This window comes from Atractosteus spatula, chromosome 14 (genome assembly GCF_055471065.1).
Source record: "Atractosteus spatula isolate fAtrSpa1 chromosome 14, fAtrSpa1.hap1, whole genome shotgun sequence".
Classification (NCBI taxonomy): Eukaryota; Metazoa; Chordata; class Actinopteri; order Semionotiformes; family Lepisosteidae; genus Atractosteus; species Atractosteus spatula.
Genome location: NC_142719.1, coordinates 14,716,823 through 14,860,420, shown reverse-complemented (window position 1 = coordinate 14,860,420; position 143,598 = coordinate 14,716,823). Strand labels below are relative to the sequence as shown.

The 143,598-nt window shown below is 51.5% G+C and overlaps 2 protein-coding genes across 2 annotated transcripts in view; both read left to right on the top strand.

The window, feature by feature from the left end:
* LOC148820748 (retinol dehydrogenase 8-like) overlaps positions 1-8,679 on the top strand; it is a 13,526-nt gene extending 4,847 nt beyond the window's left edge. The window contains exons 2-6 of the mRNA XM_088933271.1: positions 2,484-2,645; positions 4,860-5,039; positions 5,552-5,645; positions 6,585-6,768; positions 7,302-8,679. Coding sequence (XP_088789397.1) covers positions 2,484-2,645; positions 4,860-5,039; positions 5,552-5,645; positions 6,585-6,768; positions 7,302-7,529 — 848 coding nt within the window. The 3' untranslated portion in view covers positions 7,530-8,679. The remainder of the gene's footprint in view (positions 1-2,483; positions 2,646-4,859; positions 5,040-5,551; positions 5,646-6,584; positions 6,769-7,301) is intronic.
* A 75,163-nt stretch (positions 8,680-83,842) lies between these two features.
* On the top strand, positions 83,843-139,441 carry notch3 (notch receptor 3). The gene is made up of 33 exons (XM_088932256.1): positions 83,843-84,142; positions 87,168-87,234; positions 112,914-113,056; positions 113,629-113,964; positions 114,843-114,965; positions 115,473-115,706; positions 116,560-116,715; positions 117,233-117,418; positions 119,099-119,212; positions 120,663-120,776; positions 122,612-122,845; positions 123,234-123,344; positions 123,452-123,644; positions 124,589-124,734; positions 124,872-124,985; positions 125,409-125,528; positions 126,381-126,533; positions 126,625-126,853; positions 127,721-127,922; positions 128,311-128,464; positions 129,087-129,271; positions 129,753-129,885; positions 129,970-130,221; positions 130,814-131,378; positions 131,473-131,802; positions 132,535-132,683; positions 132,935-133,163; positions 133,533-133,623; positions 133,899-134,067; positions 134,175-134,479; positions 134,689-134,836; positions 135,163-135,260; positions 135,640-139,441. Exons 1-33 carry the CDS (start codon positions 84,082-84,084, stop codon positions 137,272-137,274), a joined length of 7,479 nt encoding a protein of 2,492 aa, XP_088788382.1. The 5' UTR covers positions 83,843-84,081; the 3' UTR covers positions 137,275-139,441.
* Positions 139,442-143,598: the final 4,157 nt, after the last annotated feature.

The following is a 143,598-nucleotide window of genomic DNA, read 5'->3' as shown; positions in this document are numbered from 1 at the left end:
TGGTTAAAAATATTAAAAAATTGGGCAGAGCACTCTCCTATACAAATACAGTGATAATTTGTGCAAAGCTTTCATAAAGAAAGTGGACTTTTCCCATGTTAAGGGAAGATGGGTTAGACAGACTGAAGATCCCCACAGTGGCAGGGACTGGTATAGTCTTTCAAGCATTTCAGTTGTACTTCTGAGTCACATTTGAAAACACTAAGTGTTTACAAGTTTTACCTATCAACAGGCTCATTTGCAGAAGCTTGCTATAAGATTTGAGGCCAGTGCGCACCCCCCATGTGCTTCAGGAGGATGACCGTTACAGGGAAGGAGGTTCAATGCCTGCAGCACTACAGCAGCTCATCAAATGGGTTTGCAGGAACCGCTGAAAAGTTCAAGCATGTAACAGTGTAAACATGTTATAGTGACAGAAGCTACTCATTTGCAAGCCGCTCAAGTCATGCCCACAGTTCCCTAAATGAGCAAAGTGAAATACACAATGGTCAAAAGTGCAGCAATGTCGATTTTTTTTTTTACTTAATTCAATTCTGTAATCACTTGCAAACTCCAAAACCTCTTTCTGCGGTAGAGTTTCACTCAGCCCTAACTCCCTGGCTCCAGATTCAGCCGGGAGCTTGGCATCCCTGCAGATGCCAGCTCTGCCCGAACAAAATCTTTAGGGGGAAGTTGCTGTTCCAAGATTTGGGCTTTCAAAAGGTCTCTGAAAGGTCAGACGAGGCTTAAAGAGTAACCTCTCAGGCCAGGAACAAGCTGGAGGCATGCGAGGAGAAACCACTACACTCCAACAGCATTCAGGCTCTGCTGGCCTGAGCTCTGCAAGGTTCAGGACCAGCACAGCATGAGCCCTGCAGCCAGGACCAGCACAAATTAACAAAACATCAAACCGAGAGAAAGCCACTGTCACACCCGTAAAACAAAGACGCCTGTTCCTAAATGATTCCGAGCTTTATGTATGGAAACGCAATTAGCAGTTTTGTTTTTCTTTAAAATGAGAAACCTCAGAGGAACTCACTTGTGCTAGTGCATGTCAACAGGCAAAGGTTTTAATTTCCAGCTTATATCCGAGAAAATAAACAATGGCTTCACAAAATGAGGGGGGAAATAAGGTTAAAGACAGTAGTCATCTTCATCAGTTGTTAACGTTTCTCACACCTTAGCAGAGAACTGGTTCGGTAAATTCATTATGCAATAATTTTTTTTTTTTTTAATGTGTCAAATCTTTTAAATGGCTATTTTAGGACCTGGATCAAACCCCTAACAAAAACACTGCAGCCTTAAGGAATCCAATGCCAGAGCTTGCCGGGTGAATATATAAGTATCCCGTTGACGTAGGAGCATTTTTCCGAGACAAAGGCATTTCCAGACCATGCGGAGCACCAGCCTTTTGCATTTCAACAGTCCTTGACACCATTAAACTCCGCTCGTCTCTGGTCCCATACCAAAAGAGAAAGACAGGCCACAACATTCTGGCTCATATTGGCATAACAAGCAATTAAGAAGCTCGTCATTATGCGACTGACAAGCGTCTGAGCTGCCCCTTTGGCTGCAGTTGTCACTTCAGATTTTACTGCTGTGCTTAAAACGCAGTTGGAGAAAAAGACAAAAGGTCTTTACATAAAAAAACGCTGAATAAACAAAGCAGTGGAAAAAAATAGCCAAAGAAAATCCAAGACATTTTCAAAAACTAACCCCCCCCCCCCAAAAAAAAACCTGAAGGACATACAAAATTAGACCATAAGAGCAGAAAACAAGGGGAGAAGACTCTGTGCATCTAACTGGGACAGAGGGGACTGGCTGATTGATTCGAAGGGCCTCCTCTCAGATGTTTCCCTGAAATACTCAAACAGCATGGCTGAGCAGCTTGTTCCACACAGTGACGCTGTAACCCTATAACGGGGGGGGGGGGGGGTGGCGGTCTTAGTGGGCATCTTGTTCCAGTCAGCCTTGATCTGCCCACTGTTCAAGACCCCTGCAGCACCTCGGGGAACATGTGACCCAGCCTTCCTGGTGAAGCTCAGGATGATCAGTAGCCACAAACCACAGGCACACACAGTGCGGCACAGACACAGTCTTCCGCAGCGCTTTAAATTTTCCCGGATGACAGAACAGCGGGTTTTATTCAGACCTTTTCCAACAACAACAACTTCATCACACACAGCAGTTCGAAATTACATCAAATAAACTGACTGGTTGCTGACTGGCCTTCCTCGTTGTTGTAATCCTTTTAGGAAGTAATGGCATTGCTAAATATATAATCAACGCTTCTAGTACACTGCCCAGTGGCTCATAATTTGTCTGCTGTGCTGAGTTTGCCCTTCCAGTTGCGTTGCGTTGCGTTTTCGAGAAAGGAAAAAAGAAACCCCTCACGTTAAACATCCCAAGAAAAGAACTCCGTCCTGCTGTTACTTTCCTGCCGAGACATGAGAGTGTGACCTGTGGGGGGTTGTCCCTTGTTCCCCTGTTCCCCTGTGTGGCAGTGGTCGCTACCATGCGGGACCTGCGGAAGAAGGGGAGGCTGGAGGAGGAGGCGGGGGACACTCTGAACAAGACCCTGACCATCCAGGCGCTGGACGTGTGCAGCGACGAGTCCGTCACGCAGTGTCTCGACGGCATCCGGGACCGCAGGGTGGACGTGCTGAGTAAGAGGAGACCCTCGCTTGCTGCCTGCTTGCCTGCTTATGTCTGCCCACCTGTCAGCCTGCCTCGTTCTGGGTTTCCCCTACAGTACCAGACATGAGTACTGGCACACACCGTCCATAGTTGAATAAATGTTTTTTTTTATATTTTAAAAATTAGCTGGGATTTCTTTTCAAGGCTTACTGAGCACTGATTCCTGAAGTGAACACCTGGGACGGAGGACACTTATACTCCTGTCTGCCTCTTCCTGTCCTTCTATCAGTGATCTTTCATCCAGTGCGCACCTCTCTCTCTCTCCCTCTCTCTCTTTCTGTCTTTGGTCATGAAAGACAAGTGTCTGTCATTAAACCTAGCGCTCAAAAAAAGTTTACTGTGGTACGACATGACAAAAGAGCAGCCGAAGTCAAGTGTGTTGGAGCACCCGCGAAATTGTAACATCATAAACCTGACAAGGCCCTTTAGTAGCTTAGCGAACCGAGAATCTCATGAAAGGATTCTTCAAGGATCCCACAGAGCCAGCTGCAAGCACGTGGCCAGGGAGCTGATTCCAGACTCCCACAGCTGTTGATGTAAAGAAGTGCCTTTCTTTTCTTTTTTCTGTCCCAAGAAATCAGAAGCATTGATGCGGATCCTAAAAAAAGCCCTCAGAGCTGTTTTTCAGCTGTCTTTGGGGACTTTGGGCAGGACCCTGTCCTGAAAGGGACTTGTCTGCAAGTCTCTGTGTAATCTGTGCTGCAGAAAACACTTACTGCTCTCTAATCACAGTCATGCATAGAGGTGTGGAAAAGCCCTCAGAGCTGCCTTTTAGCACAATGCAGACTGTGGGAATCTACTTCCCTCCAAATTACACATGAAAGAAGCATGTTATCTCTCCATGGAAAGAACACAGCACAAGCACAGTCAGATAGGTCTGTGATCATACAGTAGACTTGTCATTTCAGTACAGAGGGTGTCACTGATGTAATGGTCCAAACTGATTTGAAGCCACAGTCTATTTTTCCAATAATCTTCTGTATGTTTCATTGATAACATTCAAACATATTTTGTAATAGTTTTATCTATAAAACAATTTACCATTTTACAAATTTTATCTTTAACATCTCAAACCACATAATGTATAAAACAGATCTCCTCTCCTGAAACAGCATTATGAGTTTTTTTTTTGTAAGAGTCAAAAGAACTCATTAATGGCACCTCTATGAAGCTCACAACATCAACAGTGACACCTTGTGGTTAAATCTCAAAAGGCTCTAGTCACAGGCGGTCTCGAGCAGCTCTTCTCTTGATCCTGCTAGTTGTAATCAGCAGCTCTGGCCATGCTGTACTTAGAATACAAAAAAACAAAGCAGGAGAAAAGCTCTGCCCTGTTGTTGAGCAATGTGTACAAAATGAAGCAATAACCTGACACTCTTGAAGTGGAAATAAAAAGCAAATCAATGCCTCTTATGGTTCACTGAAGCCATTGTGAAGATTTCCTTGAATGAACTTGTGCTGGGCTTTCTGAAAACATTCTGCTATTCCAACACTGAGAGAAAAAGTCTCCATTTGTTACCACTTAATTTTAATCACTTTAAACTGGAATGCTTATTTCATCGCATTTTCATATTGTATATTTACAGGACACTGCCAATAACAACACCACCTCCCCTGAACACCAAAGAGCTGTCTGGCTTCCCAGCAATACTTTCACAGTCCTGTGCCATACAAGGCCAAGTTAAACCAGACAGCGGCGTGTTTCAGTCTGCTCCCCTTTGTGCCAAGTGTTGTGTCATACTAGCACAATCTGTCTCCTGGGATTCTCAACTCTGGCCCCCAGGGGGCCAGAACCCAGCAAGCTGTCTTTATTTGCTTAAATTATAAACAGATATACACTTTGTAGAAAGGTTAAATGATTCAAATAAGGTCTAACTCGTACCACATTTTCCAGAGCCTGCCGATGCTGGCGATAGAGGAATAGAAAACAGGACCAGATTGTGGTCAGGAAGTCAGGAATCCCAGCTATACAGTACCTCAAAGCTGTTCATTTAAAAACAACAGATCTGGACGTTAGCCATCTTTAACCTGACCTTCTGAAGTTCTTTCTTAATGGGCTGCTCACCAGGAGAAACTACTCTGTGAAATCACACTATCCTGATGGACTAAGCTGAAATTGCCGGTTGCACTGCGTTACATTCTTCTGTCCACCGTTCCCCCACCCCCACCTCTGTGCTTCGCAGTCAACAACGCTGGAATAGGGCAGATCGGTCCCATCGAGAGCCTGGGCATGCCGGAGATGCAGAAGGTGTTCGAGACCAACTTCTTCGGCGCCGTGCGCGTGATCAAGGCTGTGCTGCCGGACATGAAGAGGCGGAAGAGTGGCCACATCGTGGTGATGAGCAGCGTGATGGGGCTGCAAGGTATCGACACACCGAGTCCCCCCGAAAAAAAACAGATCACTAAAAATCATCTCATCACTAAAAGCTCCAGGTCTTCCCAAGACGCTAAAAACCCAGATTTAATGTCATTTGTTCCATTACCCTTCTGTAGCTATTAAACTGTGAATGGCTGCCTTCAGGGGAACAGAAAAGACCTGGGGCATCAAGTCAGCTTGCCCTGACTCTTTAAATTGCACTTGTGCACTATGACATATACGGTACAATCGGATGCACAAAACGCACAACGTCTCCCGGCACAGAAGTTGTTGGCAAAAATACCTATCCAGGTGTGACAGGACCCCTTGTTAACAAGAGGGCAGAACTGCACATACGTATAAGCTCCAAAGCCATCTGTGCCGGACTGGAAGGAGGTGACATTACACCAGTGAGCCTCTCTCTAACAGGGCTTCTACCAAAATGAGTACTCCTGTCTCTGCCTGCTGTCCTTGCCATGCACATGCTGTGACGAACTCTCTCCTGTCTGCCTGGTGCAGGTATTGTTTTCAATGACGTTTACTCCGCCTCCAAGTTCGCAATGGAGGGATTCTGTGAAAGCCTGGCAGTCCAGCTGCTGAAATTCAACATCAAGTAAGTGAATGCGAATGGAGAGTGCACACACACAAGTCTGCAATTCTATCATTTCTAATTTAAGCAAAGCTTATAAGGCTGGGCTACGATGTACTCTAAATCAAAGCCCAGTTCTTTTGGTTTATAAATGTCACTTTAATTGTGTTTCTCACATCGTGGCTCTCGGCTATGAGCCCCGGGACTGCGCACAGGGGAGGATGAGTAAGTTGAGACTCCTCTGACCTGCTGACGTTCAGGCCACTCGTCCTTTAGCATGTCACAGGCAACACTGTCCCGTACCGGAGCTTCAGAGCTAACTGGAGGACAGCAAGAGCCCTGGAGGCTGCTGAGCTCACTGTCTCTCCGACGTCACCCAGGGCTCTGTCGGCTTAATCCCACCCTGTTCCCTGAGGCACGCAGCCAGTTACGTACTGCATCTCGGGAAATCCCAGTCACAGTTGGCTAGTAACACAAACCAGACTCGAACCCGCGATCACGGAGCTCCACCTGTGCTCAGGTGAAGGCCTTTATAAGGTGAGTCACAGGGGAGGCAAAGACACTCACATGTCATAGGCTGAATGAACTGGACAACTGGACAAGTGAACTAAAGGGACTGTTCTGTCAGCTTCTGAACAGGCTGCTGTCTTAGCCATGCTTTTTCCCCATTAGGGTGTCCTTGGTTTAGCAATAACCAGTAAGAGGAGTGCGGCCTGGCAGGCAGAAGATACTGCTGTGCTCTCCAGTGTCCATCGGAACCGTCGGCAGCTCCTCTCGTTTCCCCTTTCTTCCGTCAGCACGAGCCAGGCCCAGTCAGACCTGCTGTCTCGCCATCCGCTCGGTTTGGTCTTTTCTGCTCTTACTCCTTTCACCTTCTCCCTCCCTCTTCCCCTCCCTCACGTCTCGGAACAACCCAGGCCCCGTGAACCTGGGAGTGTGAGATGAGTCTCTCTCTCTCCACAGTGTGTCTCTGATCGAGCCAGGCCCCGTCAACACGGAGTTTGAGATGAAGCTAATGGAAGAAGTGGGGAAGTCCGAGTTCCCAGGAGCAGATGCTGACACTGTACACTATTTCAAAAACGTCTACTTGCCGGCCTCTCACGAGATCTTTGTCACCCTGGGGCAAAGCCCTGACACCGTGGCTAAGGTCAGCACGTCAGTGACACAAGCTACACCCTTGTGAAACTCTCTCCCGTCATCTCACATCTCAGCCACTAGGGGGAGGTGCTGACACACAGAAGATGAACACAACTATGATCTAGTCATCAAAACCCCTGCCAAGTCATGCAATTACTCCAGCCCCCATTCTTTAGAAATCTAACCTTTAGCCCAAGGGCTGGGCAACTTCGGTCCTTGGGTTTTCAGATACACCTTTCAATAACCAAAACGAGAGGAAAAAATGGATAATCTGACCTCCTGCCCCCGTAATTTCAGTCAAGTCAGAGAGCTGATGAAATGAAGGGTACGAACAATTTTTGCCTCACACCCTGGAGGTGCCAACGGGAAAATCTTTTACAAAATACACCTCTGCAGCTCACATTCTCCCAATGAGCACATGAGAGAGAAAAACAAAAAACAAGCCGCAAATCCCAATCCCGTCTTCCACAGAGACGCACGCGTACGGATTCGCGAATCCCGGTTCGTAACTGTTCGCCGTTTGTGTTTCTGCTGGCTCCCCAGGCCACGGTGAAGGTGATCGAGATGAGCCGCCCGGTGTTCCGCTGCCAGACCAACGCGCTGTACACGCCGCTGGTGGCCATGAAGTACGCGGACGAGTCGGGCAACCTGTCCGTCCGCACCTTCTACAACCTGCTCTTCAACTACGGCACGCTCTTCCACCTCAGCATGAGCGCGCTCAGGTGCCTGACCTGCAGCTGCTTCCGACGCAGGTCCATCTCCCCCAGCTGAGGAGAAGACGCCCCAAAAACGATTTCGCACCCCCTCGTTTTATCACTGTAGCGCACTACAGATTGTTTTGTTTTTTACTTCTGTCATTTTGCCTAGCACCTTAAGTGGTGGACAAGATAGCAACCTTTATTTTATGAAGCTCCTTCCATAGGTGATAGGCTATTGCAATGAAGGGATTCCTGGCGAGGCAGTAGCTCCTTCCACATAAGGCATCACAAAACCGATCAGAGAATCTCCCCCCCCATCTTAAAAATCTTCTTCAGACACAAGGACGCCGTATGTGAAACAAGAGATGACTGCCCTTGCAGAAACATCTGTTACAAGGCTTGGATGCTTTTTTATACAAACTACACTTAAAGTAATTTAAATACGAGCCGACAGGAGCTTTGTACACCAGGCTGAGATGGAAGGAAACTCTGCTGCAGCATATTCCGAGCATCACAGAAGACTGAAGTTGCAACCTTTTTCTTGCCAGACTGATTGTCAGGGTTTCTCGTCTTTTAGCTAGAAGTCGGGGCCCACAAGGTAATACTATGCACAAGAACAAGGCAAGTGATTCACAATATAGGGCCCCTTGCTTACCATACCTTCCCAAACACTTCCCGACAACACCGTGAGCAAGAACACCGGCCATCCATGTGGCTGTTCCAGGAAATACCCCTGACTGGTGTGAAACCCGAGTTTCTGTGGAAGCATTATAACCATTATTTGCCAGGCTCTGACTGGGATGATCTGAGTGGCAGTACACGTCCTGCTGGGCCCTGCAGGGTAGGGTCCAGTTGGATTGAAGTTGGACTGGGCCTACTCATCTTCTGGTGACAGCAGCCTCTCTGTTGCCTGCTAGCTTGCTGAATGCCTGCACAGCAGCACACCTACAGCAAGCACGGTCAGCCACAACCTACAGTCTCTCTGAGGTCCTAGACCCCCCTATGCTGGACCAGGGCTCACAGAGCTGAATGGATGGGATGACCTGACAGGAGAGGGTGAAGCGTTTGTCTCCTGCGAGACTCAGTGCTGCAGCCAAGGTGATCAAGTACTTATTATTCCAAAATGGATGTCAAGAGGCAAGCAAAAAGAAACACAACTAAGCATATGACGATGCCGCAGGGTCAATCTTAGTCAAACATTTATTCAGAAAGGAACAGCAAAAGAATCAACATTCATGTAATGAACAACTACAAGACTAACACCAGCCAGTCATCAACACCCCACAGGAAAACAGGAGAGGCATGCAGATCAGGGGGTTGAAACGAAACTCTGATCCTTTAATTGGCCTGAGAAAAAAACCTCAATTGTACTTGAACAAAAAAAAATCCATGGATGACAAAATCTACTTGTCCAGCTACCTGGAGTTCCACAGACGCAGCTCGGATTAGGGCTTGCATCAGCACATTTCCTCCCTGACGACTGCAGAATGTGACATTAGAACAGTTTCTTTCCTGCAAAGTTCAGTGGAATATCTGCTATTGCAGCTGTTGGTAACTCTTCTTTACCCAGCCTATGAACAGGAGCCTCACGCTCCAACACATTAGTCCATGGATATGAAATTTCAGAAAACCCTGAGTGCTGTTTTTTTTCCTCTGTAGCATTTTTAAAGCTTTCTTCAGATCTTTATCAGGCATTGTTTGAAGGGACTGTACGGATGAGTAGAGCACAACAATTCGAGATCGGAACAGAGATAAAAGCAAAAAATATATACTTCTCGCTGCCATTGTACTCAGTGTAAAGACAGAGATAATTATCAAAATACTGGTTTCCAACCAAATCTTTGGTCCCTGGCCTTAACTTAAGTCTTGAAACTGAAGACAAACGCTGCACTCTGAATAACTTTATTATGGATTAAGAACATGTTCAGGATTCGGATCAGCAGAGATGCAACCAATCAGCAGGCCCGTCCAGAGTGCAGATTGAGCATTTAAGTCCAAGGCTCTGGACCAGTAATCCCAAAAGAAGCCCCCAGCGCTTTGGGGCTGCTGCTGGGCTGAGGACTGGGCTGGGTGTAACCCTGCCACCCCTGGCAAGAGTTGCCTGAAACTGTAATGATTCTCCGCTCAATGGCCACAGCCCTCGCAGTCCAATGGGCAATCACCTATCGAGGAACAGGGGGAATACATGACCATTCCAACTTTACTAAAAGGAAAAGGTGGACCGGATGGTGGTGCGCTTTCCTGGGGCCCAGAATGTCCAAACTAATCCTGCTGGTGGAGTTGTTCTTCAGTCAGGGTCTTGACTACATGACCCTTCAAGATCCCCAGGCACTGCTTGTAAGTTCAGTTGCGTTTGTCATATGTACAAGTGTAGGTGTAAGCGCAATGAAATGTTCATATGGTTAAGAGCAGGGGTGTTAACCTGGGAGGCCTGGCTAGAACTCCTCTCATGGCTGCACCATCTGGCCTCTCTAGAATTGCTCCTCGGTTCTACTGGTGCAGCAGTTTGGCACTCCTGCCCCTGATCTGCCTTGCAGTGGGACTGCTGGTGCACAACGGCTGCTGTTTGCCACCAAAGGGCTTTAGGATCCTGTGGCGTGAAGAGCGCTTCGTAAAGAAACACAAGGAAATCGTTAATCACGAAGTCATTAGAGTAAAACGAGTGGTTAAGGTGCACAGTCCCTATAGATGCCAATGGCATGAGGTAGACCGTCTCCTCTGTTACGAGGAGAACGAACAAGACCAAGGGCAGATGAAGACAAAGGTGTGCTGTTCTGGTGCGTCTTCCCTGACTGCGTTACCGGGACCCTCTGTTGGAATGAGACCTCTTATCTCAGGAGGTGAAAAGGGTGCCGTTTGATCACCGAGAAGTTGCCAATCCAGTCAGTCAAAGACGTCAGAAACACGGCTTACCCCCACCCCCCACCAGCACCCCCAGGCGCTGTTCCGAGGGGGGGGTGGGGGGGGGCAGCATTCCTGTCAGACAAGCGCGGGAATCGTAGCGCCAAGCCAGCCTGCGCCCGGGCCGCGTGCGCCGCTCACAGTCAGCAGGACCTGCCCCTCCTCTCCAGGCTGCCAGCTGCTGCATTTTTAAAGAAACCGCTTCTGCTGAAACTGGAGGAATTTATATATTTTTTTTAATATTTTCACTCGCTTTTCCTTCTTCCTTTTTGTAACCTTTTTTGATCTGCAAATCATATCATTAAGCGGAAATCACGCTGGGAAAAAAAAACTAGTCTGTTTGAACTACTGCTGGTCTGGGTGCAAAGCTTTTCTGATGCAGCTTGTTTCCGCTTTGGTTTTTTACAAGAGCAACGTGGTAGGAGTTTGGATTAATAACTTATTTTTATAAAATGTTAATTATTAAAATAAGTAATATATTAAAAACAATGTATGGCTTCTACTGCAAAAAAATAAAAGGAATTCTTGACTTTATCTTGTTAAAGCTGTAGTCTCTCAGTCTTCAAGGAAAGTACAAGTTAAATTCTCCTCAACTGACAAACACCTGCTGCATTGTCTGTTTTAGGCTCAGGTCTGAAATATTTTTACACATTGAAGACTTCAATCCTGTGACCCCTAAGGCATTATTCACTCATTATGTGAGAGGATAAAATTCTCGAGATCTAAAAAATGAGTTTTTAACAATGGCTTTACGGTTACAATTCTTAAAACCTGCTGTACTGGTGCTGCAGAGTTATTAACCCCACAGGCCTTTAATCCTGTTTGGAATTCCAGGACGTGAGTCCCAAAGCAAGCGCTCACTTCCTCCTGCTCCAGCAGAGTCAGCCACTGACTCGAGAGTCATAACACCGCTTAAATAAACACGTGTCACTGATTTCCCTTCTATAATTTATTAATTGCTGTGCTTGTTACTCTAAATACATCTACCTAAATTATAGTGATAATGGGAATAGCTCATTTTGAAAGAGTACATCTGTTATTCAGTTCCTTTGTCTTTAGTAGGACACTCCAGTGAGGGACAGATAAGATTTTTTGGAGTATTAACTAAGAAAGGATCATGCTGGCTCTACTTGGTGAATTATGTTAATAATAACACTTGTGCACTTTAAATGACAGTGATAGTGAAACTTGAGATAAAAAAATTGTGGAATTGTCCTATGTGAGACCAGCTTACGAAGTTACCACCAACACATCAGTGCAAAACACCGTGAAAATGGTAATAAGGCATGTTAAAGTTGCGTCCCCAAAGACCTATAAAGGTCACATGCAAACACGTAAATCATCAGAGGCCAAAGATCACAGCAACTAAACACTACAATGTTATGGGATAACTCAAGACAAGCCCGAATTTTGCACGACATTAAAGCAGCACCATAAACTTGGGCTGATTTCAATACGTCACCTCATTTATCACTTTTTAATCACTCATTTATCACTTTGTCATTCAGGGAAAAGAAGATGTTTCTAGGAAAATAAGTCATACATGCTAGAAGATACCAGGTTCGCATGTTACGCATGTAATCCAAGCCATTCCTGGAGGTGAAGTGCGATGATTTAGGTCAATGGATGCTCCACAGCAGGTTAAACAATTCCTAGACAGTGTTACCCAGCAATGAAATATTAACTATTGCTGTTTGCAACAAAATAGAAGCCGTGTCAAGATGAAAGTTTCTTTACATAAAAAACGGGGAATTTTCATCAATATCAAATACATTTCTCGGCTGCGCTTCTTAGTCCTTTAATTGAAAAGATAATGAACTGCGAAAAGTCTGATAAACCTCTTCTATAAGTGATTACTTCATTACGAAAGTCACATTACTGTGGAATTCAGCTGTAATACTTCAGTTCACCAGCAGAGGGAGGTGCAAACCTCTTCTAAAACGAACAAGGGCAGAGGAGCTACACTAGTGCTGAAATCCCAGCAGGAACACTTCTGGATTCTACACAGCTGTTATCACAGCATTGTTTTTGCATTAATAATGAGAACAATGAACTCTCATTCTGCAATGACCAATATGGAAATTTTGGTCTTGCCCTCCAAAAATTCATAAATTTCCCTAATTTTCCTGGACTCTTTGCTAGTAGTCAGTATTGAAAATCGGCTGGTCTGACTATTTGATGGAAATACAAAATATTCAACTTTTTTTCTCACATAATATATTTTGTCTAAATTATCACTTGGTACGATCTTCCATTTTGCAAACAATTATTGGTCTATTTGTGTCCGTCTTCAGAGGAAGGGTGTAAAGCCCAACCTGACTGAACGTGTGGACTAAAGGTGTGGTGACTGGAAACGTCACCATCAACCGCTCTCAATGCTGGGGACAGTCCTGGCTTTCCATTCCATTCCAACTCCCTGCTCCAACAGGAATGTCTGCGACAAAGAAGACCACATTCGGCCCATCTAGCCAAATCCAGAGACTGGCCCATCCTGGGAGCTGAGCCCCAGCCACCTGGCCTGCTGGATGGGGAACTGGAACTGAGAATCCGAATGGGAAGAGCAGGATGGACGCTAACCTATAAAAAGTGATCATTTTCTTAACCAGAGGGTTTCTCCTTTAGTGGGCCTTTAGTTCTGAGGACTGTGCACATGAAACAAAGGACAGCATAAAACATTTTAGAAAGTGTTTTTTAAACGTGTATTGGCATTAATACAGAACGACGGCCACACAACAAATGGAAAAGATGTTGTTATAAATATAGCCCGAGATCCAGACGCTGATATGGGAAAAATGCACAAATTCCAACTGGAGTCACTTACTGCCTGCCAGTACTCTGCAATCCCTCACTGCTCAACTGGCAGGAAATGAGTCACACTTGAATGCTGTCATGTAATTTTGTGTTATTAATCAAAAGCTTAAAGCAGAACATGATGTTTTCCCCTTGTGCTTGGAAGCGGCATTATATTTGAACCGTTGTGAAATCAGTGAAAATACAGCTTCACAGCCCCCGCCGATCGCCAAGCACGGCTGGGACCGCCGACTGCCCATCTCGGAGGATCAACAGAGCCCTCGTCGCGCTTCCTCTGCTCAGCCCCAAGTACGTCTGGAGATCTTCCCACTTGGCTTTGAGCGATTCGGCCGAGACCAGAGAGCACAGAACTTCACAGCGTGTCTTTCTGCCCAGTGAACTTCAGCGGCCGCGGCGCCGTCCCCATCGCGCCCCGTCCGACAGCCGTGGCTACCGGGGAGGTTTCACGGGCAACTTGTAACGAGTGACCCGACGACTTGATTGATTCGTTTTGCTCCTGCTGCACTTCCCTGCGCTCTTACAACACCGTGTGCAGAGGCCCCCTCTGCTGTCAGCACCTTGTCAGGCCATGGTCCCTGTGTGACCCCAGACTGGGGGGGGTTGGGTGTCAAGGGACCCACCTGCTGTGTCAATCAATGACCCCCCTGGGGCAGATCAAAAACATCAGCACGCCCCGCCCCCTTCCGCACCAGCAACACGATAGCCTTCGCGAGCACAGCTTCACCTGTGCAGCTTCGATAAGTATTTAGCAATAAGCAGCATGCTAGGACAAAATAATACTTTGTCTGGCTTTTCAGAAATTTATTTTGCATTCAAGCAGCTCTGTTACACTCACACACACACACACACACACACACACACACACAGAGAGAGACTTACAAAAAAGGTATCAACAGTACAAATTCACATTACAAACTATAACCTTACAAAAAAAGGCCATATATAGACATTTTTACACAGTAAAAGTAGTAAGCTATAAAGCTTACTCCTATCACAATCACCTTAAGTCTCTGTAATCCCATATAACTGCAATGCTCAGGGCTTATAACATACTCTGCACATGGCAATATCAATTATTCCCTCCTCTGTCTTGAGTATAGGAAGGACCAGTTTGCTTCTTCATGTTTCTCCAAATGAAATTCAATCTCCTGAACATGCTGAGAAGCATCCTTAAAAACACTGGGCCCTCTACTGAAGGTATGCCACCTTTTATTTTTATTACCATCCACAAGGGCAGGAGTGCTGACGAGTGCTTAGGGCACTGGGTTCCTGCTGTACTCCTGAGATGGGTACTGCACCCAGAGTGTTGCAGCAAATGCAGCTGTATGAGTCAATACCAAAGGTTTTCATGCAGGCAAACGAAACTGTAACTTTCTTTTAATTAGATGCATTACTTTCACCTTAAATGCATAAGAAATAACGACGTATAACACGACAATGAAAATACTATTTGAAAAAGACAACCTCTATAGTTCTTTATATTGCATAAGGTACATTATTTAACCAGGTGTTTTTTTAATTCAGATTTAAGGGGTGCATATCGAGGCCGATATATTATTCTGCGATAAATAGGAAGATTTAATTATCGTTCCGATATTGGAATTAAAGCCGATAATTACAACCGATAACGCGGCGCCGTATTTTTGTTTGCGCAACTAGTTTTTTTTATGTGCACGCACTGATGCACTAGCCTGGGTACAGTACAGTTGCTGCAGAGTGAAAATGTCGGCAGTGTGGAACTTCTTCACCATTTCACCAGAGGACAACAGAATTGCAATTTGCTAAAAAATGTTCTGCCGAAGTACAGCGAGGAGGAAACAAAGAACTTGGTTTTAAAATGCAAAAAAGTAAATTTATCGTTTATCGGTCTCTGTATCAGCCACAACAAGCTGTTAATTACCGGATATCGTTATCAGCCCAGAAATTCCATATTGGTGCATCCCTAGTATTTTTAATAAAAATTGAATTTGCTGAGGCATAAAATAATCTATTCTCCAAACCAGTCCAAAGGGACAGCAAGAAGAGGTCTCAGACTTACTGCCCCAGTGGGCCTCACACCTTTAACAACTGCAGAGCACGTTACAGTATATGGGCTGTGAGGAGGAAGCACTGTAAACATTCCCTGGATACCTGATCTCTTCTGCGTGTCTGAGAGCCTAACAGCTGAAGGTAACCGCAGGTTCTAAAGAAAGAGTGGTGGAGTGGACCAGGAAATTGTCATTTCAGGATGTTCACAGGAACGGCTGGTCTGTTTTTTTTTAAATAAAGTGTCTGTAAGCTCGGGGAGTTAAGCAAGGCAATAGAAAATGCAGCCTTTTTGTTCTTCAGAACAAGAGAATGAATCTTGCCAGAATGACACTCCAGTTTAAGAAACGTCAAGCGGTTAAATAAAAAGCACCTTAGGTCACAAACCCTGTGGAACCCCAAGCGAAATCTCAGCATAATCTACAGTCAACACCTTCCTGCAGATCCGCACCCCTGTGTCAAACCTAGTCCTTCCACTGCCTGCCCAGCCAACCAGTCTGACCTGATGACCATCTGATGATCTGAGTGCACTAACAACTGACCTGACCCATCACTGGTTATCTGAGTGCATGATTATACAAATGACTGATAACTGGTTATCTGAGTGCACTAAACAATTAACTGATCCCTAATTATCTGAGTGCATCATTACTCAATTGACTAATAACTGGTTATCTGAATGCCCTAAACAATTGATTGATCACTGATTATCTGAGTGCCATTATTATAAATATTTACATTTACAATTAAATTCATAACATTTATAAATCCGCAATTTCCAGTCACATTTTCTCAACTCCTCTTTTGCTTTTTCATTTTCCTTGTGATCCAGAGCCTTACATCCGCCTGGTGTAGAAGCATGCTATATCACAGTGCAGAGGTAGTTGAGAGACGCTGGATGACAACCTCTTGCTTGCCAACAGAAAGAGTACTGGGCAATCCTGGGTGCAGAACTCCTACTGCCAGCTCCCCAGCTGCAACATTCCTAATGCTCAACCGGTATTATCCTCCCTCTGGAGGCACCGATATCACAAGGAAACTCCGTTCACTTGCAGTGACACCACCTTTTTCACCTTATGGTGCAACTCTGAGCTCTGCAAAATCGAACAGTATAATGTCACACGTTCCCTTATCTGTGACCCACAGCGTGTAGCGCTAGATGGACGCATCTGAATGAAACCTCACTGCCCCTGAACTAACCAGCATACGTAACACAATTAGAGGAGCAGAACGAACACAGCCAAGCGTTGTAATTCCATTACCCCAGCGAGGGCCTAGGCTACAGACAAGAAGAAGTCATGAAAGTCCGGCTGGAGGACCAGTGTTTTTAGTCCGGCATGGTGGAGAACAGAAATGTGCTGGAATATGAGCACAAATACAAAGCACAGAATTAAAACACAGAATCACAGAAGTCAAATTCCAAACTCTTCACGATCCTTCCATTGAATTACATACCATATTTACCCGATTCTGTACAATCTTACCATACTGTGCAGTAGTTTGGATATTTTAGCTTTTCAAAATGAAGGTTCATTAAAACAGTAATTTGTCCTCACAAAGCCAGTTCCTCAGGAGGTACGAGTGTTGTGAAGACATTTGATCAACTTTACAAATGTAACAGGCTGCCGACACACAGGCATCAACACAAAAACTGGATTGTACTGAATATTCAGAATCCAGAAACTCTACCTACAGCAACACCTGTATACTCCCAGCCACCCTGCACCTCCTGATGAACGAGCATTTAAAAGTCCCTTCTTTAGAGAAGCTAACGCCCTCTCTTTCAGTTCACTTTTGTAAGAGAAACTCCTCCACACTTGTACCGATCCCAAGGTCTGAAAAATGAATCCACCCCACACAGAAGCGTCCGAGGCGCATGTAGGCAAGATAAAAGAGCCTGTCCTCGAGTTCTGAGTGTCCGCAGCGATAACGAACCGCGAAACCACCTCATCTCCTTCTGGCTTAATCTTCTCCCTTTCTGGAATTCTTCATACCGGACAGCTTTCCTAAACACAAAGGTCACAGTCCTTCTCTGCAAACATAGCTCAATAAACCATACTGTTGTCAGAGCTGCCTTTCTATTTTATTGACTCATTTGATTTGCTAGACTTTGGCATTTTTGCTGCAGTGCAAAGTCCATTTGAGACCTATATACACTGTGTACATTCATACGGGGCAAAGAGACAGAAATTCCTTATCACTGTGAGCCTTTTCAGGAATTAACCAGCTCCGAGGCTCTTGCACATCAGATAGCATCAAGGTGCTGTTACCTTATTGTGAGCACTTGTAGGTTTCCCTGCTTTATCCGTGCAACGTGTCTAGCAGCCCTCAGCTTGTAACACCCACAATGGATCAAGAAGTCCTACAATAGGAGCCTTATTTTTACAGGCACTAGTACACGCACAGTCTGCAAACTGGACTAATAACATTATCTTTGGCTAACAGACACATTCCACTCACAGGCAGCCAAAAGTTCCTAATGAGTCTACTGGTTCGGCTAGCAACAATTACTCTTCTAAAACAAAATTAAAAATCAGAAAAAATGCTTCTTGACTGGTAATTTCCTTTCAGTAAGGAGAGATTTTTTGTATGCATTTATTTTTGGACTCTGCTTAAGACTAACATTATCTAAGCGTCACAACAAACTGCTACAGTACTTGATTAGTACACAAACATACTGAGGGACTGGATCTCATCAAGGGAGAAGAAGAATGCAGATGAACAAAAGGAATCCAATCCATCAAGATTTTTTTCCCCTTAATTAAACCCTGACAAGCACAGTATGTATACTGCTCACAAAGCGTGTGTAAATCGAAGCTTGATAAAGCCATAGCAATGTTGTACTGTTTGATGACCTGCAGACAAGCTGCATGCCATTCAGCCTGTAGGGTCCTGCAGACAAACTAGCAGTTTCTGATCCAACCACACCTGAGCCTCCGTCTCAAGAACTTCAGGGCACAATCCTGCAAGTTAAACATGTTCCAAGACCTAGGAAAAATATTCATAGCTGTGAATCCATCTCCAAAAACAATTATTGAGAATCTGGAGAAAGAATAACTGGATTGCTAGTGGCTCCCCAGATCTGAAACTGGGAAATGGTGAATTGGGACAAATTAAAGAAACACTCCACAATGGCTTCAGTCGAGTAACTCTGCTCTTCGATTTTCTTCAAGTTTCCCACTGCACAGCACAGGATTTCACTACAGTCCAGGTTATCACAACAGTTACAACATCAGATGAGCAAAACAGATGTGCAAAAGAAAACTGAATAAACAAGGCTGCTTTTTTTATTCTTAATGATTTTCAGATTTTAGGAGCAAGGGAACAATGTTATTGTTGGAGTCCTTGTGCTATCATATTGAGGCCCCATCACAGACAAGCACTACAGACTAGTGGCTCTGGATTGTGCAGAAAGCTGGGTAATTTGTACACTGCGTCAAACCCTGACCACTTGCCTCATTTCTCAGAACATCACCATGTTTCACAGAGGAGGAGCATGCTAGCAGCACTAACGAAAATGTCTACAAAGCATTTAGTCTCGATGAGAAAAATGCTCTATCTGCAAAGTGTCCAATCAGAAGTCCAGTCCGCACGGCTAATATTCTGCAGCACCTCTTGGTCTTGACACATCTTATCACTGTCGGCCTCCAAGCTCCTGAGAGGACTCAGACAGGATTACACACTGGAGTCTGTGGCAGGCCAGCCCAAGCCCTGCAGACAGTCCGATCCAAGGTTATAGGACTACTGAGGCAGGCACAGGCATGCTGGTAGCACACCTGAGACTGGGTGCACTATATCACCCAACACAGAACAGTTACAGGCTGTTTCACCTAAACCCCTCACCAAGCTGGGTGGCTTAATGCCTTTTCCGGCATACTGTATTTACCACTGAGCCTCAGATAACAGCTCCCAGTATTCCAGTATTTCATGACCATTCATTCACATTCTAAACCGCTTTATACCACTACAGGGTCATGGGGAGTATTTAACATTTTTATATGAATTTCAAAGCAGAAATAAAACGTTTCAGGACAACTGTGGTCTGAATGTCAGAAACAACGCAACAGTTGCTTCTACTAGTTGTTTTTTGGTACCTAACCGAGTGGCCTCAGCAATGCAAGGCTGAGTGGAAACAAGATGCATACCTTCAGACTGCCCAGTTTTACAGAAGCTTTCAAACTCAGACGGGACCTAACTCATCATTGGAAACAGAAGATGGGGAGGAGGGGGGGGATTATTTATTCTTTTAGAAGCCCTGTTTTGTTTGCAGTATCTCTAAAGTTCATGCCTACCAGAAGCACGGCACATCTTCTGAAAAGAACAGCACACAACTGACTTGAGCTGAAACCTGTGCCCCTTCCACCCAAATTAAAGTACAGTACATCTGACTGGCTTGGTGGCTTGAGCCTGGGACATAGTGTAGGCAGCCTGGTCTCCAGTCTGAAGGGCCTGTATGAGAACAGTCTCTTTCCCCTCACTGTCTCTTCTTCTCAGCCCAAAGCTATTTTATTCTATTTAGTACACTCATGCTCATTTTGTGCTCCGTAGGCTGCCTCCAGTGACCGAATAGCCTCTCAGATGAGGTGGCTATTGCAGTGCGGACAATGCTGTGAAGCATTTACAAAAAGAAAAATAGTTTTGTCATGTAATATTTGCAAAGGCTGGGCCTTAAACCATAAACTATGCTTCAGTAACATGGATGGTTTGAGATTTATCATAAATCTGTGCAGTCATGATGCAGGGCTTGCATTACTTCATAGGAACAGATTAATATTACACCTGGAAAGTCAAAGTGCTTCATGTACATTGTTACGACCCCAAGTGTCTAGGGGTAAAGGGGTGTAACATTTAGGATAATTCTTTTGTAAGCAGGGGGGTTTTGGTGAGGGACTAGGAAGCGTGATAACAAGGGTAAGGAACTAGAGTGGTGCCAAAGGAAAGAAAACAACAAACAAAATGGAGCTGGCTAGGACAGTGAGGGAAAGCTAATCTGACTACAAAAGAAAACCCGAAACACACGGTCTTCGGCGTCTTCAACACCCTAGCTAACCTGCACTGACTACCCAGAACCATACAAGACAAACGGCACTCACCCGTACTAAACTAGTGTACTAATACAAAATCAACAAAGTGTGTAAGTGTACCCAACAACCTAAACTAACCTTATACACAAAAGTTCACAAAAACACAAGTGAACCAGGAATACAAATAAGGGAAAACAAGAGTAATCAACAGGGGCAGGATACAAAAGAACATAAAAGTTGAACATGTAACACTGGGACAAGGTAATGGCAAAACAAGGATGAACACACAAACAAACTAACGTACAAAGCAACTAACAAAAAAACCAACAAAACAACAAAGCCAAAGCTATACGAAAATACACACACACAAAGCAAAACAAACCGACAAACGAAGCCGAAGCAATAACCAGAAGCGAAGCGAAGCGATAACCAAAACGAAACGGGACCGAAGTCAAACGAAAGGCCTTTTCTTCCTGAAAGCCTCCATGTTATATAGTGAATAAAATGAGTTCTGATTGGCTGAGGGCTGACTGATGATGACATCATATTGAAAAAGTGGTGTGATGGTTGGCCAATGGGGAAGGGAGAACAATCAAGGGTCAACAGTATGGACATAACAGAAAAAACACACACAGAACACACACTGGGACGTAACAACATTTTGTTGTAACGTATAGTCTAAGACTGTGTGTACACACCTACATTTGTGAAATCTAATTCTCCGAGTTCTTAAACTACTAGAACTATCTACACATGCTGGTTTGGGAAGAGGCCTTTTTCTAAATAAAGTAATACAGTGAAAACAGTAGCAGGAATAACAGCAAAACAAGTACTACCAGTCATAGGGATGGCAATAGCACTGGGAGGTTACAGTCATAGTGCCAATAAGAACACAAATAATGATGGGGATGAGGTGGCGTATAAAGGATAGTTTATAAAAAGAACAGTGCTGGGGCAGCGACTTTGTCCACAGTATCACATGGATTTTTCCTTCACGTCTCTTCAAGGCTGAGGAGATAAGCCATTCGGAAACCAAGCGCATCCCACACACGGAGGGCTTGCATCCGTTCTGTTTGTTTTGAAAGGCAGTGGGAAGCACAGCCTTGCATCGCCCTGTGTAAGAGGAGAATCTGGTCTTCCAAGCAGAATACCATCAGATGGCAAGACGGGGGTGGACAGACCAAGCAACCCTCACTCCACACACCCTGGGCAATACAGATCTCTGTGAAAGTGTTTCATCAATTGCAGCGTCTCCTTTACCTGAACATTTTTTCCTCACTTTGTCTTCTTGCCTGCCGCTCCTAAAAGTAGTTCAGTTTTGAAAGCCAGTTTCTTCTTGCAGTTCTAATTCAATTTCCAAGTCAACAGGGCTTGCACTGTAAAAAGGAACCGCAGCTGCAATGGATTCTAAAGGAAATGCGAAATGGAATGGGAATGTAGGAATTTAGGAGGACCGGGACAATGAACTGGTATTCAGAAACAGGGTTCGATCGCCTGGAATGATTTGTAAAGTTTGATCAAAAGCAAACGGAGATTTCATTGTCCCCACGGCGACCCCAACCAGTCCAGCACACACACTCCTCCTGATTGAGGAACGATTTTGTAACCCCGTTTTGTCAAACCCCCGAGCGCCGTGCCTACGGGTGCCCAGTCAGCCAGGTAACCTGAGCTCCAGGTAGGGCCTTGCTGCAGTGTGTCAGCTGCATCTCAGCCATGGCAGGTGATTAAAGACTAATCCAGGTACTTTCTTGGCAGCCACTTCTCTCCCACGGCTCTGGGAACCCACCCACTTTGGACAAAAGCCTTACAAACCTGCCTCGCTACGGCTCTGCCTCTCTGCCTCCCTCCCCCCTCCTTCTCCCTATCCCTGTATTTCTCCCACTCCCTATTTCTCTCACTGCTTCTTCAGCTATTGTAAGATTCTGTCATTTTCAGTATCTGGGAAGCCACCGATCCTGGCGTCCTGATGACGTTTTAATTCTTTCTCTCTATGCTAGCTGGTTTCCGTGACAGGGTTACGGCTGGTTTTAACTTTTCTGATGATTGCCGCTTTTTTATTCATTTTCCCAGGGTTTCTTATTTTTCCGATGGGCTGCATGTAATTTATGGAAAACTGTTTGCCGGCCAGCCTGCCTCTAGTTATGCCCTGGTAACCTGCATCTCAGCCCTGTTTCCTCAGGGAGCCCAATTCCCCCCCTCCATCACCCCCATCTCCCAAAAGCACATTTATTCTTCTCCATTTCGACAAAGATTCCCATAAATCCAAAGACCGATTTTTCTTTTAAGACCCAGAGATGTTCCCATTGGCTAACAGGATTTTTAACTTTGTTTTATAGCCCACAGATCAGATCATCCCAAGATACATTGGCAGTGTGCAGAAAGCTCCTTTCCAGCATGCGGGCGTAGTAAAGTCCATTTTGAAATAAACAAGTTTTATTACCATTTTATTCTGGCCAGTTGTTGCAGAAGGCAATCAAGATGTTACCCCCTCCTTCTTCTTTTAGACTGTTTTAGGAACAAATGGCTTCTAATCAAATCAACTGTGATTTTTAGTATGAATATCGTGCCCACAGTGGAGGGAACAGTCCACAGGCTGTTCCCGAATTCGGCCGCACTTTCGGCCCGACTGTCGCTTTCTTTGGCTTTTGCAGCTACAGTCAAACATTAGGGAAGACAGCGAGTGGAGAGCAGGTGCAGAGGAGAGAAAAGGTGCGTCGCTCCAAGGAGCTGAAAGGACGGACTAGCGGGACGCTCCTCAAGTGCGCATGAGGCACTCTGCCAAGCAATCGGCACAACCTGGGGTAAACGTGCTCAGTTCATTCGCCGATTACTGGCAGCAAGCAGTCAGGAAAGGGAAGGAGAGTCCCATTATATGGCCCTTGGGTTCCAGTTACCCAGTGGCCCAGATGGGGAGCAAGAAGGTACAGGTATGGAAGGAAAAAAAAAAAGGTTTTGGAAATTCAAATTCATGAGAAAGAAAAAATAAATGGCATACAAAAAATCTGCGCACCCGCAGGTCAATGAAGTCATGATCTAAAACATTGGCAATTAAACAGACTCCAGTTTTCTTGGGCAGACGCCCAAGTTCTCCCTGGTTCTCTCCCACTCACCCTCACACACAGAGTCACAGGGTTTATCGCTCCATCGTTTACACAGCCCCCACTCCACCTTTACGAGAACACAAAGGTTTTGTTATTTTCCACGCGAGGAGCTCAGGCTGGCTCGGCTATCTCTCTTTCCGAGCGCCAGAGATGACGCCGAGCCACCCACCGCCGGCGGAAGGGCGCGGGGCTCTGTGCGCAGCTCTCGAGATGGGACAGATCCCGCTCGAGCGGCTAGAACAAGCCCCCCACCCCCATCTCCCTCGTGCCCCCGTGTCGAGTCAAAGCCATCTGCTGTCAGCCTGCACTGCTGGGTGCAGTACAGTACTGCTCTGCATGGTGTCTCACTGTACAGTTTAGTGATCAAAGCCAGCTTTAGAGCCAACGTACTCGACACACGTCACTGTGCTCTGAACAGGACCTCTATCCTCTGCAAATAAAGAGGAACAGTCCACTGCCTGCTCACCACGACCTGGAATTCCAGCTCGCCCTGTATGAGGTTGGCTTTTCCAACTGGGTTTTGCGGCGACAGTCAAACACCGGGGAAAAAGGCGGGATAAGGCAAGCCGGAGTCAGCTCTGTCTGGAGAGCGGAGAAGCCCTGTTAGAAGGTTCTGTTGATGCAGTAAGCCTTGTGAAATGGATCTAACGTTGACCACAGCTGTTTTTTTTTGCCACCGATAAGTCACACTTGTATCTTGGGATAAGAGCAAACATGCTTGCAAAAAATAGCAGCGTTCATTGAACAAAACATCCGCAGTCAAAAACAAGGTTTTTAGCAGGGGGCGCAGATGCATCAGCAAAAGGGGATTCTAGTTAAACTAAATGGGCATCAGGTTTTTATGGAAAGAGAGATCTCATTGTTAATTATTTCCAAATGAAAGCAAGCTCAGTTTAGCTGATTTCAATCAAAAGCAAACACTCCTCTCTCCCCTGGCTCGAGTTCCTTTCTCCATTCTTCTCTCAAGCGCTGCCTCCTCTTTGTTCGGCCTTGGCCACATGCAGTGGAAAAGGAAAAAATTAGTCACCCTTATTTTTATTTCAAACGCTCAGTTTTTTCAAGGAGGAGATGGTTTTTGATGTCGCTGCTAAGAAAAGCAACGTGTCCTCCTGTCCCGAGAAGGACGCGCCACTGTGGCCTAGCTGCAGAGGAGGTGCATTCTGTGGCCACAGGGAGAAGTTCGCATCTGGGTTAAAGGAAAAACACCAAGCACAATACAGACCAGACACAAACACTGCGGCATCTAGGGAGACTGACTCAACCTCTCACGTAAGCCCATGAGTTCATGACAAATGCAGAAATCAGGATTGCCACAGTTTTTTTCTACACAAGCATGAGGTTAACTGGACTTACAAACTGCAGCCAACGGCACAGGGCAGCACAACTCATTACGGCGTGCTGACAGGAATAAAACCCCACTAAAGAAAAATTCAGGAGCTATCCATCAGAGGCAAACACATCACTCAGTTGGAAAATAAGTACTTGAAGATACCAGTTCGCAAGATTCATTTCTCACTTGGGTCTTTTTCAGGAATTCAGGTAATGCAGCTGGACCCCAGATCTGCACCGTGCTCGGCCAGTTGTGCGATAATGCTTCGGGAATGCTGGCCTGGACAGCAGAACATGCGGACATCATTCTAACAAGTCTGCATATAGATCGACAATCAGCACACCACTCCACCAAATATACCTGGCTCCCAACATAGTTGAGATGCACGCAGCCTGTGCAACAAATGCAGGCCTTACATCGGTGACCCCTCTGACCATTCATAACCAATTCCTCTGTCATGACATGAGAGGGGCGCCATTAGGTCCACATACGTGTAGCTTGCCTTACTTTTAAGTAGCTAGCAGATCCAAGGATGTTTCTTGAAGGAAACGGGGTTCAGCTTCGACAACATGCCTGGGTACATTAATACAGACTCCCGTAGAATTCAGCTCTTATCATCTGAGTAGCCTGGGGGGGTCCTGTTTTTTTTTTTTTAAAAAAAACAGACAGATTTGCAGAAATGCAGTACTTCTACACAGATGTAAAGACTTTTTCCATGATCGCACCCCCAGCAGTGAAGAGCGAATCTGTGGGGACCCAACCTTTCAGCTCTGGAGAGAAGACTCACGCCTTAGTGGCTGGATTTCGGGATGCGGCGTCACGACACTGGTCTCCGGTCTGAAGGGCCTGTATGAGAACGATCAGACGTTTCCCTCAGTGTCTCTTGCTCTCAGACCAAAGATCCTTCATTCTGGTTTATTACATTAACACTCCTTTTGTGCTCCGTGGGCTGCCTCCCGTGACTGAACAGCCTCCCAGATGAGGTGGCTTTTACAGTGAGGACAATGCTGTGCCCAGGCTGGGACTGACCGGGGCTGGAGAGGTTAGGAGTCTGAAAAGCAGGAGCTGTTGCAGAACTCAACATGTGACGGATTCTTCTCTGGGGGAGAACAATGAAACTTGTGCATTTTTGAGGAAAAAATCCTGGGATTTTGTTTTGCAGGAAGGAGGGGGGGGGAAAGGTTGGATAATAAGAGCACTGTGAGGGGTCAGTGGTACAGAAGCTGTTTCTTCGCAGGAATGCTGGACGTTTTTGCTTCAAGGCATGGGTCATAATAAACTATTCTACCAAGAGACAAAATAGGTTACATGTTCTGCCCACGTTGTTACTCTCTCACGGACCCTTGGCTCATTATTGAAACGGGCAGCTTATGAGAAAGTCAGAGAGTAGCAATGACGAAAATCAGCACTTTGCAGACTGAAGGGGGAAGGCCAGGCTGACATTGACATTACTGACTTCTTTACATACTGCAGAGATCTTTAGGTCCAGAGCTCTGAACTCGTATGTAACCTTCACAGATAAAGGGTTTGCCTGAGCCCAGATCTCGCCAGGCTATGGTCTTTCTTTCTCCCCGCAGTGTGAAGTGCCCTGAGAGAACAGGACTTGAAGGGAACACATGGGTGTGTAGAGCTACGCTCAGCAGTGATGAGGCTCTTTTACGGGACAGAGTCGGGAGGACTAAAACACTCATTGTAAGTCACCTTTGCCCTTTGTAAGAGTACAACAACAGCATCACCTGCAGAGGCTCTGACTCATTACTTTCTAGCTGGGTGACCCGAGTCCGAAAGACTACTGTATACTTCCATCCATCCATTTTCTTCCTGCTTTTTCCAATTCAGGGACGCAGGAAAGCCGGAGCCTATCCCGGCAAGCAACGTAAAGAACATACAGACTCCACACAGATAGCAACCCACCCAGGAACTGAACCCAGGGCCCAAGAAATGCCAGCCACTGCACCACTGTGCCGCCCTACTCTGTAGTTACCCCATGTAATCCTTCCAGTAGCCAGTGAAGTTTTACAAAAACATTATATTGACCAATTAACCAAAACTGTCAAAAAGAACCTCGTAAGGACTCCCCGTGTTCCTCTCTCACACAACCATTTATTAAACAGCACAAACCTTGGGGGTGGGGGGGAGGGTGTTTTAAAAAAATGAGGGGGCTTAAGCAGTCTTGAGCCTTACAATAGGTCGGTCCTGGACGAGAACAAAGCGAGAGAGCACTACGCTTTAGCAAATCCATCTGAAAAAAAAATCTAATCCCGGCACACCTCAGAAACTGGTGTGTTGGGAGAGGGAGAGCAGGCGTGTCTGCCCAGCTCTGCCCTGGATGACACATCCCCCTGCCAGTCCCCCGCCGACTCCTGCACCTTTCAGAGAGGGCCCCGACGAGAATGAACATGGCCTCACGTTCGACAGAAAAACCTCCCCAGGCAAAGCAGACCAGCTATTATTCATTTAGACGGCTGACACTTTCAACCAAAGCATCAATAACCTCTTTATTTAGTGCATACAAATCTCGGAAGCAATTTGGGCAGCTGGATTTGCTGGAGCAATCTAGAAGCGCCAGCACAGCAGCACAGTGTGCATCAGTGTGCATGTGGGTATCTGAACCCACAACCCAGATCACTGCGCCCCCTGGTCAGGAGTCCAGAACCCCGAACCCTACTGTCAAAACCCACTGTCACAGGGCACGGGCTGCAGTTTGTGTTTGTAAGATGAGCCCACGCACCGCGCAAGACAGCTGAGAGGACCCGGGAAACAGAGAGCAGCTTGCAGACCTGAGAGACTGCACGCACACTGGGAGACGAGCCTCAGGCTGGAGAAATAGGGAAAAAGGTCTATGGTGTAGACAAACAGTCCAACAGTCCAAATCCCAGTTCAGAAGTGAGCGTGGTTCAAAGCCGGAGAAGAGAGTATAAGGCACCAAGGGCAATGCAAGAGACAAAGCACAGGATGGAAAAACTAGTCTTGAGTTCTCTTGTTCCCTATGCAGAGCTTGGCCCAGCGAATTCCTTAAATATTCCGCACTTCCTGCAATGGGCATGGATGGAACTTGCTTGCAGGTGATGCAGATATCCTGTCGGAATGCATTTTCACAGTAACCGGCACTGCAAGACAGGTGGGAAGCTGGCTACCATAGCAAACACAAGCTCGCTCCTCAGCTGTGTGGTGGGAGAGCTTGACACAGCCTACTTTTGCTGTTCATCACCAGGAAGTGTCTCATGTACAGGTGGTCCCTGTTATAAATTGCACCGCTATACATCATGACTTTCTGGTCCCTAGCCCTGATGTATACCAGGGACCGTCTATGTACCCATCTCACGTTCCACTGGAAAAGCGCTTTGAGAAGGTGAATCATGAAAGGCGCTATAAAAGACAATCATTAACAAGAAGCAGAAGTGGTGCACCAAACAGGGATGCCGTCCAGGAGAAAGACAGCCACTGCTCGCCTATCGGTTTGGCATTTAATTGACTGAGCAATCACTGCTTGTCTCGACAGAGAAAGGGCCCACGGTAACTGCACCTCTCATGAAAGCACTTGTCTGCTCAGAAAGACTTGCCTCCTTCCAGAGGAGGACTGTGGGCTGAACTCCTGGGTGGGGCACCGCTGTTGCACCTCTGAGCAAGGTACTCCTCTCCAGATTGGACTGGCTCACGGCCCTGCTGTATAACTGCGTGCTCTCCGGTTCTTCACTGTGGACGAGAACCTCTTCTCAAATCGGCTTGTCTGCTTAATAAAGAATTAAAATTAAAAAAGCCTTGTGGCATTTCCTATGAAGTAGAGATGAACGGTGGAAGTTCATTAGGATTGATCCACACATTTCAAAACCACCAGTACCCCCACCCTCCTGCCCCTCGTTCCACAGGCTGCTTTCTGGATTAAAGGATGTTATGAAAGAAAAGTTGACAAATCACATCAATCTGCCCAAGGAAGCCTTCAGCAACCCCCCACACACCCCCTTCCTCTGCTCCTTTTCAGCGTTGCAAGTCCTTGCAAGCAAATAATAAACAGATGACTTCTATGGGAACCACTTCCAAGTGTCAGCAATAAAAATCGGTTCCCATGCTTTGGGAAAAGCCTGGAGAGCAAGCCTTGGCCTGAAAGGCAAGCCCACGGAGCAGGAAAAACGAGAAAGGTGGTACCAGTATCTCTCGGTCGCTCCCCCAGCACGTCAAGATGATAATACCCCTCTGAACATGAGTGCGTCAGCTGTCTCCTGGCACGGATCACGGGCTGTGCTGTCTTATCCCATCCACGACTGTCAGTCACGCCTCGCAAAAAACAAAGATCACCTGTAGATACATCTGTAAAACGCAGATCTGTTTTCTCGTCTTCCCCTCATGCAGCGGCAGAGGCAATGCTTCACAGCAACACACCGGGCCAAGCCTCTTCCAAAGGGATTTTTTTTTGCTTTCTGTGTTTTTGTTTTGCGTTTTGATTTGACGCTTCGCGTATCTTTGCAGAGGCACAGAAACGGAATTCTCCCAGGGTTCTACAGTGCATCCGCCAGGAAAAGCCGCGGGAGTCTGTTCCCACAGGAAAAAGGGGAAAGGTTTTTTTTTTCTTGTGCTGCTCTCTAATCACATCTAAAAAAAATGAGACACGGGTCTTCAGAATGATTGACAGCTGTTGTTATAAAATCCATTTTCAATTGTCTCACTCGTGGAAAAAAAATACTGTTTATCTGCAGGAAAAAATGCACGAAAACACAAAGACTCAACAGGATTCCAATTCAAGAGCAATAAAAAGCAGACAAATTAATAACTGCCAGTCATTTCAGATTCTCTGCAAGAACTTATACTTTCTTCGGATGAAACTGAAAGGAATATTGATCCAAATGCATTTCTTAATGGATGAATCAGTCCCTGTTCACCCAACAGGAAATGCATGAACCTCAGACAGGAACTCATATATGAAGACAAGACATTTTTATTTCACCTAATCAAGCGGATAAACAGTCAACATGCTGTATTTGGACAGGCAGGGGTGTGCTGAATCCAGTGCACACAGGAATATGTGGTTGTTAAAAAAGGAGAAAGCAACTCATTTTGCCCACTTGCACCCAGTGTCCAGACCAGTCATGCTACCAGCAAGGCCTTGGCTTTGGAGAGAAGGAGAGAAGAGGAGACACTGATGAGAGATGCCAACTCTGAAGAGAGCAGAGAGGATCAGTTCTAGAAAAGTGCCAGGGTGCCTCCATGCCAAATGGCACAAGACCAGAGTTATGCCACTATCAAAGCCAACGCAGATCCACCATCTGCTCCCACAACTGGTTCAGAACAATAGAATGGCTGCCGATAAAAAAATAATCACTGGCACAGTTCCTTGCACGTTATTTAATTACCATCAACGCATGCCTGCGCTCCCCGCTTGCTCCCTGTCAAATATGACACAGACAGATACTCTGTATAAATCTTATCTTTATTAAAAAAGTACAATGCACACTAGCCCAGCAGTGGCTCAGGACGGGACAGGCACTGAAATAATTTTAAAAACCCAGGGGGCTAAAATGTAAGTACTACTGCAGGCAATGAGACAAAACAGTGTATCTGAGAAAAAAAACAAAACTGTCTCAAATACTAGAGCTAAATCTACTCTTCTCTCCATTGTGTCAGCAGTGAAGGACCACAGCCATACAGAAGGTACAGAGATCAAACCATCTCTCCTGCATGCTATGGCTTCAAAGAGGAGCACACTAGAGGCAATGCAGAGCTGCTTCATCAGAAGCCATTAGGGTGAAAAGCAAAGGACGCAGCTAATTACCGGGCGGTGCAGTGGTTTGCATTGCCGCCTCATGGTGCTGGGGCCCTGTGTGGAGCCTGTATGTTCTCCCCGTGTTCACACGTGTTTCCTCTGGTCACTCCAGTTTCCTCCCACAGTCCAAAGACGTACTAATGGGTTAACTGGCTTCTGAGAACATTGGCCCTGGTGTGAGTGTGTGTCCGTGTTTGTGTCTGTCCCATTACGGACCGGCATCCCATCCAGGGTGTTCCCTGCCTTGCTCCCGCTGCTTGCCAGGATAGGCTCCAGCTCCCCTGCGACCCTGTACTCGATTAGGAAACGGATGGATGGATGGGAAGCTTGTTCTTGAGATCCGAGAACCTATTTTAAGAAAGAACCCCTAATTCTACCACACTCTTTATCTGCCGGTACTTTTATTTTCTGCCCAGAAAGTTACTCATGTATAGAACAGGTAGACTCCCTTACTTGGGTGAGTCAGAGCCACTGGGATCTTACAACACCTAGAGGGTTTTGGCACTGTGATTGAATCACACCGAGCAGGGCCAGCTGGAAAAGCCACGAGGGACTTAAGCAACCCTTTTCATGAATTACCGACCCCAGAAAGACACAAGAGGCACACAATGACATCCCTAGCAGAATGAAGACTGCAGCAGCTACCACAACTAGTCAGAATCCATATTAAGCTTTTGAATTAAAAAAAAGGTTTTGAGAACCGAAGAGTACACCGGGGAATATGAATGTTACCAAACAACAAGCTCACTTAGATCTTGCCTGAAAAAGCACTGTGCCATCGCCAAGACCCACTGCCCTGGCCACCCCGCGCAGGGTGCTGGCCTGCGAAGGAAGATCCCCAAGCAGGGGGAGCTGGAAAAGCCAAGAGAGGCTGAAGCAGCCCCTTTAATCAACTCTAAACCCCAAAAAGACAGAGCAGCACACAGTGACAATCCCTGGCAGCCGCAGCCACGGCCGCCGCACCTGTTCCCAGCCGACAAGTGGCCACAGGTAGGGCCTCTCGGTGAGGCAACCATGTGAGTCACTCTGCACCAGCATTTCAGCACGGCGCTCACGCTGCGGTTCGTGGGAAATGCATGTCGCTGCTTGCACAGCAGAAGCAATTTTACAATGAAATGTACTATCGCAAAGAAACCCCCCCCAAAAAATTAAAATACTCGTCTTTATCATGGGAGAGACCCCGAGGGGAAAGATGAGATACTGTAGCATGTCAGTGAGATCCCATCATTAGGTGGTATTGGTGTCAGGTTTAACCAAGTCTGCTCAATGTTCCTATTAAGCAAATTGCTTTTTTCCCATGCTTTCACACTCTCAAACACGCAATCTGCCATCTCAAATAAAATCTCTGTTTGCACTTAATCTTTGAATGTTAGTGTTCTCCAAAGGTCACCCAAACAGTAAGATCCACTGGTATATTTATCACTCTCTCTACCACTCTCTCAACACACATCAGTTGTACATTTGCATAACAAGGTCAACGTAAACATCTAGGTGACATGCCCAGAGTTAGATATAACTTTTTGTTTTGCTTTTAAAAAACATGCTCCAAGAGAAATGAGGCGTGGAATTACGAAATCCTAATTTACACCCCATTAGTGGCACCGACACCACCGCCCACGAGTGGGGGAAGGACCCCAGAAGGGCAGACGGGTGTCCCTCGATGTGCCTGCCCCGACGGCATCATTCAACGCCCACAGTGAAGCTCAATGCCAGCGGCACGCAGAGCGGCAGCAGGACTCGCATTCGACAAGCCTTTCGCCAGAAACGATATCCCAGAGCTCTTTGCACCAAAATCCTTCCCCTCCCATCCACCACAGACGTGCTCACACAAATTTGGATTTAAAAAAAAGTTGGGCAACAAACATGCTCCTTATGGCTTTCACACCTTTTCAAGCAAAAGCCGCAGAGCACATGAGTTTTAGTTAATAACCAAGTCACGTTTTAAGCAACAACAATTTACAATAAATGTTGGAATCAATTGGGGACCGAGGATCTGGATTTCACACTCCCGGAGAGCTGAAGTGGCACTGGGAGCCCCAGCAGTGATCGTGGGTCTCGGGGAAAGCTATGTCTGCTTCAGCTATGACCCCACTCACCCACCCACCTCGCCAGCTCGATTCCGATCACAGGGTGCCCCTGTGCCACTCCCGGCAGGGCAGAGAAAACAGGTGGGGATCCCATCTCCCTCCCTCCTAGGGACCAGGCAGGTATCAGACCCTGGGAGGGGCAGTGAATTGCTGGGAGACGAGACGAAACCAGAGATCTGGCAAAATAACCTCCCCACACTTCCATGCCTTCCCCACTATGAGGCAGTACGCCAGACCTGGAGAAGGGAGGCAGGATACAATAAAACAGAGAAACTGACTTACTCCTAAAATAGAAAAATCTTTTCCTCCCCATTTGGTAGCAAATCCAACCATTTTGATGAAATCCGTCTAGAGAAGCTGCTTTTCAACAGCGCCCGAGCACGACCTCACAGACATGTGGCAGGACACTCTCTCTGTTGCTTTCCTGCAGTTGTTTACCAAACTCAGCCCACCAGTTTAAGAGATGCACAGCACGCAAACCCTACAAAACAACAATGCAGGGAGCCAGCTATTGGGTACACAACACAAAACAATTTAATAAATCAAGTAAGCAGAGTAACTCTGCCTGAAGCTGGTGAGCAGTTATACCGGCAAGCTCTTTAGTATACTTAAGGAATAAATGAAAACAGATCAGAAAAAAAATTCTATGACAATCTGAACTAACTCCCAGAACTAAGGAACTGTGCTCTGTTCTCCCTCTGAATCCCTGAAGCAGATGAAAAAACACACTGCTTCTTTCTCTACCAAAAGCCCAAAATATTAACTGTGCCAGGGGGAAGACAGAAAAATGCTCTTATGCTCTTACGAAGACCCAACAGGACCTAGTTCAGGCAGGACAGTCATGACAATAGCTGCACCCATTTCCAGCAGGCTGGAAGCCATCGAGGAGCCTTTCAGCAATGCAAGTGTGTCAGTCTGCACTCGGCTGGGGACAAGAATGGGAAAAGGGCAGTCACTGGTCAGGACAAGGGGGCAACAGTTTAGCTTCTTCCTAAATACACCTCAAACATCTCTGCACTTGTTTCCACCCCAGGTAAGCAGCAAGGCAGGAGTAAGCCAGCAACTGATGCAATGCACTACTTACTGCAGGCTAAGCACTTAATGAAACACTGATGCAGGGATTACTCGCGATGTATCAAAAACAAACAAACACATCCGCCAGCACAGTGACATCAGTGCTGCAGATCTGAGAGCCTCAACTGAGCAGTGACGAAGCCTTGTGTTTTTCAGCTAACAAAGCCCAGGGTACCTTCTGCAGTGGAAAGAACCCTTAGTAGGATCAAAGGAGGCCGGTCCATCCGCTCCCTCATGGAAGCTTACCAGGGTAAATGTATCTCGGCAGCTTTGTACTATCACTGTGGTCCTGCCTCATTGTGATGTGGTTTCCAATGTTCTGAGTATGGCCTTTACTGTGCTTTTTTGTGTGTTTCTTTTACAGCGGACTGAGCAAATACTACAACACTTAATGTCTTCCTCTATAAACATGAAAAATGAGTACTCGGACCCAAAGCATCGGCTGTGTTTTTAATGTCTCTGAGAAAAGACTCCTCTACCGCTACCATTAAAGCGAGATTCTCATCTGACCTAATAAACCGTACAGTGTAGAGTCAACAGCTTTGGGGCATCACTCGAAACAGAACCCTCCTTCAGGACGTTTGGGTCTTCCTTCTGGTTAAACATTTTACATAACCAAGAAATGTGTTTAAGTCTCTCTGGCAGTGCCAACATGTTAGTAAGGGGTAACTGTCGCAAAGAAAAGCCCTTCTTGTTAGAAGGGACCTGTACTTGTTCCTTTCCAGCCTGAAAGTTCACGCAGCATCCCAGAACCAGCCGCCGGTATCAGGAACCACCACTTGCATATCAAGAGGGGTCAGGTTTCCGAAAACAAAAAAACAGCCAGATTTCTCTTCTCGGGATCAATGAGACACTCCTAACCTTGCAACCAAGAGAGGCCCTCCACTGTAGGAGGACTCGTCTTTCCCATTTCAATCAGCCAAGCCCACCAACCAACACAAAACAAAAACCTTTAGGACTTCCTTTAGGAGCTAGTAAAAACAACGCATCTTCATGTTTCTCTCTTTTAAAGGAATTTGAGGGAGAAAGCTGCAAACTGCCTAGACTGTATTTAAAACTGGTGGCAAGTGGCTGGGCTCCAGGGATGCAGTGCTTATTCCCAAAGCTCACACGAGCTGTTGACAGGTGCCAGGCCCCAGCAGTATCTCTCTGCACTGCAGGAGGCTGGAGGGGGGGAGGGGCTGAGCTCAGAGACCAGGAGTGCTGCGCTCTGGTTAACTGAACCAGAGGAATGTGCTCGCTGTTACATCACTCAGGCATCAAGAAGAAGCCAGAGCCCAGCAACTCTGGACACTCTCAGGCAGGATGTCATCGAAGAGCGCCCACAGAACCCCTGCTAAAGCTTTGTTGTTTCCGAAACAGAACAAAACGATTTACAACAGTTAACCCTTTAAAGATGATGCAGTCATACTGCTGTAATTGTTTCTGTCCATTGCTTTGGTCCCGTATATTGCATTTGGGAATATATATATATAACACAAGCAAGTATACGAGTCCAAAGATGCACTTGTATAATAAACCCTTGTAGTTCAAGCAGAGAAGATGACAGCACAAGTTCAGGGACATGATTGGAAAGGCACAGAAGGGCACAGTAAACTCTGAAGCAATCCATGGTGCAGGAGCAGTAAAACCAGGGAAAACAGACTCAATACCCAAGGCAAGCACCCACGCTTCAGCGAGCTTTCACAGGGGAACACATTTTTAAATGAAAGAGTTTTAAGAAAAACAAGGACCAGGGATGTGAACATCAGAACAAAAGTGAAGAGAAACGTATTAATTATTGTTCAAAGCAAATCTGTTTATCATGGTTGTCGTCATCACATTTATTCTGTCTGGAAATGCTTACGGTCAGATTTTAAATCACTGCAAATTAAAATCAGCATTCAGAGTTGGAAGCACAGGGCCCCCCATGTCTCTGCCTGTTTAAAACCATTACGACGTGCTTGTGTAAAGAGGAAAGAACGTATGGTTACAATTTAAAGATGCTTATTTTAGCCCCCTGTAAGTGTGGGAAGTTATTAAGCTGTAGGCATTTCGTGGTGGAACGGGGAGGGGGGGGAAGGGGGGACTGTGATAGCATGCTCATGTTTCACCAGTTTCTCCTTCACTCCAAGAGTCCCATATACACACAAGAGACCACAGTTACGCTGAATAGTATGTTTATTTAGATTGGACTTACATGTTTTGTCAGAAAATAAATAAATACCTCCAGGAAGTGAAACACAGAGCTCTTACCACATGCTGCATTTCTGAAATGTGGGAACACCAGCCATGTTATGCCGCATGAACTATAATTACACCCAAATTGCTTGTAGTGGGTCTCATACCAGCTTTCTCTTGAAATGTTTAACAGGAAGAACCAAGTGAGATTTTATACAGTCTGTAACATTCACTAGGCTCAGCCATGCTCACTGAAAGGACAACTGGCAACTCTTCTCCCAGAAAACTGCTTAAAGCTTTGTTCTTGGAGCATCCGAGTTAACTGCAGTTCCTGTCACAAATTAAAAAGTCAACACTACAAAAAGAGGGAATGATCTACTCTTGTTTTATTGAGCTGAAAGTTGTCAGTTCTGTGTAAGCAGATCTAGCAATAAATACATTTCAATTCCACAACAAAACAATAGTAGTTTCTACATTGAGGCATTTTACTCTTTGGCAAAGCCGACCTGAATCCAGACTGCCTTTTCTTCAATCTAGCAGGGTAATAACACAAACTGCACGCGACTCTGCCACAGGCATGCTGGTACCCAGTCCCTGTCCCATCCCCACAGCCCTTCTAACAGGACCAGTGGATCAGCGCTTTGCACATCCCAAACTGGAAAGGTCAAACTGCAATATTTAAACACAGTAGCGGTATCTCCAGAGGCGGAAGTTCCTACACTTGCCTGGATAAAAGCGTGCACAGGAAGGACAGGAGCAGCTCAACACGAGACAGCAGATGCCTGTGCGGCTCTGCAGAAAGACAGGTGCCTGAGCAGGCCATGACCCTGACGAGGGTCAGCGCACCGTGTGGGGCGAGGGGGTGGAAGGAGTCCCAACTCTTCCAGGTGCAGAATGCCAGTGTGTGTGTGCGCGTGGTGGGAATGTTGTTTTCCAGGATCCTGGCAGATCTGGCTCGGCTCCAGATGCGAGCCGACCGCTCCGAGCCCAACCGGAGCAGCGGCGTTCCCACAGCCCAGGCCAGCTGTGGGGCTGGAAGCTTTGGTTCCAGCGCGACCCAGGCTGGTCACAGCTGTTGTGCTGCACTGATCAGATAAACCCCAGGTGCCCGCTGAGGATCGCCCCCCAATCCATCACGAGGGCAGATCATAAGCAGAGCCGGAGCAGAAGAGCATGCAGCGCACTGCGCGGCTCTGCCAGCTGCTGCCGAATGCCCACATCACTCCTTTCCATCCCCATAATTCTTCAGGCAATTTTCTGGATCACCTTAACTCTCTGGGTCAGCCTGCGTGGGAACGAAGGGGAGCGGAAAGCCGACGGGAGTCCGCTAATGCCTGTGCCTCTACGGCAGCAGTTAATTAAGCCTCAATTAAATGCAATCACCGATTACCACCCGTGGAAATTTTAGGCCAGCCCAGGTCCACAGAGTCCAATGAAGTCATTCCTGTAGCTGGTACAAAGATGTCTTTTGTTACTTCGCAGAACATTTACCTCGTGTCATTCAGTCATCTAGGTGAACTGTCCCAGAATTAATGCTTGGTGGGGAAATGCAACAATGCAACAGGTGTCACAATGGGCAACATCAGACACAGGAAGACCAACAGCAATCATGGCCCCCAGTCGGCAAAGAAGTCTGGCGTTTCCACAAGCCGAGTTTGAGGCTCGTGCGAGATCGGTAGGTGAACTTCCGGGCTGGAGCAGCCCGACTCAGAATTCACACACGACACACATAGCTCAACACCTCCAAAATAAAGTGGAATAGCATCGCCTTCACCCGAAAATCAGACTCAAATGAAATAAACGTGGTCTTGCATCCTGCTGCTCCCTTTAATACATTAATGCTTCCTTCACTGCTATTCTGAAGATTCCCGACTCCCCGAAGGGCTCGGGTGCTCAGGGTCTCCGTTTAAAAAGAAAAAAAAGGTTTCAAACCAGAGTGCCAGAATGAAAATTCAGAGCAGCTGCGAGCTAACAAGTATGTTGAAGAGCTCCGACACTGGCGTTTCGATTTCTCTTCAGATCTGAACAGCGTCTCAGAAATCATGCTGTCAGTTTGCTGTTGTGCAGCTGACATCGGTTTAACGCTTTATCCCTCAAGATCCCCTTGAAAACCCTGAGCCCGAGTCCAGCTGCACCTCCCGTGACCGAGCGTGGACAATTCCACTCAGAATGCTGTTGTGCTTCCTTGGCCTTTTCATGTTTCAGCTCAAAACAGTGCAATTCATCACGCATCTCCCCCCGCGCTGTTCCCTGAAGTTCCTGCCAGCGCAGAAGGAGAACGCCTTGCTTCAGTTAGCTCATGAGGTACTGGGGTGAATGGGGCAGACCGGCACCAGAGCCACTCCTGACGGGGGAACCTTCCTCATGGGGACGAGGCTTCAGTCCTCGTTGCAGACTTAAAACCGCTTTTCACAAGAGGGGTTAGAGTAGGGAATAAAACAGGAGCATCCATAGAAAACCCCTCACCAAAACATGCAAGTGCCTGAGGGCAGAACCGAACCCATGCCCAACCTGACACCATCTTGCTGCCCACGGGTCAGAACAGCAGAATGTGAAAAATATATATCTGTATACAGTACATGTAATTTACCTGGCTTTGCCCGTGTCCTGGATTGCTTCAAATCCGAGTTTGGAAATTAATGCTAAAAACTTCAAGTTACTCCAGGCCTACACTGGACAGCTGGCAACACTATCAGAGCCCATGTTTGTGTGTGTTCATGTCTCTTCTGGAAAAATGCAGCTCAACGCCTGCTGCCACATGTGGTTTAGCAACACTGTAGTTTAGTAACACCGGACAGCCCTCTCTCACAACTGACCAAATATGTGTGTGAGCGAAATCCAACTTGGAAACACATCTTCGCTATTTAAGGCCCTCATGTCGTTTTCCTGGCACTGCAATCCCATTGTTTCACAGCGGACCAAATAAGCAAAAGTGATGCCAGATTGGCCAGTGTTGCCCTCAGGGCAACACACACTTCTTCCCAATAAAACCGGAGTGCTCTCTGCGGCGTCTGCATGCAAGAGACTTCACACACGCCGGAAATCTGTCTCCGGCCGAGAATGCCAACCTTCACCACGTGCTTTCGTTCCGCAAAGGCAACACTTTCATGATGCCCGATGTTACAGAATGGACAAACATTTAATAATTTCTGCAAGGGCTGCAGACTTTCAACTTCGCAGGACAGCTGCCTCCTGAGGTTGGTAGTAGCTATCGAGGGCAGGCATTGCGTTGTGGGAAGAGGGGTCTGTGTTGCAGAAGCGAGAAGCCCCGCTCATGGTAATTGTACATGGTAACATCTCCAGCTGGCTCTTTCAGACAGTTCAGCAATCTGTTGCTCTCTAATGTGGTACCTAATAATAAACTTGATTTTATATAGTGCCTCTAAAAGTGGCTTCTCAAAGCGCTTTACAGAGAGAGGAAAAAAAAAACACAGTGAGAGCAGACAGAAGAATTACACAGTTACAATGAGGGTTTGAATACAGAAGGAAAGCAAAGGGGTCGAAACCAAACCAGTAAAATAAGACCCCTTCTAATGAAGAAGGTTTTGGGTCTAGATTTGAAAGAGCTCAGGGAAGGGGACTCTCCGATACCCATAGGGATAGACCTCCAGTGCTGTGGGGCAGAGCAGGAGAAGGCCCCGTCTCCAATAGAGTGTAGACGGGCTTGGGGACAGACAGGAGACCAGAACTAGAGAAAAGAAAGGTGCGAGGTGGGGAGCAGGAAATCAGAGTAAATCAGACGGATACGGATACGGAGATGTCAAGCAATGGAGAGCCTTATAGGTGAGCTTGAGGATTTTGAAGTCGACACAAAATCTGAAAGAAAGCCAGTGCCAAGACCCCAGGGCAGGATCCAATGTGATCTGGACGTACTGTAGTTTGTTGATTTAGGTATTCCACCGAGTAGGACATTACAGTAATCAATTTGAAAGAAAACTAAGTTGACCAGCATTTAAGTACCATTTAGCGACAACATAGGACATAGGAGATATTTCTAAGGTGGAAGAATGTTTTAACCCAGATGAGCAAAATATTGTAAAATGTCAAGCCTAGATCAAATGTCACCCCCCAGTTCTTAAATTTCGACTGAAACTCAAGTACAGTAGCATCCACAATTAGGGTTACAGCACTGGCTTGACACAGGTTAAATGAAGGAAATTTCGAGCCATCCATTTTTTTATGTCAAAGATGTAATTAGAGAGAGCAGAGACATCAGTGGGCACGTACCACCTGCTCACGTCTCAGTTACTTTAAAAGAACAAAACAGACCCTCCTCCAGGATGTATAACCATCTCCTCTCAAAAAGGACTTGTGAGGAGTTGAGCACAAGCCCGTCACCACAATGGCCAAAATTCAATTCCACATTCAGGAGATGCGCATTAAACCACATGAAAGGTACCAGGCTTGGACAGACTAGGGCCTTAACAAAAATGACGCCAGCTGCACGGCGAAAACTACACATAAATCTAGATTTAAAAATTATACATAAGCAAACAAACTGGGCTTTCCCAGAGAAAATGTGTGCTTTGCCATACAGTCCATGAATGGAAAACCCAAATTAACTGCGGGCTGTTTAGATTTGCGCACGCTGTCCGTGACAGCTCCTTCTAAAAAACAATAGCACATTATGCAGAGGCATCTGGAAGCAATCTGTAGGCGCCAAGTCCAAACTGGGTACAGTGCCGACATTTTCTGATTATTGATGTGCACGATGCTCAGCTGCCAATGAGGTGGAGACACCTTTCCTTACTTGCAGAGCTGTGCCGAAGCAGTTTGTACCAAGAGTCAGGAGCCCCGCATAGCGCTTTCAGAGCAAGCTACAAGCTCCTCACACATCATGCTTGCAAAAGCCTGGTCTTCAGCTCTGTGCAGATCTCGATGAAACTATGAGTTCAAACAAAAAAAAACAGCTCCTGATGTCCCTGAAGGCGAGACTGTCCAGAAAGCCTGGTAACAGTTTCTTTCACTTTGGAGTAGCTAACAAAACGCATTACAGTTTAACCGTACAGAGTGTTCTGACTTTCTGCATGTATCAGGAAGCACGGAGGTAAAAACAAAGAAAAAAAACACCTAGACATTTCCCCTGCCAGAAGTTCCCATCCCAGGATTCAGAAAAGACAGATGTTTAAGACAGAGAACAAGAGATGCGTCTTTACATATAGGACTGTGGGACTAGGGAACAATTCTGGCTTCTTTAGGAGTCAGCTGGATGAAATCTTCAGAGAAGTGAGCGACTGGAAAACTAAACAAGCCGGACAAAGGCCACATGCTAACCTCCGTCACTGTTCCTGAAATTCCACAGGGCTCTCAAGAAAGATGAGGATGACGGAGGAGACTGGTGAAATGGGATAACGAGGCAGAGAGCAAGAACAGGACCAAGAGCGAGAAAACTGTTCACTGTTTACTGGCCAGGTGGTTTAACCTGAGGTCTACAAGGAAAGGGCTATAACTGAAACCGAATAAGATCCTGCGCTGGACGGGGCAATGCTGCGGTTGTCACTACATCTTCACAGAGGAGGGGGGGAATAAAAACGGTGGGAAAAATACTTTCCAATTTCCTTCTTCCCCCCCCATTTTTTGTTATAAATCGACTTCCGTGACCCTTTTGAGCTCGGGGCCTGGCCCTTGGCAGAGTCATTTTGCCTTTTTTATTCCTGCCTCAGGGGCAATACAAGGGAGTTGGGGGGGGGGGGGGGGGGGGGGGGGGGAGGAGAGGACATATTTTCCATATGGAAAATGTGGCAAGCTGGGTCAGAGCTGCAGGGGTTTTTAACCCCTGTGTTTACAGTAGCTGTCCCCATTAGATGCTGGGAAGTTCCCAGGACACTTCCCAGGGCTGCATGAACCTTGTTACAGTAAAAATGAAAAATAAAATCCTACATTCTGCTAGAAGGACTAGCCTGCATCGTTTCCTGTGGCCTCAGTCCTCGCACTACTTTTAGTAAAGGAAAGAGCCCAGAAGGAACAAAAACCAGCATGTCTGTGGACACCCAGGACCAGGCCTGGAAACCCGTTTTAGAGGAGAGCCAGAACGCCCTGGTGGAAAAGAGCCAGAGACGGCTGGCGATTCCCCAACGGGCAGGTACTCAAAACAAAAATAACTGGAGAATCCAAATTTGTTTTTCTGAAGAATCGATTTAGCTTTAGAAAAACAAACGCATGAGCACAAAGAAAAATAGTCCTTCTTTTAAATGTTGATTAAGGGCGCTGGTGTAATTCCAGGGTGTGGATTAACTTGCACTCCTACAGGGTCAGGGTCTTATCCCTCCTCTGTGACCTCATGAGGACCAGGGCTTAATGCTTGAATAAACATGTGCTATTTACAGCAAAACAGCACTGGAACAATCAGGAAGCATGTGGGGGAGTTAACTTGCACAGTTTTGATCATAGAAGCCAATGTAGAGCATACACGCATTCCCAGAAGTACAATTTATTCCTATCCGTGCACCATAGAGTGATGGAAGGTGCTTTTACAGATGGGAAAGTGGGAAATGCGTTCCCTGCCCTGGCTCACGGTGGCCACCAGTTGTGTCGCTGCTGGCATGCAGGGTTTGCACTGTTGCTGTCCAGGAGCATGTGAACTCCGCCTGGACCCCTAAACACACAGGCCAGGTTTCACTGCTGAGTAGTACATAGCTCTCCTGACACACTGAATTGAGTAGGGCCACTTTAAAAGTGCTCTGCAGATATCAGATTTACTATAGGTCTAATTTCCCAGAAACAAGGACAGCATTCTGAAAAAGTACAAATGTACAAATTCTGCATATCTGTCGACTCCCATTCCTTCTCCCAAAAGCTCCTGCCAGTAACAACCCCCTCATTAGGTTTTACGACAAGCAGTTAAAAGTTAACTTCATGTGGACGCACTAAGGGGGGAAAAAGCCTGACAATTAAAACTGAAAAGCATTTAACAATCCCTCATTCTCTCTTCTGGCATCCCTCCTTCAGAAATAACAACAGCTGCCGGCTGAGGGTTCTGTAGCCCGTTTGGCCAGGCCAGTATTAAATTTTTAATGACTTATTAGTGTCAAATAACACAGTGCTGATGTACGAGCCACTGATTGTGGGAAATCTGTGCATTAGGTGTGCCCGGTTGCAAAAACAGTTTGGAGTCTCCCGCCAGCTTGCTCTCAACAAGAATAGATTCTGTTTTGCAATAAAGAGCTTTGCAACAGCTTCACAACCAGCTGGTATGGTCAGCAGGGCTATTGGTGTTGTCATGCATCCAAGCATTTTTAATGTGTAACAGTCAATCAAGGCTGAGTCTTCACACAGCAATTAAAACATCTTCTTAATTTAGATACTCTAGTAGCATACCAAGTCACAAACTCCCATGGCTCCAAACTCCCAGCACTGGCTCAAGAAAACCGTTTTCCTTATTTGAAGATCCTGCCCTGTAACAGATTTCTGTGGTGAATCTGGGTAGTTTTTCATAGTTTCTACATAACTGTACCAGAATTATGCAGAAATTTCACATTTTCCCACAGTCAGCATCACCCCTCCATGGCTTCACAAGGATATCACTGAGCTGTATTGTTCACTGCCTATGTTTTCAGATGGTATACCACAGGAAACCTTTATGAGGCTAAGCAAAACAATTTACAAGCCAGTGAATTACACTTCTATCTATGTTTTAAATGAGACAGTTATTTAAAACGGCCCTCTCCTGCAGTGAAAGCTACTATAATGACAGCGTTGGGTAAACGTTGTGATTACAGCCTCTCCTTCTCCATTGATTGCACAGTGCAGATAAACCAGTCACACATACAGGCAGAAAACGTTGTCCGTTGCCACTCAGTACCGTTGCTCCAGCGTGTACTGGTAACCCCGCAGAGCAGTCCTGCAGTGCTCCAGCCATGAAAAGACCATGCATTCCCCCTGCTATGCCACCCTTCCCATTTTCTGCTGTAGCTCCCTCGGTGCTTGTGCAGGAGGATTAGCAGCCTACATGAACACTACCACAAGCCTGAGGGAACTAGGGTTGAGCAGCATGTTGAAAAGGCCCTGCCTAACACACGACTATCCAGCAACACTCCCAGGGAGAATCCTTCCTGATTAAGCCACTTGGGAGACCCTGTTTATTTATACCAAAAAGAGAAAAGCAGTTATCTCCAAAAGAGCTAAATTGTTTTCATCGAGCAGCCCAAATGAACTTTTACTAGTGAAGATGACAGATGATGCACAAAAAATAAGGGCCTTCAGTTCAGTTATTACCCATGTCCCTGTGCCTGGTTTAAACCAGCCATATTTTGATGTAAGATATAAATCATATTTTGATATAAGATATTGCCCGTGCCTATTTAGTAATTGGTTAATTCCGCTTTCTTGAAGCGCAAAATAACTCTTGCCTAACTCGCAGTATACTTAATGCAAAACGCTTTAGCTCCTTTGACTATTAATGGAGACTATTACAGAAGAAATGACTGTGCAGCATGTAGAATGGTGACAACTTGAATGACAGCTGATTACAGCCTTTAAAGCCTTGTAGATAAATTTAATGAACAGCACAAGTATAGTAATGTGTCAGTTAGCGGCTGCTGATTAACATCATAAAATACAACTGCCGGTATTGGGAGCCGACACAAAGTTAACTGAGGCTGTCCAAAACCGTTAACTTTCGAACCCTAGGAGAGGCAAGGATATCCTGTATAATACCCTGAATATTGAAGCTTTAAAGGGACCAAAGGGTGCTCTGGGGATCCAAGTTCCTCTAATCAGAAACATACCCACCAGACCTTGGCAGCATTTCCCAGCTCTGCTTCCAGCGCAGTTTTGCAGAGATCAGGGAGAGAGGGAGCCTGTTGGAAGCAGTTAACATGAACTCGCCATCATCTGTTCTTACTGCTGCGCCCGTACTAATCCAGAAGAAAACACACCGGAAAAATACCGGTGCATGCATTTACTCCTACTGTGTATAGTAGGAGTAAATACCTTATTTGATTTTAAAAAGACTACCTTGTAATGCCTGCGTCAAGAGCCAAGGCAGTTTCCGCAACACTGTCCTGAGATACTGCAGACAGGCGCCAAAGGAAACTGCCCTTAGAGCTCTACACAGCCCAACACACCTGCACAGATCCCAGACAGTCTGTGTCCTAACTGAGGTGACACAGAACTGCTATGCTGTAGATTTAAAGACATACCTTATGACAGACTGTTCTTGATGGTAAAAGCAGTTAAATCAGTAAACCAGACCCCGTTTCAAGAGTTGGCTCAGCGAGATGATCTCCTCAGTCACAACGGACAGGATTGGTTTCTATAGAACAAGCCTTCTGGATTGATTCCATAAGAATGTTTTAAAAAAGACGGAGCTTTGTGTTCATTCCTGACTGTTTTATACATTCAGTCATTTTGCTATTGCATCCAAGATTTTGACTTTGTTCTGATCTAACACTTCTGAACACTAAAAGGGCAAAAGAAACTTTGCGCTTTTTGTTCATCTGGCAGTTTATTATTTTTTTGGCATTTCATTCTACACACAAGTTATTTTATTTAAGACACTTTGGGGGGGAAAAAAACATTTTGAACAAAAACAAACAGTTAGAAACACCTGTCATTTTGCACAACTGATATGCACGCGGTCCCACCTAAATCTTGGGAGATGGAGATCTGTGATGTTATCAGATACCCGAGGTGCCGTACAGGTAGCGTCTATGATCTTCCTGGGAAGATGAGGCACATGAAAATAAAACAAAACCAAAACCAATAAATCTGTGTGCTAATCCGCTGTGCATCCACAAGCCTTACGTCATCCCGAGGGCAGTAATGGGTTCACAGGGATTTTCTCCCTAGCCCTGCTTTTCTTTCACCCCTGTAGCATGGTTGCCTTCCAGCAAAAAGCGGGGCTCATGATGACTAGGACCTGTGACATCGCACAACACCATCAACAACCCCACTGGCATCTTCTGCGATTCTTGAACTTTATTTGATTTAGCTCCCCAGCTGAGCTCTGTTTCTCTTCTCGGCTGTGAGACTGAACACCCCCTCACCCCCCGCCCCTCCTTCCCAGTATGAAACGTCCTTCACCACCTCCCTTCCTGGCTCTGAGTAGTTAACCAGAACCCCAAGCAAAAAATCCATACCATGGAGAACATGCAAACTCCACACAGACAGGCGAGAATATGAACCCAGCAGCAAGGCCACCAGATCACCGAGGAACAGAGAGCAACTACAGTTCTATCTCCAGGAAAACGAAAGGCAGAAACAGTTCCCATCAGCCCAGAAAGCCCTGTCGCAAGGAGCCAATCTACTCTGACTCAGAGATTTGTGGTTTTGAACCATAATGTGTGTGTGTGTTCAGTTAATCAGAATAAAAACACAGACATTGGAATACAACACTAATGGCTCTCCTCCCGATACCTTCACGACACAGACATGACGAACGCCCCTGCGCGCTTCCTCGAGAGGGATAAGTACACTAAAGAACGGATAGCAATTGAAAAAAAACATTATTGTAATTAGTCATAAATGACTAATAACAGAGGACCACACATGAAAGGATCTCTCAGGACCACACATGAACATAAAGGTGATAAAAAAAAATAAAAAGTGCAACATGAGAATGAATTACAATATCAAGAGGCCTGATGAGAAAAACTCCATGAGAACAATAGCCGTTTCACACTCACACACATTCGGCAACAACAGCGCAGTAAAGCCGTGCACCCGCATGTTTGCCTAGATCCGTGACTATAATTTGTCTCGGGGTAATGAGGCAGCAGGGCCTTGAGGCACAGCGAATGACATGGGAAAGCTGCTGAGCACATACCGCAGCGCTGTACCGTGCAGTGGAGGGAAAGCAGCAGGGTGCACGCAGCAGGCTTTGGCCCTCGGGCCTGGAGTGAGGGAGAGAGATTCAGATGAATTGGGGGGAAAAAAAACAGATTTGCCATGCACAAGGCAGCAACTTCTCCACACCCGCTTACGGAAACATGAGTCCCTTCTCGCTGCCTTGGAGCTGCTGGCCAAAGGAGTGAATATGACAAAACTGTGCACGGATATGTTTATATAGCTTTTTTCTGCACACTCCACTCAAAGTGCTTTAAAGGCAATGAAGATCCCCTCCACCACCACCACTGTGCAGCCCCACCTGGATGATGTGACAGCAGCCATAGTGCATCAGTACTCTCACCACACATCAGCTCTCAGAGGGGAGGAGAACAGAGTGATGAAGCCAGTTCAGAGATGGGGATTATTAGGAGGCCAGTAGGGGAGATTTCGCCAGGACACTGGGGTAACACCCCTACTCTTTTCAAGGCATACCCTGGGATTTTTAAATGACCACAGAGTCAGGACCTCTGTTTTTCATCTCATGTCTCTCTCACTTGTGTGTAGAATTAGGACCCACACAGACTGCAGGGTGAGCACCCTCTACTGCTCCCTCAATACAACTTCCTGCAGCAACGGCAAGCTTTCCCAGCAGGTCTCCCATCCAGGTACTGGTCAGACTCACACCTGCTGAGCTTCAGTGGGCAGTCAGCTGTGAGTTACAGGCCAAGACAGCGCAGGTCCCCGGGACTCTGGAAACTTGTTCCTGGTGCAGGTGAAGCAGGAAAACTAGCACTTGACCTCAGATCACTTGACCCCAGCAGACACGCTCTGTATTGTTAAAAACTGCTTTAAATCTGTCAGCTCAGGCCCCGCTGTTCGCTTTCTCAAGCTTGCAGCACAAGCCGGGTGTGCTGTAGTCTCCTGTGGCCCCCCTTCCCACCCTCAGCCAGCCAATACCCATAAGTATGATATATAGAGCACGGCTACAACATCTAGCAGAGCGAGGTCAACTCCTTCTGTACGGCACAGAAGAACACAGGTGCGGTTTGGCTCTGAATCACAGTCTCCGCTACTCCAACGAGAAAGAGAGGACACCATTTATTATAACCACTGTGCTCCTGCATTTCTGACAGCTGTGAAGTCTGAAAAGTCGCAAAGAAGGCAAATTTCACCATGCTCAAAAAACACACACAACACGAACTGTGAGACAGGCGGGCTTGGCAAACGCGTTACAGTATCTTATCTGTAACTTGTCATCCAATTCTCACATCTGTAAGGATCATTTTTAGAAACATATCAGCAAAACTGATTAATAACAAGAATATTTGCTAATCCTAAAGCTGCATTCAAGGTAGAAATGCACTAAGGCAGGACAGTTACACAAAGAGGTCTTAGCATAAAAACAGACCTTTACATAATTTCAGATCAAATCTAAATAACTGTCTCATAAGAACAGGCCATTCAACGCATTTAGCTCGTTTGGTAGTTAGCAGCTAACTGATCCAAGGGGAAGCTGCAGAATTTGCCCCCTCCGTTTGCAGAGCATTGTGCTCACCCTTGCTACTTGACGTGCATGGGAAAGCGATTTGGAAGCGCCTGGAATTCAGGCTGCGGATCAGAGGATGGGAAGAGGAAGTGCACCTCTCCAAGTGCTCAGGTGGGGGCTTGGCGTCTCCGCTCTACAAATCCCTCGAGCCAGAGGCAGCTCCCCAAAACAGGCCAGCCACCCCCAGCACCTCAGAACAGGCGAAGAGAATGTCTTTCAGAGTCCGGCAGCATGCATTTCCCACATAACCTCCATGACGCAGTGGCTCCCTGGGTTCTGAATGCTGGAGGTGAAAAGAGATTAAGTGCTTAAAGTATTACACCCTAGAACACAACCAGTATTCAGACCCAGGGGCGATCTGAAATTACAAGAAAGAGCTCACTAAAAAAAGGGAAAATGTCTGCTACAGTAGTTTGTATTCATACACTACCAAAGGTCACCTCCACCGCTGTGCCTTTCTCATCCATAGTGGACACTTATCTCAACACTTATCAGAGATACTCAAAATACAGATGAAAAAAGCTCAATTCCAGTGTGCTTGGTAGTAGGATTCAGCCACATAATTAGCTAACCAAGTTAATGAACAATGAAGCAAGCAATTAAAGGTTGTGCGCTTAAGCAACAAGACTGTAGAAAAAGAGACAGAGAGAGTCTGTCACAGATGGGCAGGCAATCAGCATCAGATTTGTAATGATGCAGGGTCTAAGAGCTACTAAAATGTATCGATATGTTTGTGCATGCTCAGTAGTGTGCTTGGTATTTTGTCTATGGAATCTCTCTCTCGTTCACGCCCCCCATCACCCGACTGGCATTGCCGCCGACCCCCATGCTCTTCGTTGTGGGTGGCTGCAGGCGTGAGTCCAAGTGCCACTTATCTGGGCAGGGCTGTCTGGTTTATAAAGGAACCATCATGGGAGAAGAGCACAGATCTTCGTTGCCTGGCCCTTCACCTTAAACCCAATTTGCAAAGAGTAACCCTGCCAGGAGCTCAAAGCTCCCAACAACACAGGGCTAAGGCTCCCCTGCACCATGAAAATGTCCCAGCCCCAGGAGGGGATATCTCTCAGCTGGCCTGGGAAGACCTGGAGCCCTTCAGGAGGAGCTGGAGACTGTTGCTGGGGAAAGGATGTCTGATACGCTCTGCTCAGCCCAGTCCCTTAACCAGGAAGAAGCAGTTCAAGATGAGACTAAATCAGAATAATCTCCCTGCAACAAAGAGAAACCTTGCTCCTCCATGTTATATGGGCTTTAGAAAGCATTTTTCTGAACCTTACTTTCACGCACTGCTTACAAACATGGACCATAGCGACTGACCCACAACTGCAGGGGAAAAACCATGTGGATTTAAAAAAATAAAAATAAAAAAATCGACAGAGCTCCATGCACAAAACCGATAGGACGGTCATAATCAGGCAGCAGCAGCTGCTGTTTCAAAGCAGAATCATGGCTTTCCAAAACAGGATCCAAGTTTTTGAAGCCCCTGATTACGAAATTGGAAAAACAGAACTGAACCCCTGATGTTTCCAAAATCAGTGCTGCACAAGCTTGGGGGAGTAAGAAGACCCTTTTCACTTCTACACAAGGCCTGTCCTTCATCAAGACAAATGTGCCGTCTTTGATTGGGAGAAACTCCTTGCTTGGTATAAGTTCTGTGCCAATGTCCACGGCAATGTCACGGCAATAAAAACACTTCTCTTTCTCAGAACATGTGTTTTTGTGATCAAGAGGAAAAGAGCCCTTCCTCCAACAGCATTAAGATATACTTATATGATTAAGGATCCGTAGCAAAAAAATAACAGAAATTAAAAAAAAAAAACATATACTGTTCCAATCCGGACATCTGTGCAGGCACTTCTAAAGGCAGCAAGATTTCTGGGACATGACATCAGCCGTCATGGGCATCTGCAGAAAACAAGGACGTTGTGATGTTTGATGTGACTCCAGTGTCCGTGAATAATCCCAGAACTCGCTGCCAAAATCAGGCTTTTATCAAAACACTGTCGCATTGCATGGCTACGTTCACAAAATTCTTTTTGTCTCAAAGCAAAGACATTTCCTAATATGGTCCACGAGTAAGAGAATTTGACTTAAAAAAGAAATATAATATTCTAAAAGAAACAAAACATTCTTTGTGGTTTTCCTCCTTTCTACTAACAGTGACAGAATTTAGAATGAGGGTGAGCTGGATGCAGTAAATACACCATGCTCACTTCCATTGCACAGAACTGTCAGAACTTATCAGAACTGTCCTTCACAGGAATCTAATGATAATGCGACTGAAAAGATTAGAAATTAATTTCTATATTTTGCAGCACAACCTGGAATGCTCATGTTCAATGAATGAACTGAGCACTAGGTCCGTCCCCATTCGCTATCTACGGAGTGTTTGAGACGTGTGCTGGAATAGTGCTGATTTCTGAATCAGACCTTACACATCCGATTCCTACAAAATGTGGTCAGTAACACAACAATAACATTAGCTTACAAACTGCTGTACTGACTTGATCGATCACCACCAAAGGAAGCAGACTTCTCATAAAAACTAAACAGCGTCACTGCTTCACTTCCCGGCTCTGGTGCGAGTCGGAGCATGTCTGCCCTGCGAAAGATTGGCGTCCTGTCCAGGGTGTATCCTGCCTTACACACAATGCTTCCCTGGATAGGGGCCGGTTCCCCCGCGACCCCGAGTTGGAAAAGTGGTTATTGACAGTGATGAGGTGATGGTGACGCTTTTCTTCCATTAGTCCTCTACAGAACACACACCATCAGTGATCTGAAGTAGCTCTCTGCTTACAGTCGTATTTTAAAGTTAAGCAGTTACTGTATGAGCTCCTTAGAGAAAGCTACTGCAAAATGGATAAGAAGACTATCTTTAACAGCAGGTACCCGTACAACTTAGTAGACAAGCCGATTTGTTACATGGCCTGCAAACCACAAGGCCAGGGGCCCTCGAGTGGCACAGCGACATGCGATCACAAAATCATCCTCCCTCCAGGAGGAAGCAGGAACCCCAGCGCTGAGAGAGGCTAACGCAATCGACCTGACTTCCTGCTGCTCAGTCCTGACTCTGCTTCGGCCTCGTTACAATCGGGGGTTTTATTTTTGCAATTCCAAAAGCATTCAAATTAATGCAAGCTGTGATAACAGTTCCCGTCGGGAGAAATCCCAGCGGCGCTATGGGAACTCGGGACGGGGGCATGCGAACCGTCTCCGGCTGCCGGGCTTTGGAAATTCCTCCCTCGGATAGCGTGGAAGCTAGCAGCGTGCTCCGGTATTTCGGACAGCTTTCTCCCCGCTCTCTCCCTGGGGTGAAGACAGTGACAGTTAAATCCATCCCTCATCTGCGCACAACCTCCAACCCCTGTTCCCTTTGTCAACTACCTAGGCCTCCGTTGACAATTCAGTCAGCAAAACCGCCGCCGACGGACACCAGTGCTGTGCAGGAGTGCTTTGACAAGAAAGACAAAGGATTCCCCGAGTACTCCTGCGAGACACTTTGAGAACAAAGCCATCTCAAGAGTCCGGAGTGCAGCCCTAACAGCATCCCAACATGTGCTTCTCTCCCCTGCACCCCATCAAAGAACGTCTCCAGTTAACGCTTCAAAGACAAAACAAATTAAATTACTTAGAACACAAGACTCTTAAAGACTTGTTCACAATGCCTTCTTTTAGGTATTTCTGCACAAAATACAAAACTGAAAGAACATGTCATTTCAAAGTGCTCCTCTGCTGATCTGCTTCACATGGGGTCATCTGTGAAGCTGACACTCGGGTCAACAGGACACTCCGGATATACGCTTTTTCAACATCCCGTTCTTGCAAGCAGTCTGTACAGTCTGTACAGAGAAGCCTCTGGCAGGATGCGAGTGCCCACCCTCTAGCGCTGGAGGAAAAAGTCAAACCTGGAGGCAGCGGAGAGGAGAAACCAGGATAACGGCAGCTGTTATAGTCACTTGTTTACTGTTCCTGCAGACATCCACACAGGGCTCCGTCCTCTAATTTGCGCACCAACAACAGACGATCAGCCACCGTGAGGCGCTTGCTCGGAGGCCGCGGCCAGGCCCCGGGGCAGCGGAGACCCAGCGACGCGTCTGTGCTCGTGCCGTGTTGTGGAGCGCGCGATCCCCACCGCCTCGGCTTTGATGACGGGGCTCAGGGCAGACACCGGCCAGCTGGTCCCAAATTAAAGGCCAGTTACAGGAGAGCACAAAATATGTGGAAAGCACGTCAGGATTGTAAAGACACTTTTGCTTCCTTTGAAGCAGGATGAAAATGTGCACGAAAAAACAAAATCACAGGTCCTAGAAATAAACAAGAAGAATTTGAATTCCTTTGGCCTTTTTCTCCTCCCTCTTCACAACCCCTAATGTCTGCATTTCTTTCCTAGCTGTTAAGAGTCAATCTCAGCTGTGTCAAAGTCAGGTCCCACCACAGACCACCATATCCCAGGGCCTTCTGGGTCTGTCCTAATTGTTGGCGCTCAGTGGCTTTCTCCAATCACCTTTTATTTAGTGGGACCCCTTCAATATTCTTCTTCTGCTCAAGGTCTTTCAAAGTGGATAGGTAAATGGATGCTATTCATACCAGCACAGTGATTAAACCAGTTATAAAGGAAGGGTCAGGGAGCTCAAAGACACAGTGGCACTCACTCTGGAAACCCCGTTTCACGTCAGTGGTGCAGATCCACACAGGACACACAGCTCCTGGCAACTGCACAGTTAAGCCTGTCAGGCAGAGCCTGGAGCAGGACTGATGTGTGCAAGGTCTAAAATTAGCAGCTTGCAGATAAAGGATATTAGGATGCTCGGTTCCCCAAACCTCATGGTTTCCGACTGCTTCTACCCTGTCTACCCCGTTCCAGCCACAAGAACACAACTGTTTTTGTGTCTCTGTTCCAACTCGGGGTACAAGTGCTCATCATGGCACGGTGCTGCTAGAGTGCCAATAAGCCTTGTCATGATCAGTCAAACCATGAAATGGGAAAAAAAAAAATCAGTCTTGAAAGAAACAAAAGCAACTTGCGCACACAATAGACCATTCAGCCCAGGACAGAAGTGCACATTTGCAAGAGAGTGGAGATTAAAGATATGATTATGTTTCTCAAGGATAAAATAAAAGCATTCAGCTTTCTTTGGCTAAGGGGCTGCAATGCGGAATGTGGGCCGGCCTTACTCTCAGACCCCTTGTGAAACACAAGAAGACCATTTGTATTTGAATTATTCTGCAGGCCGGGTTTTTGTTTTATTGTTTTTCCCTCTCTCTCTAAGAAATCAGAGGTGACGCACATATTGGTGTTTCATATTGTGTTCAACCTGAAATTCCAGTTCCCATGTCCTGCTGCACTGGGAAACGTCAAGCAAAGATCAGTGTTCAGTCTCCTTTGGCTCAGGGATGTTTTAACGGCAATAATCTGGCTACAGACCCTCTAAGACAAAAGACAACAGATCCATGAACAAAGAGTATATAATGTTTTTTTTAGTTGTTTTTAAAAAAAGGCATTTTGACTGACTGCTCAACATTGAGAAATGAAGTCTAATTCACCTCCACGATGTAGCTGGCAGTCCATTCAAGGTGGAATAAGAAAAATTAAGCTTCGCATTAAGCAAAACAGTGACTATTGTAGGGTTTCCAAACTCTGGTTGTCAAGATCAGGAGCTCTAAAGGGCTGGCACGTCTCTTTGAAACTACAATAGCTGAAGGCAGTGTAGAAAGGACATACTGAACCAGTGGAAACTCAACTGGATCAGCTGGACTGATCTCACAGGAGCAGAGCTGTGAACAGTGTAAAGAGAAATCCAGAAACCCTGTATCAGAGCTGGGAAATCCTGCACCAGTGAATGCGCCTCCCCATCTGATCTCACCCTCCTGCACAAAAAAAAGTCTTCCCAGACTTGGGAAGAGCCAGAGTGAAGAGTTTGCAAAATGAAGACGAAAGCAAATGAACAGCAGCCGCCATTAGCTGGGCTGGATCTCTCACCATTTGTAATCGAAGCAATCGACCACTCACAATACAGAGGCAGGAGGCCTCCGGCTCATCAAGGCTGTAAGTTTTCATTTATGAGATGTGCTGACATCACTCTATTTCGTAAATGCAGTCTGACAAATTACCACCAACGCCTGCCCCAGGGGCTGCTGGAGGGACTGGAGGAATTCAGAGAGACTCCATTGGCAAACTGGAGGGTAGAAGGCGACACACCAAATAGTGAAATATCAAACCCTCCTTTCCATGTTAAAGACGGAACCGAGATTAAAAAAGCAAACACTTTTATATTAAAGCAGATGCATCCATTCTGGGTCATGTTGTAAACAAGTCTAAATTACACATAACACACAAAAAAATACAGAGTCCTAATTTATTGAGTATTATTTATTACCGATCACTACAAAGCAGTTTATAAGAGATCCCTGAAATAAGTACAACACGACAGGAGCCAAGGAAATCCTTCAGGATCGCCAACACAGGCGCAGACACACAAAAATTAAAACCAGGGGGCCCACGCCTGGACACCCCTCAACTCTGCTTTCATCTGCTCTCTAAGCGATGCTTCTCTGGCACCTCCAGAGCAGAGGCAGCGATCACGCATCACACGAGTGCTGACTGCTTCCGTGATTTCCACGTCCAGGTCGTTGTTAGCCATGATTTATGCCTTGCCATGACTGGGAAAACAACACCCCAGCTCCCCCCCAGCCCTCCCTGCCGCATTACGGGGCCTCAGAGCTGCGAACAGGAAACCCTCAGTAAAAACTGCGGGGATTTGGGATCACAGCCGTGTCCGAGGTCAGACAGATGAACAGGCCTCCTGGGGAAGACTCCCCCCCAACTCGTATTCTCATTTTCTGCAGCTCAAATGTTGTTTTTCTTAAATTAATTCTGATAAAGGCGGCATTTACCCCCTTCTCCCTCAGCAGTATGGAATGCAGTGGAGTTAGAGACCTTCGCCCGGGCAGTACAAGGGGCCTCAGACAGTTCCTGGAGGGCTGAGTATCTTGATTTGTCTTCTAACCCAAGACGTAAACTAAACAATTCACCTAATTATTTTTTTAAGACATACACAAGACTTTTTTCTTAAGGTCTTTTACCGTTATTTACTCATATCATTCACTTCACTGACAGAACAGTTACCTGTAAAGGACCTCAAAGCTCATTCAGAAGTATTACTATTCAGCAGTTAAATCACTCAACAGATCCGCCATTAAACTGAGATCGCGGGTGGAAAGAGACGGAAGACACCAGGCCCTCCAGGAACAGAGCCTGGAGTCAAATCAGGCCAGCAGCAACGAAGACAGCTGGACACGCTAAAGCTGTACAGCGTTCCTGATTGCAATCCGTTTTATGCAAGCGTATCGCAGAGGAGTCTGGGACGAGCTTTCAGAGAGACTCGATCAACAAACTGAAGGGGAGACGGTGGGACACCAAACCCTCCTTTGTGTTTTAAACATTAAACATTTTTAAATCAATCATCATTTTTATATTGCAGTAAATGTATTCATTCTACATAATGGTTTAACAAGTCTAAATTACACATAACGTGTGACAAAATACTGAGTGCACTCTAATTTATTGCAAGACCATTACTGGTCTCTATGGCGTTCATTACTGGTCTCTATGACGTAGTTGATAAGAAATCATTATGACAAAACACAACAGAAGCTTGATAATAGAATTAGGATGTAACCAGTTAGGAGGCCAACGATGACAGGTTTTACGTTAATATTGTGACGACAGACCAAATAAGTTCGTCTGCAAGTAAACCCGTTCTGTGCATCACCAAACAGAAATGAAAGCTTAGTTTAATTATACCGGTGATATCACAGGCATGCACACACTAAACAGCAAGAGTCCCAAGACTGAACTGTGGGGAACACCAAACTGCACAGCTCTCTATGCAGAATCGCCTCTATCTCTTGAGACATACCAAAACCAATGAGAGATCCAGGAAGCAAACCAGTCTAAAACCTTCCCGGACCAAAATGAAACAGCTGCAGATATCTCAACCAGATCTCATAAGATAAGATCACTTTATTGGCCATATACAATTTCTTGTATTAGGAATTTGTCTTTTCGCATACCCCAGCTTGCTCTCCATGAGACACACAGACAAGGAGAGAAGCTTGGGGTCAGAGCACAGGGTCAGCCATTTATACGGCGCCTCTGGAGCAGTTGGGGTTAAGGGCCTTGCTCAGGGGCCCAACGGAGTAGGATTCCTCTGCCGGCCGCAGGATCTGAACCGGCAACCTTCCAGCCACAGGCACGGATCCATAGCCACAGAGCCACCGCACTGCTCATGATACAGGCTATCAAGTGCAGCAGTGAGATCTATCTTAAGGCCAGTCAATACCAGCCTGAGTGCTAGGAGGATATCATTATAGACTCTCTCCAAAGACTTTCTTACTGCTATGACCAGTAAGAACCCCAGGGTGAAGTGTCTCTATCGTTTCAAAAGAGATTGTTACAAAGTTGGCTGGCAACAACATATTCAAGTTATTTTCACATGAAAGGGAAGGCTGAAGTAAATTAGTTCTCAAAACCTCAGAAAAGAAAACTGCATGTCACGAGTAATCGACTCAAAAAATACAAAAACAGGAGGAGATCAGAACCAGGTTTCTTACAAGAAAGCAGTACTGGGCACGTGGAAGCCAAACCTAGGTGGAGATCTGCAGCGTGAATCCGTTCTCCCGGCCGATACTGGGAGTTTCAGCGAGTTGTGGATCGTGGCCCTCAAGGAATGTATTGCACAAGCCTCTCACCACAGTGGGGGAGGAGGGAGAGAACGACGACATATGCCCGTATGCAATTACAGATGTGTTCTGGTTTGGCACCACAGCGGCAGACTGACGGCTGCTCCAGCAGGAACATAAACCACCTTTCAACACCTTACGCAAATCAGAGGACGCGAGAGGACTTGTCCCCTCTGCCGGCAGGATCACGCAGAAGCCCGACTCCCTTGTTCACTGCTGCGTTGAAAAAAAAAAAAGCAGCGTTACTGAAATTAACAATACGTAGCCAGAGATCAGCGATAACTGCAGCCTGTGTAACAGCAGGTGTATGTCAGGAGGTGGTTTTGGGGGTTTAACATTTTAATGTTTCCTCCGATGGGCTTTAGAGCATTGGGCAAGACTAATTGGTTTCCCCTGAATCCAACATTTAATAAGGGTTACTTTAACCTGAACAAGCAGTCAGCCTACATGGCAAAGCAAAAGAGCACAGACGTATTTACAGTAACAAAACAATCAACAACTTGGTTAGGCAATCTTCAACTGTTTGCCAAATACAGAACAAACAAAGGTCTACAGTGGTGACCCACCCACTAGAAGCAATGAAAAGCTGTGTTTGGTCATGCAGGTATCAGTGAAAAAGTGACACAGATTGAAACGTAATGATCACATCAATGGACTTCCTCAAGTGCTTCAAGATAAACATGAAACGTCCTTTTCAATGACTCACGCGCTGAGTTCATCTTGGGCCCTGTGCTGACTCGTCGGCAGCACGCTGAGTCACAGCGCTCCCGAGACGCTCCTGTCGGTCTTGGCACTCCGGACCCTCCTGCAGATCCGCGCGAGTGTGCTCGTGGGACACCGACCGCTGCAGCAGTAGCTCTAATCAGGGCCAGCAAGAGCCCGCACCGCTTGCAGAATCTGGCCCATACTGCCGGGTCTGAATGCCCGAGACGCACTGCAGAAGCGCCACACTTTATGGGTAGCTCACACGTTCAGTACAAATTCACCTTTATAGGAACTCACTGAAAGACAGACAGGTGGACTGATGCTCAAAGGTAGGCCAGGAGGGAGTACATACCCCTGGGGCGCAAAGTAACACAATACAGACATGCCAGATAAGGTCATGTAAGCTTATATGTAGATTTGCTAATAGGAAAAAAACTCAAAACCAGTTTTAGTCATTTTTTAACTCTATTAGCTTCCAAGAACCAGGGACAGTTTGATAAATGCACAAACTCCCTCTCACTCTTGATGAGCATAGGAAATGCCACTCAAAATGGCGATGATACGACAAATCTGCAACATAAGAGAACAGTTTCCTTCTTTCCCAGCCGAGCGAAAAGCAGCGAAAGCTTCAGCCAGATCCTTCACAAACACCTTAAACCAAATCAGGATGCAACATGGCTTCTAGAAGCAGTAAAGCCGGAGAGGATCCTCTTCCCCGCCTCAATCCAACATCCTTGTGCAGCTGTAAACCCACACTTAAGAAGCAGAGCAAAGAGAAGAGTAAACACAGAGAATTAACAGGTTCACTCTAAACTGGCACTATGGGTTAGTGAATTCTTACAGAAAGCACAGCTGACAATCTCTGGATGAAATATCCAGGCTCCAAGAACAAACAACACTGTTTGTTTTGGCTGCAAAGAGCTCTGAGCAAATAGGACGAAGTGGGTTTAGACTAACAGAGCCGATGTAAACACAGAGAGCAACATCACAATCCTCAAAGCCTGGTCAGTGTTTCTCTTTTGCGGGGCACTATCTTACAATAAAATGAGAAACCATCGAATTCAAGGGCATCGTTTCACAGAACGCGTGGACGGGGGGCAGGGGGTGCCCCTGAAGAGAGGTCCCCCTTCCTGCTTTGCACAGTGGTGGTGGCGTGTGCAGGGGTGGGGGTAGGGGGTTCAAATTGTTTCCAGGCCCCCTCCCTAACATTTTGTGTTGTATTTCAGGACATACTTGGGGCTGGGGGGGGGGGGGGGGTTATGTGTGCGTCTGTGAGGCTAATAGAATTAGAATTTTTGCATGTGCCCCCACAATTCCCTGCAGCTTAGAAGAGGGCGCGTCCACCCAGCCCCCCCCCCAGTCAAATTAGATGACCCGACTACAACACCTGTTTCCTGGGCCACCGAGGCTGAGGTTTCTTCAAGCGGACCTCTCCGGGAGAACTGAAACTGTCCCAGCCAGCCAGGAAAGGCTGCGCCCCGAGTGTACAATCGCAGCCGACGGGGTCACACACACACATTTGCCTTTGTTGCCGTTTCGATTTTCTGTCTGGGACGTAGAGCCCCCTGCTCAATCGGAGCGGAGCCTGCGCGTCACTGTCCGAAGCCGTACCCATGCAAAGCTCCAGCTCCAGCTGGCTCACGCTAGCGCGACAGAGCTTTCGAAGCCGCGCTGCCTGCGGGACACCTCAGATCAGAACAGCGGCGAGACTCTTCCCTGACCTCCCGAGCAATTTAAACCAGCAGTGAAAAAACAAACAAAACGCATGACTCTGCCTCCGCCGAGTGTCTGCCTCCTGACTGCCTGTGGCTTTCCTTGCAGGCCCACGCAGTTCAATTTTCAGATGCGCTGCCCGCACACAGAAAGGATACACATTTCGGGCATCATGCCCAGACGCAAAACGGCGCAGACTCCGACAAGCTCGACGGCATGTGGGAGCCCGGAGCCCGTGCGCCGTGCAGAGCCTTACGCAGACATCCAGCCAGAAACGCCAGACGGCCGTGCTCCCTGTTCTAACGTCGGGGTGCGGGGGCGGCAGTGGCGAAGTTCATGTGAATGCGCCGCGGATCTCCTCACTGCAGCAGCGCTCGCCTGCGTCCCGGGGCAGAGAGAGGCCGTGTTGGGACGTGCAGCGCTGCAGACAGGGCTGGGCCGCGGCAGACAGGTAGCGGCAGGTGCGGCCGTGGGTACAGGTACACTCACCTGAGCACAAGGGTGTGGGAAAGCAGCAAGCAATCAATGCTGCTGGAGTAAAAAAAAAAATGCCCCAGGGGCCAAGTGCTCATAACACTCTTAACCGCCGCTCGTTTTCATTTGGACAGGCCGTTTCTCTCCCCCGCTCCCGACTTCGAGAGCCTGGCTGCTTACGCTTCAGGGCACATCCTGCACCACTGCTCTTGCAAACGGCAAGCAGAGGAAATAAAACACTGATAACACAATAGCACGGGGTTCAGGGAAAGAGGACCAGCAAGCCCAATCCTGAAACGCATGAAAAACAAAACCCCTGAGAAGAAGGAGAAAGAGGATCTGCGGGAATTGGAAGCAGACGGGGGGCTGGCGTGAGGAGAGAAAGCCGAGAGAGAGAGGGAGTCGTTCGGAAAGCATGCAACGGCTCAGACGAGTGCAGAGCCATCATCTTAATCGTGTTTGATTAAGTGAAAACATCCCTTCTTTTCTGGGCTCAGTTCTGCTCGATAAATCGTGAAGGTGCTCTAATCACGTTCTCACAGAGTTGCGTTTACCGGTTTGCAAATGACCTCAGGCTCAGAGACTCAATTTCAAGTGCCTTCCATCTCCTGCAAAGGCATTCACCAGGTCATCAAGTATAATAAGCACTGTTTGTTCAACTCTGCTTATATTACAACGTGACACTGAAAACTCCCTCGCATATCTTGTAAATGATCCCATTCCTGATGCAATCCTTAAAAACAATGCATGTTCCTGCAGCCATACAGACTTCTATGGTTATAATTATCAGCACTAAGTACTGCTCACCTTCAGCACAGCGGAGCAAGAAGCTCCAGCAATTACACCCAAACCACACGCACCCATTCAGGAATGCACCCGGCCAAGCAAAAAAGTAAGACTCTTATACCGATGCAAAATACAATAAATGGATGACTTCGGAAAAGCTGCTTTCAGGGAACAAGCGCATTCCCTTACGAGGCTTATCATCGGACATTGCTGAATTCTGAAGCTACTGGACGGCTTGACCAGACAAGACTTCCCAGGATGCTCCAAGGCACAGCTCTGTCATTCACCCTGAGCAGCAGCCTGCTCCAGCATCGGCTCTGCAGCCCAGCACACGGCAGACTAACATACGGGGCATCGGAATTTGCCGTCCAACACAGCGATGCCATCTCTGCCCACTGACCAGCAGGCCAGGGCTGAGTGGTGCTCAGCTCCAGCCAAACCTTACGGCAAGTTCCAGTCCGGAACTGCCCCCTTCGTGCACCAAGAAAACCGAAGCCGTGCTGACTCTACCAGAGCTCGTAATAACATCCCCGATATCTTAACATACCTCTTTACCAAGAGAGTGGTAGGCGTCTCCAACAACCTGCCCAGTGGCACTGCTGGAACCAACATCCTGGGATCTACAAAAATAAACAGGCTAGGTGAGACCCTCTGATCACTACATTGCTAACAAGTGGCTTCTTATTTCTAACCCATCATCCATTTTCTATCTGCTTCATCCAATCGCAGGGGAGCTGGAGCCTATCCCAGCAAGCGACAGATGCAAGGCAGGACATACCTTGGACAGGACTCTAGGTCACCACTAGGGCCAGTTTTTCCAGAAGCCAATTAACTCACCTGCAAGTCTTTTGACTATGGGAGGAAGCCCACACGAACACAGGGAGAACATGCAAGCTCCGCGCAGACAGCACCCCTGGCCCCCAGCACTGTGAGGCAGCAAAGTTAACCACTGCTCCACCATGCCACCCCTCATTTTTAACATTTCTCACACACATAGCATTAAGTCCACAAGTGCAGCACAGCAACTTGCATATCCGCAGGAACTGCACAGGAAGCACCACAGCGGAAAAATTAGAAAAATCTGGATAAACAAATCAAGACAAGCGCCCTGATACAGTATCATAAATTAATGCATACACATTCGCCATAATACTTCAAATCCTACCTTCCACTTAAAAATACAATGTTTCAATATTAATGTTGGCATTGGGACAGATTTCATGCCACCCAGAAGCAGAAACGATTGGTACTAACAATATCTCCTGCCAAAAAAAAAAAGGCAAAGCTCACAGAGACGGGACTTAATCGCTTTCTAAGTGGCCGCAATTAACGCAATGAATGATTAAACACTGAGCGCTCTATGTGGGCACCCTTTGGCCTTTGAAAGAGGTGTTTCTATTGACGCCAAAGCTGTCAGCGCAGTGTCAGGCAGAGCAGAGGGGCGGCCAAGCCAACGTGCTAAACCCTCGCGTTAAGTTCTGCTGCGTGTTTTACAGGGTGTTAATTCAGCACCTCGCCTTCACTCACACGTCCTCAGCCCTGTCGGCCCGGTGCTGACCGCCCGCCCGTGACCTGCGCCACCGCGGCCCGCCGACCGGAGGCGCCCCTGACGCCGCAGCTCGACTGGAATACTTCGATTTTATTTCCATTACCCTGCCGTGTTTTTATTAAAAATTGAACCAAACGAACCAAAATACATACATATACATTATCACTGTTGGGAAAGTGGCTTCTCCTTTACACATTTTATTGACAAAACTAAGCTGCCTGCGAGGGGAATGGCGTCCCAGTGAAATTAAAAAAAAAAACGTCAGAGCTCAGTGAATCCCACTTGTGAGTTTCCGAGTTTAATTTTCCAGAACTTTCGCCATGGCAGCGCTTTCGAAATTCAGAACCCGCTAAAGCTATTTAACCAACACCTTTACGCAGGGTGCGACTGTGAATTATCTCTTGGCATTAGGAAGAGCCCACCCCTGGTTGTGGGGGGGACGCGGGAAAGGCCAGTTAACTAACATACAAAGTGAGCATTGGACACGTACCCTCGGTGGTATTAACCAAAATCTCTTTCTTATCAGGATATCAATTACACATAACTTTGTTTAGTTATTATTTAGCTAGAAACGAATTGGGCTTTGAGGATAATGAAGTTTTGTACTCACCTCTGTAAAGCAGATCTTCCAAACCTTGCGGCTTGAGGTACTGCTTCATTTTCCAATAGAACTGTTCAAATTTGGAGGGTGATGTAGTTTGCTGCCGCGAATACACGTGTGTAATAAACCACCAAGAAGCATAAGAATACATTTTAATTATTGTACGCAAGAACGACTACTTTTACATTTGTGAAAATGTAGATTTAATTACGCATGCGTAGAGACAGGCAATTTTTTTTTTCACTTAAGAGGCGGTCCGCAGGCAGATCTATCATCTGATTGGCTGCTATCCGAGTAGCCAACCAATCATCTTTGGAGCTGCTTAGGTGCCCGTTGACGCAAAATCGTAACGCAAAAGTGCGCGAAAGTTAGTTTTGATTTTTTTAAACAGAGTTGACAGTTCTTGGGTACCATCAGTCATGATATGTGTACACTTTTCTATTAGTAAATGTAAGAAAATAATCTTTTAATCCTAACATAGCTTGTCTGAATTAGATTCATGTATCAAAATCGACATTAAATCGTATTTTTTCTTTGTGGCCACGTTAACTCTCCTCTTTGTAGTTTTCGACACAAAACAAATACAGCTTTGATTGAAACTCAAAGCATATACCAAGTGAAATTAATACCAACTCTCACATTTATGTATCTTTGCCCTTCTCCAGGTGACGTTTCTGAATCATCACATCAGAATCATGAAATTGTACACGACATAAAATTGCTCTAAATCTGGCGTCTGATAGTACCGGGCTACGGGGTTGTTTAAACTTCGAGAGAAGTCATCTGACTCAAAGAAGAGACAGGGGGATGAAAGTAAGTAAATACTGGGGATTTTACATTTTTTAAATAATTAAAAAAAAGGGTTTCACGGGCGTTCGTCCGGACAGCTGTTGCCACACAGAGTAATCTTAGGGCCCCGGCCTGCTGTAATGAGGAAACCAGCTGTCGGAGTCTTGAAGGTGCGGGGCTGCGGGGCTCTCGGAGGCGGGGAGGGCATGAGAACTCGCTCTCCCCTTGTCTAGAGGGGAGGGTCTCTCCCGGTCCGCCGGCTTTAAAGAGCAATGAGGGTGATTGATGGCTCCGAGGGTTATCAACACCAGCGGAATGAGCTGTGAGACTTGAAACAATCAGGGTTAGCTGTTTCAGAGCATCGGGATCGTACTACCGCCATCTCAGCAGCTTTTGTCCCTGTAGAATCTCCCTCCCTCGCTCTCACTGAGACGTTTTACTCATGCAGTTTTATTATTTTTTTCACAGGGGATGGAAAAAAGCACAGGCCGTCGCATTAAAATAGCAAGGATGTCTGTGCGTTGACTTCTGAGTACTTTCGTTGGAATTTATGTACCCCCGAGAGAATCGGGCCGTGCCAGTGCCTCGGGTTTGGGAAGGAGGTGGGACCGCACTGTTGACGTCCGCCGTGTTTTTAACTGTTTGTGAGCGCTGTCAGGGAGCTGGGCCACCTCTGGTAACCTGTGTCCAAATGTGTCACAGTGAGTAACGTGCTTCAAGCCACAGACCTCTTTCAGCAAACAGTTTCTTTCTATAAACTCACGGATTTCCTCCTGTTGCGTGGAGGTGTGTGTGTGTGTTGGAAACAGGTGTTGGTTATGGGTAATGTTTAGTAATTCAGGGCAATGAGGGCAAAACTCGGTAAACACGAAAAATTCTTCTAAAGGAGTTAGACACACATTCACACCAGGGCCAATTTTTCCCAGAAGCCAATTAACCCACCAACATGTTTCTGGACTGAGACCAGAGCACCTGGAGGAGACGCATGTGAACACCTTAGTTCCGTATACAACTTCAAGCTGTTTCCATATTCATGTTCACATTGGGACAGATGTCTCGTCACCCAGAAGCGGAGACCAATAGGACATGGAATATCTCCTGCCCAAAAAAAAAAGGCAGGAGATACAAACTCGACACAGACAGCACCCCAGGTCTGGGATTGGACTGAGGGCCCCAGCATCGCGAGGCAGCATTGATAACTACTGCGCCACCTGCCACCCCCCCCCCCAAAACTGACACACAACTGACACACAACTGACCTGGCGTGAGCTAACCCTCCGTGTAACACTTTCAAAACAAAGTCCCTTCGGCGCTGAGATTCCGTTACATCTCCGGCAGGATCACTTCCTTCAGGAGGATTAGGTGCCGCGAGCCTGACCCGGCCAGCCCGCCCGGAGCACCGACACCAGAGCCTCTCAGCACCTCGTCGCCGCGGCCTGTCCCCCCACTCGTGCTGCGCCCCGCCCTGCCCCGCCGGGCCGGACAGCTGTTCCCAGCGGTCTTAAGCAGATATTTCACGCGGAAACGGAACAGCGGGCCTTCCGACAGCCCCAACAGGCCCTGCGTCTGATTCAGGGACAGCAACCTAATCCCGCCAGGAAGCGACTCCGAGATCTCGGCTTGGAAACCAAAGAATGGGCCGCTTTCAGAAAGGCGGATGTCTCCGAAAACACAGACACACAAGTAGGAAAACTGTCTAATCCCAAACCTGCGGACTGCACTGCTGGGGGAGAGGTGCAAAACCCCTTGCGTTTGTTCATTGTGCCCCGAAGTTTTTCCTGGTGATTTACAATCCAACCCTGTGTTGTGGGGGTATTATCTAAAAGCCGCAGGTCTGTTTGACAGCTGTTAAATTAACCACACCACACAAGAACACAAATGCTGCCAGAAAAGGCAGAAAACCCCGCACCAGATGAAGCTCAGCACATCTCCATTGGATAAAGTTCCACAGTATAGCGACTTTGACAGCCCACAACATAGAATGGCTCTGACTGCTTGCTTATGTCTTACATCATTTTCCCAGGAGAAATGTAGGACTAAGTTTCCCCTCTTTAGTTCCCTAGCTTGGCCTTGTTCTTACGGAGGCTTTTCATTCCCAAAAGCCAGCTTCCTACTTCAGATGGCAAATTTCCAGCGCGGAATGTGTTCCTGGAAGGGCCCAACATCAGCGCCCACTAGATGTGGAAAGGAATAGCAGGGTAATTACAGCCGCGCTGCAGAGCACTGCTGTAATTATTCCACTGCAGGCCAGTTGTATTCCTTGGGAAACTCACATTGTGAAATATCCCATTATAAACTGGCTGTGCTAATCTGTTCCAGTAGGATTTTGAAATGATCTGATTTTCGTCCAGTACTGGTTGTATTAATTGCAGGTCTGTAGCAGCTTGTTGTGGTTTATAGTCAACCCTTAGCTCGGACAGGAGGAGTTTTTTTCCTGGGCATTTAAATTTCTACTTCTTCCACTTTTTTCCCTGTGATCCTTCTGGACTGGGGAGAAACGCTGTTGGCGAGGCGTGAGGGTTTGCGGATGAGTGATGTTCTGCAGCAGTCAGGAACATCCCCAGCCCCCGGAAATGCAGGGTTGGCTCGATTCTGAGCGCTGCACCTGAGGACGCTTTCCCCCATGAGTCTCCTGGCTCTGCTGTGAGCCGGGCCGGGCTAACTGCACATACAGTACTCACAGCTCCAGCTCAGTCCACGCGCTGTGTGCGTGGCCACATTGCCTGCTGCACTGCACTGGCAGCGCCTCTTCTCCAACAGAGATATAACTCGTCGTGCTCTTAACATCACCCTCGTCACCCTGCGCTGCACAAAGCAGCGATGGTGCACCTCCAAACCTGGCAGGGTGCTGGCTGGGGTTCCCCTATCGCCATTTCGTCCTCTGATCCGAATTCCGCTACGTTTTTCATCACTTTTTTTTTTGCGATAGTCCCTAGGTTGCCGTACCGAGGACTACAGCTCGGATTTGTGGTGACCGTGCCTTTTCTGTCGCTTCTCCGTTTTTTGTGGAATGATTCCTAAGGGCCTACAAGAGACAAACTCATTGACTCTCTTGAAATGTCAACTCAAAACTCATCTGTCTACCGAGGCCAGGGTCTGATCACCCTCTCCATATAAACCCGTATGCTCTTGGTTTATATTTTAACTTTTACTTTTTAATGTGCTTTCTTTATCACTCTGAACAGCATCCTTGGGTTTGTATTATTATTATTATTATTATTATTATTATTATTATTATTATTATTGTTGTTGTTGTTGTTGTTGTTGTTGTATCTACCACGTCAAGTTTGATTTAACCCAGCTGGACTACAGTTCCCTGACTTTTATCCGTCCTGTCTCACGAGATGAAAGCCCGGCACAGCTCTGGGGCTCGAGAGCTCTCCACGCTGTCTGCCTCTATCCCCTGAACCCTGGGAGTGGCCCCAGGGGTATCACGTTGCTGCCTTTAAGGGTCCCTCAGCACGCCTGTAAGAGAGGAGCCCTTTGGAAACCAAACAGCAGGAGGAAGTGTCCCGCGAGGCGGGGGGTGTCGGTTACAGTCAGGAAGCTCCCCGCCGAGAGGTCAGACTGGACTCGTAAACCTCTGGAGTGCCGCCGCTTCCAGGTCCCTCTGCCCTCCCCCCAGCTCTCTTTCTGCCTCTCTCCCTCTCTCCCGGAGGATTCTCCTGGCTTCGCTGTGCACGGGCTTCTCGTCGCCACGCCGGGCTGACGGATTTCCAGGGCAGCAGGCGTGTGACACCCCGCAGCCCGAGAGTGCACGATGCCCCAGGGCAGCTCCTCTTCACACCCCCTCAGCCCGCGCAGGTGGCCAGTCCTGAGGCGCGGTGGGCCGGGCACCCTCCGAGCCGACCGATGGGCGCCAGGGCCCAGCCACAGAAGCTGGGCTTGGTCTCTCTTCCTGACGTGCGGGTCCAATCAGAATAAAGACCGCACACGAGGAGCGGCTGCTGAGTGCCAGGACGACCCGCCACGCTCCTGGTGAGCCACAGTCCAGCGGGCCTTCCGGGTCGTCCTCTAAACCATTTTATACATTTATGAGAGATGAGGCTCAGGCCTGTTCAGTCTCTGATGTCTCTGAACATGTGTTAAGGCTGCGGGGCGAGTAAGTGTCCGGTGGCACTGGCCTGAACAAAATGGCTGCTGGCCTGGAGCTGTGGCCCTGCGGAAACCAGGATCACCCCTTGCTCTGCTAACACCGTGAACAAGACGGGACCAGAGGACGCAAGCAGCAGCTTTGCAGAAATGCACTTGAATCCAAGAACAAGAAGCACTTCTTTACACAGAGGGTGGTGGGAGTGTGGAACAAGCCACCGAGCCCTGCTGTGAGAGAAGATACCCTGGCTTCTTTCAAGAATGAAATCCTCTGTTACATTAGCTACTAAAGGGGCTAGATGGGCCCTAGGGCCTCCTTTCGTTTGTAAACCTTCCTGTGTTCTGACAGCCCTGCAGTATCTATTCGCACCTGCTTTGTTCTCCAGATGCTTATTTGCTTTCCTGAACGTGCTTCCCTGAGGAAAGGAGACTAACCCCTGTCCTTACACCTTCATCAAGCCAAGACTCCAACGCTGCATCCCTCCCTCCTGTCTCCTCTGTCCTGGCTCCCTGGCTGTCGGGCGAGACTGTGAAGCTGCGGTATCCACCGAGATCCACACTGGCATTTCTGTTACCTCCCCCCTACCCTCTGTGAGACCGTTCTATTTGCTCTGTCGCAGTCGGGTTTTTAATGCCTCTCAGCCCCGGTTCTGAGAAAGTCAAACACGTTCCTCGCCGTGGGGAGAGAGATCCGTCTGTCAGCGATATTTGCTAGGAGGAGCTCTGTCGAGGGCTTTGACAGAGGTTACTGGGCCGGTGGACACGGGGCCACGCTGGTGCTTCTCTCTGGGAATCAAGTGAAAAGATCCCAATATGTGATGAGGAGCATTTAGCCCTGTGTCTTCCGTCAAGAACCACTCTAGTTTCGATTCTTTATTCTTTCGTCCGTGAAGAAAGAAAGACGTTTTTGTAGTCTCTTCTGGAAGTGTAAGCAGTAGTGTCGTGTTGCGCAGTGGGCCAGCTCACTGTGGTTGGAGGGACGGACAGCCCTGGCCTTGAATAGCCAAGGTCTAGCAGATCGTACTGCTAATGGCATCCATTTAAAAAGGCTCTGAACTCACTATGATCAATTTAGCAAGTTGACTGGTTCATTTAAGACAGGAGAGGCCAGCTATGGTGCCTGAGAGCCACAGGGGTTTGGGATTCTCATTCTGAAATGATCTGCTTAAGATGTGTTCCCAGTGGTCTAGGAATTGATGATGGTGGAGTGACCCAGCACTCCCATTGGATTACTGGATTGTGACTCCCCAAGACCAGGCATGGCCACCCCAAGATCTGTGCAGAGTCATGGCACCGTGGCATCTCAGCTTCCTTCACAGGGCGTTCTGATGCTGGTTGATATCCTTATGAACTGGCTTTCAGGTGGCTCCTTCACAGCAGCAGATGGGGCTCTGGTTTCCTGCAGTCACTTGGGAAATCAGTGTCTCACAACAATGGCCTAAAATACCTTAAAACCCAAAATGTTTTGCTGTTTTTTCCCTCCCTTCCACCCCTCTCTTTCTCATTATCATCATGGGAAAGTTAGCATCCTTGGAAAAATAACTCGGTGTCCCCTCCTCAGCAGATCTTATCCCACGTGTTTTCCAAGAATAACCCGGAACAGACGAGAGTTGATATCCCTTATCTCCAGGAGGAGGAATGTGGATGGATTTTTCTTCCCTGGGACAGGACACTGGTAGCGCGCAGTGGTCAAGGTTACTGGAAGGGCCGTGCACGTGCGGGGTTCAGCTCTCCTCTCGGGGGGCACTGGGAGCCCCCTAGGACTTGAAGTTGCTGGGGTTGACGATGGAGGTCAGTCCCGCCCATCAGCGAGTGTCAGCAGCATCACCGGCTCAGACTTGCTCATTCGTTGTCTGCAGTATTGGTAGTAGTTTCCCAGCAACTGATTTTGGAAACGGGCACGCTTTTGCTGGACGTCTGTGCCAGCCACGCCTGTGGGCTCTGGGACGGAAAATAAGTCCTGACGGGGTCCCTCTAACAAGTCACAGAGCCACGGGCAGGTGTCTTACACAGAACAGCCCCCTCTTCCTCCGCGTGTGTCGCGGTGCTGTATTTTGGAAACCCCTTGCCACTGGCAGGGGACTCCACAGTATTGTTCTCCTCAGTTGCGCAGGTGCCTGTCTGTGCCTGCCTGCCCATACACGGGCATCCCCGTACCTGTCTCTGAGAGTCGCCCAAGCCCCTCCGTGCCCCCGTCTCCCACGGAGGAGCACAGTAGCGGCAGTGATGCCCGTTTCCAGTGTGTGAGAGCCCCGGACAGCCCGCTGAGATGCGACACTCTAATTAATGACCCTCAGACACAGGACCGAGCGGGATAATGAAGACGGTATAAACACTCATCGGGTTTTATTTTGTGTCGTGACAAGCCGTGAAGCTGCGCCCTTGGGGGGGAATGGCGTTAATCCGGTCAGTGTGGATCAGGATCAGTCTAATCCCTCTCTCGCGCTCACCATGTCCCGCAGGCTGCCATTCCCACATAAATCACCGCGCCGGAGTGCTAAAGTCATCACATCCAACATCCTGTTAGCGCCTGTCTGCTCCACCGGCCTGCTCTCTTTCTTCTTCTCGTTTGAAGGCCCCCCTGCAGGGCTAACCTTGCCCCCGCAGAGTGGTGGGTAAACAGAGAGGGGGCGGGGCGGGCCGGTTCCCAGCCCCAGTCCGGGGGGACCTGTGTGGCTGCAGCTTTTGCTTCCAGCTTAGCTCTCGGCCTGCAGGCCTTTAATTAACCTGCGCGCTTGCTCTGGGCTTTGGCCTATTGTTTCAGACTCACAATTAGCCAGTTTCCAACAGCAGAGCCTCCAGCAGCCCCTTGACTTCCCTCTCTCTCTCCCTGACTTCCCTTTCAATTCAATTCAAGAAGCTTCATTGGTATGGCCAAAGCATATGTCCCAGCTTCCCTCTCTCCCTGATTCCCTCTCTCCCTGATTCCTCTCTCTTCCCGATTTCCCTCTGTCCCTGACTTCCCTCTCTCTCCCTGACTTCTCTGTCTCCATGACTTCCTCTGTCATTTTAACCTCAAAGAGCTTTATTAGCATGACAGAGGAATCGGAATCAAAATCTTCTTTATTCATCAAGTACATTTCATGTACAAGGAATATACTCTGGTGTGCCTGATCCTGCTAGACCATTCTCCATATACCACACACAAACAAGGCAGTAGACATCATTACGACACATAATTGCACACATAACTTGGGTAAGCAAAGACACAGCCCTAGGGAAGAAGCTGTGCAGATAGCTGTGCTTCTGGGTTTAATAGACCGGGAGCGTCTTCCTGAGGGAGGTTTGTGAAACAGGTGCTAGCCTGGGTGGCAATCAGCAATCTTCCCTGCCTGCTTTTTTTGCTCTGGATTTGTACAAATTGTCAATGGAGGGCAGATGACAGCCAACGGCTCTCTGCAGAGCAAGCAACACACTGCAGGCAAACGCATTGTCAAACCAAACAGTTATAGAGATAGTCGGAATGCCAGTAAAACCATCAGAATGTGTTGAGAGACAACAACGTTTTTTCAGTAGGGGAATGTATTCTCTGCTGTGCTTACTTTGCAATGCTGGTGATATTCATGTCCCACTAAAGGGTATTACAGATCATAACTCCTAGAAACATAAAGGACTGCGCCACACTCACAGCCATGTCATTGATTAGTTAAGGGAGGGGTTCTGGAGAATGTCTCCGCTGTTTTAAGGGTGGTTGACACCTCCAGCTTGTTGCTCCACAGGTGTTGTTAGCACACCACGATACCAACGAGCCACCTCCCTCCTGTGCATGATCTCATCATCATGAGCGATGGGACCTGGAGGTAAGGTGTACGGGGACTGGAGTGATGGGGCGCTCCACCAGTATTCACAGACAGGATGACAAATGAGGGCCTGGTCACACCGGCCACCTTCTGTCCGCGAGCAAGTTGAAAATCCAACTGTAACAATTACAGTGTTGCCAAAGCAGAAACAATTAACACAACATTTACGTACGATACATAAAACATATATCATCGCTGGGAGACAGACTCACTGTCTGTTCCGCATGATGGGCTGCCGCTCTCCTGAGCTCCCCCCCCCCCAGTAAGACTGGGAGCTGCTCTGGTCCTGGCAGGTGTGGGAGTGCTGGGATTAGGTTTGTGATTTTAGGGACGAGCGTTTGTCTCATCCCAGAGCGTCTCTCTGTCTTCCCGGGCGGCTGATTGCAGATGAGCAGACACAGGTGGGAAAGATGACTCAGCCGCTCTCACAATGAGAGTCTGTTGCTGCTGCTCAAGCTCAGTGGGTTGTATTTCAGGCAGCCTGATGAGACACACGGGAACATGCACTCAAGCACAAGTCAAAACCCTGCTCCCTCCTCACTTTGCAAGAAGCCACTGCAACTCTGAGTGCATCAGACACGCCAAGGCACAGCCTAGCTTTAGGTTTTTATAGCGAATTTTACAGCACAGCAAAACAAACTGCTTTATACAGCACCTTTCAAAGCAGTAAACCCAGGGCGCTTGAAACGGACTTGGGACTGGCGGAAAGTGCTAAAAGCAGGTTTCAAACGTCTCTCCGATTACTCATGCTTTTCATAGCAGCTGAAGCAGGGGTTAGGAGCTGCGCTGGCTGAGCTGGAGCCTGACGTGTAGGCGCAGGCTCGGACTGTGGGTGCGAGCCCCAGGGGATCCCCTCACTCTGGGGGTGTCTGGGGCCCTCAGGAATCGTCGGGAAAGCGCGGGCCGCTGTGTTTGCGCTGCTCGAACCCGCTGCCGAGGCTGAGACGCCCCTGTCCCCAGCCCCTCGGGCGCGCTCACGAGCTGCGCGTACGTGATCGGACTTCAAAGCGCCGGCGCGCGGATTCCGGCCTCGAACTTTGTCTTCGGATTCGTCGATTAACATCAGCGAGTAGCGGCGTTCGAACCCGGGACTCCGAGCTGTTCCGCCGCGTGCGAGTGCTTTGTTTTTTTTTTAATATACATTTCCTGTCGCCAGTCCCTTTCGCACCGGGCCAGTAAGCGCTTTTGAGAAGATGGTTAAAACGGGACCGGGGGGGGGGGGGGTCACCCGTCTCCCTCGGCTGCTTTTCCGCTAAGAATCTAGCCCGCTTTCCAATCACGGACGACACTGCTGGGGGGCGCACGATTTGGGGGGGGGGGGGGAGACAGACTCATTTGTCTTCTCCAAAGCATGCATCTCTTTTTTTTTCGGTAAGGGACTGGGATGGGAGGGGGTTAAGTCATCCCGGACAATCGCCTATTCTCCGAGAAGGGCTTCCCCGTTTGCCCCGCGCGGCGCCGTCAATGGAAGACTGATAGACGGTCTTTTGTCTCCGGTGACACCGGGGCCCCCAGGAGGACTCGAGTCCCCTCTCGCCAGAGGCTCTTTTCAAGTCCTGTCTGCTACGGAGCTGCCTTCCCCCTCCCCTTTTATAAATTCGAAAGCGAAGAAGATTTCCTTTCCTTAATGTATTACCCCCGGGGCGAGGGCGCTAGGGCGAGCGTGTCGCGGGTGGGGCTCCTGGCCGGAGAACCCTGTACTGGACACCTTCCCGGCCGTATCATCAATAAATACAAAAGCATCTGAAGCTGGAGTTTTTACAGACTTGAAGAAGACTGAGGCATTCATCGTATGTGCTGCCGAAAACCACTCTGAATAGGAACTAGCGGAGAATTAGCATTGAAGCGTCTGGAAAGCAGCAGCAGCGCTGTACGCCAGCCCGGCCTGACGGGATGAGAACGGCTCTTCCGCGGCAGGACAGGACAGCACAACCGGGGCTCGTCCCGGGGCACTCTGGTGAGGCGAGCACTCAAGGACTACCGCCCGCCCGGGCCTTTCACCCGCTGCTGAACAACCAGCAGCTAATTGCTAAATTAAAGTCACCTGCCTTTGCTTTGTTGTTCACCTCAGCGGTGTTTAAAGTCCCGCCGCAGCCGCGGTGCTGCTCTGGATTGAAAGGGAATGCGGTGCGTCTCGTTTTGCAATGAACATGTCACTGTCAAGCCTGAGCTTCTTGTTGAGCGTTAGCTGCTGGTTTAAAAGGCGTACGACTCCCGGACAAACCGCCTATACAATCGCACAATTAAATCACGCTGGAACTGTTCCATATGTTTGGAAATTGATGATTTTAAGGTGATATACAAAACCTGCTGGAGTGGGGCTCCCCAGGACCAGGGTGGTGACCTCTGGATTGAGAAGACTGGGGCTCCCCAGGACCAGAGCTAGAGACTCCTGGACTGCATGGACTGGGGCTCTCCAGGACCAGGGTTAGAGACCCCTGGACTGACTGGACTGGGGCTCCCCAGGACCAGAGCTAGAGACCCCTGGACTGACTGGACTGGGGCTCCCCAGGACCAGGGTTAGAGACCCCTGGACTGACTGGACTGGGGCTCCCCAGGACCAGAGCTAGAGACCCCTGGACTGACTGGACTGGGGATCCCCAGGACCAGAGCTAGAGACCCCTGGACTGATTGGACTGGGGATCCCCAGGACCAGGGTTAGAGACCCCTGGACTGACTGGACTGGGGCTCCCTACATCAGAGAGTTTCCCTGTGATCCAGTTTGCATGGAGCTCTTCTCCTGTTCAGACATCAGTCATCTTCTCACTGCTTTATCCAGCTCAGGGTCACAGCTAGAACAAACCCCCAGGTGCAGGGGTCATCCCAGGGGTCATCCCAGGACGGGAAGTGGGGGCTCCTCTGATAGAACTTTGGTGCCCGCACTGAATGGGGGGCCATCAATGAACCCTGAAATCACTCCTCGTGAGGGTGTGGAGCTGAAGGGAGAGCCCATGACTGAGCCCACCCAGCTGCCCGCAGGCTACTGGGGGGGGTCCTCACACTGGGCAGGGTGGGCAGCAGCTCTTGGTCCGGCCCTGCTGGAGGGGTCTGAGGGGACGAGAATGCAGACAGGCGGGTGCCCATTTCTTGTCACTCCTCCTGCGCCCCTCTTTGGCAAATCAGCTGCAGCCTGAGGGGACCCCGATATTGGAGAGAGCTGTGATCCAGCCCCTATCAAGGGTCACCCCCAGATCCCCTTCACGCCTGCGGCGGAGCAGTTTGGAGGGGCCAACGCTCCCAACACCCCATGGCTCAGGAGGGTCCTGACCATGGGGGTGAGCCCCTGCGACTCCTAAGTGCTCTGGAATGCAGGAGGCCGAGCTCACGGACACACCCCTGGCCCCTCTCGCCCCAGCGTGCAGTCCAAACGATGATGGATGCAGAAGAAGGCAGGGGCCCGGCCCGGCCCGGCCCAGCCCAGCCCAGGTCGGCTCTTGTCGCGGTGCTTGTTTCTGCCTGCGCTCTCGCTGTCTCTCTCTGGAGCGGAGCCAAGCCCTAACCGCAGAGTGACAGGGAGACACTGTCGCTCTCCACCCCGAGCGGCGCGCAGGGGCCAGGAAAACTCCGGGAGCAGCTCCGGGCCCGGCTGCGCAGGACGGCTGCCCTCACTGAGACTCTCTTCCCCCTTTGTCCTCCCTCCTGCACAAACTGCACACCGCAATTTCAAAAGGGGACAGCTGTCTTGTTTTGGGAGGAACCGACTGGTTCTGTTGATTTCTTTACTAATCCTGTGTGTGCGGGGGTGTCAATGGGTCGGGTCTGTGCAGAAATGGCCAATAAGCATTCAGTCTCCTGGCGGATTGTGAGCCACACAGGACGATGAGGAAGAGCCCACAGCCACCCGTCCACACACACTAGTGGGAAGCACACGCTGGTGGCGTAAGGAGATTGTGCTACACCTGTTTTCTGCCGATACTAACTGTGCCGCATTGTTAATCAGACACCCAGATCACCTGCGAAGTGACGAGTCTGGCAGAAGTCGCGAGCGAGACGCACGCAGTCCCTCCTCTCGCCACCGGTGGCGTAGTGGGCACGAGCACCAGGGGGGGGCTGGCGCGTTACCACGGCCCGCGGCTGTCTGCCTCGCCCCGGCAGAGCAAGTGCAAGCCACGCGCGCAGGAAAACCCGGAGCAACCTGCAGGACGCGTTGCTTGTAGGTGCTGGAGCGCGCAGCACCATTGCCTTCATTAACTGGGCGACATCACGAGGCTGCATTGATTCATTGATTCGGACACATGCTGGTACTGTCTACTGTATACTGTACCCCCCCCCGCCCCAAAAAAAAAACAAAACAAAATACGCACAAACAATCCATTCTGAACCATTCTACCAGAAACGCCTCCTTCCAGACTCCTGCAAGCGCACTGCGCCTTTCCTTCAGGTATTTTCCTGTGAGAACGCTGGGGGGGTCTTGCAGCATATTTGCATGAATCCCTCAGCGGTTTGTGGCCCCACAATAGCGCAGAGTGGGTTTACATTTTGTGCACGGATGCGTGTGGTTTAGCGCGGACAGGAAGACTGGGGAGGGGGGTCGCCGCTCCTCCGCTCTCGCAGCCCCCTACGGAGAGACACTGTAAAACGGAGACCCTCTTTTTCATTCAAATGTGGAGCCATTGTCTCCCTAAGCGACAGGGACAGGCTCTGACGGAGGACTGCCGTGGCTCTCACAGTGTGTGCGTGTCTCTGCCCGGAGAGAGCGCAGCAGTGACTCGCACTGTGAGGAGATGCCCGGTTCATCCGTACAGGAACAAGCAAACTCCCTGCAAAACCACGCTACAGCTCCTGTGTGCAGGGCAGAAGGCAGGAGAAACGCGGGTTCTGGACAGCCGTCAACTGTAATTCACAAATCCTCGTGCTCCACATCGATTACCAGACCTGGTCTGGGGTGATTACCCGCTTGGACAGCTAGATTAGCAAACGCAGGGTTACCGTGGCTCAGCAGCACAACGTGAACACCTAGGACTCGGGAATCTCCATACTCAATCCTGTCGCATCTGCTCGGGGTTGAGATAGTGTATGAACTCTGGGGTGACTCGGGGGTGCAGGGCGGGGTGCGACTGCAGACGTTATGTTAACCCCCTCTTAATGGCACACAGAAGCGGCTCAATCCGGAAGTTCAGTCAAGAAGCGGTGCTCACGCCTCTTGACCGGATCAGGAAGCGCTTGGCGAGGGGATACTGCAGGCCCACGTAGGCTACAGGCTCGAGTCAGGGGTCCGGGCTGCAGCCTGCCGGCCCGGACAGAACAGAGCCACAGCCCACAGCAGCTCGGCGCCGGCGCGTGGCACCTGCGTGGCGCTGCTCTCGCAGGGTGGTCTGGAAATGAAAATGCCCTGTGCAGAGAAACGCGCTCACAATGGGACCTTAGCTAACACACCTTTGCAGGTCCCCGTGCATGTATGCAGGTGAGGTGTCAGGCAGAGGTTAATTCCATGCTGGACAGACAGGGGTGCACGTTAGAGGGCTGCTTACAAACTGTTTCATCCTGGGAAGGACCTGAAACCCAGGTGAAGAGTAAGGCAGCCCTCAGTTCAAGGGGTGTGTCAAGGGGTCACTATATCCACTGTCTCTCCATATACACCCCACACACTATCCACTGTATCTCCATACACACCCCACACACTGTATCCACTGTCTCTCCATACACACCCCACACACTATATCCACTGTCTCTCCATATACACCCCACACACTGTATCCACTGTCTCTCCATACACACCCCACACACTATATCCACTGTCTCTCCATATACACCCCACACACTGTATCCACTGTCTCTCCATACACACCCCACACACTGTATCCACTGTCTCTCCATACACACCCCACACACTATATCCACTGTATCTCCATACACACCCCACACACTGTATCCACTGTATCTCCATATACACCCCACACACTATATCCACTGTATCTCCATACACACCCCACACACTGTATCCACTGTATCTCCATATACACCCCACACACTATATCCACTGTCTCTCCATACACACCCCACACACTGTATCCACTGTCTCTCCATACACACCCCACACACTGTATCCACTGTATCTCCATATACACCCCACACACTATATCCACTGTCTCTCCATACACACCCCACACACTGTATCCACTGTCTCTCCATACACACCCCACACACTATATCCACTGTCTCTCCATATACACCCCACACACTATATCCACTGTCTCTCCATACACACCCCACACACTGTATCCACTGTATCTCCATACACACCCCACACACTGTATCCACTGTATCTCCATACACACCCCACACACTGTATCCACTGTATCTCCATATACACCCCACACACTATATCCACTGTCTCTCCATACACACCCCACACACTATATCCACTGTCTCTCCATACACACCCCACACACTGTATCCACTGTCTCTCCATACACACCCCACACACTGTATCCACTGTATCTCCATACACACCCCACACACTATATCCACTGTCTCTCCATACACACCCCACACACTGTATCCACTGTCTCTCCATACACACCCCACACACTATATCCACTGTCTCTCCATACACACCCCACACACTGTATCCACTGTATCTCCATACACACCCCACACACTATATCCACTGTCTCTCCATACACACCCCACACACTATATCCACTGTCTCTCCATACACACCCCACACACTGTATCCACTGTCTCTCCATACACACCCCACACACTATATCCACTGTCTCTCCATACACACCCCACACACTGTATCCACTGTATCTCCATACACACCCCACACACTATATCCACTGTCTCTCCATACACACCCCACACACTGTATCCACTGTCTCTCCATACACACCCCACACACTATATCCACTGTCTCTCCATATACACCCCACACACTATATCCACTGTCTCTCCATACACACCCCACACACTGTATCCACTGTATCTCCATACACACCCCACACACTGTATCCACTGTATCTCCATACACACCCCACACACTGTATCCACTGTATCTCCATATACACCCCACACACTATATCCACTGTCTCTCCATACACACCCCACACACTGTATCCACTGTCTCTCCATACACACCCCACACACTGTATCCACTGTATCTCCATATACACCCCACACACTATATCCACTGTCTCTCCATACACACCCCACACACTATCCACTGTATCTCCATACACACCCCACACACTGTATCCACTGTATCTCCATACACACCCCACACACTATATCCACTGTCTCTCCATACACACCCCACACACTATCCACTGTATCTCCATACACACCCCACACACTATATCCACTGTCTCTCCATACACACCCCACACACTGTATCCACTGTCTCTCCATACACACCCCACACACTATATCCACTGTCTCTCCATACACACCCCACACACTGTATCCACTGTATCTCCATACACACCCCACACACTGTATCCACTGTCTCTCCATACACACCCCACACACTATATCCACTGTCTCTCCATATACACCCCACACACTGTATCCACTCTCTCCATACACACCCCACACACTGTATCCACTGTCTCTCCATACACACCCCACACACTATATCCACTGTCTCTCCATATACACCCCACACACTGTATCCACTGTCTCTCCATACACACCCCACACACTATATCCACTGTCTCTCCATATACACCCCACACACTGTATCCACTGTCTCTCCATACACACCCCACACACTGTATCCACTGTCTCTCCATATACACCCCACACACTATATCCACTGTCTCTCCATATACACCCCACACACTATATCCACTGCCTCTCCATATACACCCCACACACTATATCCACTGCCTCTCCATATACACCCCACACACTATATCCACTGTCTCTCCATACACACCCCACACACTGTATCCACTGTCTCTCCATACACACCCCACACACTATATCCACTGTCTCTCCATACACACCCCACACACTGTATCCACTGTCTCTCCATACACACCCCACACACTGTATCCACTGTATCTCCATATACACCCCACACACTATATCCACTGTCTCTCCATATACACCCCACACACTATATCCACTGTCTCTCCATACACACCCCACACACTGTATCCACTGTCTCTCCATACACACCCCACACACTGTATCCACTGTATCTACATACACACTCCACACACTATATCCACTGTCTCTCCATACACACCCCACACACTGTATCCACTGTCTCTCCATACACACCCCACACACTGTATCCACTGTATCTCCATACACACTCCACACACTATATCCACTGTCTCTCCATACACACCCCACACACTGTATCCACTGTCTCTCCATACACACCCCACACACTGTATCCACTGTATCTCCATACACACCCCACACACTATATCCACTGTCTCTCCATACACACCCCACACACTATATCCACTGTCTCTCCATATACACCCCACACACTATATCCACTGTCTCTCCATACGCACCCCACACACTGTATCCACTGTATCTCCATACACACCCCACACACTATCCACTGTCTCTCCATACACACCCCACACACTATATCCACTGTCTCTCCATATACACCCCACACACTGTATCCACTGTCTCTCCATACACACCCCACACACTGTATCCACTGTATCTCCATACACACTCCACACACTATATCCACTGCCTCTCCATACACACCCCACACACTGTATCCACTGTCTCTCCATACACACCCCACACACTATATCCACTGTCTCTCCATATACACCCCACACACTATATCCACTGTATCTCCATACACACCCCACACACTGTATCCACTGTATCTCCATACACACCCCACACACTATCCACTGTCTCTCCATACACACCCCACACACTATATCCACTGTCTCTCCATATACACCCCACACACTGTATCCACTGTCTCTCCATACACACCCCACACACTGTATCCACTGTATCTCCATACACACCCCACACACTGTATCCACTGTCTCTCCATACACACCCCACACACTGTATCCACTGTCTCTCCATACACACCCCACACACTATATCCACTGTCTCTCCATATACACCCCACACACTGTATCCACTGTCTCTCCATACACACCCCACACACTGTATCCACTGTCTCTCCATACACACCCCACACACTATATCCACTGTATCTCCATACACACCCCACACACTGTATCCACTGTATCTCCATATACACCCCACACACTATATCCACTGTATCTCCATACACACCCCACACACTGTATCCACTGTATCTCCATATACACCCCACACACTATATCCACTGTCTCTCCATACACACCCCACACACTATATCCACTGTCTCTCCATACACACCCCACACACTGTATCCACTGTCTCTCCATACACACCCCACACACTGTATCCACTGTATCTCCATATACACCCCACACACTATATCCACTGTCTCTCCATATACACCCCACACACTATATCCACTGTCTCTCCATACACACCCCACACACTGTATCCACTGTATCTCCATACACACCCCACACACTATATCCACTGTCTCTCCATACACACCCCACACACTATCCACTGTATCTCCATACACACCCCACACACTGTATCCACTGTCTCTCCATACACACCCCACACACTGTATCCACTGTCTCTCCATACACACCCCACACACTATCCACTGTCTCTCCATACACACCCCACACACTGTATCCACTGTCTCTCCATACACACCCCACACACTGTATCCACTGTATCTCCATATACACCCCACACACTGTATCCACTGTCTCTCCATACACACCCCACACACTGTATCCACTGTATCTCCATACACACCCCACACACTATATCCACTGTCTCTCCATACACACCCCACACACTGTATCCACTGTCTCTCCATACACACCCCACACACTATATCCACTGTATCTCCATATACACCCCACACACTATATCCACTGTATCTCCATACACACCCCACACACTGTATCCACTGTCTCTCCATACACACCCCACACACTGTATCCACTGTATCTCCATATACACCCCACACACTATATCCACTGTCTCTCCATATACACCCCACACACTATATCCACTGTCTCTCCATACACACCCCACACACTGTATCCACTGTATCTCCATACACACCCCACACACTATATCCACTGTCTCTCCATACACACCCCACACACTATCCACTGTCTCTCCATACACACCCCACACACTATATCCACTGTCTCTCCATATACACCCCACACACTATATCCACTGTCTCTCCATACACACCCCACACACTGTATCCACTGTCTCTCCATATACACCCCACACACTATATCCACTGTCTCTCCATATACACCCCACACACTGTATCCACTGTATCTCCATACACACTCCACACACTATATCCACTGTCTCTCCATATACACCCCACACACTATATCCACTGTCTCTCCATACACACCCCACACACTATCCACTGTATCTCCATACACACCCCACACACTATCCACTGTATCTCCATACACACCCCACACACTATATCCACTGTATCTCCATACACACCCCACACACTATATCCACTGTCTCTCCATACACACCCCACACACTATATCCACTGTCTCTCCATATACACCCCACACACTATATCCACTGTCTCTCCATACACACCCCACACACTATATCCACTGTCTCTCCATACACACCCCACACACTGTATCCACTGTATCTCCATACACACCCCACACACTATATCCACTGTCTCTCCATACACACCCCACACACTGTATCCACTGTATCTCCATACACACCCCACACACTGTATCCACTGTCTCTCCATACACACCCCACACACTGTATCCACTGTATCTCCATATACACCCCACACACTATATCCACTGCCTCTCCATACACACCCCACACACTATCCACTGTCTCTCCATACACACCCCACACACTATATCCACTGTCTCTCCATACACACCCCACACACTGTATCCACTGTATCTCCATACACACCCCACACACTGTATCCACTGTATCTCCATACACACCCCACACACTATATCCACTGTATCTACATACACACCCCACACACTGTATCCACTGTCTCTCCATACACACCCCACACACTGTATCCACTGTATCTCCATATACACCCCACACACTATATCCACTGCCTCTCCATACACACCCCACACACTATCCACTGCCTCTCCATACACACCCCACACACTATATCCACTGTCTCTCCATACACACCCCACACACACTATCCACTGTCTCTCCATACACACCCCACACACTGTATCCACTGTCTCTCCATACACACCCCACACACTATATCCACTGTCTCTCCATACACACCCCACACACTGTATCCACTGTCTCTCCATACACACCCCACACACTGTATCCACTGTATCTCCATACACACCCCACACACTATATCCACTGTCTCTCCATACACACCCCACACACTGTATCCACTGTATCTACTCAAGTTATGCACAGTATGGAGAAGAGTTAAATTGCAGTTCCATTGAGTTTGAACTAGACGGGCCTGTTCTTCAGACAGGACATATCAAACTTGAGTCTGGGCCCCTGTTCTGACGTCATCACAGAAGTCTTTTTCAGGACAGTCCTGTTTTTTTCCGTCTTTTATCTGTCACACAGAAGTTCCTTTCATCTTTTTATGTATTGAATAAACGGTTTACATGTAAACTATACATTCAGTAATGAGCGTATTCCTGTTGCGCTATCGCTGTGACCCCTACCTCTACACTCGGAATGAGGGCATGCACAGGAACAGGCAGGGACGTTCAGAAAAAACCTCTTTCACTTTTTCTTCTGATGTGTTCAACGCGTTGAATAAAGAGAGAAGGTCTGTTTTCTTCTGGGTAGGGGACAGCGGAGCAAATGTCGGGTTTTTTTTCGAACGCCGAAGTGCACACCCGAAAAGTTTCAATCATCTTAAAAGAAGGAAGGATGCGGTCCCAGAGTTTATAACAGACTACCAGCCCCCTTCTTTGTATGTGTCTGGGGGTTCAACTGACTGTATTTGCATGTCGGCTTCCCTAAGGCCTAGTTTAATTCCATTGGTCCGAGGTTTTAGAAATTCCTCGCTGGTCTCTGGAGACGGAATTAATTATTCTGAGCCCTCTCTCGGAATTAACTGCCAAAGGGATGCGAACCCATCGCGTCTCCACCATGAGAATATAGTCCCTACCCCAAAAGTGGTTTTTTTTTTACATGGATCAAACTCTTGTGGAAAGGAAAAAAAACCCGTGAATGCATTCCTACCAAATGAAAAGGGAAGAGGCTATCAATCAGCCTCCAAACCGAAGACAGTTTTAGACGATTTGTCCGCCCGCTCCCCGCTCCGTGCCTGCCGCTGGGGGATCGCCGAGCTCGGGCTCCGGGCGGAAGGAGCCGTCCTTGCGCGACTTGCGGGGAGGGAGAGGGGGCGGAGTAATACTCCACTTGCTCCGGACCTGAAGTAAACTAGAGGAAAAAAAAAAAGTTTTTCAAAGTTTCTTCAGAGGTTCGGAGCGACGGAGGGCAGGCTTCTCCTCCGCTGCTGGGAAAGAGGAGAACACGGAATATACGAGTCGTCTCATTTCTTCGCCGTTGAGATTTTTAAAAATCTATACATATATTTTTTTTAAAAATCAACTTTATGTCGCTACGCTTCACAACGTGATTTCTTGGAACGCTTATGCTCTGGGCATGCATTTTAATGGATGAATTATAACACTTTTAAGAGAAGAGCTGCTTTGAACACGCGTCTTAAGGAATGGGGACTTACAGTATTTGGATATTTCTGTGGATTTTACACCTGTGTCAAGACTGCGAAGGTAACACGTCGCAAACAGTCCAGCATTATGCTTTTGAAAAGTTTTGCTTTTGTCTGATCGTTAGTAATGACACCCGGCGCGATCATCTCTCTGAGCTCGGTGTAGACGCAGAGGCAGCCCCGGTGTCTTGCGCTCGTGTGGGTGATCCTCGATCGCGGTGCTACAGAAGGGCTCGCCCGTGCTCGGGTGTGTTAACCTCTTGCACCGGGGCAGCCCGTGCCCGTGCCCGCGCTCGCGCTGGGCGCTGGCAGCGGTGCCTCGCGCCGCTGGGGTACAGGGGGACAGCCGCTTGCAGAGTCTGGCATGAAGGTGCTGTTTTCTGTTTATTCGGGGCTCGATTTCCCTAAAGCGCATAACGCCCGTCTAAAGCCTTGATCTTTTTTTTTTTGTCCTCAATCAGCACTTGGGAGCGATTGTGGCATTAATGTTACCCTTTTTAAAGTTTTTCGCGTGACGCTGACCTGAGAGTACGATCGCCGCCGTTGAAGTTTTAGGGCATGCACGAGTGAACCCTCTTTATCTGCCGTGAGAAACGCGGAGGGGTTAAGGTACAGGCGCTGATGCCCCGTGGGAATCTGATGAGAACTTTACGCACGGAAGTATTTTCCTGGGAACTGGGGTTTCTAAGTGCTCCGTACTCCACATGTGATGGTGCATTCTTTTCACAAAGGTGACCAAAAAAGTCCTTTTTTCCCCCTGCAGCTCTCCGTGGTGCTTGTGTGTGTGTGTGAGGGAGGGAGAGGGGGGTGACGGTATTTCAGTCGGTTTCGCTACTCCAGCATCTGTCTCCTAGTTGGCCGCCCTCCTCTCGTCAGACGGCGGGGTTGATGCGCGGAGTGTAACTCTGTAACAGGCTGAGCAGCACCGTGAGAAAAGCATTGAGCGAGGCTCCGAGCCGCCCGGAGGAGCTGTGTCATTCACCGCACGACGGCCCTCCGGGAGCTCTCTGCAGCACGCTCGGCTGCCTTTTAAACCGAGGCGCGTCTTAGCTCGGCGGCAGCAGTTTTCTCATTAGCCTTTTTTTAAAAAAAAAGATAAATAGCTCCGTTGCGTTCTGGAAAGTTGCGAATGGAAGAGTTGCAGTTGAAATAATTAAGAGTCGGGGGGGGGGTTACGCTTGTGTGTTTGTCGTGGGGGAGTGGGGGGTCGCTATAGCGGGTAGTGACCCCCTCCTTGCGGACAAAGAGCTTTTCAACAATTGAACTGTTTTTTTTTTCGGGTGGGGGAAGGGATGCTCGTTAATGAGTGTGGGATTGTTCTTTGACGCGCCTCGCATCTATGCACAGGTCATGCGTCGCCCTCGTAGTGAAATCGCCCACCCTGCACGGCTTCGAGTTTTAACTGACTTGCAGTGGGCTTGCCCGCTGAAGTAAACCGCCCTCCTTCGGCCCACACGAAGTGTCACTTCGCCGCGCTGGCGGGAGCGCCTGACAGGGCTCGTTAACACCTCGCTCCGCGGCGTGGGCTCATGCAGATACTGAGCGCCTCGTAAAGCAATTAAGCAGTGCAGCGCGACGCCGAGGACACGAAGGGAAAACGGCGTGGACGTGCATTTAAACGCGGGGGGGAGATCAGGAGGCCGTTCTTTACACGAAGGGTGGTGGGGGGGTGTAACAAGGCGCCCAGCCACAGCGTTGAAGCCGATACCCTAGCTTCGCTCAAGATAACGACTGGATTCGATGGGCCAAAAGACTCTTCCTATCGTTTCCAAATCTCCCTGTGTTCTTAAGACTGTACTTAATTAAAATGTATTCGTTCGGTGCAGCGTTAAGTAACGGGTTTGGTAAATGACCCTCACGCTATTTTCGCCGTGGAGTTATTCTATAAAGAATATATCAGAAAACCACTGGAATGTATGTCACCCCACGCCTCAGCGGTTTTTCTTACAGTATCAGCTGCGGTTCGGGTTCCGGATTCACAACCGGAAGGTTGTGGGTTCAAGCCCTTGTTGAGACGCTGCTGTTGTATTCCAGAACAAATGATTCACCCCAAAGTGCTTCGGTAAAAAAAAAAAGAAGCAAGATTTACCTTTTTTAATTAAAACATCAGGCGACTAAATAAATAGGGTACCATTCTGAGATTACAATCCGATTTTTCGTCGAAATCGTGACGATTTGCCCCTGAAATGTACTGGCACACAGTTTCTGAACGCTAAAGACGATCAATCACAGGGCTGCCATGTCTCCAGCTGACTTCAATCACGGAGCGTGTTTACCCAGGTACAGGGAAGTTTGATATGGACACGGCTCAGAGATAAAATGCTTATCTCCTCTCTCGCCCAGTTGGTAAACATAACTGTGTGTCTTGGTAAACTACAGTGATTATCAGGAATTGCGAAAAAAAATCACAACACTCCACACACTTTTTTTTTTCCGTGAGGCGACGGCTTGTTTTTGTTGTTATTTAAAACCGGTCGGTCAGGACCCTGCGGAGTGAAAAAAGAGAGACGAGACTCGTATTTTCAAACCGCCAAACTGGACTTCGACCGCGCGGCGTGGGGTGGGGCTCGTCAGACCCGCGCGTGGAGCTGTGACGGACGGGAGATATTCACTCCCAGTGATAAGGGCGATGGGATTATCGATAAAGCAGCGAAAGGTGTGAATGACAGTTCGCGAATGTGGCCAACAGACCAGTATGAGATGAAGGTGTGCCCGAGAGGATTAGAATTAAAGACGAATGTTCGCCTGTTCACATGTCGCTATCAGATGTCCAGTTCCCCCGAGACCGTGTCCCCCGACAGTCTGCGAGTCGCGTCCACCTGAAAACCCTTCGTGTTCTTCCATTCGGGCGAAATGACGGGTTGTCAGGCGCTCGTCTCGGAAATCGCGGCGCCGAATTCGCCCGGTGGGCGAGCAGCCCACACACCTGCCGGGTGTTTTTAATCTGTACAATTTCAAGGTGCCCCCCCACTCCCACTCCCACTCCCACTCCGTGCCGTGAGGACGCGCGCTGAGGGTCGGTGGACTCGCAGCGCGCGCGCGCGCCGGTCTCACGCGTGTCTCTCGTGTCTCTCTCCCCCACGCAGGTCTGAGCTGCCCGGACGTGCCGTGTGAGAACGGGGGGAGGTGCGAGGACAGTCGCTCCATCTGCATGTAAGTGTTTCCACCCGAATGGTTTTTAACAACTCGCTGTTCCGGAGAGATTCTTCAGGTCTTCTCTGTGACGCGCGTTTCTCCTGGGGGCTGGTGTGTGTGGGGGGGAAAAACGGGGGTGTCGATTTCTTTTCGAAGTTTTTTTTTTTTGGTGCTGCTTGTTTTTTGATTTGTTGAGAGCTGTACTGTATGTTGAAATATGTGTTGTCCTTGCAGCTGGTCTCGTCGGTTGTTCTGGATGTCGGTTCTTTCGAGTGCTTTTGCGTGAGGGAGCCGGGCCTGGTCACAGCCTGTGCCGTAAGGATGGCGTTAGGCTACTGAATTCGGGATCTCTGTGCACGTATCGGCCTTATCGAACAGATATCGGTCCTCTTTAGTGGGCGTGTTTGCGACGTGCTGAGGGGATTTTGAAATCGCGCTTTGACGATTCCGGGCGTGAAGGAAATGACTGTGCTCACTGGTGTGGGAAATTGGAGGATACACACTGGAAGCGAAATGGCTGGTGGTGAGCAGAGGAACGTGGGCAGTGAGCTCAGGACGTGCCCTTCGGCAATCCAGCGAGAAGTCTTCAGAAGCGAATGAAACGTGGACTAAGCCAGCCCAAGAGGTCAGAGCGGTCCCGTTCGGGCCCGTCTCGCTGCCCCGTCCTGTCGCACCTGTTCGGGGCTGCGACGGCGCATTGTTCTGCAACTTAGTGAGCCCGCCGGAGACAGAGCCCCCGGAGCTCTCGGGAGGCTCGTGTCGCGCTCTTTCATCGCGTGGCCCGTCTATCCGTGAGCGAGGCCCCGGGCTGTTTTTTTTTCTCCCTGTCGTTTCCCGCCACCGGAGAGACGTGCTTTCCACGTGACTGCCCTGGGTAGACTGCCACCCCCCCCCCCCCCTTCTCGCGCTCCAACCCAGTACAATAGCTACTGTCGCGTGGGAAAGAATCTCACGAGTCAAACGGCGGCCCCTGGCCCGTGCGCGGAGGGCGAGAGCGGCCCGCGCCTGTCGCAGGTGACGGCTCACCTGAGCGTGCGTGCGCGCGCGGTGGGTGACGGGTGACGCAGCGCCGATATTGAGAGCACCTTCCTGGCGTTGGGGTATTCCGAACCCCGAGGTCAAAACTGTAAAAAAGAAAAGCCAAAAGAAATAACCTCTAATTTATGGCTTGAAAAGCAGCAATTTAGCAACTGCGGGGGTCATAACCGCATTTATAATGACCTGTTCTGTTTTATCCCACCACATTGGTCTCATGACATAAGCGTTGAATTGATTTAAGTGGGACTTTTTCCCACAGAGCTGTAGTCATCAGGACAGCTCCTTTTTGTTCCTGGTTTCTTCCCGCTCCCCTTGACCGGCCCTGGTTCTGCTGCCTGCTCCCCCTCCCTCGCCGCGCAGACGGGGGGCTCTCAGGTGCGGCACGTCGGGTCCAGGGTGGTGTGGGCCGGAAAGGGTAGCGTTGCGGGGGGGGGACCCCCAGACCACAGCTGCCTGCAGGCAGTCAGCTCCCCAAGAGCAGCCAGGCAGTGCTCACGCTCCCCAGCAGTACAGCAGTAGTACAGCCATGGGGACCCCCAGACCTCCCCAAGAGCAGCCAGGCAGTGCTCACGCTCCCCAGCAGTACAGCAGTAGTACAGCCATGGGGACCCCCAGACCTCCCCAAGAGCAGCCAGGCAGCCAGTCATAGCCCATCGGGACCTGAAGAAGTCGGGATGGGGTCCCACTCCCCTGAAGGTCCCGGTGCGCATGGGTCCAGGTGTGTGTTTGGGCAGAAGTCCAGGCCACAGAGTTAATAAGCGCAGGCCTGTAGCTGCGTGGCTGCTGTGCCTGCTGTGGTGAAGGCAGTGGTGGGGCGTGGATGAGCTCCTGTTGAGAGAAGGACTTTGTTGAGCTCTTCTCTTCTGCTGAAGGAGCTTCGGTCGCTGGGCTTCCAGACGGGAGCTCGCGATTCCCAGACGTCTGGGAGCTGCGCAGCCCGGCGGCTTGAGTAGTGGGGCTCGATCAGCACTCTCCGCTGTCCTCCAGCTGCAGGGGGGGGGGTGTGTGTGTCCGCCTTTCCCCACAGCCCTTCGCAGTCGCGCGCGCAGACAGTCCCTCTTCCGCTGGGCAGCCAGCCAGCTCCTCCCGGGCCGATCTGGAACGGGCAGCGGCGATGCTGTGAACTGAGCCCGCCCCTGTCTGCCCTTGCTGCGCGCAGATGGCTTCCTCTGCGCAGGGCTGCAGCCGGCTGCGCAGGCCCTGCGCGTCTTCAGCAGCTGGAGTTACTCCTGCCTGGGCGTAAGGGGTGCGTGGCTCAGAGGGCGGGGGGCCTCCTGTGACACCCCAGCGGGGTTGGCCAGGGCCTGACGCAGACGCTCGGTGCAGACGCTGATATTGGTTGCGCTGGAAAGGGGGGAGACCAGGTGGCTGAGAGTTGAAGACAGTGGGGCTGTAGTTGGGCAGGGAGACGTGGCGGCTAATTGTTTATGCTCTGCGATACCTATAGACAGGTCCGTCTCCATTTCGGAATTCCCCACGGATGCATTTAAACCTGTCTGTTTCCTCTTTCACTAATCGTCTCGGGCACCGCGAGCATCTGGATTGTGCTAGCGTAGGGTTTCGCACTGCTTTGACAAGACTCCCTGTAACTGGTCAGATGGAGCCGGCTGAAGGTGACCCCACTGTGTGTCTGTAGGCAGCATTGGGGTCCACTGCTCGGATCAGCAGGATGCTCTCTGTGCCTCATTCTTTCTCTGTCTGTCCTGGCACTAAACCTTCTCCCTGCTCAGGACAGTACACTGTTCCTGCCCTGCTGCTCTCCAGCTCTCTGATAAGAAACGACACCGTGCACGGGTAGGCGTTCTCTGCCTGCCTTTACCACGATGCACTGGAGAGCACATTTCAGTCTGGAGCAGCAAAGCCTTGGGTGTTGTCCCCAGTTCCATGACAGATCCCCTTTGCTGGAGAAGAACCTGATTCAGACACATTATGCATACAGGCCCAGAAATGGGACACTGCTTTAAACAAAGGGTAGTGGGAGTGTGGAACAAGCTGCCCAGACATGTTGTTAAGATAAGATCACTTTATTGGTCATATAAAAGTTCTTGTGTAAGGAATCTTTTCTTTTCACATACCCCAGCTTGCTCTCCATGAGACACACAGACAGGGAGAGAAGCTTGGGGTCAGAGCGCAGGGTCAGCCATTTATACGGCGCCTCTGGAGCAGTTGGGTTAAGGGCCTTGCTCAGGGGCCCAACAGAGTAGGATTCCCCTGCAGGCTCCAGGATACAAACCGGCAACCTTCCAGCCACAGAGCCACGACCCCCTGGCTTCTTTCAAGAAATGGCAGGATAGACCCTTGGACCACTGCAGCTACTGACTACCGACCGGGCTAGGTGGGCCCAGTGGCCTGCTCTCATTGGTGTCTGTCCTTCTGCGACTGTAGTGGTAAAGCTGTGTAAATCTGGCTGCGGTTTCGGCCTGCTTCCTCTTTAAGGACGCTTCCCAATTTCTCTGCATTCTTCTCCAAGGCTGTACTTGGCTGTTCTCCGGAGTTCCTCTCTTTTCCTTGAGCGGGGCCCCCTCCCTCCCTCCCTCCCGTCTGTCCCTCTCGCAACCCTACCCCTGGACACCGGATCCCGTCGCCCGCCGGCCCGCAGGCCGCGGCGCCGGCCGGGTTCCTGCAGGCCGCGGCTGCATGGCGGGGCGGGGCCTGAGGGGGGGGGGCAGGTGGGTAGAGGCTGCGCCGCCTGCCAGCAAGCACACAGGTGGGTCCGGCACCTGAGCCAAGCCGACGCGGGCGGGGCTGCGCTCCTGTTTTCAGCCCAGGCTCCTCGCGACAGGTGCCTGTGGTCTGAAAGCAGTAAAAGCACAGGGGGAGCAGTGGAAGGGCTGGAGGGGGTGGAGCAGAGCAGTGATGCTGTCATGCAGACTGCCCCAGGCCGTGCTATGACAATGCATGTGTGGCACCAGCGTGGCAAGAGGGGGGTGCTGGTGTCTGACGAGCCCGGGTTCGAAGGGCAGGAAAGCAGGCAGGGTGTTTGTTGTAGAGAGGGGTTGTTGGGAGGAGAGAGGAGGGAGTGAGATCTTTTTTTCCCTGCACAAGAGGACACTTTCCGTGCGGATGGGGGCCGGATTCAAAGACGCGCGGATCGCGCCCGGCTCTTCCGAGCGGGTTCGAAGTCTCCGGGGAGCGTTTGCCTGCGGGCTTCCTGCTGCTCCCTGCGCGGAGACGAGCAGCTCTCCCGTGAAAAACCTTCGACCTCTGGGCGAACAGCTGTTGACAAGAGTCCTTCCTGGCGGCTTCCGGCGCTGTGCCCGGCTCTCCGGGCCCCGGGTTAAACAGTAACCTGCCCGTGTGCGCCGTGGCACGCCCCGCCGGGGACGTGAGTGTGCAGGGGCGGCCAGCGAGCACTGGCAGTAAATTCATTAGCAGTCAGGTGGGTTAATGGGTAACGGCCTTGAAACCGCTGGTGCAGCGCTACAGGGGCCCAGTCACTGCAGAGGAGCTATCTGGAGGAAGCTCTGTGGGTTTGTGGGGGGCACTTTTCTGAGTTCCAGTCGTCGCCCGGGGGTGTGGCAGAGCCAGAGTACCCAGGGTGCTCGCTGGCGTGGAGGAGGGCTTGGAGCAAACAAGGCCTCAACAAGGAAGAAAGGGAGTATTTAAAAAAAAAACCCCCAGCAGAATCTGGAACGTCATGCCCCTGCACAGGAACAAGAGAGGCACAGTCATGGAGAAGCTGCCGGACTGGTCTGTAAAGCGAGAGGGGACTGTGGCGAGAGGGGCACTCAGGTAACCAGAGCCTTTGTCCCTGGAAAAGGGCTTTGTTCGCCCGGGAATGAGTGTGTAATCAGGCACTGGTGTCCGGAGGCAGGGGAGAGAAGGTGTACCGGCAGCGCAGTTCGGATTTAAAGGCGTAGCCGCCCAGAATTGATCTTGCTCCTCTAGGCACTCTTGTTTGGCTGTTCAGGGATTTTGGCCTCGGCGGGTGTTCGGAAAACGTGCCGATGACTCCCCTCGGATCCTGCCCCCGGAGCTTCCCAGCTCCTGTTCCACCACCTCTGCTCGTCCCGCCTCGGCTCCCTGTGATCTCCAGGCCCAGGGAGCTTCGCCAGCGGGGGTCCCAGGAGGCAGCCGCCGGGGGGGACGCCACAAGCTCTGGAATATTTCATCCAAACGGCCGTCCAGGTCCGGCGTCCCATTCCGAGGGCTCTCCCTGCGGCGGGGCGCGTCTCTCTCCGCGGGCTGCCGGGGCCAGGGCTCCTGGAGGGGCCCGGGCGGGAGAGCGCGGCCCCGAGCGCCCGCTGCTCGTGTGAAAGGCGCCGAGAGGAGGGGAGCGGCTGGCCGGCCGGGCCTGGAGAGCAGAGAGGCGCCACTGTCGGGCGAAGAGTGATCCCTGTGTTCTGGCCCGCGAGGCCTGGCCCATTAAACTCTTCCACACGCCTCCCTCTCCCCTCCGGAGAAGGAGGGGAGTGGTTTCAGTGCCTTGCATTTCTCTGTGTAACCCCCTTCTCTCACACACGCATGGACACACGCTGCTTCGTTAGCTCCTGTGGGATCAAGGCTGCCCAGCGCCCAGCGCCGTGGCTCAGAGCAGGGGAGAGCGTTGTGGCGCACACACTAGTGTGATGAGGGGCCCTGGGACATGCTCCGTTTCCTGGAGTGGAGGAAAGAGCAAACCTGGAAGAGGAGCGGAGATCGAGCTGGAAGGGAAATCCAGCTGCAGGATCCTCAGCTGTTCCGTGCTCCGGTGTTGCTGCCCAGCCAGCGGGGCTGGGGTCTTCAAGTGCTGGAAGTCACCCGGCTCACCAGAGAGACTTGTCCTCGCTCCGCACTCTCCGGCTCCGATCCTGGGACTCCGGAGCCGTGGTCCATTCCCGGCGTCCCAGCTCTCGGCTCTGGGACCAGGAACGTCTGGTGCAGCGGCTGTGTCTGCCCTTCGGAGCAGGGTCCCGCAGTGTGCTCGCCCTCCTGGTGCACTCTGAGCAATCGCCTCGTCTCTGCCGCAGATGTACTGTTCTTGGCGGATTCGGAAGGAGGAACAGCCACAGCAGTTTTCTAGTCAATTTCTAGACGCGGTCTTTGAGCAGGAAACAAAAGAGAGGCCTATTTTTGGGGCATTGTCACAAGCGCATAATTACTGTGGTGTGAGACAATCTCACTGTCCAGGGAGGATGTGGTCACGTGAATCTGCAAGGCGATGTGCATCTTTTGTGACAAACAAGAGTCTTGGCACGATACAGCAGATGATCCTGTTGGTGTGTGTCTGGGGGTAGTTGGGCTGGTTTTTCCTAATTGTTGTGTGGAAAACGTGCAGCTTGAGCCCAAGTTTGCTCCCTCTGGCAATTGCACACCACCTCCAGCACTGGGCCAGCGCTGGCTATCTGAGTGTCCAGCAGGAGAGCTGATGGCCTGTCCACACTGGGGAGACGGGGTCAGTGACTGCAGCAGTGTGGGGACAGGCGCTGGCCGGAGGTGGACGTGGTCAGGTGAAGGGAGCTGATGGCCTGTCCACACTGGGGACACGGGGTCAGTGACTGCAGCAGTGTGGGGACAGGCGCTGGCCGGAGGTGGACGTGGTCAGGTGAAGGGAGCTGATGTGAGGGAATGCCGGGGGTCAGCAGGCCGCCCTGCCGCGGGGCAAGGCCCAGCCGTGTCTCCCCCTCGTCCTCCTGCCCCCATGGCTCAGGCATTATCGGAATGCCGTCTCCTCTCCTGTCAAACCGGCCGGCTGTCCTCTCGGAGCTGGGGTCAGGTTTGGGGAGCGGGGGGTTCGCCATGCCCCGAGGCACTGTCCCAGAGGAAAGATCAGGCACTTCCTGGTTTCTGGTTCGAGTCTCCCAGCTCCTGCTGCTGTACCGCTGGGCTGAGTTAACAGCTCAGTACGCCCTCTCCTCGCAACGCACAGACGACACCTGTGCGGAAATCAAGCTCTTCAGCTTTTCCCTCAAGCAGAATTCTCCCCCTTTAAGACAATTCTCATCTCTAGATTCGAAAGATGACAGAGCCTGGAGCCAGAATGAGTAAAACTGTCTTTTTAATTCTTCACATTGACTTCAGCTCTCCCAGTTTGACCGAGCACATGGCCGATAACCAGCGGAGGCCCTGTGGCCGGTTCTGCTGGTGGGTTACTCTGAGGCTCTTGGTCCCAACACCTTCACAAGCCGTTTGTGGGAGGATCCTGGGAAGAGTTCGGCTGCGTGAGCCGAAGTTTCTCGAGGGACATTTTCACACTTGACGTCGACGTGGGTCTGGGAACAGAGGCTGTGGAGGACTGGTGCTCCTGCATCCTGAGAACAGCTCCTGCTGGTTGTAAATTCCTTCTTCTTCTGGGCGCTCCCCTGTGTCTTCCTGAGCGAGGAGAAGATTCACTGTGCTGTGGAGGACGCTCGGACTGCTGAGGGACAGAAAGCAGCTGGCTTTCACTGGCCTCTCCTCACAAGGGCCTTTAGGGGCCCTGATGTGGAACGAGAAGGGGTATCGCTCCATCTGCACCGGATCCGGACCGGGTCCGTTTGGCTTCGTGTTCTCTGTGAGCTCCAGGCCGGCTCAGTAAGTTGGTTCCTGACCCAAAGATCCCTCTGCAGGCCGCAGATTTAGTTCCAGAGCGTCACAGCTCATCCTGCACCACGGCGGGGTATTCCGGGATGTGTGGAGAGATCCGTGCTGGGACAGGCATCCACAGGGGTGGGATGAGGGGCTGGACCTGGAAGCCCCCCCCGGTGCGGCACTCCTCCAGTGCGGCCAGTGGGGAAATCAAGACAAAGATGGAGATGTACCAGGTTCCCTTGTCCCTGCCGCTCCCCCAGCTCAAGCTGTGGCTCGTCAGAAGAGCATGGGTGGTCTGGCCTGGCCTGGTTGACATTTAAAGGTGTGAAACCCAGGAGGGATGCCTGCGTGTAAAGTGTCGCTCAGCTGGCCAGCTGGGACTGCACCCATAAAGCTCTTCTTACTTTTTTCAGATGCCCTAATAAACTCCCAACCGCATTTCCAGCAGCCCTTTGATTCCCACACTCCTGGGACCTAGCTCCCAGCCCCGCAGCTCTTGCTGTCCCTCTTGAAAAACACCACGCAGGTGTGGGTTCGGGTTGTGCGTTTGTTTAGGAGACGTTCTTATACTTCTTAACAGACAGTCAGTGCACAGACCACATGCCTGCTGACGTGGGCCAGTGCTCCCGCCTGCACTGTGCACGGTTCAGGAGTGACCAGAGGGTCTGTCTCCGGACGGCGAGGTTCAGGAGTGACCAGAGGGTTCGTCTCCGGACGGCACGGTTCGGGAGTGACCAGAGGGTTTGTCTCCGGACGGCACGGTTCGGGAGTGACCAGAGGGTCCGTCTCCGGACGGCACGGTTCGGGAGTGACCAGAGGGTCCGTCTCCGGATGGCGCGGTTTGGGAGTGACCAGAGGGTCCATCTCAGGACGGCGCGGTTCAGGGATCTGCACGCTCATCAGCGCCGGCTGCCCCACAGCAGGCAGAGGGCATTCCTGTGGGCATCCATCACCCATCCCCAGGGCGGGGCTAGGAGCAGAGGCTGAAAGACGGAGAAACACGGAGAAGGAAATGTGCTAGTTACACTGGAGGACAGCGGAGAGGGTGATAAGGCAAAGGCCTGTCTTTGAAATGTGTTGCAAGAGAGTTCCCGGCATGTCTTGCAGCACTTGAAGGCTGTCAGAGTGGTGCTGGAGCTTGACCTTTGCAGCACTGTTTATTTATGGATTTACTGCGAAACACAGTCACCGCCGCTGCAGAGGAAGAGTGAGGTTTCTTAATGCTTGTGGACGTTTGCTTCTTCCGCTCGGAACGAAGGAGGAAGAGGAGGATTGGCCTGCCCTGCTCTGCCACACATGGTATTAACTCCAGCTGACGGCTGGCTGGAGGCTCTCTAGCCCTGCAGGACGAGCGAGGCCCCGCTGCTCGTTTCGGCCTGGCTGTGTTTGTGCCTGCTCCCTTTTGAGCTTGGTGTTGTTCTGCGTGCACACCGCCCAGCTGGCTTCCACGTGTTGCCCATCACACAGAGGTCACAGATGATGACCGGCGGTAAGCCAGCGGTGAGTAATGGGCTACCTCAGCGTGAGCTGCCCTCTGGTCTGGGTTTCTGTGAGCTCATTTCTAACGCCTGAGCTGAGCCCAGAAGGGAAGGAATCTGCGAGAAAGCGACCCCTGCAGGAGGAGAGGAGCTCGGCCCGTCGCCCTCTCCTCCCTGGCATGTCAGGAAGATTTGGCGCAAGGCCAGTTGGCGTTGCAGGGTGCCTCAGGTGCAGAAGACACACATGATGCTGGCGGACGGCCGGGGGACCCCGAGATTTCCCTGCAGCTTGTTCCGTGGCCCACCTACCTGACTGACCATGCGGCTGTGTGTTTTCAATGAAGAGTGGAGGGGCTGGTGTCCGAGTGGCACGGAGGAGCTGCCTGGTCCTTTGTACCCTGTCTGAGCTGAGGGAGCACAGCAGCTCTGCGTTTTCATCACCACGCGTTTCTCTCAGCCCGATTCGTGCTACAGGAGGGTGAATGGTTTTGCGGTCGATTCCCTGTCAAGCTGAAAACAATTAGGAGAGCAATAAAGTGTCTTTGGAGACAACAGTAACCCAGACGTCCTCTGGCTCCGAGCTCCTCTGCTTTCCTGCTCTGTCCTTGTTGTCTCGGGCTGGAGACTTTGTAAGGCTTCGTGATGTGAAACGTGTGCGGTCTGCTGGCTTTCAGAGCAGCTGAGCTCTTTATTACTGAAACACAAAACGTTCTCTGTCAGATCCCATATTCGCTCGGCTACGTCTTCATCTGCTCGTGGCTTGAAGACATCTGTGTGCTAGACCTTTGGGCTTGTGGGATTGGAGGGCTGGAGGAGGCCCCTCACCGACTCCAGTTGCATCACTGGCGGTGTCTCCACAGGCGGGCGGAAAACAACATGGTTGTGATCTTGCTCTGCGTTCACGCCCCTCCAGAGCCTGCGTGGCTGGTTCTGCATCACTAACTGCGTGGTACTTCACGTGGGCGACGTCCCTAGCGACAGCGTGGTGAGCATCACTAATTCTCAAAGGCTAGGCGCTGGTCACTTGGCTTTCTCTGGGACGCAGGTGTTCCCGAGGTGCCAGCTGTGGCAGAGACGCCCTGGCCGATGTCCAGAAGTGGGACGGAAACGTTTTGTCCAGATGCTTCCGTCGGTCCTGCGCACGGGCCTGGCCCTGTGCTTCAGGGAGCTTTCCTGCAGGGCGCTCCTTTAAAAATAGCCTCGTGGTGCAGGAACGTGTGAGGATTCTTGCCTGCGGTGCAGGAGAGCGGAGAATTTCATCGGCGATGCAGATCGCAGCCTCTGGGTTCCCTGCTGCTGCTCGTTTCTTTTACCCATAGTGCTCTCTGATTCCCGCGCGGTCTCTGCGACCTGCGACCTGTTCCAGCGGTGGTCACAGGGATGGCATCGAGAGGAAGAGGGGGCAGAGCACAGGACTGCAGTACGCGAAAGCCCTGGAAAACGGGACAGTCGCTGCCTGGCTGTGGGCTCGTGCGGAATCGGAGCAGGACGAGGGATGAGAGAGAATGTGCAGAGAAACAGCAAAAAGGAAGCAGCCTTAGAAGTTTGTTTTTTCTGGAAATACTTTTCAGATTTAGAAATCCTTTCTGTCCACGGGCCCGCGGGCCTGCAGGGGGGGGGGGGTAGTGTCCCGCGGCTGGGCGCTGTGACTCTCTCCCTCCCTCCCCCCCTCGAAAGCTCGCAGCCTCGTCAAGGAAACATTCGGCTCTAATTATCTTCCTTTCGGCTTTTCTGGCGCAGTGGGAAAATGGCACAGGGCTGATCCTCGGTTCCCAGAGTCCTGGAGAAGGGAAATAGCCGTTTTAGGAAAGCGATTTACTTGGCAGGGAGAAGATTTTTCCGTCATATGTTTTGTTTTGGCTTGTTTGGAGAGGCAGTTGAACTGGGTGGTGTGGTTTGCAGAGGGAAAACGAAGGAAAGGGCAGGGGATGGGGTCAAGTCTGGTCATGTTGTGGGTATTAATTTTCCGGAGACCTATTATTGGCAATTCTTCGGAGAGGGGAATGGGAGTCCGAGCCCCCGGGTGACCCCTGACGTCCTCGCCCGCCCTCTCCTCCTCCTCAGCAGGACGAGAGGCTGCTGGATGCTGTCTGAGCTCTACCTTTGATCTGCTCTCTTTAAACCGGGGCTGTGAAGGATGCACACAAACTCCCACGATCCTGGGAGGCGCTGGAAACAGCACAGCGGTCCTCTGCGATGGTTTTGGTTTTGGGAGATCGCCGCCCTTGTGGTGGCTCTCTGGCCAAGGGTGTGGCCTGATACCAGGAGGCGGGGTCGTGGGCCGGGAACAAACTGGCCTTAAAACGCTAAGGGCAGATTTCAAAGATTTCATGTTGCTCGCTGGGTTTGCTAGTGTTGTGACCTCAGTAGCTTTGCTTTGATCTCAGTGATCCAAGGTTCCGGTGCGGCCTTTTCCCAAAGAGGATCGTCAGCTTGTTCCATACCCCCACTACCCTTGGTGTAAAGAGCTGCTGCTTTAGTTGGCCTTTTTTTAAAAAGTATAGACAGTGTAGGTATTTGTGCCGACAGTTTTCCGTGAACCTAACTATGCAGTGAGCCAGGCTCTTGGCTGTTATTTCGGTCCAGATGCGGGCTGTACATTTTAAAAAAGAAATCCTGCAGCTCTGCAGGTTCTGCTTGTTTGCACTAGCTAAACGAAAACACTTGAATGAAAAACGGTGTTCCTGCGCAGTGAGCTTGCGCAGCACCTCAGTGGTGCGCAGTCTGTGCCAGAAATCCCTGCTGTTTCAGCTACAGTCAGCACCACACGTTCCTTTCTCCCGGGGCGCCAGGAGTTAATCACGAAGAGCTGGCTGGCAGGGTGCATTAAAATGAGGCTGCTCTCTAGGATGTGTTTATATCGGCCCATTAAAAAGGCCCTTTTATTTTTCCCTCAGCATCCGGTTTAGAAACTCTGCTTCCCAGAGCAGGGAGCTCTGGTTCAGCTCAGAACCTCTGGGCTGAAAGGAAACAGATTTGAAGACAAGCAGACGCCTCCTTCTTTCTGTTGCGAATTTACTTGAAAGGATACGGCCCCTCTGGCTCTCGGAGGGCTCTGGCAGCGCAGAGAGCCGAGCGTCTCTCATCCCTTCTGAGGGGCTTGTGCTCCTCATCCTCCTCCTCCTCCGAGTCATCCGTGAGCTGAGCCCCGCGCACACAGGGAGCGGATTCCCAAGTGGAGCGCTGGATTTAGAGTGGGATAAGGGAGGCCACGGTGGGATGAAGAGAGGAAAGGTGACCTCGGCTTGCTCTCTTAGTGCCTTGGTGGTTTTCTGGGATCTGAGCCTCAGGGTGCTGCTCTGTTGCTGAGTCTTGGCTGCTGTGCTGTGTACTGGACCTCAGTCTGATCAATCCCTGGGTCAGCCGATCACTCTGACCAATCCCTGGGTCAGCTGATTTCCTGGTCAGTCCCTGATCAATCCCTGGGTCAGCTGATCACTCGGATCAATCCCTGGGTCACATGATCACTCTGATCACTCCTTGAGCCAGCTGATCACTCTGACCAATCCCTGGGTCAGCTGATTTCCTGCTCAGTCCCTGATCAATCCCTTGGTCAGCTGATCACTCTGATCAATCCCTGGGTCAGATGATCACTGATCACTCCTTGAGCCAGCTGATCACTCTGATCACTCCTTCAGCCAGCTGATCACTTTGATCAATACCAAGTCAGTTCTGCCTGTACCCCGCTGCATTCGCCTTTACCCACTTTCATCACACCAGTGCAGTAAGGTGAGAATAATCGGGGCATAGCTGTTAACGAGCAGGCCATGAAGTCATTCTGAGCACTGTCAGGCCCAGAGGAAGGTGTTGCCCTCCTGCCTGGTGCAGGGGCACGTGTGATATTGCTGGTGTTCATCGCCTTGAAAGTCTTTATTTTTGAAAGTTTCCAGAAGCGTTAGAAAATGTCCAATTTAAAAACAATCCTGAGGGCTGCTCCACTTCCCTTCTACGCGTCGGCCTTGTTTTGTCTTGAAGCAGGAGGACTGGTCGTCTTGGGGCTTTGTCTCTAAACCGCGGAATGAAACACAATCGAGCTTGTGGAGGTCTGTCTGCACAGAGAATCTGTGTTTTTCTTTCTTTTTGCACCTGTTTTGCTAGGTTTTCACCACTTTCCCTCTGACCTCCCCTGCCAGGCAGAAACCAATATATCGACATCCGAGCTGAGGAGCTCCTAATCCTGGGCCTGGCTCTGAGCTGTGGCAGCACTGCCATCTAGTACGCTGTTTTAAAAGAGCATGTTTTTTTGGTGCTGGGGGGGGGGGCACGACCTGCAGCTTTAAGATGGGGGGGTCGGCCTCTCCAGATCGTTCAGCAGCGCCCTGGTCAGATCTTAACTTCTGGAATGTAGATCTTCAGGTGGTCTGGTGGGGGAGGGAAGGGTTACATTTTTTAAACCCTTAATAAAAATAATCCTTTGTGTTGGGTTCCAAAAAACTATGCAAACTATGTCCTCATAGAACCCTGTCTAACCTCCCTCCCCCCCCCCCCCACTTTAAACCATTGGTCTCGGTTGCCCCGACAACAGCTGAGGCCTGTTTGTCCTACTGTCCCTGTAGGCCTGAAAGCCTGGAGTCTGAGTACACTATGCACCCCCTTCCTCGCACAGACAATGAGGTTCTGACTACTTCAGCCCTTTTATCTGGGAAAAAACCCTTCCCCCACTTCTGATTTTTTAAGAGGGGGGTGGGGGGAGGGTGCAAGCCATCTTTTGACATTTACAACCGGTCTGTGTGTGTAAGGGGGGAGGAGGGAGAGGGTAAAGTAGAGCTCTTTTTTTAACAATGGAGTGTTAGTATTGATACTTCCACAATGGAGGCCCACAGCTCCCCTGCCTGCGCAGGACTGGGAGGAGGAGGAGAGGTTTTTATCAGCCGGCTCCCACTGCAGGTCCTCTGGGATGGCTGGCATGAAGAATGTAAGAAAATTGAAGGTGGGGGGGGGGCAGGTCAGGCCCCTGCTGTACAGCGGTTTGATCTCCTGTAGGACGAACCAGCTGCACGGCTCTGCCTGCAGCAGGTTGTCTGGCTGAAGCAAGAGAAAGCAGCCGGTCGCTTAATATTCTGTAACCTGCACTGGTCTGCTCAGTTCCCATTGACTACAAGTCATCAGTCAGTTCACCTTATTGTCATTCTGCACTTATACAGATGTACAAGAGAGAAAGAAGTCTCTCCTGGCCGGGGATGCACAATACACTAGAAACAGTCAGCATAATCTCACAGCACAACACAAAGATCACACATAAGGGGGGGAACCGACAATCATCAGCAGCTGTCAATTAAAGTCATATCGGTATACAAGTAATCATGGTAGCACCGTCCTGAACCTGGTGCTGGTCCACTGCGGTTGGTAAAACCCGGACTGGGTCCAGCCGCTATGCAGCGGGAGTCTGACTGGTTTGGCTCCAGCTGTTCCGAAATGAGTGAAGGGGAACTCGGGCCGGGGAGGGGTGTGTGTATGTGGCGCCGTTAGAGACCGTGAGCCTTCGCATGTGGGCTTCAGGGCGTTGTGCCCCCCAGGATGTGCCCCCGGCTCGCGCGCACACCCTGCTGCCTTGCCGGTGTTTCTGAGAAAGTGTTCTGAAAGATGGCTTTGCTGGAATTAATTAGCTGCTGGGTGAAAATAAACCTGAGGACACAGAAGCAGGACCGGCAGGGTGGGCGTGGGAAAACGCACACAGCAGCGGACCTATGTGGGTGACAAGTGAACAGCAGGACAGCACCCCTTCAGAAAGACAGAGACCCCGAGATGCTGCTTACTGGCTCCTGAGCATTTGCTCCTTTTTAAGAACTTCCTGCTCTTCCTAGACTAAAGCCCGAGGCACGCAGGTCCCAGGGGGCTGGGGAGAGCGGAGCTCCGGGATTCTGGGGTTGACTTTGGGAATTGCGGGCTAGGGTTGGGATTGTGTTGCCGACGGGAGAGGAGGTGAAGCATTTCCTGGGCTCAGGAGAGGGCTGAGGCAGGATATATAGCAGCTTTACAAGCCTGTGTACTGTTCCCGCGTCTGGACACCCGGCGCAGCTCTCTGAGGGCGACGCGCCGATGGAGCCGTGCGACGGACAATCCCATCGCACCCAGAGACGGGGGGGTCACGCGGTCCCGTCCCGCTCAGTGGGTCAATCATGCGTCTACCTGCTTGTGGTCTTTGTTTTGGCAATGAAAAAAACCCAATACTACGCAAATTAATTAATGTTAAATGCCTGCCATACAAGGGCATGCTAATTACAGCAACACCCACCCTGCCCTCCGATCCAGACAAGATGCCTCCAGCAGGGCTGCTTGTTCCAGACACTTGCAACTCTCCCTGTAAAGGCGTGCCTCTGGTTTTCAAGTCTTCAATGAAACCTGCAGTCTGTGCTAATGATTGCACCACTGTGGGCAGTGATCGCCAGTAAATGTGAATCAAGCATTCACATTTTCACAGCTGTTCTCTTTGCGTGTCATCTTGCTTCAAGCACTGGCCAAAATAGTGTAGTTCCAGATGCCAGATTAGAGGTCTTAAGCTGTTTTACTAACACACCAGGCTGTCAGTCCTAGTCTTTTCGGGGCTCAAATATGGGCTTTGAGTCCCAGAAACTATAGGATGGAGACCTTCAATGTGTCGCACACTGTCGCTGAAATATGCTCCCCAGTTTCAACTTCAAAGGTACAAGCAAAGCAAGTGATAAAATATCCATACAGATATTTAATTTTTCGTTTCAAAAGTTTCTCAGGAGAACGGTTCATTGTCCTTCTTGTGCAATTTCCGCGGAGGAAGTTTTGCAATAACGTCGGATTTTTCGTGCCATTTTCCACACAATCCTGGCAGACGCAATAAAAAAAACACCAGACGGATTTGAACTGCTGGCCGTGTCCAATCGCTGCCCCCTTCCCTCGGCTACGCGGAGACCGTGTCCTCGTTAATTATGACAGATGTTGACATCTGCAGAGCTGCGCCCAGCTGTCGGGGGGTGTCTCGGTGCCGCTGCTTGGACACGCTGCGGATCAGGGCGTGGAAATTCTGGGCAGCTTCCCCTCTCCTGTCTCATGTTGCAGGGGCACGGCCAGAGCCTGAAAAACACGGAATTCCACGACTGATCCGAGGATCTCGTCCAGCTGTTTTTTGAGAGGGCCTCACGAACGTGGCTGGGCATCCTGTTGCACACCCCCACTGCTCTTAGCGTAAAAAAAAAGTGCCTGCAAGTGAGCTGATGCCGAGTCTGTGACACAGCGGTGTGTCTCGGAACGGTCCAGTACCAGTAGCCAGTACCAGTAGCCAGCTTGGCTGTGCTGGAGCACCGAGCTGGAGGAGGAGATTCCGGATTCTGCCTGGAGTTTAGGGAATTGTGCATGCCGATATTTTTGTGTGTATTTAGGACTTGGAGACCCCCTGTGGCAAACAGCTTCGTTAAGACCTGTCTTGTTACTCTACTTGGCAGTGCTGCCTCCTGCCAGGGCTTCCAGGCTTTCTGTGACAGAATTCCCATCTATCCCATCCTCTCATTTTTCTAAGGGAATGAGCAGGAGTGCTGCAGCATTCCAGATCCTTCTGAGCTTCTCCAGGCAGAGTGCTTGGCCCAGCGCTTCCATTCTCTCGGATAATTCTCTCCTCCCTGTCATGGAACAAACAGTTTCCAAGAAGAATAAGAATTATGAATCCACCATACGCCAGAGCTGTTGAACTCTGGATATGAAATGCTAACTCCCAACAGCCTTGGGTGGGTTTGAGTGCTGTGCGGTGTGATGAGGGTAGTCCATCGCCATCGCTCAGGGAGGAAGCTAAGGAAGTTGTGCCGCTCTGTGAAAGGAGTTTTCCAGATCTTTCTGGCACACGCCCCAGGGAGAGGAGTCAGAATCAGGGCCAGCTTAAACTGGCATCTCTGCTGGTTCCCTTCTGGAGCTGTCTGCTCTCCCATCTCTCTGTCCTCTCCCTTCACTCCATCTCCTCCCCCTCTGCCTCTTCTCCTCTCTTCATCCTCTCACCCTCTTCTCCTCTCACTCCATTTCCTCCCTCTCCTGTCTCCCTCCTCTCCCTCTCCCTTCTCGGTCCTCCCCTGTGCTTGCTGTCTCCTCCCTCCTGCTCTGTGCCGCCTGGCTCCTGCGGTTCTGATTCAAGCGGGCCGAGCCCCGGATCGCCGTGACGCAGATCCAGTCCAGCGGACTGTGGCTCCTGTTACACCGAGCGTCTTGACGGGCCACAGGCGCCCCGCTCCGCCCCACGGGGGCCCCTGCTACCCCCGAGACGGAGCCTGACTGCCCCCGACAGGAAGTCGCGCGCGCCGCTCCCAGAGCGACGTGACTCCGCAGGGGCCGGGGCCGGGGCCGGGGTGTGAGCTGGGGAGGCTGCCCCAGGGTGCCATGCTGAGGTCTGGCCGGGTGCTGGCGGTGGCTGGACCAGCCCTGCAGCTGTGCTTCTCCAATGGCAAGCCACGTGTGGCGCTGTGTTGCTTTGCGTCGTGTTGTGTGGTGGTTTTCTTAAGCACCTGTGCTGATCTAACAACAGCTGGGAAATAACAAGGTTTTGTCTGCACATCAGACTCTTGGCCTCCGTTTTTTTGGGCTAAACTCTCAACGTCTTTAACACTTGCGGCACCTTGCTCTCCTGTTTCTTTGTCCAGGGGATCTGAGGTCTGGTCACTGTACATCTATAGACAGAGGGTCGGAGCCTGGCAGTGTCGGTCTGCGGTCAGCGTGACCTTGCGCTGTGTTTGGTGGAGGATGGCGTTGGGGATGGGTTGGCTTTAGAAACGACTGTCCGCTCGAGTTCGTCTTTTCGCTTTCAGTCAACCCAGCTGCCTGCTGATGTGGCTGGGAATCTGCTCCTTTTGGGTTGATAGTTGGTGCAAAAAATATGGGCGATATATTTAGTCATATGAACATTATCTTTCCCAGGATTTAGGATGTTTCATTTTAGCACTGAACACAGGATGTTTTATTTTCAGAAAAGTTTTCGCAAGAGTAAGGATATTCTCAGAAGTTTGACTGCTTTTGCACTTTTCTTGGAACGGGGAGGAACGTACTTGAAGTCATGCTTTCTCAGGAGCATCTATGTGATGCTGAGCCAGGACTTACTGTAGCCTCTGTCTGCGGTGTGTGTGAACTGGAGGGCTGGTCTTTGTAAAGACGCGTCTGTATGCCAGCGAGCAAAGCGCCATTAAGAGGTTTCTGTTCCACAAACGCTTGGTGTGAATTTACCCAGAGGTGTCGTATCGCTTTCAAGCATAAGAAAATAATGTCAGAGAACTTTGCCATCCAGTTTTCATCTTAAAGTCTGAGTTTCTTTGAAAAGCGAGGTAAAAAATTGCTGTAATTAAAATTACCTCACCCCTCCCCTCCCCCTGCTCCAGTGGGCTCTGTGATCCCCAGATTCCAGACATAGTTAATTTGCTTCTAAATAAACCCAGCCAAGCCGTGATGAATACCCAAGGACAGGGGTCAGAGCTCTTTTCTTCCATTTGATTGGTGGGATGTCAGGCTTGCTTATTGGCCTGTGAGGAAACCATGGCAACAGGGATTGGGGCCTACAATAACATGGCTGGGGATTTCAGGCCTGGAGACAAGGGATTACAGAGAATATGACATACCCGCTGAGGGGAGGCAGCGGAGGGGGCAGAGAGGGGCTGGGGGGGGAGAGCCTGGGGGGTGGGGGTCCTGTACCCTCTGTGCCCCCTCACTCTCTTTTCTCTTAACCTGGGTGGCATTATCATCACAATTAAGACGGCCGACCTTTGGCATTTGACCTTGCGGTGTGAAATGGATACAGGGGAGGGGGCCGGCGATCCAGAAGCTCGAGCGCCGTGCTCCTGCCTCCTGCCCTAAACGAGATGCCGTTGTATTTCAGTGGGGGAGAGTGGGGAGGGGGGGTGCAGAACCTCTGGTCCTTGAGCAAACTGCCTCTGCGCTCGGGGATCAACGTCTTCCTGACTGTTCAGTTCGCAGCCAGGAAGAGCCCCAGGACAGACCGACGCACGCAAATCGAGTCGTTCGGCTCCGCGGCCCCTGAGGAATCGGAGCAGTTCCTTGGCAGGGTGTCTCCGATTCCTGCTTTGCGGCCGGTGAAAGAGACGGATTTATGTGCTGTCGACGGTCCTCTGTGGCCGGGAATCCATCCATGTCCTCGGCTTCCCTCCGGCCCTTTTTGAACCCCGGTGCCAGTGGAATGGGGTGGGTGGTGGTGGGGGGGGGGTAGTGACTCCATGCTCGACATTCCTGAAACTGGGATGCGGAAGTGAAAGATGATTGCCTGATTGTTTCCATCTGCATCCTTTTTCTTGTGGTCTCTCCCTTGCCATGTGCTTCCCATTTAAAGTACAACATTCCTGCTCCGGGCTCAGAAGGGAGCTCGGCTGCTTCTTCCTGGGCGATAGATATAAAAGCAGTACCGCATCTGTCTTTGCTTTCCGGCCTGCTCTCCTCTCCTCCAGACTCATCCCGGAGTCAGCTCCGATGGATGCTTGCCATACGTTAAAGAGAATCTGGGAGGTGAAAGAATCTGATATTTAAATGGAATGCCCTTTCAAACTGGAAGAATTAGACAACAGCTTTTATGTGCAAAAATGAGTCCAGTTTCAAGAGATCTTATCTGCAAAGGCTGTGGCTGTAAGTTGACACTGCTGGACATGAAGCTGCCAGGAAGCCCTAGTGGCTGACTTGTCACACAATCACACAATCTCGTCTGTCTCGGCGCTGGTATGATGTTGATTGCTGTTCTAGGTGGGCTTCTGCTTAGTGCTGGTCTGGCACTGAAGACGAAGGGAGTTATACCAGGAGGTTCCCAGTCCCACTGCTCTGCCCCCTGACTCCCTAGTGTGAGTGTCCCTTGTCCTCTGTCCCTCAGGGGCGAGATCCAGCTGTCATCAGCAAATCTGCACCCCCCCCCAACCACCCCAACCACAAGAGCCGAAAAGGTTTCAGCCCTGGACTGGGAAGGGCTGATTGTGCTTGGAAGGCTTTGGATGCTTTTGATCGTGGAAGACAAAGGCCATGGAAATTCTGAAGCAATTAAAAAAAAAAAACAAAGGCAAGAGTTTGCGGTCTTCCTCAATGGAAAAACACGTGTGGAGAAGGAATGGCAGTGGGCAGGAGGCCTGTGTGTGTGTTTGGGAGTGTGCCCTCCTCAGACAGGGTGCTGCTCTCTGGCGCCCTCTTCCTTCAGGGAGTGACATCTCCTCGCCCTCGCCGTTGCCCACTGAGCCGTTCTCTGATTGGGAACGGCAGTGCAGAGGGGTTGGCTGGCTTTGAATCACTCTGCCCTTCCTCGTCCAAGCACTCCCTTAATTGCTTAATTGACCAGGTAATAGCTGTTTGACCCCAAACTCTCTGGCTTATTTGAACCTGGAGCTGCAGACATCTTAAATAGTAAAGGACTGCCTGGAATAAGGTCAGGGCTCCTCCTCTGTTGCTTGTTACAGTGTTTCCTGTGTTCCAGTCTTTCTACTTTGACGGTCGCTGCTGTCCACCTTGACTTCTACAGGACTCCTCAGGACACTGTGGGAGCCTTGACTTGGGGGACAATTTTAGTGTTGTGCTGCAATGTTTTAAGGGAAAAAATGGGCAATGGTGTGACATTAATTTCCTTCCCCTGTGAGCTTCCTGGCATGGTTTTTTGAGTGCTGTTTTTAGACGTTGCTTCAATTCCACTTAATTGTCGTGGACGGTAATCAAAGCAGAAAGAATAAGACAGAAGAGAGATGAAACTGTGATGAAGTCAGAGCCAGTAAAGGGCGATGCATAAGGCCAAACCTTCTTTTACACCCTCCAGTTGTCTGGGCTGAATTTGTTCCCCTCATATGGCATCGAAGAGCCGGCCGTTCTAGGGAATTGTGTAAGTTGAGCGTGCTTTGTGTCAGGTGTGCTGGTGTCAGCTTTCTCCCCGACCAGTAACATCTGAAATTTATTTTAAAAACCGACCATGAAGAGAGTTATCAGATCATCCCATGGGTGACGCAGACGTTCACAACAATTGGAACAGCTGGGCGTTGTATTTCCTGGCGTGCAGAGAATTGGTTTATTTGCGCAATGGGATCCTCTTACACGGAGAAAAGAGAGGCTGACAGAAGAAGAGAGTTAGACTTGTGATATGAAGTTTAAAACCCCGCCCTCTCTCCCTGGCTTCACTTGTGCTCTTTGAAGCCTGGGCCCCACGGTGTACCTGCCTTTAATGATCACAGTGCGGACTCACAGTGCACATATTGACTCTAGTACAGCCCTTCTTTTGTGCATCAAAGATGCTTTTGTGCATGGGAGCTCTCCTCTGTAAAGCAGTCTGTTCTAGAAATGGCGTTCTGTGGTTCGGCTTGGTGACTTGCACAGGGCACAGGATACGCTGGGGAGCTTCGCCTCCAGAGGTTTTGACTTGTTCCCTCCAGTGTCTGCTACATGTTCCCAAGCACCTCGTCCTGCTCAGGGGTTGCTAGCCGGCACTAGCTGCTGCCTTTTCCCAGAGCTGCCTGGCAGTCCATCTCAGGGCTCGGGAGCAGCCCTCTTCAGAACTGTCCCGCGCTGGTCCAGCTCGATCCGCCCAGCGGCAGATCTGAAGCACATCTGCCTGCCCACGGCTCTGGCAGCAGGAGTATGTAAGGCAAATACCTGATCCTGGCGAGGGCGGGGAATCGATTCCGCACGGTCTACCTGGAGAACAATGTCTCCGTTGATCCTGTCGGGCCCGGGCGCTCTCGGAAACGAACGAGCCGGCACCCGCGGACTCCGGCGAGCCGCGCCAGGACGAGGCCGCAAATGAGGCCGAGGGACGGAGATTCTGGAGCTCGGCATGCTAGAACACAATGCAGGAACGCTAGAACTCCCGAAGTCCTGCTGCCCGCCGCGCTGCCGTCCGCTCCCAGTGCACGGTAGTGGGCGGTGGGGTGTGTGTGTGTGTGTGTGTGGAGGAAGAGGGGAAAGCGCGACAGCTTTCTCATGCAGAGAGAAGGCAGGGAGCGAGATGCAGCAGCCGGCTCGGTGCGAGTGAGGGGCTCCAGCTGTGGGAATGTTTGCAGAGTGAGGCCGTGACGGGCGGCTGACAGTGTGGGAAGAGCAGCTCCGACCCCTCCCCCTCTCTCCCTTCAGACCAGCTTCGCAGGGGCACAGCTCCGGACCTTCCCTCTGCCGGGGGCTTGTGCTGGTGGCTCTGCGCTGTCCTGGGCCGTCTGCTGAGGGTCAGAGCGTGGGGAGAGGGAGGTGGCAGAGGCCGTGGTGTCGGGCGCTTAACGTAAGGGGGCGTGATGGTGAGAGTACGGTTACTCTTTTATACACTCAGGGCCGAGTGTGACAGCAGTGTCTCCAGTCCAGTCAGGTGTGTGTCAGTGTGTGAATTCAGGAGGAGTGTGAGAGGAGAGGGACAGCAGTGTCTCCAGTCCAGTCAGGTGTGTGTCAGTGTGTGAATTCAGGGGGAGTGTGAGAGGAGAGGGACAGCAGTGTCTCTAGCAGTGTCTCCAGTCCAGTCAGGTGTGTGTCAGTGTGTGAATTCAGGGGGAGTGTGAGAGGAGAGGGACAGCAGTGTCTCCAGTCCAGTCAGGTGTGTGTCAGTGTGTGAATTCAGGGGGAGTGTGAGAGGAGAGGGACAGCAGTGTCTCTAGCAGTGTCTCCAGTCCAGTCAGGTGTGTGTCAGTGTGTGAATTCAGGGGGAGTGTGAGAGGAGAGGGACAGCAGTGTCTCTAGCACTGTCTCCAGTCCAGTCAGGTGTGTGTCAGTGTGTGAATTCAGGGGGAGTGTGAGAGGAGAGGGACAGCAGTGTCTCCAGTCCAGTCAGGTGTGTGTCAGTGTGTGAATTCAGGGGGAGTATGAGAGGAGAGGGACAGCAGGATCTCTAGCAGTGTCTCCAGTCCAGTCAGGCGTGTGTCAGTGTGTCAATTCAGGAGGAGTGTGAGAGGAGAGGGACAGCAGTGTCTCTAGCAGTGTCTCCAGTCCAGTCAGGTGTGTGTCAGTGTATGAATTCAGGAGGAGTGTAAGAGGAGAGGGACAGCAGTGTCTCTAGCAGTGTCTCCAGTCTAGTCAGGTGTGTGTCAGTGTGTCAGTTCAGGGGGAGTGTGAGAGGAGAGGGACAGCAATGTCTCCAGCAGTGTCTCCAGTCCAGTCAGGTGTGTGTCAGTGTGGGAATTCAGGGGGAGTATGAGAGGAGAGGGACAGCAGGATCTCTAGCAGTGTCTCCAGTCCAGTCAGGTGTGTGTCAGTGTGTCAGTTCAGGAGGAGTGTGAGAGGAGAGGGACAGCAGTGTCTCTAGCAGTGTCTCCAGTCCAGTCAGGTGTGTGTCAGTGTGTGAATTCAGGGGGAGTGTGAGAGGAGAGGGACAGCAGTGTCTCCAGTCCAGTCAGGTGTGTGTCAGTGTGTGAATTCAGGGGGAGTGTGAGAGGAGAGGGACAGCAGTGTCTCTAGCAGTGTCTCCAGTCCAGTCAGGTGTGTGTCAGTGTGTGAATTCAGGGGGAGTGTGAGAGGAGAGGGACAGCAGTGTCTCTAGCAGTGTCTCCAGTCCAGTCAGGTGTGTGTCAGTGTGTGAATTCAGGGGGAGTGTGAGAGGAGAGGGACAGCAGTGTCTCCAGTCCAGTCAGGTGTGTGTCAGTGTGTGAATTCAGGGGGAGTGTGAGAGGAGAGGGACAGCAGTGTCTCCAGTCCAGTCAGGTGTGTGTCAGTGTGTGAATTCAGGAGGAGTGTGAGAGGAGAGGGACAGCAATGTCTCCAGCAGTGTCTCCAGTCCAGTCAGGTGTGTGTCAGTGTGTGAATTCAGGGAGAGTGTGAGAGGAGAGGGACAGCAGTGTCTCCAGTCCAGTCAGGTGTGTGTCAGTGTGTGAATTCAGGGGGAGTGTGAGAGGAGAGGGACAGCAGTGTCTCCAGTCCAGTCAGGTGTGTGTCAGTGTGTGAATTCAGGGGGAGTGTGAGAGGAGAGGGACAGCAGTGTCTCCAGTCCAGTCAGTGTGTTTCAGGGCAGTAAGATGGGGTGGAATGGAGGGAGTCCATGCTAAATGTTCACTGAAGCCACAGGTAATTAACCCTGCTCCCTTCCCAATGCAGGGCTGTATGTCAGAGGTCAGGGTGGCATGCGAGGGTTAAGTCTGTTTGCCCTCAGCTCGTTTATAAGGTGCCAAGATCTGCAGTAAAGGCGCCGCAGACCCACTTCCCCAAGCGAAGCCGGCGGTCTGGTAACACAGCCAAACCCCCAGCCCGTTCCTGGGCCCGACCAGAGCGTCTGCACAGGCCCAGTCCTGCTGCGGCTCCAGACACTTAAGAAAACAGCACCAGGCCTGGCTCCCGGACCCTCCTCGTAAATCACGCAGACCTCCGAAACGTAAGCTTGGAAACTCTTCCTCTCCGGAGTCAGCCCTGGAAAAACACTGCGACTGCAGTCTGTCCTGACGATTGATGGATTAATAGGCTTCAGTATGAGCCTGATAAGAATTGACTAAAATGAGAAAATCAACATTAGAGTATAAATAAATGTCATAATTCAGAAGAAGAAAAAATACCTCCAGCTATTTGTGTCTCGTACAATTTAACTTAACTGGCGAACTAGGAGAACACACACATACACACACACGTGACCCAGTGCTGTAAAATGCATCTGGATGTGTGTGTTTTCCATCTGTCTGGCTCAGACAGAACATGATAGTCATTAATCCCCAAATCCTTAGGCTATACTCAGTTCCACGTTCATGTACACGAGTGCTTGCTGAGCAACAGAAGTAATGTTTGAAGAACAGTAAACATCAGCCAGCGTCAGCTCTGTGGATTTCCAAGTCGACAGTGCAATGCAGACCTGAGGATGCAGGTGGGGACTACAGGAAAATGTATCAGAGGTGGCACCTCTTTATACAAAGGGTTGTAGGAGGGGGGACCGATTTGCCCAATCAATACCCTGTTTGTTTTCAAAGAAGCGGCTGGATGGGATCCTTAGATCAATTGGTTACTCACCAACCACCAGACAAGCCGGGTGGGTCAGATGGCCTCCTCTCAGATTCGCGACCTTATTTCCAAAACCCCATGTCCTGAAAGCACGTCGGGGCCTAGGCGAGCGTTGCAAAGCAAGGTGCAGTGCAGAGAGGGGCTGATAGTGGACTCGCCACTCCGAGAGGGAGAGGAGGGTCCGAGGAAGGCGGCTGGGGCCTGACCCGAGCCTGACGAAGACGAGTCACCTGGCGTGTGTCCGCAGGGGTTTGAGAAACGGCATTCCGACGAGCCGGCGTGGGCTGGGGTGGGCAGGGTGGAGGATCAGAGGAAGCTGGTGACCCACAGTGGCCCTGGCACAGGGTGTCTGTGATCAGTCAGTGCCCTGCCAGCAGCTCCCATGGGCTCGAGAGACTGCTGCTGAACGCATCCTCAGCTGTCTACAAGCTAGAGATCGGATTTATCTTGCGTTCTTTCACAGCTGATAAATCACCCCACTCCTTTCATGGAAAGATCACATACCTGTACATCTCCTCAGAGCCTGGTTAGCCTGCTTGTGACCGTGCAGCTGATTGTGGATGTAACTGTGGACCTGTGCGTGCTCTTGGTGTGAAGTGGACATGATATTATTGATTGTTTCCATCTGTGTTTGTGCATCACAAACACCAGATCAGATTCCTTGTACGTGTTAATGAAATAAAGGGACCAACTATGCAGCTGAGGCTGGCAGTGGAACAGAAACCAGAGACACCAGACCAACCCAGGAAGTGTGTGACCCTGACGTCCGCTCTGTCCGTGCTCCCGCCACACTCACGCCCTCCTCCTCCCCTCTCGTGTGCGCAGGTGTCGCCCCGGCTTCATCGGGGAGCTGTGCCAGTTCCAGGACCCCTGTCACCGGTCGCCATGCGTGAACGGAGGCACGTGCAAGAGCTGGGTGTCGGAGACGGCGGCGCAGTACACGTGCGTCTGCCAGCGAGGATTTCGAGGTAACGGCGCCCCGCCCGCCCGGGCCCCGAGCCCGGGACAGGAGCTCCCTCTGAGGCCAGCGGGCCCTGATCAAGCCCAGCTGAAACGTGCTTGAGCTTCAGAAGATCGAGCTTGTTCTTCCTTCTCCTGTTAGACCGGCACCCTTAGATTGTGACTGGCAGCTCAAGATTTATCTCAAAACTCGAGACCTTGGTTTCTGGAAAAAAACGTGATCTCGGATTTCTTTCTTTTTTGTTATTTTAGAGAACTAACCAAAACCATTTGACATAGAATCACCATTCCTCAGCCTTACTTTTCCAGTCCACTTTAGACTATACATCACAAGCAAAAAAGGTCTGTTCCTGTTTGTTCCCTTGTGTTTTACAATTATATAACTTTTAAACAAAACTATATACCTTAAAATCGAGGAAGATGTACTCTGATTTATTTGAGCTCTTTCTGCACAGTGAAGACGCGCTGGCAGGCTGTGGCCTCTGTAAAGAATCCCCTCAAACGGAAACCAAGCAGCTCAGTAGGTGAAGCGTGAGTCCGTGTTTCGGAGTCCCCCTAACCCTGTCCTCTTGCCCTCCAGGCCAGCACTGCTCCCTGATCGACGCCTGTGCCACCAACCCCTGCGCCAACGGCGCCCGCTGCACCAACTGGAACAACCGCTACAACTGCTCCTGCCCGCCGGGCTACCAGGGCAAGAACTGCCGCAGCGACATCGACGAGTGCCGCAAGCCCGGGGTGTGCCTGAACGGCGGGGTGTGCGCCAACACCCCGGGCTCCTACCGCTGCCAGTGCCCGCCGGGCTTCAGCGGGCGCGCCTGCGAGGTGCCCTCCGTGCCCTGCGCCCCCTCGCAGTGCCTGAACGGCGGCACCTGCCGGCAGACCAGCGAACTGGCCTACGAGTGCGCCTGCCTGCCTGGTACGAGAGCCGCGGGGAGGGGAGGGGGGGGGCGGGCGCAGGCGGGAGCTCGTGCAGGAAGTCGAGTACTTCCTTCCCGGATCCGTGACGGAATGCAGGAACGCCATCCCCGTGCCTGAGCTCCGCGCCGCCCGTGGCTCGCTCACTCCCCAGGAGACTGACCTCCTTCTCTCTCCGGTCGCGCTACTGTCCTGCTGCCTCGCTGGCAGTGGCGCCGACCCCGAGGGGAAGTGGGCGGCAGCTGTCACAACAGCGGGAATTGAGTTCCCCGTGGGTCTGCGTATCCCCCGGAGGGCCGGACAGGAAGTGGCTCTCGCAGCGGGAGGAAGCAATTGAAAGTGAAGGGGTTTGGGACAGGAAGCGACTCTGGCGCTTGCCCAGAGTGCTCCAGTGCAGACGACGGAGAGATGAGTGTCTTCCTGTTAGATTCCTGTTAGATTCGCGGGGAAGGGCGTGACCCGAGAGGTGCATTGTTGACATTTTCCAACCGATGCGTCCTTTCCCTATCGGCTCGCTAATCTGAATTTCAAAAACGGGTGTCCTGTGTCCAGTTACTGGGGATGCAGCCTTTACTGCTCCTTCCTGTCTTTGGCAGGGCTGTATCTGAGGGTGTGATCACTGAATGAGGGGTCCCCTGGCTGATAGGTGAAAAGAGGGGAATAACGTGCTGAGGCAGAAGAAGGGCTTAGCGTATCTTCGATCCAGGCTAGCCTCGAGTACTGCGGGCTTCTCCGTCAGGAGATTCGCTGTCCTGGTCGTGGCGCCATTGTGCCGCTATTCTTTTTGTTCTGGGGCGTGCGTTGTGCCAGACGTTAAGATTTTTCCCCTTCTCTCCCTTGCTTTCTCTCTTCCTCCATCTCCCGCTCTCCTCGACCCAGGGTTCGAGGGGCATAACTGCGAAGTGAACATCGACGACTGTCCGGGCCACAAGTGTATGAACGGAGGGATCTGTGTGGACGGGGTCAACACCTACAACTGCCAGTGCCCGCCAGAGTGGACAGGTACTCCCGACCTCTTTCCGGCTGGACCTTGTGTCCAATTCCATCTCGGAGCGCGCGCCTGCAGGGAGCTCTTGATGTGCTCGGCCTTGACAAAAAGCCGTATTTCTCGGGTTTCGAGCATGAAAGCACCATGGATTAAAAAACATCTGCAGGGTCCCGGATCACGAATGCCGAAATGTAAGCCTATGTCCTGAAATATTCTGCTAGCTAAGAGGGGTTTTCCAAATTACTGCTGGCCTCCCTTCCCCTCTCTGTAAGACTTTTTAAAAAGGCTTTTAGGAGCAGAACTCTGAAAAGCTGGCCATATGGGTGTGAGGAGTTCTTTCTGGTGCTTCTGCGATCCTCGCTGTGTTGTGTGCAGAGGGGGAGGCTGATGGTCCCAGAACCTTGCAGGACAGAACAAGTCACGCGTGAGAGGAGACCCGTCGGGGCCGTCTGGTTTTGTTGGACCGCTGGTGGTTCTGGTCCGGAGCAGACCTGCTGACGGGGTGCCGCCTGTGTTTGCAGGGCAGTACTGCGCGGAGGATGTGAACGAGTGCCTCATGCAGCCCAACGCCTGCCACAACGGGGGCACCTGCTTCAACACCATCGGGGGGCACACCTGCGTCTGCGTCAATGGCTGGACGGGCGAGGACTGCAGCGAGAACATCGACGACTGCGCCACCGCCGTCTGCTTCAACGGCGCCACCTGTCACGACCGCGTGGCCTCCTTCTACTGCGAGTGCCCCGTGGGCAAGACGGGTACAGTCTGCACCTCTTGTCTGGCCCAGTGTCTGACTGTCAGTCCATCTGTGTCTGTCTGTCTCTGGGTCCGTTTGCCTGTCCCAGTGTCTATCCGTCTGTCTGGCCCAGTGTCTGACTGTCAGTCCATCTGTCCCAGTGTCTGTCTGTCTCTGGGTCCGTCTCCCTGTCCCAGTGTCTATCTGTCTCTCTGGCCCCCTGTGTGACTGTCAGTCCATCTGTCCTAGTGTCCGTCTGTCTCTGGGTCCGTCTCCCTGTCCCAGTGTCTCTGTCCACTCCTGACTGTCTGGGTCTGTCTCCCTCTCCCAGTGTCTGCCAATCTGTCTGTCTCTGGGTCTGTCTCCCTGTCCCAGTGTCTGTCCACTCCTGTCTGTCTGTCTCTGGGTCTGTCTCCCTGTCCCAGTGTCTCTGTCCACTCCCGACTGTCTGTCTCTGGGTCTGTCTCCCTGTCCCAGTGTCTCTGTCCACTCCCGACTGTCTGTCTCTGGGTCTGTCTCCCTCTCCCAGTGTCTGCCAATCTGTCTGTCTCTGGGTCTGTCTCCCTGTCCCAGTGTCTGTCCACCCCTATCTGTCCCGGTGTCACACTTCCTGTCCTGGGTCGGTCTATCTGTCTGGTGCTGTGTCTGTCTGTCCCAGTGTCATTCAGCCTGCCTGCCTTCCCCTGTGTCCTTTCTCCTGCGATTGTTCCTCCTCTGTCTGTCCCCCGCCCACATTGTCCCTGTCTCTTCACTTCGCTCACTCTCGCTCCTCCGAGAGGATGGGTTCCCTCCCTCTGGGTCTTGTCTCGCTCGGGCAGGTGATCCTTCTTTCAGTTCTTGCTGGCGCTGACGCTGCCCCCCATCCCTCTGCGCAGGTCTGCTGTGCCACCTGGACGACGCCTGCGTCAGTAACCCCTGTAACGAGGGCGCGGTGTGCGACACCAACCCGCTGAACGGCCGCGCCATCTGCACCTGCCCCCCAGGCTTTTTCGGAGGGGCCTGCGACCAGGATATGGATGAGTGTTCCATCGGTAACTCCTTCCCCTCTTCACACACCCCTTCTTCATAGTCACATAGCTGGACAGGTGTATAAATATTACTGGAGCGATCTGGGTGAGGTTCTTTGCTCAGGGGTCCAACTGCAGTGTCTCGCCTGGGAGTTTCTGGTTCCGAGTCCACAGTCATGAACCCTGCACCCGGTTCGGTGCACATTCTTCCGCAGTCCAGAAAGCCTGGAAATCGCAGCCCCGGTCCGTCAAGGCGAGACGCTGCTGTCGGACCCCAGACAGCTCTTCAGGACTGTCCCCCTCAGAAGCGGAGGACAGGCCTCGCAAGGGGAGGGGGGGTGATGAGGGGTCTCGGCTCGGTGACCAGTGGCAGGCTGGCTCTCTCTCGGGGCTGGGCTGGGCGGCAGGCAGTGGTGGGGCTGCAGCTCCCCGCCTTTGGAGAAGCAGCCAGTGCTCGCGACGTCACGTAGGTTTTCCGAGGGCTGGGGCCGCGGAGGAGGGACGGGTCGGGTCCTGAGCTCTTCCCGCGGTTTTCTTCCAGGCGCCAACCCCTGCGAGCACTTCGGCAAGTGCGTGAACACGGTGGGCTCCTTCCAGTGCCAGTGTGGGAACGGCTACACCGGCCCGCGCTGCGAGATCGACATCAACGAGTGCCTGTCCATGCCCTGCCAGAACGACGCCACCTGCCTGGACCGCATCGGGGAGTTCAGCTGCATCTGCATGCAAGGTGAGACGCGCGAATCCTGTTCCGTAGCGGCGCGAGCCGCTCCGGGGTTTCCACTACCCCGTGTTGGGTAGATCGGCGTGGATGTCGGACCCGGCTGTGCAGGTCGGGGCAATTCAGCAATCGAAAGGTTCGGCAGTGGATTGGGACCAAGTAAGCCCAGTCCCAAGTCTCTCTGCCTGTCCCAGAGCTTTCACGCTCGGAGACGCAGCCCAGGAGCAGGGGGGGAGCTGGGGTAGTGCTATCAGTGCGATCTGCACCTCTTCCTGCTGCCGCGCACGCTCTGTGACTGCAGCAGACGTCAGAGCATTTCTCACGCCAGATGTGCAGCGTTACGGCGAGCATCCGCGGAGCCCGGTGCTCGTTTGCGCACCTCTGGGAGCATTTTAGAAAGCAGCGCATTTGTTCTGCCGGAGTGGGTACAGCGCAGGGGTGCGGGAGGGAGGACTCTTGGACTGCGGACAATGGCTGCGGTGCCGTCGGCAGGGAGCCCCGACTCAAAGCTTTCATTGAGAGCCCTATACGTTGGGCTGGGGGGGAGGGGTCTGGGAGAAACTGTGTGTGTCTGCGGTCTATAGGCCTGCAGACCTGCTCTCTCTCGATTGAGAGGCAGTGTGCGTGGAATGCTAATGGGGTTTGAAGTAGTGGGAATAGAGCACAGCACAATGGGAGCTCTCTGTGTTTATCACCGTGCCCCATATAGAGCGCTCGTCCATTCCCATCATTAATTTCGGCTTTTACCGCACCCCAGGCTGAAGGTGCAGACACCGCCTGCCCTCTGAAAACCGCCCTTTTATAGCCTGTGCCCTGGCCGTTCGACACCGTGCTGAATTTCTGAACCCAGGCCCCGTTCCGGACCTGCCAAGGCCCGTGCAGTGCCAGCTGGCCTGATCCGAGAGGCTCTGGTGAAGATCCGGGACAGAGGGTTGTCAGGGGTATTCCTCAAACCCCTGGCCTGGTTCTGCTGTACTTAGAAGCCCCCTCAATGAGCACCCCCCTACATGCAAGCCCGCCACAGCTCGTTTGCCTGGTGGTCTCTGCGTGAATCATGCTGAGGTTAGCCTCGTGCATTGGAGAGGTCTGTGATGAAAAAGAAGTGTCTGAACATGAAGCAGGGGCTCCTCCTATTTTACAGTCCTTTACTGTCACCAGCTAAGGCAGTTGAACAAAGCTTCTCGTCGCAGTGATGACCAACAGGGAGCACGCATCTGTACAGCATGCGTATGGGAGTAATTCTGAGTGAGGAACCTTGCTCAAGGGTAGCACAGCTAGGATCTGAACCCACAACCCCCTGGGCCAGTGTCCAGAACTGTAACCACTGCCCCCCCACAGGAAAGCTGGGTTATGTCCCAAACAGGATTTGAGCCAAAGCTCTTCGAGTTACATACAAAGAGCTCCATTTTGTGCTTGGTGCTGTGTTGCTTTTTGAGTGAGGGCATTTGGGAATGGCGTTGTGGAGTGTGCTGGGTGCCAGCGGGCTGTGTGTTTGAGCCTGCTCTGTTTTGTGCTTGGTGTTGTGTGGTGTGTTGAATGCCAGCAGGCTGCGTGTTTGAGCCTGCTCTGTTTTGTGCTTGGTGTTGCGTCGAGGCCGCCAGTAGCAGGGGCGGGTGGGGGGACAGGTTGGGGGGAGAGAGCGCACCGGGTGCCAACTGGATGTGTCTGTGCCCTCCTCCACACACACAGGCTACACGGGGACGTACTGCGAGGTGGACATCGACGAGTGTGAGAGCAACCCCTGCGTTAACGACGGGCTGTGCAAGGACATGGTCAACGGCTTCAACTGCACCTGCCTGCCAGGTAAACAGCGCCTGCCGCTCTCACTCCGCTGTCCTGCTCCCCCTGAAGCCCCTCTCCATCCGATTTCCTCTCGGCCGCAGACGAGCCTCCCCGCTGGCAGAAGGCAGGTTTAGCGATTGAGCTTCTCGGCGAGTGGGGAGCTGCAGGTGGAGCTGCTTGATGGTTTTGGGAGTTCAGCCTTGGATGCGACTGGCTTCTTGCGAAGACGATAAGATCTTGGAAGGGCAGCAGTGGGCTGCGTGCGGCTGAGAGTGCTGCCGGATGCCCTCGTACCCGTGGCGGGACAGGAGTGCATGGCATCTCTAGTGCGAGCTGGGCCGCCCCCCATCTCCCTCTCAGCCCCGGTGTCGCTTTCCCAGGGGTTAGAAGGGGGTCAGGGTGCAGCAGCCCTCTCTGGGGTCCTTTGAAGGCTGTCCCTGGTGGAGCAGCGCTGACAGGCAGGGCCTCAAGGCCGTCTATCTCCCTGCCTGCACAAAGACCCCATTGTGTCCTCACCAGCCTCTCCACCTCCCCCCCCCCCCCTTCCCAGTCCACCGGCCTCTCTCCACCACGCAGTGCACAGGAGCCACAGAAAACAGCAGTCTCTTAATGAGATTCTTTTCCAGCTCCCAATTTACATCTGGGGCAGACACACCACAGCCCCCTGCTCCGCGTACAGCTATTGAGACTGCAGACTTTTTTTTTTTGGCAGGGAAGGAGGGGCGAGGGGGCGGGGGGGACAGAGGGGAGCTGACAACGACTTGGAAAACGGGTGGAAAAAAATTCTGAGAACAAATCTATTGTCAATCAGCTTGCCGTCTCCATACATCAGCCAGCCCCTCTCCGACCCCGCCTGTCTCGCCCTTTGCTCGCTGAGGCCCCTCGGCCGCCGGCAGTCCCTGCCCGGCGCTGCTCCCGTGCCCGGTTCCCGGCGGTCCGCACTTTCAGCCAGGAGGGAGCGGAATATTCCGGGCGTCAGTAATGCTCGGCCACCCCCGTGCTCTTTAAGAGCTTGCCGGAGCAGGGATGGTAGTGGGAAGACCAGGACAGGACAGGCGCTAGCCTGCCGCCGGTCGGTACACCCGTTTCGAATTGATAGAGCGCCTCCCACCGACTGAACTCCTTTGCTCCGAGGGTGGTACTCGCTGCCACTGAGTCACTGAGTTTCTGCATCAGGGGAATGAAAAATAGGCCTTGCAGCCAAGAAGCCCAAGATAAGGCGTTCCGTGTGTCGTACTTCCAGTCTGCACCGTGATATCAAATCTTATTCCACGATAAATGATGGAAGTGCTGGTTTCGGAGGCAGCAGGGTTTCCATTATGTGGGCTCATTCGATATCGTTCAGTATCGCAATATTCCACTGTTCACCACCCCCACCCCCCAGGGGGACAGCACCCCCGTCTCTGGTCTGTGATCCCTTTCCCTTCCTCTCATTTAATCGCCTGCGTCTCGTTTCTCGCTCCACGCCCAGGGTTCACGGGCTCCACGTGCCAGATCGACATCGACGAGTGCGCCAGCACGCCGTGCCAGAACGGCGCCAAGTGCATCGACCGGCCGAACGGCTACGAGTGTCGCTGCACCGAAGGTGAGCGAGCCCCCCCGCCTGGGGTGGGGGGACCCACGGGCGCTGTGTTGGGCCTGGGCTCCGGCTGCCGGGAGCCGCGCTGTGGCCGATGGGGCCCGATGGAGCAGGAGAGGCCGGGTGCCACATCTGGGTGGCTCCCCTGGCGTGCTCGCTGCCGCTCAGCGAGCACCCTGTCCGGGGGTGTCGCCTGGGGTGCAGGGCGGGGGATCTGGCAGCCAGCAGCACTGCTCTCGGGCTTCCCCGTTCCCCCAGAAAACAAAACATGTAAAGACACGGACTGTAAAGACATGAGTTTGTCCACTTCATCGTGGTTTTATCCTCACAGACTGGGGAAACATCTGCTTCCATGCCCGATCCGAGAAGAGTTTCAGGAAAGTCACAATAAGAGTTTCTTTTTCAAGGCATTATTGAACAGGAATGAACATCACACCACTTTTGTAGTGTTCAGCATCATGGATTCTAATGGAAATCTAATTAGGATGTGTTTTTTTTAATCTCACATAATTAACATTTGTAAATGGAGGAATCTAACATGATGGACATTTGTACAGGGAGGTGTTGTTAGAGAGTTTATTTTGTGTATAAACCATTAAACAATAAATTGTGATTCACTTTGTGAATAAATCATTAAAAAGGGGCCGGGAGTCACAAAGAGCACTGCGAAAAAATCGAAAAGGCTAGACGTGCCAGCACTGCGCGCCACACAGAAATTCTCACCGGGGAGATCGTTAGCGAGGCCTCTGCTGCCCCCTGCAGGCCAGGGGCCGCCTCTGCAGGAAGCTCCTCGACAGCGACAGATTCTCCCAGGCCAACAGATCCCGACTTGTCTTTTTATTCCCCCCCGCAAAGCTCCCTCCGCCGACTGCTGGGCTCGAGACAAACGGCAGCCGAACCCCCAGAGCACCGCTGCCCACAAGGGCGGCGCTAGACACTGCCCTGCTGGAGTCACCCTTTGTTTCTCCGGCCTTTCCTGTCCTCGGGAGATGGGGGGGAGGGGGGTTGTGAAGAGCCATGCTGGCTGTTTTCCTGTTATGCCGGGAGGTAGTAGCTGAGATTCGTTCAGAGGGGGGGTGTTGGGGGGAGTGGAATAGTTCCTATGTGCAGCACCCAGGGAGAAATGGGTGCCTTCTTTTTAAAGGAAGCCCCTTTTTGATGGAGAGGGCAGCCAGCGCGGCGGCAGCAGGCTCTCGAGCTGCAGAGATAAAGCAGTATTGTGTGGCCAGGGCCCTGCTTAGTATTCAGAGAGCTGGGACACCTCCAGCTCGCTCGCCTATTGGACAGGCCGGGCATTGTGGTCGCAGCTTGTAGAATATCTTCCGAGGAGGATGGGGGGTGGGGGGCCCTGCTCTTTTAACACCAAGGACCCCCCACCCCCCTTAACTTGGGACCCCAGGAGGTTCTGACGGGGTGTGGGGGGGGTTTCGCGGGGGTCTCACTTGATAGCGCCTGTCTCACGCCACGGGCTCCAGCAGGAATGAATACCGTTAATCAGGCCGGCTTTGTCAGCGCAGAGCCCCTCTTTGTGCCGTCCCCTTCAATGTACAGGATGACGTCGCTCGCTTACCTCAGCCGGGGGTCTGTTCGCTCATCTGGGCCAGCGTCCGTGTCGCAGATCCCCCGCGGTCCTGTGGCCACCAGAACCGAGCGGGACCTCGCGTTCGCGCTCCCAGGAAGTGTCTCCAGCCCCCTTTCCGTTCGGATTCCCCTCGCTTCCTGGCAGCTGGCGAGACGAACGGGGAGATTCGAAAGGACTGTGTGTGCTGGCGTTGCCGGAACTGGGAGAGACTCTTTGGCATGGCTGCTGGACTGACTCCCCCGCCTCCTGTACCCCCCAGGCTTCAAGGGCACCCTGTGCGACGTCAATGTGGACGACTGCAGGCCGGACCCCTGCCACCACGGCACCTGCGTGGACGGCATCGCCAGCTACACCTGCCTGTGCGAGCCGGGCTACGTGGGATACCGCTGCGAGAACCAGGTCAACGAGTGCCACAGCAGCCCCTGCCAGCACGGGGGCAAGTGTGTGGACGTGGTGAACGGGTACCTGTGCCACTGCCAGCCTGGCACGTCCGGTGAGTGCACACAGCCCGCCTTCCTGCCTGCCCTCTCCTCTCTGCCCCTCTGCTGCCTGCCTGCCTGCCCTCTCCTCTCTGCCCCTCTGCTGCCTGCCTGCCCTCACCCCTCTGCTGCCTGCCTGCCTGCCCTCACCCCTTTGCCCCTCTGCCCCTCTGCTGCCTGCATGCCTGCCCTCACCCCTCTGCTGCCTGCCTGCCTGCCCTCACCCCTTTGCCCCTCTGCCCCTCTGCTGCCTGCCTGCCTGCCCTCACCCCTCTGCTGCCTTCCTGCCCACCCTCACCCCTTTGCCCTCGCCTCACCGCGGCACCCCCGTTTCTCGTGGCGATGCGAAGTGTGGGACTGCTGCCCCGCCCCACGGGACTGACGCGCTGCTGTCTTCTCCAGGCCCGAACTGCGAGATCAATTACGACGACTGTGCCAGCAACCCCTGCGACTACGGCATCTGTGTGGACCGGATCAACCGCTACGACTGCGTCTGCAAGCCGGGGTTCACAGGTGAGGAGAAGGAAGAGTCTGCTGTGGTCCTCTCCCATCCCTGGCGACCCCTGCCGCCCAAGACCTCTCACCCCCTTCCCTCTCTCCGTGGTCACCTCCCTCTGCAGGTCCGCTGTGCAACGTGGAGATCGACGAGTGCGCCTCGAACCCGTGCCGCAACGGGGGCACGTGCGTGGACGAGGAGAACGGCTTCCGGTGCCTGTGTCCCGAGGGCTTCCACGACCTGCTGTGTTACTCAGAGGTGGACGAGTGCAGCAGCAGCCCCTGTGTCCACGGGACTTGCCGGGACGATGTCAACGGGTAAGGAGCCCCAAGGGGCTTGTAGATAATAATAATTAATAATAATTGCTTACACTTATATAGTGCTTTTCTGGACACTCCACTCCAAGCGCTTTACAGGTAATGGGGATCCCCTCCATCACCACCACTGTGCAGCCCCACCTGGATGATGCGACGGCAGCCATAGTGCTCCAGTACACTCCCCACACACCAGCTATCAGTGGGGAGGAGAGCAGAGTAATGAAGCCAATTTATAGATGGGGATTATTAGGAGGCCATAATTGGTAAGGGCCAATGGGAAATTTGGCCAGGACGCCGGGGTAACACCCCTACTCTTTTCGAGAAACGCCCTGGGATTTTTAATGACCACAGAGAGTCAGGACCTCAGTTTGGACGGCGCCTGTTTACGGTATAGTGTCCCCGTCACTATACTGGGGCATTAGGACCCACATGGACCGCAGGGTGAGCGCCCCCTACTGGCCCCACTAACACCTCTTCCAGCAGAAACCTTAGTTTTTCCCCTGGAGGTCTCCCATCCAGGTACTGACCAGGCTCACACCTGCTTAGCTTCAGTGGGTTGCCAGCTGTGAGTTGCAGGGTGACATGGCTGCTGGCTAGATGCAGGGGGCCCCCGAGTGTGGGAACTTGTGAAATCAGCCATCAGTTCCTTCAAGAAGTGAGGTCTCAGCTGGACCGCAAACCAGCCAGCACGGTTCACCCCAATCCCACAAGCTCACCGGGGTCCCGCTCGGCTGCAGCAGCCTGGCCGGGTGGTCCGGACACGTGTTCCTTCTCAGAAAGACGAAACCCTCTCCCCCGCTTTGTAGGCCTGAGTGCGTCTCGTTCCCAATTTCCGTGTGTCCCCGCGGGTCAGGCCAGCGAGGTGTGGGGCTGCGGGGCTGGTCCCCCCGAGACCGGCTGCCCCGTGACCCCGCCTCTCCCTGCTCTGTGTCCCCCCCACACAGGTACAGGTGCGACTGCGAGCCGGGCTGGGTGGGCAAGAACTGCGACCTGGACCGGAACGAGTGCCAGTCGAACCCCTGCCAGAACGGCGCCAGCTGCATCGACCTGGTCAACGGCTTCAGCTGCAGGTGCCGGGACGGGTTTCGAGGTGAGGAAGAGGAGGAGGAGGAGGAGGAGGAGGAGGGGGAGGGCGGGCGGGCGAGGATGACGCGGGTGGGGTTGGGGGGATGCGAGAGAGCCTTTCCGAGCCACTGGCTGACCCCACGTCCTGGTTTTTGCCCGCAGGTACGCTGTGTCAGACCAACATCAACGACTGCGCCTCCAGCCCCTGTCTGAACCAGGGCACCTGCGTGGACGGCGTGGGCATGTTCACCTGCCTGTGCGAGCTGCCGTACACAGGTGAGCCTCCCGCCCTGAGCCCAGCGTTCTGGATGGTTGATCCATGAGATGAGATAAACGGATATGAGGCATGTCTCTGAGAGGGCGACTGCCTCACTGGCTCCCCACTCCAGCCGCTGGACTCCGGAGTCTCCGGTCTCAGATTACATCTCCGGCTTCGGAGGCTGGGACAGGACAGGAGAAATTCGGGATCAGCAGCAGCAGCAGCAGAGGGGAGGGGTCGGAGCTCGAGCTACAGGTTGTCGTTCTCTTGAGACGACGTCACTTTCATGTTGGGGAAAACCATCCAGAAGCAGGGTTTCTGGACCCGAAAAGATCCGCAAGGCTGTTGGGATCTCGGGCTGGAGCTCGGAGCTCGGAGCTGGAGTGTGGGTGAGGCTCCCTCGCCGCCTGTGCTGGCTGACCGCTGCTCTCTGCCCGCAGGACGCACCTGTGCGGAGGTGCTGACGCCCTGCTCGCCCAACCCGTGCGAGAACAGAGGGGTGTGCAAACACAGCGCCGACTACCGCAGCTTCTCCTGCGCCTGCCAGCCGGGCTGGGAAGGTAATAATAATAATAATAATAATAATAAACAACTTTATTTTATATAGCGCCTTTAAAGGTGGCTTCTCAAAGCGCTTTACAGGATGATAACAACAATAAATAAGAAGAATACACAAGATAAAACACAATTACAATATACACAGGAGACCGCGGATGGTGGTACTAAAAAAAAAGCAGAGGGGTGAAGAATGGAACCAGTTCAGTAAAGGCTTTTCTGAAGAAGAAGGTTTTGAGTCTGGATTTGAAGGAGTTTAGAGAAGGTGACTCTCCGACATCCTTGGGGAGAGAGTTCCAGAGCTTGGGGGCATAACAGGAGAAGGCCCTGTCACCCATAGAGTGTAGACGGGCTTGGGGGACAGTAAGGAGGGCAGAATTAGAAGAGCAAAGGTTGCGAGGTGGGGAGTAGGGCGATAATAGTTCAGACAGGTACTGAGGTGCCAAGCCATGCAGAGCCTTATAGGTGAGCATGAGGATTTTAAAGTCCACACGGAATTTGACCGGAAGCCAGTGCAAGGACTCCAGGATAGGAGTAATGTGAACACTTGCGCTAGACCTGGTCAGGATTCTGGCTGTAACGCGTCTCCCTCGCTCCCTTCCTCCACGCCGCGCTCGCTCGTTTCAGCGGGGTCTCTCGGACCCTCTCTTTCAGCGAGTCGTTGCGGAACACGGTAGTTCTGTGGTTTTACCGCGGTTTTTCGTGTGCGTGCCGGGCCGTGTGTCCCCGCTGTGGGCATCTGGTCCGCAGCCACTGCACGTTCACTCCGGTGCTCTGGCGTCGTCCCCGCGCTCCTCTCTGACCCTCTCTCCTTCCTCTTCCCTCTCCGCCCGCTGTCTCCCCCCCTGCTGTCGCAGGCGAGCGCTGCAACATCGACGTCAACGAGTGCGCGTCCAGCCCCTGCAGGAACTGGGGCACCTGCTCCGACACCCAGGGAGGGTACCTGTGCTCCTGCCGGCCGGGCTTCACCGGCGCCAACTGCGAGACCGACGTGGACAACTGCGCGCCCAGTGAGTGCCGCCGGCTCGCGCCTCTCTGCCCGCCGGGCCTGGGATCGCAGAAGAGTTAACGCCTCTCCTCCCTGCCCCTCTCCCCCCGCAGACCCCTGCCTGAACGGCGGCTCCTGCACGGACGGGGTGAACTCCTTCCGCTGCAGCTGCATGGCGGGCTTCACCGGCCCCCGCTGCCAGGCCGAGGTCAACGAGTGCCAGAGCAGCCCCTGCCGCAACGGGGGCACCTGCACCGACTACGTCAACAGCTACACCTGCAGCTGCAGGCCGGGCTTCACCGGCAGCCACTGCGAGACCAACGTCCCCGACTGCACCGAGAGGTGAGCGGCCGGGTCCGTTGCACGAGACGCGTTCGGCGCATGTCCCCCGAGCGCTCCTTGGGCTCAGCTGGCGGGAACATCAGAAGACCCCCGGGCTCTCCAGGATCACGGCTAGACGCCCGAGGGGTGCCCGCTGGCTTCGAGACTGCAGGGCACTGAGCTCACTGCTCCACTCTTGGCGCCCTTGCATTGGCTGCCAGAGAAGTTCAGAGTCATTTTTAATACTTCAGTTCTAGGATTCTACTAGTCCATGATCAAACTCTGAAATTCTAGTTCTAGGATTCTACTAGTCCATGATCAAACTCTGAAATTCTAGTTCTAGGATTCTACTAGTCCATGATCAAACTCTAAAATTCTAGTTCTAGGATTCTACTAGTCCATGATCAAACTCTGAAATTCTAGTTCTAGGATTCTACTAGTCCATGATCAAACTCTAAAATTCTAGTTCTAGGATTCTACTAGTCCATGATCAAACTCTAAAATTCTAGTTCTAGCATTTTACTTGTCCAGACCCAGACTAGAATTCTAAGTCTTTAGTCTAAGATTCAGTGGCTCAGCACCAGACTGCAGCTGCGCTCTTCCTACATGCCCCAGGAAGTCTGCAGCGATCCCTGGGTGCCCCCTGCTCCCAGCTGCTTTGCGTCCCGGCTGTGAAATGATGCGACACCATGGGCAACTTTTAAAACGGAGTTGGAGACGTGCTCTTTCACCTTGGCCTGTTCTTTTACGACGTGTCGAATTTCTGATGGATGTTGCATGCGGTGTTATGTTCGCGAAGCTGTTGAAAGTGGTCTTTGGCCCCAGGGAGGCTCTCCGTCTGTCTGCGGTGCAGCTAATGGACGTCCTGCTTTTGTGCTGTTCCCTCAGCTCCTGCTTTAACGGGGGCACCTGCATCGACCGGATCAACGGCTACTCCTGCACCTGCCTGCCCGGCTTCACCGGCTCCAACTGCCAGCACGAGCTGAACGAGTGCGACTCGCGGCCCTGCCTGAACGCGGGCACCTGCGTGGACGGCCTGGGGTCCTACCGCTGCGTCTGCCCACGGGGGTACACAGGCGCTCGCTGCCAGGTCAGAGAGACCCCGAAACCCTACACCTTCTGCTCTTTCGGTCTGGCTAACTTGCAAGTGTTTGTTCCCTTGATGAACGTTAAGAAGCACGTTAAGAATCCAGCTTTTAACAGCCAAGTTAAAGTAATTAAAAACAAAGAGCAATTAAATTAAATCCAAAAAAAGAAATTGCATGATCCAAATAAACAGTTAATCAGTCAAGTAGTTTAAACCCAATTAGGCAATTAAGTGCCAATTATGTGAATATACTTCTGGTTGGCTGGAAATTGTGGAATGGAGTAGAATAGAGTGGAAGGGAGGACCAGTCCCCGCCTTGATGCCAGACTCCAGGGCAGTGAGTCCCGGTACAGCGCCTTACCCTCGCCGCGTGTGTCCGGTGTCCCCGCAGGTCGCCGTGGACTTGTGCCGCTCGTCTCCGTGCAAGAACGGGGGCCGCTGCCAGCAGCAGGACTCCAGCCTCAGCTGCGTCTGTCCCGCCGGCTGGTCGGGCCGCTACTGCGACATCCCGGGGGTGTCCTGCGAGGCCGCGGCCAAGCAGAGAGGTACGGAGCTCTTCCCCTGCCGGTGTCACTCTCCGGAATGAGGACCCCGGGTCCTCGTTTTGCACTCTGCCACAGGCACACGTCCCATATGCAGTGTGAGCTCTTGTTTCTGAGTAATCTGGCCCCATCAGACATCTCCATGTTCACACCCCTCCCGTAGGCTCGGTTGAGGCTGGTCCCCTGCTCACTGTCTCTGGGAGTAAATCTCAGACTGCTGGTGACCGAGCCTTCTCTCTCGCTGCTCCAGTGCTATAAGGATGCCCTTCCTCAGACTCTCCGAGAGATACATCCTCTGATTGGGTTTAAACTCAAAACTCAAAGCTCACCTTTTTACTGGGGCCTATGTCTGGTTGTGGTACAGCTTGTCTTGTGTGATATTGTTTATTTTTTATTGGTTTTGTGTCATTATGTACAGCATCCTTAGGTTTGGAGAGGTGTTTGCATAAATAAAATGTATTTCTAAGTTATAGGATTATTATTATTATTATTATTTGCCCCCTGAGCTGTGTTGCTGAGCTCGGGTGTTTCAGAGCGCTAGTCTCTCCCAGAGTGAGGAGTCTTTACAGAACGAGACCACGGCTCCTCCTCACCCCCCCCCCCCCCTCTCTCCCGCCCTCCCCAGGCCTGAGCTCGGATCAGCTGTGCCAGAACGAGGGCCACTGCGTGAACGTGGGCAGCACGCACTACTGCAAGTGCCCCAAGGCCTACACCGGCAGCTACTGCGAGAGCCAGGTGGACTTCTGCCTGGACAGGCCCTGCCGCAGCGGCGCCACCTGCACGAGCTACCTGGGTGGCTACACCTGCGAGGTGAGCCTCTCTCAGGAAGATGTGTAGAGCTAAACTCAAGAACACGAAAAGATACACAAATGTGGTTTATTGTTCTATAAAGACTCGGAATAAGAGGGTTTTTTGGCGTGGCTGGTAGTCAGTCTGCCCACATCTGGAGTTCAGTGACGTGTCCCTCTGGTAACAGCTTAAGGCACAGAGATGAAAGCTTACGTCCTGGGAGTCCTCAGAGGAGTGAAAAACTGGAAAAACTGCAGCGTGGAATAAAATTAGAAACACGGGAAGTGCTGCAGACGATGGGAGGGTATTGATCTGAGGGTCCTATTCAGCGTTATCCATAAGGATCCCCGGATTTCGGCCTCAACAGCATGGCTGGGGAGTTTGCTCCCTCCTCCCACAGCCCTCTGTGTGACATGACTCCCGCTTTCCGTCCTCAATGCATGTCCTCTCCTGCCCTGGCGCTGGCGTCTCACCCCGGTCTGTGGTTGTGCCCTCTCCCCAGTGTTTGCCAGGGTACGAGGGGGTGAACTGCGAGTCGGAGATCGACGAGTGCCAGTCTCGTCCCTGCCAGAACGGCGGCACCTGCATCGACCTGGTTGGGCACTACATCTGCTCGTGCCCCCCCGGCACGCTGGGTGAGTACCGCGGCTCTCCGGAGACACCCCGCCCGTGGAGAGGCCCCCGAGGGCGTGGCTCACCCTGTCCTCTGGCCCCCGCAGGCGTGCTGTGCGAGATCAACGTGGACGACTGCGCTCCGGCTCCGGACGGCCGGGGGCCGAAGTGCCTGAACAACGGCACCTGCGTGGACAGGGTCGGCGGCTACCGCTGCAGCTGCCCCCCCGGGTACACGGGCGAGCGCTGCGAGGGCGACATCAACGAGTGCCGCTCCAACCCCTGCGTCTCCACCAACACCCTGGACTGCATCCAGCTGCCCAACGACTACCAGTGCGTCTGCAAGCCGGGCTTCACCGGTAAGAGCCTCTTCCTCCTCCTCCTCCTCCGCACGTTTCCAGGGCTCTGGATCAGCCAGTAACCGGCCGTGATAAAGACGCTGGATAGTGCACCCGGACCCAGTCCCCGCGCCTGGGATAGCCCTTTCCTCGTTTCTTACCTGGGGCAGGCAGGTGTCGGCTGTCCCAGGGCTTCCCAGTCCTGGTCCTGGAGTCCCAAACGCCTGCACGTGTTCGGTGTTCGTTCCAGCTCTGTTACACCATTGAACCCACAAGGGACTCAATAATGCCATTAATTTAAGCCGTTTGACCGCGCTCGGCTCTGGAACGTGTGGGCGGTCGCCTTTTAACCAGCATGTTTCGTAAGTAAGAGTAAATTCCTTGGAACGAGAAAAATATCAGGCAACTTGGTTATTTAATTAGTTAATTGCGCTCGGCTGGCATGAAAAGCAGGCGGTGTTGGGGCCTCCGGGATCAGGATGGGGATCCCCTGCGGTTCTGTCCGAGCCCGATCTCTCCAGCAAAGAGGACGTGAAAGAGGAGTGGGCAGTACCAGCAGAGGCCGAGATCCTGGCCGTGCTTGACGTCAGCTGCTCTGTGCTCTTCCCCGCAGGCCGGCAGTGCCAGAGGGAGTCGGGCACCTGTGGCTCCCAGCCCTGCCTGAACGGGGCCTTCTGCCGGGACCTGTTCTGCCACAACGGCGGGACGTGCATGACCACGCCCCAGGGCCCGCGCTGCCACTGCCCGCTGGGCTTCGCCGGGCCCGACTGCCAGCGCCGGGAGCCGGCGGGCTGCGCCGCCAAGCCCTGCCTGCACGGGGGGTCCTGCAGAGACGTCAGCTCCTTCCCCTTCTTCCAGTGCTCCTGCCCGCCCGGCACGCAGGGCAAGCGCTGCGAGGGCGGGGTGAGGCTGGCGCCGGCACCCCCCGCCGCCGAGACCCCCTGCCCGCGGGCTGACTGCGCGGGCAAGGCCGACGACGGCGTGTGCGACGCCGAGTGCAACCTGCACTCCTGCCAGTGGGACGGGGGCGACTGCTCGCTGACGGTGAACCCCTGGGGGCGCTGCCCGCACCCCGAGTGCTGGCGGCTCTTCAACAACAGCCAGTGCGACGAGAGGTGCAACACCGCCGAGTGCCTCTACGACAACTTCGACTGCAAGGCCAGGGACAAGATCTGCAAGTGAGTGCCGGCCCGCCCTCAGTCCGGTGTCCTCTTCCTTCCTGTGCTTCCTGAAGCCCCTCCCGGACTCACCCCCCCCCCCCGTCTCCCCCAGCCCCATCTACGAGAAGTACTGCGTCGACCACTACGCGGACGGCCGCTGCGACCAGGGCTGCAACACGGAGGAGTGCGGCTGGGACGGGCTGGACTGCGCGGGCGGCGTGCCCGAGAACCTGGCGGACGGCGTGCTGGTCATCGTGGTGCTCATCACCCCCGAGGAGCTCCTGCGCACCAGCACCCGCTTCCTGCAGAACCTCAGCACCATCCTGCGCACCGCGCTGCGCTTCCGGCTGGACGACGACGGGAACATCATGATCCAGCCCTACTACGGCCAGAGCAGCCGCCGGCAGCGCCGGGAGCTGGGGCCGGAGCGCGAGGTCATAGGGTGAGGTTCCGCGTCACTTCCTGGGAGCCTGGGCTCCCCAGATGTGGACCCCTTTGTCCTGGTGCCCTTTCATAATCCTAGAATGACACCACCCCAAAGTCTGTTTGTATTTAGACCCATCCATCAAGCCATCGTCTAACCACTTTACCCAGTACAGGGTCACGGGGGGAGCCAGAGCCTATCCCAGCAAGCAGTGGGCACTAGGCAGGGTACACCCTGGATGGGATGCAAAAACACTCAAAAACACACGTTCACAGCAGGCCCAAAAGCCAGTTAACCCACCAGGGGTTAATTGCACCTATGGCTCTATTCCTTTGAGGTTGCTAACCACTGCACCACTGTTGCACACTGTTGACATGACAATGTGCAGAATAATACCACACGAGACTGATGCAGGAACCCAGCTGATTTAATAATGGTGGAATAAAGCTGTACTAATTCTATAAGCAGATTTATTTAATACAATTAGGATTAGAATCCGATCCGTGTTAGCCCCATGGGCTGGTGCCAGGTGCTCCGGTTTCTTCCCACCTCCCAGGGACGAGCTGTCCTCAATCCTGGGATGGACTGGCGACCTGTCCAGAGAATGAGAGCCCCTCAGTCCCGCCCTGGGCTTCCGGGATCGGCTCTGGGATGCTGCGGTCCTCACCAGGAAAAGTAGCACGTGATCCAAGGACATTCCAGGCGTTTGAGCTCATGGTGTACGCCTCTCTCCTGTCCCATGTCACGCAGCTCCATTGTGGAACTGGAGATCGACAACCGGCTGTGCGTCGAGGGATCGGACAACTGCTTCCCAACGGCGGAGATCGCGGCCGATTACCTGGGGGCTTTGCACACCGTGGACAGGCTGCGGTTCCCCTACCCCATCAAGCAGGTCCAGAGTAAGTAGCCCCCTCCTGGCCCGGTTAGTGGATCACTAGTGGAGCTCGCAGTGCATCCAGGGGGGCGTGGCAGAGGGGAGCATGCACTCTCTGAGGGGAGGGCTGCCACTGATTAGCAATCGGCCATTCCACATTGGGAGGTTTCAGTAGAGAACCTATCATCGACGACCACAAATTGAAAGGGAGAAACCTAACTAAAACAAAATGTAGGATTGTACTGACTCCCTGTCCTTCCCCATCTTCCTCTCCAGGTAAGAAGGTGCCTCCGGGTGATGGCAAGGTGGACTGGAGTAAGCTCCTGCCCCTGGTGGGCGTGGCAGGGCTGTTCCTCCTGGTCATCCTGGTGGTGGGGATGCTGATCGCCAGGCGCAAGCGAGAGCACAGCACGCTCTGGTTCCCCGAGGGCTTCTTCCTCAAGAAGGAGACCAGCAGCAACAAGAACCGCCGGGAGCCCGTGGGCCAGGACGCGCTGGGCATGAAGTAAGGACAGAGCCCCAGCCCCGCAGGGCAGAGCTGTCGGATCGGCTCCAGCTTTTACCAGCAGCCGGCTACGTCACCAAGTGTGAGACGATAGCAGGCGTGGAAGATGTGCAGGTTTGATACCTGATTTTGAGAAGAACTGCAAAGGCAGTTGATAAGAAAGAGTGCGTCATGCCTCCTGGTGTTCTGCTTCAGTTGCAGAACGTGCGGCACAGCGCTCTGCTGCTGGTAAAACCTGCCGTGGATCTTGGAGCTGTGCATTGGGAGTCTGAAATAAAGAGACCAGGTCTCCGTCGGGGGGGGGGGGGGGGGGGGCACTTGCTGGGATGTTTCCAGCTGGACTAAGCTGGTTTTCGTCTTTCCTTGCAGACACATGCCCAAGACGGTGGAGGAGAGCCTCCTGGGTGACCACAGTGACCAGTGGCTGGACCCAGACTGCCCAGAGGCCAAGAGGCTCAAGGTAACTGAGCAGATGGGCGTGCTATAAAAACTGGACAGAACCCCAGCAAATTCAAATGAGTATTCTCCACAGCGGCCCTTCTCCACCAGAAGAGGCGAGCAGGGACACTGTAGTGCTTGGCAGTTAAATCCTCAGCCCCCTGTGATCAGAGCCAGTACCCCTTTGTACAGCAACGTGCAGGACTTGAACCTGCAGCCCCCTGGAGTCTCACCCTCCCGTCCAACGCCACCTGAATGCAGTGTCTGACTGCCGTGTGTGTGTGCGTTGTGTCCCAGGTGGAGGAGCCCAGCGCCCTGTCGGACAGCGAGGACGCGGTGGACTGCCGCCAGTGGACGCAGCATCACCTCGCTGCCGCAGACATCCGCATGCCCCCGTCCATGGCCCTGACGCCCCCCCAGGGAGAGTTCGACAACGACTGCATGGACGTCAACGTCCGAGGGCCAGGTAGGGCTGAGCCTGCGCCTGCGCCTGCGCCTGACCAGCCAGAGGGCAGGAAGCACCAGTAGAGGGTAGAGCCCGTTTTTCTGAGCAACTCGCCTTTGTCCGCGCAGACGGCTTCACCCCGCTCATGCTGGCCTCCTTCTGCGGCGGGGGCCTGGAGACGGCCGTGGCCGAGGAAGAGGAGGGCGAGGAGTCGTCGGCCAACATCATCTCCGACCTCATCTACCAGGGCGCCAGCCTGGCCGCACAGACTGACCGCACCGGGGAGACCGCGCTGCACCTGGCCGCCCGCTACGCCCGCGCCGACGCCGCCAAGAGGCTGCTGGACGCCGGCGCGGACGCCAACGCGCAGGACAACACGGGCCGCACGCCGCTGCACGCTGCGGTGGCCGCTGATGCGCAGGGCGTCTTCCAGGTGAGTCCTGCGCCCCCTGGGCGCTCAGAAGAGGAATAAATCCATCACGACTGGAACCAGTCACATCCTCTTGATGAACCTCCTTACGGATTGTACTCGGTCCTGCAGGCTTCCCGTTGCCCTGTGTGTGACTGCCGATTTCTAGAGGCAGTGCTCTTCCCATGGACTGACGGGACTCCCCCCTTCGCTCTCTCTCTGTCCGCCCTCAGATCCTGATCCGGACCCGAGCCACGGACCTGGACGCCCGGATGTACGACGGCTCGACGGCTCTGATCCTGGCGGCGCGGCTGGCAGTGGAGGGGATGGTGGAGGAGCTGATCGCCTGCCACGCGGACGTCAACGCCGTGGACGAGCTGGGTGAGTGGCGGCAGCGCGGTGCGGGGCCGGTAGCTCCTCCGGACGTTGCTCTGGAGCGCTGGGACGATCGCCTGTCTCTCCCGGCCCAGAGCGGTGACTTCAGCTCGTGCTGACCGCAGAGCTCTTCACTGCTTGGCCAGGCTGATGCAGAGGGGCAAACAGATGCCATTCAGCCTGTCCTGGTGGCAGAGGGATTGTGCCTATCTGTGTGTGTCTGTGTGCTCTTCTGGTTATTGAAGGGGTGTCTGTGTGCTCTTCTGCTTATTGAAGGGGTGTCTGTGTGCTCTTCTGGTTATTGAAGGGGTGTCTGTGTGTCTGTGTTGCAGGCAAGTCCGCTCTGCACTGGGCTGCAGCTGTTAACAACGTGGAGGCCACCGTGGCGCTGTTGAAGAACGGAGCGAACAAGGACATGCAGGACCTCAAGGTGACGCATCCCAGCCCCACCCTGGCCCAGTTCAGGGTGTTACACAGCACGGTCCAATTCAGAGTATGAGACATTAGACATCCTGGCCCAGTACAGGGTGTTGGACAGCCAATATTAAACCAATATTATACACAATTCTTTCAAACATTTTAAGTGTTTTGGAGTTTGCCAATACATTACTGTATTTTTAAGCTCAGGCTTCGCAAATGCTTTCTATCTCGGAAGTCTTTTCTTTCGGAGGACATTTACCGATGACAGAAACCGTACTCCGGTTATTTTATATATAAAAGGCCAGGACGTCTGGGTCCTGCTAAATTAACAGGTGAAACGGGACCCCAGGGTGGGCTCACTCAGTTTCTCCTCTCCCTGTCCCCTCCAGGAGGAGACCCCCCTGTTCCTGGCAGCGCGGGAGGGCAGCTGCGAAGCCGCCAAGATCCTGCTGGATCACTTCGCCAACCGGGAGATCACCGACCACATGGACCGGCTGCCCAGAGACATCGCGCAGGACAGGATGCACCACGACATTGTGCAGCTGCTGGACGAGTACAACACCGTGCGCAGCCCCCAGGGGCACGCCGCGCCGGGGCACCACATGGCAGGGGGGCACACGCTTTCCCCGCTCATGTGCCCCCCTGGGACCTTCATCCCCGGCCTGAAGCAGACCCCGCAGGGCAAGAAGTCGAGGCGGCCCAGTGCCAAGGGAGCCGGGATGGGCGGCGGCCAGCAGCAGCACATCTCGGGCCTGGCGAAGGATTCGGCCAAGGCCAGGAGCAAGAAGCTGACGCTGGACATGCAGAGCGCCCTGCTGGAGAGCTCCGTCACCCTGTCGCCCGTCGACTCGCTGGACTCCCCCCGCGGTGGGGCCAGCAACGCCGGCTACGTGACCAACCCCGCCTCCCCCGCCACCATGCCCTCCCCCGGCATCTTCCACCCAGCCTCCTCCATGTCCGTGCCGTCCACCCCTCTGGTGCACAACCTCATGGACGGGCCCTTTGCCGTCTCCCTGGCGCAGCTCAGTGACATCGGGGAGGGCCCCAGCCAGAACGCCCTTCTCTCCATGAACCCCATGCAGGGGCGCGTCTCCATGTCTTCGGTCAACGCCAACCCCGGGCCACCCAGCTACGTCCTCAACTCCGGCCAGCTGGGCCTCAACCTGGGCATGGTGAGCCCTGTCAGCATCCCCTTCGACTGGCACGCCCGCCTCCCCGCCAGCTCCCAGTGCGGCCAGCAGGTCATCAACCTCGTGCACCCCATCAGCACGCAGGCGGGCATGCACGCTCAGAGCCAGCAGGCCATCCTGCAGCAGCAGCACGGGCTCCTGCTGCAGCACCAGCAGCGCATGTTCCACGGATCGCAGGCCCTGGTGCAGCAACAGCAGCAGCAGCACCAACAGCAAGTGTCTTCTCCACAGCAGAGCCTCAGCCCGGTCAAGATGCAAACAGTGGCCGAGCAGCAGAACCAGCAGCTTACTGCCCAACAGCAGCTGCACAGCCAAGTCCTGGCCACCCAGCAGAGCCTGGCCAGAATGGGGGGATCATCCACTCCCCCCGAGCCCCAGCAACAGGCTCCCCCTGGTCCTCCCCAGGCCCCCTTCTTCAGCCAGCAGCCGCCTCCCCAGCAGCCGCCTCCCCAGCAACCGCCTCCCCAGCAGCCACCTCCCCAGCAACCGCCTCTCCAGCAACCGCTGCCCCAGCAACAGCAGCCTCCGGCACCCCAGCCGCAACCGCAGGCCTCCGGCGCCGGCAACCCGGCACTGGAGGACTACCCTACACCCCCGTCCCAGCACAGCTACACCTCGGCCCTGGACGCCACCCCCAAGCATTACCTCCACCTCCAGAGCGAGCACCCCTACCTGACCCCCTCCCCGGAGTCCCCCGAGCCCTGGTCCAGCCCGTCCCCCCACTCCGTGTCCGACTGGTCCGAGTCCACCCCGAGCCCGGCCATCGTGGGTACCACCCAGACCCAGATCCCCCACATCCAAGAGCAAGGGGGCAAGATGCAGGTGTTCGCGTGAAGAGGAACACGGGCGGATTCTCGCCTCCCCCTGCAGGGAGCGCTCCATCCCTCTCTCTGCAGGGCCTCGGACTGTCCCTGTTCCCTTCACCTCCAGCCCGTCCACGGGGCTCCGGGTCCGGATTCGCTGATTTTCGGTGCTGGCTGCGGGTCGAGAGGGAGAGGGAAGAGCGAAGCGAGAGGCGCGCTGTCTGGAGAAGACAAGAGAGGACACCTTTAATGAAGTACGACTCGCTGTGTCGCTGTCGGACCCTCGGGACCGCGCGGGGATGGGCGACCATTACATGAAGGAGAAAGTCTTGAATTTCAAAGACTGGGTTACGTTCTCCTGCTAAAGAAGAAGATGAACTTTCACAAGCCGGAAGAGAACTCTTGAAGGAAGTCTTTCATTTGCCTTTTTTTTTTATTTATTGTCTGTGTTCTGCTGGGCCTGTCCGGCCTGGCCCCCCCCTCCCTCTCTCCTGCCTGCTCCTGCTCTCGTTCTGGTCTCGGCTGTGGCGCCCTGTGCTTTTCCTCTCGCCCTCCGCCGAGTGTCCAGAATTCGGAGGGGGTCACTGCCTTTTGGCTGAAACCCCCCCCCCCCCCCGCCAGCACCCCCCACCTGCCCAGCTGAGGCACGGTTCGACTGGGTGAGCGAATCCGTACGTTCGGAGAGGGAGAGGTGTCATGCGGATTGGATCTCAAGGTCGGACACAGGACACTGTGGGGCGCCCCATGCCCCCCCTAATAACGTCTGGGCTTTAACAGTAATGGCCACACACACGAAAGTCACCTATGGAGACTTTTGTCAAACGGCTGCCTGCTTTCTCCTTTCCTTGTTGCCTGTGGGACAGGCTGGGCGTTCCCCACCCCTGAGCACTTCCTGGAGAATTTAAGAGAATAAAGCTGAAGTCAGTAATATAATTCCGATCGTAGGACGTAAAGTGTACATATAGAGATATATTTATAGCGGGGCTTTGAGGAGTTTGGAGAGCTGAGGTTCTTAAAGGACGTGTTTTTCAAAAGTACGCACGCAGGCCGAGTCCAGCACCGCCGTCTCGGGGATGTCCCGGGTCCGAGGCTGCACCCACACCTGCCACCACTCCCCGCGGCCGGACAGGCTCGCTCCCGGAGAGCTCCGACCTCCGACCTCCAACCTGGCCCCCTTCCAAAGGGCACGAGCCTCCAAAACAAAAACAGAAAACTCCCAAGAAAACCAGTAGCTTCAGCTGCCCAGCTGGTCCCGGCCCTCGTCGTTGAGCTGCGCTCTTTCTGACTTGCATGCTGCTGTACGAGTGGGGGTTCCTGCGATCTCCGTGGATTCCTGCTGCTTCCGTGGGGACCAATAGCTGAAGAAGCTCGTTTCCACAGCTGCTACATTCCTGCCCCGCCGCGGGGCCCGCGCTCAGTCCTGGCTCCGGCGTCTTCGCCCGCACAGCTCCACGCCTGGGAAATCCCGGCTCCTGCCTTGAGCGCTTCCGCAACTTTGACAGAAGGGGGGAGGGTTCCCTGCAGTCCCGGACTGCTGGGGAGTAGACCTGAGCTGGTTAATCGGGGCTGCTGGTTCTCAGTAAGAGCGTACGGCCACTGCCTGGACGAGAACTGCATCCCCCCGTTCTCCCCCCACACCAGTGATGGGACACACGCGGGTCAGGGGGCCAGTGTTACAGGAGGAAGGGAGGCGCGAGGAGGGCTGTGTGTAGGCTGCTACGGCCATGTCACTCTGTACAGAGGCGGTTTATGGAATGGTGTATGGCGCTCGCGCTGTATCGGTAGTAGCTCTACATATGCAAGTGCAGGGCTGGCTCAGGGGTGTCTGAGTCTGGGCGGAGCAGATGCTGCCATGCAGTACTGCCAACCCCCCCCCCTTTGGCATTATTAATGAAGCCGTCCTGCCCAGCCAATCACAAGGTACCGTGGAGGGCGGAGCACCGCCCCCTGTGAAGGCTACGAGCAGTGCATGTGTTTCTCCTCCTGAGCTCTCCTGTCCTTCGTGTGACCTGTAAAGGGTTAATGGAATTGGTTGTGGGGTTGAGTCATGGAAAGGCTTTGTTCGGGGTTCGGGGAAATGTCTCGGGACATTATTGGACCTGGAGACTAAACTGAAATCGTTTTTCTGTATAGATCTGTATTCAGTAGGACCTTTTTGTGTGTGTGTGTGTGTTTTTTGTAAGAAGAAGAAAAAGAAAGAAGACAAACATTCCTTTATAGCTGCCATGCCAGGTGTCTGCTCTCTCTGCCGTCTCGGACGAGAGTGGACCTCCCTGCTCCAGACTGCTGTCCAGATGTGCGCGGCCTCCTTTCCTTCCCTGAAGTGTTTGTGCTGGGGATTGTGCCTCTCAAGATGAGAAGCACTTCTCTGGTTCACATGTTAAAAAGTAGCTGATTGTGTGTGTATATATAATATGCACTTACACATGTATATTCTACATATATATATTATATATATATAAATGGTATGGAGAACACCAGCAAGGTCTTAACTGAAAGCAAGCTGCTTGGCCCAAAATTAAAACTTGTTTGGTTCTATTTTACTACAGTCCCGTAACTAGCGACCCTTCCCTCTCCCCCACCCTACACCCCCAGGGACAGCTTTGAAATGTGAAGACCAAGCAAGCTTCACCCACACACACACAGACACGCCCCGAGAGCTGCACTGGAAACCGGGACCCCAAGTGCTGCAGAATGAATTCACAAATAGATATTAACCAAGCATCTCACTGCCATTGAGTTGATCGCCACTGCTGAGCCAGCAGGTCCCACGTCTGCCTGTTTTATAAAACCTCTGGATCAGATCTTTCAGCCTCCAGACTTTCGAACATCTGTTGTTTGAGGGCTTTTGCACTCACGTCGCTTCTGTACCTGAAGGCGAAGCGAGAGTTCGTGTTCACAGAGAGGCGCTGCAGTGAATTTCCAATACATCCACACTTCCTAAAATGGACATTTTATTAACTACTGTGTTGATCAGGCACAGCATGCTAAGGGCTGAGGCTGTCCATTTTGGCTTTGGTCGGAATGCACTTTTCCCACTTTTGTTAGTTTTTGAAATGAGATTTTTAACCGGAGCCCAGCTGTAGAGAGCCCCAGCGGCAGGCGTTTTCCCGTCGTCCCTGCCTGCGCTCCGTGAATGTGCCGGGATCTCGGGAAAACCAATCCCGCTCGATGTCGGGGACCGTATTCCCCGTGGTCCCGGCTCAGTTTTCCCTCTTTCTTTCCGAGTGCAAACACGCGTGCGAATAAAAAAGAAAGCTACTTGTACATTTCAGACCTTTTCCTTCTATTTGTAAATATGTCCATCTGAAGCCGTTCTGATTGCTTCAGAAAATTTTATGTTTTAAAAAGTATGTACTAAAAAGTAAAAAAAGAAAATGTATTTCTTATTAGCATTATCATGGAACTGAAGAAGCGGCCAGTTTCCTTGGTCTTGTATTATTAGAGCAGTTATAGTTTATTTTTGTTATTAATTCCTATACTTGTTTAAAAGTAGATTAAAAACTTTGTACAGAAACACTTTTTCACAATGTTTGTATTCAACAGATGACTTGTAAAATAAGTTACTTCTAATAAAAAAATGTAGGTAACTACGAATTCTTGAGTGCTTGTTTCTTTCTTGCTGTCTTTGTTGTTCAAGAGGTTTTTACTGTTTTTTTAAGTGAAGAACAGGCAGCCCTGATGTTTATTGAAGGAGGATGTGATGTCCTTCAGAAAACTGTCACAAAAGCATCAAAACGGTGACAGTTCAGAGGTCAGTTGGCCCCTCTGGCTCGTCTGGTTTCCAGTGGCTGTGTGATCCGTCAAACCACATTTAAAGCTGACAACAGGAGGCACCTATTTACACAGACTGGTGGGAGTGTGGGACAATCAGTCATGTTGTTGAAGCTGATACCTGGCTTCTTTCAAGAAACAGCTGGAGGAGATCGGAGGCACTTGTTTACACAAAGGGTGGTGGGAGTGTGGAACAATCAGCCATGCTGTTGAAGCTGATACCTGGCTTCTTTCAAGAAACAGCTGGAGGAGATCGGAGGCACTTGTTTACACAAAGGGTGGTGGGAGTGTGGAACAATCAGCCATGCTGTTGAAGCTGATACCTGGCTTCTTTCAAGAAACAGCTGGAGGAGATCGGAGGCACTTGTTTACACGAAGGGTGGTGGGAGTGTGGAACAATCAGCCATGCTGTTGAAGCTGATACCTGGCTTCTTTCAAGAAACAGCTGGAGGAGATCGGAGGCACTTGTTTACACGAAGGGTGGTGGGAGTGTGGAACAAGATGCCAAGCCATGTCGTTGTAGCCGATACCCTGGCTTCTTTCAGGAAACAGCTGGAGCCGGTCCTGGGATCGGTTGGCTACCTGCAAAAGAGTAGTAGCAGAAGTGTAAAGGGTAGAGTCCCACACAGCTCCCTTGTGCCTGCAAGGTGAGGCTCTGCTCACCACTGGCACATGAGGATGAAACTAATGGTTACTGCATGGAAGGTAATACGAGCTATAAATAATCATCATGATTCCTTGTGTGTTTGCAGAGACCCAACCTGCTGCCTCACACGATTAACCTGAATTGATTGAACTGTGGTATAAAACACAGAGGAGAACTGAGGGCCCAAGCCCAGCCCTGCAGGAACGATCAGTGAAGCAATAAGCTGAGCACTGGCGCCACCTAGTGTCTTTGTAAGACACACACTGGCTAAAAGCCACTTGGAGGTAATTCATTTACCACTCCTGGGAGTCCGTGCTGCTGTTTCCAATTCAATTCAAGCTCTATTGCCCCCTACGGGCAAGTTGTTTTGCGGCACAGTTAAACACAACACAATGACAAATACACACCATCAAAAGGGAAGAGAATACAGACGTGTTACAGGAGACAAGAAACAGGAGACAAGGTAGTTACTTTGTATTGTTTAAGAGTGTTATTGCAGTGGGAATGAAAGATTTCCCGAGTCTGTTGGTTTTAGGTCTGGGGGCTTGAAGTCGCATCTCGGAGATTAAAAACTAATAATAACAATACAAGACTGCAAGAGGTTCCTGAGTTATTATTGTCATTTTACATGTCGAGTTACTTTAGTTTAAGAGGATTTTAAAGGAGGAAGGGTAATGGGGTCACGACCCCTTGAACATCACCGAGTTCAACATAAGTGACCTAAGCCGTATTACCAGCGGGGATCAATAGACCCGCCCCGTCTTTTTTATTGGCGACTGTGGCTGGCAATAGTTTCCCAGCCCCGTTGTTATTGGTTGAGCTCATCATTTTCGCTTGTTTTGATTGGTTATATTGGCGTCAAGCTAACCTCCAGCTCCTCCCCGCGGTTGCTCAGGTCGCTTTTTGCGAGTTGCGCTGTAGGGATGAAGATATGAAGAATAAGATAGGATCACTTTATTGGCCATATACAATTTCTTGTATTAGGAATTTGTCTTTTCGCATACAGTGCAGTCTGTCACGCAGATGCTGAGTGCTGTAATTTAAAAGCAGGGAATAACACTGTGGGGCAATCTTTCGAATTGACAGAAAACGATTTTTAATTCCGGTTTAGACTTACTTTCAGCTTCTCTGAAACCCTCTAGTATTTATTCCCTAGTGGCCTCTAGGGGCACCGACAGTAAATCTAGTCTGTAGTACTGAGCGATTTAGGAAATAAATCATCCTTACACTTACATAGCGCTTTTCTGGACTCTCCACTCAAAGCACTTTACAGGTGATGGGCCCTCCCCTCCACCACCAATGTGCAGCCCCACCTGGAAGTGCGCCACCTGGGGAGGAGAACAGAGTAATGAAAGGGAATATTTATTAAGATTGCACGACTGGTAAAGGCCAGGGGGAAATTTGGTCACGACACTGGGGTTACAACCCTCTCATTTTAAGAAACGCCCGGGGATTTTTAATGACCATTACAGTCACAGGACCTCTGTTTTACGTCTCATCAGAAGGATGCGCCTTTTTAGTATAATATCCCCGTCACTACACTGGGTTATAGGACCTCGGAAAGACCGCAGGGTGAGCGCCCCCTGCTGGCCCCACTAACACCACTTCCAGCAGCAGCCTTAGCTTTCCCAGGCGGTCTCCCGTCCAGGAACTGGCAACCAGCACAACTTCAGTGGGTTGCCAGGTGAGAGTTGCAGCGTGATGTAGCTGCTGGATAAACACTCACGTAGAGGATGCAGGGGTCGATCTCGCTACCTCTCGCATGCTAAGCGAGCGCTCTACAATTTGAGCTAATCTCCATCGTCGAAAAGGAAGCCTTATTGACAATATTCTTATAACGACTCATCCTCCAGGTACCCCAGAGTGTGAGATGCTGCAGACTGACTTTTATTAAGAAGGTTAGATAAGGTTAACCTTTTACGCACTTCTGATTTT

Bases quoted from the DNA above. Each gene is read 5' to 3' on its own strand.
- notch3 (XM_088932256.1), top strand. From the start codon at position 84,082: ATGGGGACTTACAGTATTTGGATATTTCTGTGGATTTTACACCTGTGT. The intron at 119,213-120,662 runs GTAAACAGCGCC...CTCCACGCCCAG, and splicing joins CAACTGCACCTGCCTGCCAG to GGTTCACGGGCTCCACGTGC. The intron at 125,529-126,380 runs GTAATAATAATA...CTGCTGTCGCAG, and splicing joins CTGCCAGCCGGGCTGGGAAG to GCGAGCGCTGCAACATCGAC.